This window comes from Cervus elaphus, chromosome 15, assembly GCF_910594005.1.
Source record: "Cervus elaphus chromosome 15, mCerEla1.1, whole genome shotgun sequence".
NCBI lineage: Eukaryota > Metazoa > Chordata > Mammalia > Artiodactyla > Cervidae > Cervus > Cervus elaphus.
Window position 1 is genome coordinate 56,611,292 of NC_057829.1, and position 127,891 is coordinate 56,739,182.

Genomic DNA, 127,891 nt, shown 5'->3' on the forward strand with positions numbered 1-127,891 from the left:
CCAGTGATTTTCCACTTAATTTTGACCTTTCCTTTCCTATTAGGGAAGGGGAGATGCATGTTTTTATGGCACTATTATTTTATATACAGTGTATGTACCTTTTTCCAGGCTTTTTTTGAAACTTCCCATTATCTAAAGTTGACATTGTCTAGAGCTGACAGCAGTGATTTTCACATCATGTTACTTTCCTTTGAATATTTCAATTTACGTGGTACTTAATATATATTGCCCTCTACATAGCACTTAAAATAATTTGACATATTTTCATTTTCTTCACAATGTGGTTTTCTTAACTGCTTTTCTGGCAGTTGTGACACTGGTTACTTTAAAACATTAAAAGGAGTCTATATTTGAGGTGTTTATAATAGGAGCTCTGCTAGACAAACCAAGATGATAATCAGGTCATAAGACACCCTTTAGGCTCTGTGTAGCCTTCTTGCGTTAAAGAAGAAAAAAAATCTGTTTCATAGTCACTGACTTAACTCATAATCCAAACCAGACATTAGGAAAGAATCGTAGTGTCTTCGTCCTTGACAGAATTTTTCTCCAGCCTATGAAGCAGTTCTGGCCTTTGAGACAACCTTTCTCCATAGAAGACAGAAAATGGGAATGGGGAGGAAAACAGTCTACGTTGTGGGATCATTTCAGCTACCATAGTTCCCAGAGCGTCTCTGTAACTCCCAGTCCTCCTGGATGCAAACAATGCCTGCCTCCCAAAACTGAGAAACCTGCCCAGCCTTCCTGGCACTTAGCTTATGAAGACCTCGAGTGTAAGATCCAGTGGGTCTACCCATGTGAAATGTGAAACCCCCTCCCGAGGAGAGAAAACATAGCACCACCATTTTGAGTAAAACCCCCTCCAGAGGAGAGAAAACAAACCTTTAAGACAAAGAAACTCAAGGAGCCAATCAGGGGAGGACAGGAAGTCCCTTCACCCCCTTACTCTAACCCACCAATCAGTAGCTAACAAGACATCCTTAGTTAAAAAATTAACCAATCCCCTTAAGCTTCCCGTTTTCCCCACTATACAGTATAAAAATAGATCGCCGCCATCACTCGGGGCTCTCTCCGCATGGCCATAAGGTTGTGTGGAGGGAGTCCCTGCTCGAGCTTGTAATAAAGTTCCTCACTGCTTTTGCATCGATCCCGGGCTCCTGTGGTGTTTGGTGGGATTCCGCGATCCGGGTACAACACCCAGAGAGCCTAGCCATCTCCTGTGCTGCAGTCACCTGTACTAGGCACCTATAGTCACCCACCTTGTTCTAGTTTAGTTCAGTTCAGTTCAATTACTCAGCCATGTCTGACTCTTTGCGACCTCATGGACTACATCAGGCCAGGCCTCCCTGTCCATCATGAACTCCCGGAGTTTACTCAAACTCATGTCCATTGAGTCGGTGATGCCATCCAACCATCTCATCCTCTGTCATCCCCTTCTCCTCTCGCTTTCAGTCTTTCCCAGCATCAGGGTCTTTGCCAGTGACTCAGTTCTTCCCATCAGGTGGCCTAAGTATTGGAATTTCAGCTTCAGCATCAGCCCTTCCAATGAATATTCAGGACTGATTTTCTGTAGAATGGACTGGTTGGGTCTCCTTGCAGTCCAAGGGACTCTCAAGAGTCTTCTCCAACACCACGGTTCAGAAGCATCAATTCTTCGGTGCTCAGCTTTCTTTATAGTCCAACTCTCACATCCATACATGACCACTGGAAAAACCATAGCTTTGACTAGATGAACCTTTGTTGGCAAAGTAATGTCTCTGCTTTTTAATATGTTGTTTTGGTTGGTCATAACTTTTCTTCCAAGGAGCAAGCATTTTTTAATTTCATGGCTGCAGTCACCATCTGCAGTGATTTTGGAGCCCTAAAAAATAAAGTCTGCCACTGTTTCCATTGTTTCCCCGTCTATTTGCCGTGAAGTGATGGGACCAGATGCCATGATCTTCGTTTTCTGAATGTTGAGCTTCAAGCCAACTTTATCACTCTCCTCTTTCACTTTCATCAAGAGGCTCTTTAGTTCTTCTTCACTTTCTGCCCTAAGGATGGTGTCATCTGCATATCTGAGGTTATTGATATTTCTCCCAGCAATCTTGATTCCAGCTTGTGTTTCATCCAGCCCAGCTTTTTTCATGATGTATTCTGCATATAAATTAATTAAGCAGGGTGACAATATACAGCCTGACATACTCCTTTCCTGATTTGGAACCAGTCTGTTGTTCCATGTCCAGTTCTAACTGTTGCTTCCTGACCTGCGTACACATTTCTCAAGAGGCAGGTCAGGTGGTCTGGTATTCCCATCTCTTTAAGAATTTTCCAGTTTGTTGTGATCCACACAGTCAAAGGTTTTGGCATAGTCAATAAAGCAGAAGTAGATGTTTTTCTGGAACTCTCTTGCTTTTTTGATGATCCAGCAGATGTTGGCAATTTGATCTCTGATTCCTCTGCCTTTTCTAAATCCAGCTTGAAGTTCACGATTCACGTACTGTTGAAGCCTGGCTTGGAGAATTTTGAGCATTACTTTACTAGTGTGTGAGATGAGTGCAATTGTGTGGTAGTTTGAGCAATCTTTGACATTGCCTTTCTTTAGGATTGGAATGAAAACTGACCTTTTCCAGTCCTGTGGCCACTGCTGAGTTTTCCAAATTTGCTGGCATATTGAGTGCAACACTTTCGCAGCATCATCTTTCAGGATTTGAAATCGCTCAACTGGAATTCCATCACTTCCACTAGCTTTGTTCGTAGTGATGCTTCCTAAGGCCTGCTTGACTTCACATTCCAGGATGTCTGGCTCTAGGTGAGTGATCACACCATCATGATTACCTGGGTCGTGAAGTGGCTGCCCAGCTACCACTTACTAAGTATGAATTTTGATCAGATTACTTAACCCTGTTGTGATGAGTAGATAACATCTCCTAAGACATATCTGCATCCTAATATCTAGAACCTGAGAATGTTACCTTATATGATCAAGTTTGTGCAGGTGTGATTAATTAAGGATCTTGAAATGAGGAGTTTACCCTTATATCCAAGTGGGCCCAAAATGCCACCACAAGTGTCCTTAAAGAGAGAATCAGAGGGAGAGTAGATGCCACACAAAGATGAAAAAGCAGTATGAAAATGGAGGTACCAAAAAAAAAAAAGAAAATGGAGGTACAGATTGAAGTGATGTGGCCACAAGCCAAAGGATGCAATAGAAGTTTGAAGCTGAAAGAGACAAGGAACAGATGCTCCCCTGGAACTTCCCAAAGGAACCAGTCCTGCTGGGATATTGAATGCAGGCTTCCAGCCTCTGAACCATGAGAGAATACATCTTGATAGGATATATTTCTATTATTTCAACCAACCAACTTTGTGGTCATTTGTTACAGCAGCCATGAAAAACTAATACACCCTCTAAACCTGTTTCTTCATATGTTAAACAGAAATAATATATGCCTTTCTAGGCCATTTTGATAACAAAAATTAACAAATGCAAAATACTCCCTTAATCTCTGGCATATAGTAGGCATACAGCACATAGCAGCTATTGTTTCTATGATAATTATCTTCATTATTTTTTAATATGAGTAAAAGAGTGTAGGCAGCTTATCCTAAACCCAACACTGCTGTTTTAAAAATTAGTCACACCAAACACTCAGTGTTTCATTTTCATATGGGAAGAGCTGTATATTTATTTATAGTTTTTATCAAAATACCGTCTTTCATCAAAATGCTGTCTTCTATACTGTTGCTATATTATTATGAAGTGCCAGATCTATTCATGCCAATAATTAAATAAGCCATGTTGCATTTTTCCAAGTATTTAATTGTACATTTTACCATAAATTACATGTTTAAAATGGAAAATAAACGATTCCAGCTGTTTTGAGGACAGCAAATCTAAATTCAAGCTGCTGAATTCTGGAAGAACTACAGATTTTTAAGTAAGCTATAATTTTTTAAAAACCAATGTCAACTCTTACTTATTCAAAACTTTAACATTCACTGAGATATAATTAAGGGAAAGTAGGAGTTTGGGGCCATTAAAGACTGCTTTCCCAAACACAGAAGTGTAATGTGTAGGGAAGTAATCATTCATATAACATGATGGTTAAGGAACTGTGCTAGGTATTAGAGGATACAGAGGTTGAAAAAGACAGAGCCTCTACATTGGAGGGACTCACAGGACAATGAAGGACATAGAAATATAAGCAGATAGATTAAAATTCAGAATAATATTGAAGCAAATACTTATGAAATGTCTACAATGTGCCATGCCTGTGAGTTAAGTCACTTCAGTCGTGTCCAACTCTTTGTGACCCTGTGGAATGTAGCCCTCCAGGTTCCTCTGTCCAGGGGATTCTCCAGGCAAGCATACTGGAGTGTGTAGCTATTCCCTTTTCTAGAGGATCTCCCTGATTCAGGGATCAAATCCCCAACTCCTATGTCTCCTGCACTGCAGGTAGATTCTTTACCCACTGAGCCACCTAAGAAGCCCCTACTATGCCGGATACTAGTAACTATTTACATGAGTTAATCTCATTCAATTCTCACAACCCTGTGAAGTGAGGTTTTAGGAGGTTAACTCCCCAAAGGTCACATAGCTAGTTTAAGAAGAGACCTCTGTCTTAACCACTACCAAAGAGATATACTGTGAGAACACAAAAAAGAAAAAACTTACTGTATCTGCGGGAAGTGAGGAGGTTTCACCCTAGAAATACATTTAAGCTGGATCAGAATTGAATGGGAGTTAGGAGGAGTTTTTTAACGAGGAGAAAAAGTCAAAAGGCATCCAGAAGGAAAGAAGATCCTGTGCAAAAGTGAAGCATCAAGAAAGGGCTCTTTTTTCAGAATGGCTAGAGTGCCAAAGAGGTTTGGTGGTCAGGAATAGTACACTGCACACAAATAAGGACATCAAATGATTAAAGTCTTTGGAGAGAGCCAGGATTTGATTTGCATTTTAGAAAGATGCCTGAGTATCCATGTGGGGAATAGAGTACCCAAAAAGAAGTTAAGGGACTTCCCTGGTGGTCCAGTGATTAGGACTCTACGCTCCCAATGCAGGGGGCCCGGGTTCAATCTCTGGTCAGGGAGCTAGATCCCACATGCCTCAACTAATACCCAGGGAAGTCAAATGAATGAATAAATAAATTTTTTTTAAAAAATATCAAGTCAAGCCTGGAGTCAAGGATTTCTAATTCAAGATGGGCATCAGAACTACAACCTTGGATGGACTCACAGGACAGTAAAGGACATAGAAATATAAACAGATAGATTAAAATTCAGAGTCATAGTTTTAAAAGATTCTCCAAAGAATCGTCTTTTCAACAAATGTTACTGGAAAATTTGAATACCTGTATGCAAAAAAAAAAAAAAAGAACAGCAACAACAACCAATCATACTTTCTATCATATACAAAGATTAACTCAAAATGGATCATAGACCTAAATGTAAAACCTAAAAGAATAAAACTTTAAGGAGAAAACATAGAAGAATGCCTTTGTGGCCTTGGTTTGGGCAAAGATTTTTTTAAGTATGACATAAAAACACAATCTATAAAAGAAAAAATTGATAAATTAGACTTCATCAGAATTAAACATTTATTCTACAAAAGATACTGTTAAGAAATGAAAAAGACAAACCACAGACAAAAAGAAAATATTTGTAAAGCATATACCTGATAAAAGATTTACATCCAGAATATATAAGAACTCTCAAATTCAACAGCAAGAAAACAAATAAGCCAATTTTTTTTTAGTGGACAAAAATATTTAAACAGACATTTCACCATTAAAGATATATGAATGGCAAGTAAGCACAAAAGATGTTCAAGAAAAAACCATATGTTCAATATCACTGGTCATTATGGAAATGGAAATTAAAACAACAATGAGGCATCACTATATATACATTAGAATAGTTGAAATTTAGAAGTCTGACTGTACCAACTGTTAGCAAGGATGTGAAGGAACTGGAATTCTCATATAATGCTGAAGGAAATGCTAAGTAGCACCGGCCATTTTAGAAAATTGGCTCGTTCTTTAAAAAATTTTTTTCTCGGTTTTTCCACTAGTGATTATTTTGTCTGTTCTAGAACTTCACCTAAATGAAATTGCACCACATGTACCATTTTGTATAAAGCTTCTTTCACTCATCACAGTGCCTTTGAAATCTATGTGTATTATTGTATATGTCAGTGGTTCTTTCCTTTTTACAGCCGAGCAGTATTCAGTTGCGTGAATAAACCATTGTTTATCCAGCCCCTTATGGATGAACACCTGGGACATTTCCAGCTTAGGGCTATTATGAGTAAAGCTATGAATGTTCTTATACAGCTTTCTGTGAATCACATTTTCATTTCTCTTGGATAAATGCCTAGGAATTAAATATCTGGATATAATGTAAGTGTTATATTTTCTTTTGTATTGCCAGAACATCTCCCAAAGTGGTTGTACTGTTTTGGATTCTTACCAGCATTGTATAAAAGTTCTTGTTTTGGGTGAAGCAGAAGTGGGGATTGACTAAGCACAATTATGAGTAACTTTCTGGGATGCCGGATATGTCCTATATCTTTATATGAGTTTGGGTTACACTTGTACATGCATTTGTCAAAACTCAGCAAAGATATAATTTAGTGGACATTTCATTGTACAAAGATATTGTATCATAAGAAAAATCAGTAAACAAGTGTTTAATATGATATGCTTACTGAAATATTTAGGGCTAATTGTATTGGTACTTGCAAATTACTTTGTGATGCACCAAAAAAAAGTAGATTGATAGACATCTGATAAAACAAGGGCATAAAATATTAATGATACAATTTTATAGTCTCTATAAAGGTGGATGATTTCCTGGTGGTTCAGTGGTAAAGAATCCTCCTGCCAATGCAGAAGACGTGGGTTTGATCCCTGGATCAGGAAGATCCCCTGAAGAAGGAAATGGCAACCCACTCCAATATTCTTTCCTGGGAAATCCCATGGACAGAGGAGCCTGGTGGTCTACAGTCCATGGAATGACAAAAGAGTTGGACATGACTTAAAGGACTAAACAACAGCAATAACGGTGGACACAGAAAGTCTTTTCAACTTCACTCTCTATTTAAAATATTTCAGGCCAAAATACTAAAACTAAGTAAAAGGTAAAGCAAATCTACCCTGCTGCTGCTGCTGCTAAGTCGCTTCAGTCATGTCCAACTCTGTGCGACCCCGTAGACGGCAGCCCACTAGGCTCCCCGGTCCCTGGGATTCTCCGCTATTCCAACTCTACTCCTAGAGAAATGAAAACATATGTCCACACAAAGACTTGAACACAAATGTTCAAAGTAACTTTATTTGCAATGACAAAAAACTAACAATAATCCAAATGTCCATCAAGAGGTGAATGGATAAACACAAGGTGGTATAACTACACAGTAGACTACTATTCAACAACAATAAGGAATAAACTGCAATATAAATATGTGTAGCTCAAAATAGCCTTGCTATCTGAAATAAGTCAACCCCCCAAAACAAATTCCGTCTGTATGATTTCATTTATATAAAGCTATAGAAAATGGAAACTAATCTATGGTGACAGAAAGCAAAACAATGAATTGCCGGGGGGTAGGGTGTGGGAGGCTGTGGAGCGTCAGGGATGGGGAGAGAGTGGAGGATTGCAAGTGGGAATGAGGAAACTTCGGTGCTTGATTGTGACAATGGTTTCACAGTTGTGTACATTTGTCAAAACCTATCAGATCCTAAGCTTTAAGTAGGTGCAATTTAGTGTATATCAATTGTGCCTTTAAAAAGCTGTTTTTAAAATCCTAAAGAAAACATTGATGATTTTAATTCAGCAGTATATTTTCAAATATTTTAATCATGTAAGCTTTATGCAATGAATGCAAAGATTATATAATATTTTAAAGTATTTATAAGCTAAATTAATTTTTCACATTTTAATATTCATTTATTTATTTGACTGCACCAGGTCTTAATTGCTGCATGTACAATCTTCAATCTTCATTGCAGCATGTGAGCTCTTAGTTTTGGTATTTGGGATCTAGTTCCCTGACCAGGGATAGAACCTGGACCCCCTATACTGTGAGCACAGAGTCTAAGCCACTGGACAACCAGGCAAGTCCTTAAAGTAAAGTGAAGTGAAGTGTTAGTCACTCAGTCATGCCCAGCTCTTTGCGACCCCATGGACTGTAGCCCGCCAGGCTCCTCTGTCCCTGGAATTCTCCAGGCAAGAATATTGGAGTGGGTAGCCATTCCCTTCTCCAGGGAATCTTTCCCACCCAGGGATCGAACCTGAGTCTCCTGCATTGCAGGCAGATTCTTTACCATCTGCACCACCAGAAGAGCCAGAGAAGTCCCTAAATTATATTAATTAGTTGACATTTAAATTTTCAGTTAACATTTTTAGAGCCTGATTTTTTTATTCTAGGAGAATTTCATAAATATTCCATAAAATGATTTTTTAAAAGTCTCTCACACTGATATCCAAAATGGTATTAATGATAAAATACTAAGTGGTTTCCTATAAGGCCAAGAATGCCCACTATTACTACCTTTATAGTTTCTTTTAATTAATCTAGCATTTCTAACTAATAGAATTAGATAAGTAAAATGAATAAGAGATATAAATATTCAAAAAGAGGTGATAGAAAGTTCATTATTTATAATAGATGAACTGGTTTTCTACCAGAATTTACAAAAATAAATGAAACACTAGTGGAAGAAATTCCAATAAGTTGGTGGCTGGTTGCAAAACATACCAAAATAATGGTTTTCATATATTGTAAAATATTTCAGCATACATTTATAATAAATATACAGATCTAATATAAAGAAAACAAGCATTTACTGAGGGGCATAAAGGAAACCTGCAAAACTGCAAGATGTGTTATGTTTCTGGACTAGGAAGACTCTGTGGTAAGATGTCAATTCTGTAGAAATTAATCCAAAGCAACACAATGAAAATAAAATCACCATCTTTGACAAAGGAGGCAAGGATATACAATGGAAAAAAGACAACCTCTTTAACAAGTGGTGCTGGGAAAACTGGTCAACCACTTGCAAAAGAATGAAACTAGAACACTTTCTAACACCATACACAAAAATAAACTCAAAATGGATTAAAGATCTAAATGTAAGACCAGAAACTATAAAACTCCTAGAGGAGAACATAGGCAAAACACTCTCCGACATAAATCACAGCAAGATCCTCTATGACCCACCTCCCAGAATATTGGAAATAAAAGCAAAACTAAACAAATGGGATTTAATGAAACTTAAAAGCTTTTGCACTACAAAAGAAACTATAAGTAAGGTGAAAAGACAGCCGTCAGATTGGGAGAAAATAATAGCAAATGAAGAAACAGACAAAGGATTAATCTCAAAAATATACAAGCAACTCCTGCAGCTCAATTCCAGAAAAATAAATGACCCAATCAAAAAATGGGCCAGAGAACTAAACAGACATTTCTCCAAAGAAGACATACAGATGGCTAACAAACACATGAAAAGGTGCTCAACATCACTCATTATTAGAGAAATGCAAATCAAAACCACAATGAGGTACCATTACACACCAGTCAGGATGGCTGCTATCCAAAAGTCTACAAGCAATAAATGCTGGAGAGGGTGTGGAGAAAAGGGAACCCTCTTACACTGTTGGTGGGAATGCAAACTAGTACAGCCACTATGGAAAACAGTGTGGAGATTCCTTAAAAAACTGGAAATAGAACTGCCATATGACCCAGCAATACCACTTCTGGGCATACACACTGAGGAAACCAGATCTGAAAGAGACACGTGCACCCCAATGTTCATCGCAGCACTGTTTATAATAGCCAGGACATGGAAGCAACCTAGATGCCCATCAGCAGATGAATGGATAAGGAAGCTGTGGTACATATACACCATGGAATTTTACTCAGCCGTCAAAAAGAATTCATTTGAACCAGTCCTAATGAGATGGATGAAACTGGAGCCCCTTATACAGAGTGAAGTAAGCCAGAAAGATAAAGAACATTACAGCATACTAACACATATATATGGAATTTAGAAAGATGGTAACGATAACCCTATATGCAAAACAGAAAAAGAGACACAGAAATACAGAACAGACTTTTGAACTCTGTGGGAGAAGGTGAGGGTGGGATGTTTCAAAAGAACAGCATGTATACTATCTATGGTGAAACAGATCACCAGCCCAGGTGGGATGCATGAGACAAGTGCTCCGGCCTGGTGCACTGGGAAGACCCAGAGGAATCGGGTGGAGAGGGAGATGGGAGGGGGGATCGGGATGGGGAATAAGTGTAAATCTATGGCTGATTCATATCAATGTATGACAAAACCCACTGAAATGTTGTGAAGCAATTAGCCTCCAACTAATAAAAAAATTAAAAAAAAAAAAAAAAAAAGAAAATAAAATCACCAACAGAATTTCCTTCCAATTTGACGTGATTGAAAATTTCATTTGCAAGAATAAGCATACAAGAAAAAAAAAACACAGAACAATATAGAAGGAATATCGGTGAAAGGAAACCTGTCCAACAAGCTAACAAAATGTGTTTAAGAAGCCACAATAATGTAAATGTTGGGCTGAAATTTGGGCACTCATAGATCAGTGAAACAGAATTTAAAGCCCAGAAAAAGACCCAAATATGATAACTGTACCATCTCAAATCAAATTAAATGATACTCTAAACACAAATCAAAAGAAGTCAAAACATGAAATATGAAAACTGGTACCACCAAAAAAAGCCCTTTAAATGGATTTCTAACAGAAACACACACACACACACAAAGAAAAGACAAAGTGTGAGGAGAAAAATTTAATAAGACAGAAAAGTGTTACTCAAATATAAAAGAATCCTAAAAATATGTGTTTCACTAGGAAAACATGCAAAATCATAAACAGTGCATTTTTTTATAATTGACAGTTGATTTACAATGTTGTGTTAGTTTTTAGGTGTACAGCAAAGTGACTTAGTTATACATATACATATATCCATCCTTTTCCAGTTTCTTTTCCCATACAGCTTATTACAGAATATTGAGTAGAGTTCCCTGCACTATACAATAGGTCTCTGTTGATTATCTATTTTATATATAGTAGTTTGTATCTGTTAATCCCTAAAACTCCTAATTTATCCCTTTCCTTCTTTCCATTTTGATAGCCATAAATTTGTCTGCTATCTCTAGGAGTCTATTTCAAACAGTGTATTTTTAAGAAATACAAGTGATGAATAGACAAAGAACAAATACAACATTTCTATTAATCTGAGAAATGCATGTTAAAATAATAAGGTAAAGATATTTCCACCTGTCAAACGATCAAAGAAAGATAGTATCAAAGCATAATAATAGTAAATATTTGCGAAAGTGACTTTGCATTGCATTTAACCAATGGGAGGCATCAGCAAGAGACAGGAAGCAAGAGAGAGATTGGAATTTTTATTTTCCGCATCTAGGCCATGGTTTGCCATGCTGTGCTTCTGTTCCTAAGGCCACAGTACCTGTCAAATGACCCTTCTCTCACAGTACAGCCCCCAGCAGGTTCCAGTAACAGCTCCCTCCTCAGACTCAAGCCCCAGAGGCCTAGGATGGAGAAGTTTTCCTGAGATACCTACTATCTAGAGGCACTGTATCTGCTGGTTTCTCTAACCCTGGCCTGGCACCTCTGTAAAAGCTCCCTCTCAAACTCCCTTTAATAACCTCCTTGAGTGTGGTTTCCTAGCAGAGCTCTGACTGATATACAACTCTACAGTATGAACCTGTTTAAATCTCCATATGTGTAAGCACACGCAGGAATAAATTTAGACTGAGACATAGGTAGAGACACCCCAAAAAATATCAGAATGTATATGTACCAAAATCTGTCAGGACAGATAACTTAGAAATACAAACACATGTATACACGTATATTTCTATGAATATAAATTCAACAGATAATAAAGAATGTAGGAAAGAATCAGTCAAAAATAGTGCCATTGCTTTTCTTTTTATTAAAAAACTTCATTTAGGCCTTTGCTATACACAGACTCTATAAAAACTGCGTGTTAAAAAATAGAACTTTAAGAAATGGAAATAGAAATTAAAATTTACACAATTTCTTAGGGAAAGGATTTTATAAGTTCCACAGGGAGCTTGGGAGGAGAGAGTCTGAAGAAGATGAATCAATTTAACATTTAAAAATGTAATTTCTACTGACCACAAATAACTAAATGAAAATGTATACAAAAATAGAACACATACAAAAGACAAGCAAAAGATTCATATTATTAATATTTGAAGGATAATGGTGAGTGAGAAAAGGGTAAGAAAAGAAAGTCTACAAAAGAGGTGACAATTTTCATACCTCCATTCAAAATGTTCAAGCCTCACCTGTTGCAACACCTCCTCTACCCTATGTCTGTTTCTTTGGCTTAGAATTCTCATTCCTTCCCACCCCATTATCCTAAAACCCCACATCTCCACCAACTCTTGCCCTCTCCACTCACCTGTGCAGGCAAACATCTCACCCGGGAAATCCCCAGCCAAGACTCCCCACCCCTACCCCTAGGCCTGCTCCCAAGCAGCTGGTATATCTGGGAATATCACACAAATTGCATGGACTCATCTCCCTTTAAATTAGTCACCAGCAATCTCACGTGGCCCAGAAATCCCAATAACTGCCCTGGTAACCTTGCTTTCCTACTTTTTAAAAAAATTATTTATTAATTTATCTAGGCTGTGCTGGGTCTTCATTGCTGTGTGGGCTTTTCTCTAGTTGCAGAGAACAGGGGGCTACTCTCTAGATTTGTGCGCAGGCTTATTGCAGCGCACAGGCTTCTATGCACTTCTTATTCTGTGCACAGGCTTCTCTTGTTATGGAGCATGGGCTCTAGGGCTCTCGGGCTTCAGTAGCCGTGGCATGCAGGCTCAGTTTGTGTCTCCCAGCTCTGGAATACTGGCTCAGTAGTTGTGATGCATGGGTTTAGCTGCTCTGCAGCATGTGGGATCTTCTCAGACCAGGGATGGAATTCATGTCTCCTGCATTGGCAGGTGGGTTCTTTACCACTGAGCTACCAGGTAAGCCCTTGCTTTCCTACTTTTAAAGGCAGTAATTTCATTTGAGATCATGTCTACCAACTGGATCCACTTCAGTGTCTTGCATTCACGTTTCAATCTCCTTCCATCTTCCCACTTTGCCGACCCACTCTAATAAATTTTTTCATACTCAGGATTCCAAATTCCATACATCCCTATCAATCCTGATCTTATTCAGCCTCTCAGTTGACCATATCCTCCACGTTGAAACACCCTTCTCTTCCTATTCCGTGAAACTTCACCTCCTTAGTTTCTTTCTTTCTTCCCTGCTTGCTCTATCTAGGTCTCCTCTTGGATAGCCTTCCCTTCTCTTTCTTATTACTAAAGAGTGTGGAGTTATTCCAGACCTCTCTTCAGAGGTCTTTTCACTCTATAATGGATGATCTCACCCATTATCGTTTATTCCAATTTCAATTCTCTGCTATCAAACCCCAGATTTTTATCATCAAACCAGGTTTCTATCCTGACCTCAAGATTCATATTGCCCCTTGGAGATCTCACGAGTCTCTCACAGCTAATAATGTCCAAAACAGAACTCATTCTTTCTAAACCTCCTCCATCCAAGCTTGTTGCTCTACCTCTCAGTAAATGACACCTCCGTTAACCAATAACTCCAACCAGAAACTTGAAAGTTATGATTGCCTTTTCCCTCTTCCTTACTCCCCAAATCTAACTCCACCAATTCTTGCTTATTCTGCCTCCAAAATATATCTTAAACCCATCTTCTTCTGGTATTGGGCCCCGTCCATGCCACCTCTGTTTCCCTTCTTGACTACTTTTGTAACTTTCGACTGATCTCTCTTTGACTCTTGCCCCTCCCAATCTATTCATCACACAAAGGCCAGGAAAAAATATTCTTGAAATATATAATCCAAACTCTTCAGTGGCTTCCTATTAAAATTATTGTAAAAATCAGAAGTCCCCACAATGATTCTACACAACCTGGCTTCTTGTACATTTTAGGCTTCATCTCATATCCTTTTCAATGTCTTTTTCTCCTCTAGCCACTCTGTTCTTCTTTCAGGTCCTCAAATGTATCAAAACTTCCCACTTCAGGAAATTCACTTGTGTTTTTCTCTCTACTGAACTGGCTCTTTGCCAGTCTATCTCTTACTTATCCTTCAGGGTCTCGGGTTAAATGTCATTCCTTCAAAGAGGCTCTCCCTGACCACCACCACCCTCAACCTCAAGCAACCCCATAAACTGTAGCCTACGAGGCTTCTCTGTCCATGGGATTTTCGAGGCAAGGGTACTAGAGTGGGTTGCTATTTCCTTCTCCAGGGGATCTGCCCAACCCAGGAATTGAACCCGGGTTTCCTGCATTGCAGGCAGACGCTTTACCCTCTGAGCCACCAGGGAAGCCCTCAACCTCAATTAGATCTCTCTAAATGAACTTACGGTTGCTAGGGGGGTGGGGGGATGGGGGAAAAGATAGGAAGTTTGGGATCGACATGTACACTCTGTGATATTTAAAATGTATAACCAACAAGGACCTTCTGTTTAGCGTAAGGAGCTCTGTTTTATGGGGCAGCCTGGATGGGAGGGGAATTGGGAGGAGAATGAACACCTGTATATGTATGAGTGAGTCTCTTTGCTGTCCACCTGAGACTGTCACAAGGCTGTTACTTGGCTATACTCCAAAACAAAATAAAAAGCTTTATTAAGAAGTTTTAAAAAAATAAAAAAATAAATTAGGTCTCTCTAGTATACCATCTTGTACTTTGCCTTTGTCTAGTTTCCCTTGGTTTGTTATGAATCTATCTATATGATTATTTCTAGTATGTTTTCCCACCAAACCAGATCTTAACCTGCATGAGAATAGGTGCCAGGGAATATTTGTTTGACTCATCGCTTTTCTATATTCGGCACTCTGCCAGCACCTGGCACATGATCTTGGGTGTTTTTTCAACAACTGGATTAATGAATACACGAATCATTGGCTCAAGCCTCATTCTATAACTCCCTCCTCAACCACCCTCTCTGCTCCACCACACCAATAGATTTCAACACATGCTTTCCAGTTCACCACCAAGTGCTATATCTGTAATCACACTGAAAAACAGCCTCACTGAACTTCTTTTGGATTCTTTTTCTTTACTTTCATTTATTTATTTTATTTATGTATTATTTTTGGCCGTGCTGGGGCTTCGTTGCTAGGTGCAGGCTTTCTGTAGTTGTGATGGGGGGGGGGAGGGGGGAGGATTACTCTCTAGTTGCATTGTGTAAGATTTCATTGCAGTGGCTTCTCTTGGTGCAGAAAATGGGTTCCAGGGATCATGGGCTTCAGTAGTTGTGGCAGGTGGGCTCTAAGTTCAGGCTCCCTAGTTGTGATGCACCGGCCCAGTTGCCCTGCAGCATGTGGAATCTTCCCAGACCAGGGATTGAACCCATATCTGCTGCATTGGCAGGTGGATTCTTTTTTTTTTTTTTTTTTTTCATTTTTTAAATTTATTTATTTTTTAATTTAATGATAATTGCTTTACAGAATTTTGTTGTTTTCTGTCAAACATCAGCATGAATCAGCCATAGTTGTACATACGTCCCCTCCCTCTGTGCTGTGCTTAGTCACTGATTCGTATCTGACTCTTTGTGACCCCATGGACTGTAGCCCGCCAGGCTCCTCTGTCCATGGGGATTGTCCAGGCAAGAATACTGCAGTGGGTTGCCATTTCTTTATCCAGGGGATCTTCCAACCCATGGATCGAATCCAGGTCCCCCGCATTGCAAGTGGATTCTTTACCAGCTGAGCCAAGAGGGAAGCCCAAGAATACTGGAGTGGGTAGCCTATCCCTTCTCCAAGGGATCTTCCCAACCCAGGAATCAAACTGGGGTCTCTTGTGTTGCAGGCGGATTCTTTACCAGCTGAGCTACCAGGGAAGCCCTTCCATTCTTCTAATAATTAGAAATGTTAATATCTTTTCATGTGCCTTTTGGCCACCTGTATGTCTTCTTTTTTTTTTTATCTTTTTTGTTTTTTTTTTTTTTTAGTTGGAGGCTAATTACTTCACAACATTTCAGTGGGTTTTGTCATACATTGATATGAATCAGCCATAGAGTTACACGTATTCCCCATCCCGATCCCCCCTCCCACCTCCCTCTCCACCCGATTCCTCTGGGTCTTCCCAGTGCACCAGGCCCGAGCACTTGTCTCATGCATCCCACCTGGCAGGTGGATTCTTAACCACTGGACCACCCAGGAAGTCTTTTGTTGCAGTTATTAAATGAGCCAATGCTCCATGTCACTCCCGAGCCTTCACGCATGTTAATCCCTCTAATTGGAACACTGCTTTCCTCACTTAGCCAAATGATCCAGCTCGCATGATTAGAGCCAGTTAATGTTAGAGAATGAATTAAGAACCTGCTCAAATTGTTCCCTCCCTCCCTAGGGAGGTGAGAGGATAGCTGTTCCTACCTTCTTAAACCAATCCTTTTCAATGTGGAAAACACATAAGGAAGACAAAATTCTAAAATGACCTACTACTTGCCCCAGAATCACACTTTGCTACTGAAAATACTGCAGATTTTACGCCTTCTCTTACCAATGGAGGAGAAATAAACAAATCAGTTTTCTAAAATAGCTTCAAGGACAGAGTCAGTGCCATCTGTGTCAACAAAATTTCAGGTAAAAAAAAAAAAAATCGATGGTTATGTAAGACAAGAGTGCCTAATTTTCTACATAGTCGATTGGCTTTTTCAGAACAGCCTTGACAGTATCCAGAAATCAATTGCTTGGGTAATGCACACTCAGCAACCTCAAAGTAGACACAGGGATTAAATCACCAAGTGAAAATGAGGGAGGCCTTAATAGGCACTGACCAAGTAAAGATGTGCCTGAGAACAGAGAGAAAATGAGAAGGGGTGACTGGCACATGCCAATACAAACTCAATCAGCAATGGTATTGCATGCGCCATTTTTTATAATAACAATGTTGCGGGCATCCCAGGTTGGCTCACTTGGCATTCATCTCTACTTTTTCTTCCCGGTTTCCTCCAGTATCGAAGCTAGGAACACTAGATAATTACTTTCTCAGCTTCTAAAAAAACAGTTTTGGCTGAAGAAGCCTTCTCCATTCTCCCAATTGCTTACATCAAAAACTGGGAGTCTGACTCCTCTCTTCCACACACCATGTTTGATCTATTAGCAAATTCGGTTTGCTCCACTTCCATACTATATTCCAAATCTAACTATTTGTCGCCACCTCCCCCACTGCTCTCTTCATCTAAGTCAGCACCGTCTATTGCCTGAACCACTGCCATAGTCTCTGCCTCCATCCTTGCCCCCTACAATCTATTTTCCAAAGAACATCTCTGAAGTTACCTTTTTAAAAATGCAAACCTCATCATATTACTCCTTTGCTCAAAGCCTTCCAAAATATTTAAATAGAATAAAATACGAACCCCTTACCATAATCTACAAGGCCTTGTATTGTCTGACTTCTAGCCGTCTCATCAACATCCACGTCCACCACTCTCCTGCATGCTCACTCTGCTGGCCTCCTTGCCTTTACTCAGACATGTCAAGCATGTTCCTCATTAGGGCCTTACTATTTGTTGTTCTTTTCCCAGGAACACTCTTTTTTTTTGCGGGGGGAGGGGGGTGCTGCGCTGGGTCTTTGTGGCAGCACGTGGGCTTTCTCTAGTTGCAGCGAGTGGGGACTACTCTCGTTACTGTGCAAGGGCCTCTCGTTGTGGAAGCTTCTCTTGTTGCAGAGCACAGGTTCTAGGGTGCACGGGCTCAGTAGTTGCAGCCTGTGGGCTCTAGAGCATGCACTCAGTAGTTGTGGCAGAGGCCCAGCTGCCCTGCAGCACGTGGAATCCTCTCAGACCAGAGGTTGAACCTGCGTCCCCCAAAATGGCAGGTGGATTCCCGACCATTGAACCACCAGGCAAGTCCTTCCCAGAACACTCTTCCGCCAGATACATCTTTCCTTCATTGATTAGGGTTTTTATTCAATCATCATCCAATCAGAGGCACCTTCTCCAAATATTGTACCTAAAACAGCATTCTGCCCATACTTCTTACTGCATTGCACATACTACAACTCGACTTTATCATTGATATGTATTGGTTTATTTCTTTATTGTCTTTCCAACACTTACACACACTATTCTATTTACAACTGTATCTTCAGCATCTAAAAATGTGCCTGACATGTAGTAGGAGCTCAGTCATTGTATTTGTAAAATTAATAAGTTTCCCATAGACCTCTGCCCAAATTTGAGTTATCCTCTATTACCATTCTTTACCATATCTTCTACTTTTTCTAAGTTAATAATTATGACACACACAGTTTGTTGTCCATACATCATTTAACCCTCATACCTCATTTGCATAGCAATAAAACCCTGATTTTTTTTAACTATAGAGTTGTTGATCTATCCCAGTACCCAACAATGAATCATGATTTTCCTAAACCAGTCATGCCAATCCTATTCCACTTTGGCATAGACTTTTACACAGTAAATATGTCATCTGCTTTTTTTTCAAGGGAAGGGAAAATTAAAATATTTCCCATCTTAAATAAAAAGTCTGAGTCTTAGAAGCAACTAATATTTGTACCTGTCTCTTCCTTCCCTCTTAGAATATGGGTCTGAAGATATAATGCTCAGGGCTGTGGCAGCTACCTTGTGACAGTTAGTGACAGGCATGAAGACTAAAGTAAACTCAATGAGAATAATACAATGGAAAGACAGGAAAACCTAGGTCCTGGTGACATCACCGAGCCAGTGAATAAGCCTATAACTGCCTGTTTCCAGTGCTCTTACTAAGGAAACAACAGATGTGCTTACAATTTAGGCTATTGTTAGTTAGGTTTTCCTTTATTAACAACCAAATGAAATCTAATTCTTTCCATTATTTTATGAATGAGTTTGTGAGGACAAATGTGTTTTTCTTCTGTGTAGAACAGTCTGGATAAGAAAACGGAAGGAAAGAGGGAGAGATGAAAGGGAAAAATAAACTCAGCTAACATGGATGAAATAATCCTGGAAGTGGAGTGAATTACAGGAAGGATAAAGAAGCAAATATACATATATATTGTCGAATATCTTCCCCACTCATTACCTAGTCTCAACTTCCTCCAGTCTGTCTTTATCTGAACCTTCCACTCATACATAAAGATCATGAACTAAGTCACTGCTTTCATAAATCTGTGGTAGTGATTTCACACCATCACACAATAAAATCTTTAATGACTTCTCATAACCTATGAGATAATATTACTTAGCATTCAATGATTTTAAAATTCAATCACACCAATACATTGAATTTATCTCCTACTCTTTCCTAATTTAAATCTTCCCACTCAAAAACAAATAGATAAGAACAAACTCTCCTTACTCTTCTCTTATTCTTTATTACATCTAAGCCATGATCTCCCCATTCCAAGTTGGTGGATAATGTAATAGACAAGTAAGTAGGTCTTTAAAACACTAGCAAAGCAGAGGAGAGAGAGAGAACATCAACTATAATGAATTTATCCAGAATTTTGCAACCAGAAAAATGGAATAAACTGTTTAATTTCATTGTGCATGCATGTTTTGTGTTTACAGTTTTAGAATTGTTTTAAATTGTATATGATATACATACATCATAAAAGTTCTTCTAAAGGCTAAAGCAGGCCTTGATCATTTAGAATGCATTTTCTCTCCTCCTCTCTAAATCTGGCTCCAACCCTTGAACTCAAGTCAAAATCTAACCTCCAAGTAACCTTTCCAGACTACAGTGGAGTCTTTTTTGAATGAATTTTTACAATCTGTAGATCCAAGTTTTCTCTTAAATATGTATGTATTTGTTTGTATTGTAAACTGTTCTACTTAAGTTGTAGCTTACCTCTCTTATTATACTGAGTTCACTGCTCACAGGTAAATCCTTAGAATGCATTAAACTCTTTTTTCAGTCTCCCATATCACAGCTAGAACAGTGAGAATGCAGTGAACACTTGTTGAATGAAAAAAGTACACACCCTTGACCTACCAGTTTATATGACCGAGGTGCAGATGAGTGTTTGAACATAAATGCTTTATGTTTCAAGAGTTACCAACAATCTATTGGGTCAAAGATAAATCCTGGGCTAAGCTAGAAAGCAAGATACTATAATCAGCATCAATAAACGAAGACCCTCCTTTGGGAAGTTCTGTAGGACTCTACCAATTTTAACCTTGCAAAGTCTTGCCTAGCAGGCAAAGAAGAGCCACCCATGCCCACTCCTCCTCCTTCACCCAGCACCACTTCTACCCCCATCACCAAATCAAAAATGCATGTTTTAAATCAGAATATTGAACAGCAATCAATTACACTTATGCCATACCAAAACTGATTGCCATCCCATGCCTACCTCCTTGCTGCCTATGCCAGTCTTATTACCTGCCTCAGTGACAGAAGTGGACAGCCAACCTGCATCTCCCTCCACTTCAGCATCAGTGAGCTATCCTGCTCCCTCTCTGTCTGGAAATCAAGGCCAGCCACCTCCAAAAATGCCAAAGGGAAGGGAGTAGGAACTTTGGCACCCTAATTTTAAAATGGTGTCAGTCTATGATATAAAAGGAAGACTATCTTCTCCTCCAAATGTGGACGCTGTCTATTTCTTTATTTTAGTCATTAGCTGATGTCTTTGGCAGTGAATATATCAAGTAAGCTTTTCTAGGATGGGCTTGTAGCGTTGGAAATAAAGCTTCCAAAACAAAAAGTCAAACTTCTAATTGTTTCTTAGTTTGTACCCACACATCCACCAACACACTTCATTTTTTAAAATATTTTTTGTAGCCAAGAAAACCAAATTCATACTCCATTCTGTCCCCTTAACAATGGCAAGTCATTCAGATTTTTACTTCTTCTTTTGGCCTGTTTACTTTCCCTTCTCAATTTAAAACCAAACAAAACAAAAACAGCTTTTTTTGGTCACCAGTCATTACTGCGTTTCCCATTTTCCCTTTTCTGTTCTCTGGCTCATTTTTCCTGTCCTCCTCCTGAACAACAGAAATTTTAAAATAAAAACTGAATTGTGAGTAATCTATACTTGAGATTTTTAAGGTCAGTATATTACAACTGGATATGAATAGAATTTGACTCAACAGATCATTTATTTCTTTATAAATCAGAGTATAGATGTATTTTGTATTCACTATAAAGTGTTTTGGGTTCTTTAGTAGCTCAGATGGTAAAGAATCTGCCTACAATGCAGGGGACCCAGGTTCAATCCCTGGGTCAGGAACATCCCCTGGAGAAGGGGATGGCAACCCACTGCAGTGTTCTTGCCTGGAGAATCCCATGGACAGAGGAGCCTGGCAGGCTACAGTAGATGGAGTCACAAAGAGTCGGACACGACTGAGCAACTTTTATTTCATTTCATAAAGTGTTTTAAGGGGAAATGTAAATTTTTCCCTCAGGAAACTTCTGTTTTGGAAGGTTGCATACTCGTGTTCTTTAAATATCATGTTATGATATGATAATAAATATGAACTACTATAAACTTTTCTCTGCTGGATTCAATGACATGAGTTTAATAGGCAATCAAGAGCCCAAATTTCAATCAATTCCAATGTCAAATGTCTGATTATCATATACTCTACCTAGTGAGTAACTAGCTAGAGAGTAAGATCTCAACTTGATTGCAGCAATGATATGTACAAATCGCTTGATTTTCTATTTTTAACACAATTAAAGAGTAACAAATTTGTTTTAAAAGGCCATGGAAAAATACCACAAAGCTGGGAGAATTGAAAAACTAAATGCTTCTAATTACAAGTTAAGTTACTCTCGAGATCCTGGACTTGATTTTTCCTTAGGATCTCAGGAGGGTATAATATAATGTATCAAGCTACAGCAACAATAAATACCTTTCACCAGTATCTATATTATTTAAGCCATGGTTGTCCAGTGTGAGGATTAAGCCAAACAGATTCAGGCATGCCCATGATTTTGATTAAGCGTTTTCTCAGAATTAATCAAGATTTGAGTCCCAATTCTACCACTCAAGAGTTACGTGACCTTTGAATGCTTTTCTGGGTCTCAGTTTTCTTTTTTGTAAAATAGAGATAATAACTTACTCCACAAAGCTGGTATAAGAATTAAATGAGAGGCTCTATATGAAATATCTATTTCAGCACCTAGAATCTAATGACTTTCCTTTGACCCTCTCCCCATCTCTAGACATTCTTACTATTGTGAGCCAATAGGGATGTATGGGGTACTTCCCTGGTAGCTCAGCTGGCAAAACATCAGCCTGCAATGCAGGAGACCCCGGTTCAATTCCTGGGTGGGGAAGATCCCCTGGAGAAGGGATAGGCTACCCACTCCAGTATTCTTGGGCTTCCCTGGTGGCTCACCTGGTAAAGAATCTGCCTGCAATGTGGGAGACCTGGGTTTGATCCCTGGGTTGGGAATATCCCCTGGAGGAGGGCATGGCAACCCACTCCAGTGTTTTAGCCTGAAGAACCCCCATGGACAGAGGAGCCTGGCAGTCTACAGTCCATGTGGTCACAAAGAGTTGAACACAACTAAGTTGACTAAGTACAGCACAGAACAGGGATATATGGGAGCACCGCTTCCCCTCCTCTCCAGCAATGAATGAATGAGTATCTTTCTGTTTGTAAGTGCTCTTGCAAAACATATTGTTTTGTGTGAAAGTAATTTTATTTCTATAAATAGCATTCTATATCTCACTCTGTTTTTATTTAATTTTCTTTTGGTTTCGGCTTGGAGGAGTTCTTTATTTTATTTCTTCTTATTGTGGTTTGGGAAAAGCATAAAATCTATTAACTATTAGTCCTTCACAATTCCTCTTCAAAGACAAAAGCAAGATTTTCTGTCGGGTCTGCCCAAACTTGCTTGGAACATCTCTATCTGAAGAGATGAGATATACATGCAAAGCTAAGACATAATGAAAGGGTACAGATCTTATTTTTAATCATAAATCTTTTTTTTTTTTTTCGAGAAGGTGGGAGGGTGGAATGGATGCCCCAGGTATACAGGGTTGAGTTAATCCTATTCTGAGCTTTGTGGTACATTATCATCACCGGTCTGTACAAGGCCTCGCCCTTAATTTATTTATTTCCTTTAACCCCCTTTCCTCATGCCTTTCTCCTTCATCCCCCCAGAGGCAACCATGCCAATGAGTTGAAAGGGTATCTTTTTGTTCTTAAGTGCACTTACAAAATATATCATTTTGTGTAAAGATAATTTTGATTTATCTAAATAGTATTTTGCTACATCTTTCCATTTCTTTTATTTTTTCACTCTACACTGTGCTTCTTAAGTTCCTCTACACTAGCATGTATAAATCTGCTTAGCTATTTCTGCTCATTACCTTGTTTCTCTGATGTGGAACCACCATACCCAGCCACTTTCCCAGGAATGAACTCTTTTTTTTATGATAGCATTTTTTTAAGTTTTCTGTTTATCTTTTTTAAAATTAATTTACTTATTTTAATTGGAGGCTAATTACTTTACAACATTGTAGTGGTTTTTTCCATACACTGACATGAATCAGCCATGGATGTACATGGATGTTCCCCATCCTGAACCCCCTTCCCAACTCCCTCCCCATCCCATCCCTCAGGGTCATCCCAGTGCACCAGCCCTGAGCACCTTGTCTCTTGCATTGAACCTGGACTAGCCATCTATTTCATATATGACAATATACATCTTTCAATGCTATTCTCTCAAATCATCCCACCCTCGCCTTCTCCCACAGAGTCCAAAAGACTGTTCTTTACATCTGTGTCTCTTTTGCTGTCTCACATATAGGGTCATCATTACCATCTTTCTAAGTTCCATATATATGCATTAATATATCGTATTGGTGGTTTTCTTTCTGACTTACTTCACCCTGTATAATAGGCTCCAGTTTCATCCACCTCATTAGGACTGATTCAAATGCATTATTTTTAATGGCTGAGTCATATTCCATTGTGTATATGTACCACAGCTTCCTTATCCATTCGTCTGCTGATGGGCATCTAGGTTGCTTCCATGTCCTGGCTATTATAAACAGTGCTGCGATGAACATTGGGGTGCACGTGTCTCTTTTAGATCTGGTTTCCTCGGTGTGTATGCCCAGGAGTGGGATTGCTGGGTCATATGGCAGTTCTATTTCCAGTTTTTTAAGGAATCTCCACACTGTTTTCCATAGTGGCTGTACTAGTTTGCATTCCCACCAACAGTGTAAGAGGGTTCCCTTTTCTCCACACCCTCTCCAGCATTTATTGCTTGTAGGCTTTGATAGAAGCCATTCTGACTGACATGAGATGGTACCTCTCTGTGGTTTTGATTTGCATTTCTCTGATAATGAGTGATTTGAGCATCTTTTCATGTGTCTATTAGCCATCTATATGTCTTCTTTGGAGAAATGTCTGTTTAGTTCTTTGGCCCATTTTTTGATTGGGTCGTTTATTTTTCTGGAATTGAGCTGCAGGAGCTGCTTGTATATTTTGAGATTAGTTCTTTGTCAGTTGCTTCATTTGCTATTATTTTCTCCCATTCTGAAGGCTGTCTTTTCACCTTGCTTATAGTTTCCTTCGTTGTGCAAAAACTTTTAAGTTTAATTAGGTCCCATTTGTTTATTTTTGCTTTTATTTCCAATATTCTGGGAGGTGGGTCATAGAGGATCCTGCTGTGATTTATGTCGGAGAGTGTTTTGCCTATGTTTTCCTCTAGGAGTTTTATAGTTTCTGGTCTTAATTTAGATCTTTAATCCATTTTTAGTTTATTTTTATGTATGGTGTTAGGAAGTGTTCTAGTTTCATTCTTTTACAAGTGGTTGACCAGTTTAGGAACAGACTGTTAATGTACACCTACCAGTACAAATAATGCTGAAATTAAAATTTTTATATGAGTTTCCACATTTACCTATGTGGGATTTCCTCAGCATGCATGCCCAGGAACAGAACTGCTATATACTAATATACATAACTTTTATTTTTATCAAGTACTGGTGGATTACACCTGTATACTGGTTCCAGCAGTACCTGAGAGTTCCTGTAACTCCAAGCTTGGCCTGATATAGCTTTCTAATAAATGGAAACTGATATTTCACTGTTTAAATTTCTCTGATTATTGATGCAGTTAAGTATTTCTTATACATGAATTATATGGCAAATAGGAAGGGGGAAAGTAGAAGCAAAGACAGATTTTATTTTCTTAGGCTCCAAAGTCACTGCTGATGGTGACTGCACCCACGAAATTAAAAAACACTTGCTCCTTGGAAGGAAAACTATGACAAACCTAGACAGTGTATTAAAAAGCAGAGACATCACTTTGTCAGCACAGTGATGTCAAAGTTATAGTTTTTCCAGTAGTCATGTTCTCCTCAAGGTCATGAGAGTTGAACCCTAAAGAACACCAAAGAACCTATGATTTTGAATTATGGTGTGCTGGAGAAGATGTTTGAGAGTCCCTTGGACTACACGAAGATCAAACCAGTCAATCCTAAAGGAAATCAACCCTGAATATTCATTGGAAGGACTGATGCTGAAACTGAAGATCCAATACTTTGGCCATCTGATTTGAAGAGCTGACTCATTGGAAAAGACCCTGATGCTGGGAAAGATTGAGGGCTGGAGAAGAAGGGGGCAGCAGAGGATGAGATGGTTAGAGAGCATCACTGACTCAACAGACATGAATTTGAGAAAACTCCAGGAGATAGTGAAGGACAGGGAATCCTGGCATACTACAGTCCAGAGGGTCACAGAGAGTCGGAAACGACTTGGTGACTGAATAACAAAGCATTTCTTCATTTGCTTGTTAGAGTTTCCTACACTGTAAGTTAGACAACTCATGTTCTTATCCTTTGTACATTTTCTTACTAGAATTGTTGTCTTAGTCCCCAGAACATTACATGTTTTGAAAACTTGTCAAATCATTCCTGCCATGGAAACATTAGGGTCTTTTCAATTAAAATGCCACAATCTCTTTAGTAAGCTAAGTGTGTACAAAATAATGCTTCCCAGCTTTAAATTGAGGAGTTTGCCTAGAGGAGAACATAGGCAAAACACTCTCCGACATAAATCACAGCAAGATCCTCTATGACCCACCTCCCAGAATATTGGAAATAAAAGCAAAACTAAACAAATGGGACCTAATGAAACTTAAAAGGTTTTGCACTACAAAGGAAACTATAAGCAAGGTGAAAAGACAGCCCTCAGATTGGGAGAAAATAATAGCAAATGAAGAAACAGACAAAGGATTAATCTCAAAAATATACAAGCAACTCCTGCAGCTCAATCCCAGAAAAATAAATGACCCAATCAAAAAATGGGCCAAAGAACTAAACAGACATTTCTCCAAAGAAGACATACAGATGGCTAACAAACACATGAAAAGATGCTCAACATCACTCATTATTAGAGAAATGCAAATCAAAACCACAATGAGGTACCATTACACGCCAGTCAGGATGGCTGCTATCCAAAAGTCTACAAGCAATAAATGCTGGAGAGGGTGTGGAGAAAAGGGAACCCTCTTACACTGTTGGTGGGAATGCAAACTAGTACAGCCGCTATGGAAAACAGTGTGGAGATTTCTTAAAAAACTGGAAATAGAACTGCCATATGACCCAGCAATCCCACTTCTGGGCATACACACTGAGGAAACCAGATCTGAAAGAGACACGTGCACCCCAATGTTCATCGCAGCACTGTTTATAATAGCCAGGACATGGAAGCAACCTAGATGCCCATCAGCAGATGAATGGATAAGGAAGCTGTGGTACATATACACCATGGAATATTACTCAGCCGTTAAAAAGAATTCATTTGAACCAGTCCTAATGAGATGGATGAAGCTGGAGCCCATTATACAGAGTGAAGTAAGCCAGAAAGATAAAGAACATTACAGCATACTAACACATATATATGGAATTTAGAAAGGTGATAACGATAACCCTATATGCAAAACAGAAAAAGAGACACAGAAATACAGAACAGACTTTTGAACTTTGTGGGAGAATGTGAGGGTGGGATATTTCAAAAGAACAGCATGTATACTATCTATGGTGAAACAGATCACCAGCCCAGGTGGGATGCATGAGACAAGTGCTCCGGCCTGGTGCACTGGGAAGACCCAGAGGAATCGGGTGGAGAGGGAGGTGGGAGGGGGGATCGGGATTGGGAATACATGTAAATCCATGGCTGATTCATATCAATGTATGACAAAACCCACTGGGGAAAAAAAAAATAATAATAAAAAAAAAATTGAGGAGTTTGGTTGCTAAAGGCAAAAAAAGGAGGGCAAAATTAAAGAAACATTCAAAATTTCATTTCTCATAGTAAAAAGTTATGTTATAGTATTAGTACAATGTTTCTACTAAGAGCCATATCATTAAAATTGATACTTTTAGAACGCATTTAGAAAAATTTATTTATCAAATAACACTTGAATTCTGAATATCTGGAATAAAGCTATGGAAGGCAATTAGTATCACATATCCAGTTTAGAAGATAAATTTACTCTGCATTTGCTGAAAACCACTGAAATTATGAATCACCTCTTAACTTTATGTGTAGAAATGCACATGATGCCTTTATGCATTTAACGCTGAAAATGCATGCTGCAGGGGGAGAAACTATGCTTAGCAACTATTTTGTGCATCTGTGATATGAAATGGAAAATGTATGCTGGATTTATTAATGATGGAGTACCAGCTATATTAGAGCAAGGGATGTGTTGCTATGCAAATAAAAGAAGCAGCGTCTAAATTCAGATCCACAGCACAACAGGAAATCTACATATACCTGAGGGTCTTCACTCAGTGTTGAAGAAAATAGTGACAATTGTGCCAATGAACAAGGGCAGCTAATGAATGTTACTTCAAGTTTGCAATGAGAAGAGATATTCTAAAGAATAAAACTTTTTTCATGCTAAAGTTTGCCAACTGATCACACAAGTGTTTAAAATGAAGACTGAGAATATAAAATGAAGACTGAGAATAAAATTTTGGTCTAGATTCTGTTAATGCTAGTGAACTACATTTTTTAAGGTTTCAGATGGCTTCCTTAAGCTGCATATCTCAGAAACATGCCTAGTATTAATTTGCCAGAAACTTTCATTTTAAGGTGTTGTTTATAATGCTAAAGTTACAGTACTGAGATTTCATAAGAAATCTGAATAGTAGTGAAAATGATTCAAAGTCAAGATTTTCATTCTGCCAATCCTTGATTCTCTTTTCTCCTCAAAGAAAGAAATCTATGGTCTATTGGGGGCATATTTTAAAACTATAACCAGATGTTGCAACAGATTATCAAGAAATATTTCTTAGAGCCCCATACAGTAAGAGTGAGTTATTAGACATCCAAGTGTTTGAAACATTTGAAACATTATCATCTGACCGAGAAAAGAACCAAATGTGCTGTTCCAAGAAAAGTCTCTCCTACATTTTTGGATCTCTGTTCAACCCAAAAATTCAAAACTATCTGACAAAGTCAGCAAACATTTGTTCCCACTTCTGATGACTTATAAATAGGCATCTTCTAATTTAGAAGAAAATAAAGAGTAAAAAAAGAGAATACGTGCATATAACAACCTATAGTTCAAGTCATCCATGATCAAGCCAATCATAGATTATTATTAATAATTTCAATATGCTTTATTTTTAATGCTAATAAATTTTAAAGCTAAATTTGATGATTTTTCTCTATGTATGAGTCATGGGAGTGGGTATTATTACTATACTAACCTATTTTTATAAACAAGAAAACTAATTTAGATAAGTAAAATGAGAAGAGTCATGTCAAAAGAGTCATGTCTTTACACAGAAGCAGACTAAACTCAGGTCTTCTCACCCCTAATTAACACTCTACCATATACCATTCCTTCTCAGAATTGGAGCCTTTGGGGTGAATCTGGTATGTGTGTGTGTGTGTGTGTGTGTGTGTGTTAGTCAGTCAGTTGTGTCCAACTCTTTGTGACCCCATGAACTGTAGTCCACCAGGCTCCTCTGTCCATGGAATTCTCCAGGCAAGAATCCTGGAGTGGGTTGCCACTCCTTTCTCCAGGAGATCTTCCCCACCCACGGATCAAACCCAGATCAAACCTGCACTGCAGACAGATTCTTTGCCATCTGAGCCACCAGGGAAGCCCCAGATCTAGTATAGCACAATGCTTTTGTTATTTAAGTCATCAACCTAAAAGAGCACTCACTCATCCTGGAACTCTCACTGGCTACTAGCTAACGGAACTTCTGACATCACCACTAGGTGTTCATTTTTTAGCTATCATTGTGAAACTTCCTGCCATCCTGAAAAATTGTCTTCTTCCTGTTCCTTGAAAGAGCATTAAGTGCAGCTCAAAGCAATGCATATTTGGGTCTTATGGCTCTCTATTCTAATGGCACTCTATTCCCTGGACCATATACAAAAGATCAGTTTCTCTCCCTACCCCACAATTTGCCTCCTCTCCCCCAGTTCACATAAGAAGTGGACATAAGATTAGGAAAATTAGGACATTAGGATCAGGAAGCATCTGCATACTTTTTAATATTTGTTTTTAAGCCTCAAACCAGTATCAATTTTGCAGTTGGGCTACGGGTTCATGTTGTCAGTAAGTCATGTCCGACTCTTTTTTGACCCCATGGGCTATAGCCTGCCAGGCTCCTCTGTCCATGGGATTTCCCAGGCAAGAATGCTTGAGTGGGTTGCCATTTCCTTCTCCAGAAAGTGAAAGTGGAAGTCGCTCAGTCATGTCTGACTCTTTGCAACCCCGTGGATTATAGAGTCCATGGAATTCTCCAGGCCAGAATACTGGAGTGGGTAGACTTTCCCTTCTCCGGAGGATCTTCCCAACTAACCCAGGATCGAACCCAGGTCTCCTGCATTGCAGGCAGATTCTTTATCAGCCCCAAGGTTCATAGTGAACACTATTTCAGTCTTTAAAAAATGAGTAAAGCTATTTCCACTAGGTGGCTGTCTTTACCAAGAACTGTAAGAGCCATGCCCACTTGTAGCAATTTGCAAATTTTAAAGCCTACCTTTTACGAAGAACTATATACATAACCATTTAGTAGATTTAATAATACAAAGCTTCTGTGATTCCATTTTTTCAGCCCCCACTTTGGAAAAAGTCAGTAAATGTTAAAAACATGATATGTTTTTTTAAAAATACAGAAATTTTGTTTGTTGCTGGTTGAAATTTTTTTCTTTTTTCTAATTGAACCTAAGATACTGTGTAAATTTTAGGTGAAAGTGAAGTCCCTCAGTTGTGTCTGACTCTTTGTGACTCTATGGACTGTAGCCCACCATTCTTCTTTGTCCACGGGATTTTCTAGGCAAGAATACTGGAGTGGGTTGCCATTTCCTTCTCCAGGGGATCTTTCCAACCCAGGAGTTGAACTGGGGTCTCCTGCATTTCAGGTGGATTCTTTACCAGATGAGCCACAAGGGAAGCCCAAGAATACTGGAGTGGGTAGACTTTCCCTTCTCCAAGGGATCTTCACGACCCAGGAATCGAATCGGGGTCTCCTGCATGGCAGGGAGATTCTTTACCAACTGAGCTATCAGGGAAGCCTGCCAGGGAAAAGGTATACAGGATAATTTGTTATATTGGTATATTGTAATACAACTGCCATTGTAGCAATAATTTAGCACCTCTATCACATTGTATAATTATCATTTCTTTTTAGTGGTTGGATCAGTTAAGTTCCAGTCTCTTAGGAAGTTCGATAATTATAATACAATATTGTATCTATATTTACTAGACCGCGCTAATGTGCAGATTTCCAGGACTTATTTACTATTCGTTGCAAGTTTGTAGACTTAAACAACACCTGAAAATATTCTTAAGGAAATAAGGGATTTTACCCAGAATAAAGACTGAGAGACATATATAAAAGTTTTCTCTTTGTAATGTTGTTCATATTCTCTGATCAAAAAATACTTGTTGATTAAAGAAATTAAGTGTTTGGTATTTGGGAGAAAAGATTGGCTATTGCCATTTATAGTTGACATTTGTTTTACATTTCCCACCCCCCATCCTGGTCAATAAAGATACTTTTAAGTTAAAACATAATCAATTGAGTAAAATTTATCATATGCTCCAATTTCTACTCTGATGATCAATGAGATTGTTCGTTCCCCATCACATGCTTTGCAATTGATTAGTATTTGATTTGTTATTTGATTAGCATAAAAATTGTGTACCTTGTAAACTTCTTACTGAACTATAACTAAAAAGAAGTGCACAAGTTGTAAGTGTATATTTGATGAAAGTGAAAGTGTCTGACTCTCTGTGACCCCATGGACTATAATGGATCTCCAGGGGATCTTCCCAACCCAAGGATTGAACCCAGGTCTCCCGCATTGCAGGCTGATTCTTTACCAGCTGAGCCACAAGGGAAGCCGAAGAATACTAGAGTGGGTAGCCTATCCCTTCTCCAGTGGATCTTCCTGACCCAGGAATTAAACAGGGATCTCCTGCATTACAGGAAGATTCTTTACCAACTGAGCTATCAAGGGTATGGTCAATAAATTTTCACAAACTGAAATGAATATAAATGTTTTTGTGTAATTGTAGATTTTATCTTTTTAGATTTTGTTTGCTATTTGTTTGGTTATACCCAAGTTATCAGCCGCTAGATCAAGAAATAGAACACTACAGCCACCCAGAAGTCCATTCATTCTCCCAGCCGGTCACCTGCCCACAATGGTGACCATAAATCTGACTTCCAATGCTATATATGACTCTTGCCTGTTTTCAAAGCTAATATGAGTCTTCTCAATTCTTTCGCTTCCCATTGTGTTCGTGGGTCTCATCCATGTTTTTTCCACTGCTGTATATCACAATTTTTTATTCAATTATTAATAAACATGTATGTTTTCCTGTTTGGAACTATTATGAATAGAGCTTCTATTCAGTTCTTGAATGAAAATGCATTTCTTGGGGTAAGTATCTACCTAGAAGAGAGATTTGCATATGTCATGGGATTTGCATATGTTCAGCTTTGAAAGACAATGCCAGTTTACTAAAATGGTTGTGCTAATCTACACTCTCACCAGCAAGATATAAGAGCTTCCATGTTCTCGTTCCTCCCCAGCATTTGGTAGTTAGTCCTTTTATATTGTAGCCATTCTGATGGGTGATATCTCACTGTGATTTTAAACTGCATTTCCTAATGAAATTATTTATATGCCTATGGGTTAAGAATGTTTCAAACTTTTTTTTTCATTTCTCTATAGTTTTTTATATCATTTTATTTATTTATTTATTTATTTTTGGCTGTGCTGGGTCTTCATCGCTGCATGGGCTTTTCTCTAGCCGCGGAAAACGGGGACTACTCTCTGGATGTAGTGCATGGGCTTCTCATTGCGATTACTTCTCTAGTTACCAGAGCCCAGGCTCTAGGCGCAGGGGCCTCAGTAAGTTGCAGCACTTGGGCTCAGTAGTCGTGATATGCAGGCTCTAGAACACAGGCTCAATAGCTGTGGCAAATGGGCCTAGTTGCTCTGCAGCATGTGGGATCCTCCCGGATGAGGGGCTAAACCCGTGTCTGCCACACTGGCAGATGGGCTTCTCATCACTGAGCCAACAGGGAAGCCTTACGTAGTTTTAAAAATTAATTTGTATGAGTTCTTTATACATCTGAGGCTTGTCAAATCAGTGGTCAGATACAAATATATTGAAATCATCTCTTCCCATTCTGGGGTTTAACTTTTTACTGTCTCAATAATCATTGATGAACAAAATCCAACTTGTCATTTTTTTTCTTTATGGTTAACACATTCTTGGAGTCCTGTTTTTAAAATTCTTTGCCTATTCCAAATTCATGAACATATCATTCTATGATTTCTTCTTGGAGATTTATTATTTAACCATTTACATGTAGATACAATCCATCTGCAGTTGCTTTTTGTGTATGATGTCACGAAGGGACAAAAACTCAGTTTTTCACGTGGATATCAAGTTGTCCCCACACCATTTATTAAAATGACCATCATTTCACTATTGTACAATAGTCTTGTCTTTGTCACAAACGAAATATATATATCATTGTCATTGTCCTTGTTCAGTCGCTAAGTCGTGTTCAACTCTCTGCAACCCCATGGACTGCAGCATAACAGACTCCCCTGTCTTTCAGTATCTCCTGGAGTTGGCTCAAATTCACATCCATTGAGTCAGTGAGGCTATCTTAACCCTCCCAGCCTCTGTCATCCCCTTCTCCTCCTGCCCTTAGTCTTTTCCAGCACCAGGGTCTTTTCCAGTGAGTCAGCTCTTCACATCAGGTGGCCAAACTATTGGAACTTCAGCATCAGCATCGGTGCTTCTAATGAATATTCAGGATTGATAGCCTTCAGAAATGACTGGTTTGATTTCCTTGCAGTCCAAAGGACTCTCAAGAGTCTTCTCCAGCACACAATTCAAAAGCATCAATTCTTTGACTCTCTATGTGTGTGTGTGTGTGTGTGTGTGTGTGTATCTGTAGATATGTATGAATGTATAATATATACATTAGGTATATATGTGTGTATATTTATTTTCTGGACTTTCTATTCTCTTTCATCTTTCTGTTTTTCTCTCCTTGGGCCCATTATCTTCATTATTGTAATGATAAAACAAGTCTTGCTAACTGGTAGTGTAACTCCCAAAGCCTTGTTTTTCTTCTTCAAGGTTCTATTGACTGCTCTTGGTCTTTCACATTTACAGATAAATTTAGAATCAACTTGTCAATTTCTACAGAGAGAATAAAAACAGCTACTGAGATTGTTTGGGGATATGGATTAAATCAATAAGTCAGTTTGGGAGAAAACTGATATCTCTGGTGGCTTTTTTTTAACTTTTATTTTATATTGGAGTATAGTCAATTAACAATATTGTGATAGTTTCAGGTTAACAGTTCAGCCAAATGTATACATATATCCATTCTCCCCCAAACTATCCTTCCATCCAGACTGCCACAACATTGAGCAGAGTTCCATGTCCTATACAATAGGTCCTTGTTGGTTACCCGTTTTAAATATAGCAGTGTGTACATGTCCATCCCAAACTCCCTAACTATCCCTTTCCCCCATCCTTCTCCCAGGCAACCATAAATTCGTACTCTAATTCTGTGAGTCTCTTTCTGTTTTGTAAGTAAGTTCATTTGTATCATTTCTTTTTAGATTCTACATGTTAGTGATGCTAAATGATATTTCTCCTTCTCTGTATGACTTACTTCACTCAATATGACAATCTTTAGATCCATCCATGTTGCTGCAGATGGCATTATTTCATTCTCTATAAAGGCTGAGTCATATGCCATTGTAAATATATATTTATGTCAGTGTATTTGTAAACAAAAACTACATCTCCCATGGATACATGTAAGGCTGAATCCCTTTACTATTCACCTGAAACTGTCACAGCATTGTTTGTTAATCAGCTATACCTCCAATACAAAATAAAGTAAAAAGTAAATCTTGCTGCAATTTATGTCAGGGTATTCTGCCTATGTTTTCCTCTAGGAGTGTTGTATCCAGCCTTACACTTGGGTCTTCCGTCCATTTTGAGTTTGTTTTGAGTGTGGTGTTGGGAAGTATTCTGGTTTCATTCTTTTGCATGTAACTCTGTAATGGCATAGGGCTTCCCTGAAAATTCAGTTGATAAAGAATCCGCCTGCAATGCAGGAGACCCTGGTTCGATTCCTGGGTTGAGAAGATCCTCTGGAGAAGGAATAGGCTACCCACTCCAATATTCTTGGGCTTCCCTTGTGGCTCAGCTGGTAAAGAATCTGCCTGCAATGTGAGAGACCTGGGTTTGATCCCTGGGTTGGGAATATCCCCTGGAGAAGGGAAAGGCTACCCACTCCAGTATTCTGGCCCGGAGAATTCCATGGACTGTATAGTCCATGGGGTTGAAAAGAGTCAGACACAACTGAGCAACCTTCACTTTCACTGTAATGGCATATATGGGGAAAGAATCTAAAAAGAGTGTATATGTGAGTGTGTGTGTATAACTGGTTCATTTTGTTGTACACCTGAAACTAACACAACATTGTAAATCAACTGTTCCAATTTAAAAATTTTTTAAAGAAAAAACTATATCTCCCAGAATTCCCTCCCCTGATCGCTTTGCTTTTTGGTGGGAGAGAGCCACAGGAGACTTTTTTTGGCCTGAGACTTGGAGGGCAGAAGTGAAGCAGTCACATTTTTCATGTTCAGAATTCCAGAGCGGGCATTGTTAGAGCTCATGCACAACACCACTTATCTCTTGGCTCCCTTTGTTGCTGTGGAAACAGCAGCTCAGCCTGTGATTACTCTAACTTCCTCTGAATCCTCTTTCAGCTTCTCCGACTCCTTGGCAGTGGGCACCAGCATCTCCTACAGGACACCCACCTCATCAAGGTTAGAGGCAGAAAGAGCTGAGCTCACACGTGTCCTCATGTGTTCCAGCTTGTCCTTGTTCTACCCACTTTATAGATATCCTTCCTTCTCCAGTAGAGATTTCAAGGTCCAGCATGAGACACAAAGACAACAGCTTTACAGAGACTCTAATCAGCTTCCACATCATGTGAGGTCAAATTTCTGTAACAAATCTCACATATATACACATAAACATAGATATACATGTGTGTATATATAATATGTGTGTATTTATTCATCGTCTTAGTGATTCTGCTTTTCTAATTGATCCCTGAGTGATACAACATTTCTATAAATTGAGTCTTCCAATTCATGAACATGGTATTGACTTCTATTCGTCTGATCATTTTAAATTTCTCTGAATAATGATTTGTAATTTTGTCTATTTATATTTCATTATTTAGTTTTGGCTGCACATATTTATCTTTGTTTATCTTCGTTGCTGCACACAGGGTTTCTCCAGTTGTGGCAAGCAGGGGTTACTCTTCGTTGCAGTGCATGGGTTTCTCATTGAGGTGACTTTTCTTGTTCCAGAGCATGGGCTCATTAATTGTGATCCATGGGCTTAGCTACCCCACGGCATGTGGAATCTTCCTGGATCAGGGATCTAACCTGCGTGCCCAGCATTGGCAGGCGTATTCCCAACTCCTGGACCACCAAGGAAGCCCTGATTTGTATTTTTCAGTTAAGGTCAATTCAGTTCACTTTTTTTTTTTTCCGTTTAAAGTAAGTTAGAAGTGTTCCATCTTTTTCTCTTCCCTGGAAGAGTTGTATAAAATAATATTTCTTTGTTAAACATTTGGGAGAATTCACCCATAAGGCCATGTGGGCCTGAAGACTCCTTTATTGGAAGGTTTTAAATTATCAAATCAACTTGTTTAGATGTGAGACTATACACCATGTGTTGTGTACATCATCTTATTATATTTTTAATGTTTATAAGATCTGTAGGAATTTCTTATTTTATTCCTGATATTTAAATTTTGTGTTTTCTCTCTTTTTCTCCTTGACTTATCTTGATAGAGGTCTGTCAAATTTACTAGTCTTACTGGAGTTATTAACAAGATTATTGAATGGAATAAAATTTCAGAATCCAAAAAAAAAAAATTTACTAGTCTTTTCAAAGATCCAACTATTTTTTAATGTGATTCATTTATGATAAAATAACTTTTACTTCTAGGCTTACCAGTGGCCCATGCTTTTTCTAATTCAGGACAATACTTGTCAGCACCTCATATAAACTCTATATTGTCATACCCCATGGTCACGTCCCTGTTCTCATCTTGTTCATTTTTGACATAGCAGATAGTTCTCAAAATAACCTTTTTTCCCTACTTCCTTATCTATATCTCTCCAATTTCACTTGCTGTTTTTTTCCCTCTTCAAGGCTGCCTGGGGCTGCTGGACTCTCATCCCTTCATCTGTATGCTTTCTCAGTGAGTGGTTTCGGTCTATCATGTGCTGCTGACTCACGAATCTGTATCTGCAGTCCTACCTCTCTCTGGAGCCCTGGTCTTTTACAAACAACTGCGCACTTGGTATCTCTCCTCAGATATCAGATACCTGTATCACATCTAACATACCCCATATATCTCTTGACGTAGTCTCCCAACTTAGGGCCATGCTGTCCCCATCTTAAGAAACACCAGAATTCACAGAGTTGCTGAAATTCCAAGCTTGAGTCAGAAGATCTAACTTTTTGCTCTGTTGGTTTTCTCTATTGTGCATTAGTTATATATTTAATTATTTCTGCTCTTATCTTTATTTATTCTTCTACTTTTGTAGGTTTGTTTTGCTGTGTTTTTCTAATTTTTCAAGATAAATATTTAGATTGCTCATTTTCAGTCTTTCTTTTCTGATTATGCATTTAAAATTATATGTTTCCCTATAAGCACAGTTTTAGTAGTAGCCACGGGTAGTAACATGTATTATTTTCATTATCAGTCAATTCAAAATACTCGCTAGTTTCCATTATGATTTTTATTTGATCCATGATTTATTTAGAATTATATTGTTTAATTTCTTAAAGTAGGGTTTTCTCTAGTTAACAGTTTCTTATTTCTAATTGAATTCACTATGGTCAAAGAAAACACTCTTATTTCAAACCTTTGAAATTTTTATAAAGTATGCTTTATAATCCAGCATATGGTCAGTTTTGATAAATGTTCCAAATGCATTTGAAATGAATGTGTGTTATGTTGTCATGTGTAATGTTCTATGTATGTTAGCTGTTTTGTTAATCACGTTATATACTTACTGATATTGTGTCTGCTTGTTCTAACCAATATTGAGAGATCCCTGTTAAGGTGTTTCACTGTGACTATGGATTTTGCTATTTTGCATTTTAGTTCTGTCAAATTTGTGCTTCAGATAATTTGAAGCCATCTTATTCAGTATACATAAATCTAAAATTGTATTTTCCTGAAGGATTCACCTCTTTAAAATTAACTGTTTCTCTTTATTCCTAGTAAAGTTTCTTGCTGTAATGTGTTCTTGTCTGATATTGATATAGCTACATCAGTTTTTTTTTCATTAATTATTTTTAATTCTTTTAATTTCACATTTTCTGTGTTCTTATATCAAGGTGTCTTTCTTTTAAGCAGCATATAATTGGATTTTGCTTCTTATCCAATATGACAATCTTTTCACTGGAACCTTTAGTTCATTTATATTTAATGTAATCAAATATACTCTTCATAATTAATACATAATATAATGATGTCTTCTATTTTATAACTTGTTTTACATCACACCCAGATGGTTTTTATCTTTCATTTCTTATTTTCTTTTGGTTTAGTCAAATAATGCTATATTATTTTTATTATTAAATAATACTATATTTTCCATCTATTAGTTATTTATATTTTTAAGCTATTCTTTTAGTGGTTAGCCTAAATGTTGTAATTTATTACAGTATGCACTAGTTTCCTAGGGCTGCCATAATAAAGTACTACAACCTAGATGGCTTAAAACAACAAAAATGTATTCTGTCATCGTTCTGGAGTCTAGAAGTCTAAAAATCAAGGTGCCAGAAGGGTTGACTCTCTCTGAGGGCTCTGAGGGAGAACTATTCCATGCCTCTCCTCTAGATTCTGGTGATAGCCAGCAATCTTTGGCATTCCTTGGTTTGTAGATATATCATTCCAATCTCTACCTACATCTTCATATGACATTCTTCTCATGGCTCTGGGTCTTCACATGACTGTTTTCTTACAAGGATACTATATTAGAACATGATTCTACCAACTCCAGTATGACCTTATCTCTATTTCACTCATAGTTCTCCAATGACCCTATTTCCAAATAAGATCACATTCTGAGTATCTGGGGTGAGCATTTCAACATATCTTTTTGGAGAAACACAATTTAGCCCACAACACAGCCTAAAATTGATTATTACTTTTATTATTTCCCTGACAATGCTAAGAATTTAGAACACTTTAACTCAATCTACCATTTCCTGTCTGTTGATTTATTGTTATCATGGATTTAATTCCACACATTTTCAATTGCAAAGAACATTGCTATTGATTTATATACTCATAATCCACTCACATTTATCCATATACTTAGCTTTTTCACTGCCTTTTACTCTTTTCTTGCATTTTCTTTTCCATCTTGGAGCATTTGCTTTTTCCCTTAGTCTAATGGAACTATAGTTATATATGTTTTAGACCTATGTGCTATGTCCTATTTATTACTGGTGAAATTATCCTTATCTCTTTTTTAAAAAATCTTTTTAATTTATTTGGCTGCACCAGAGCAAGACCTTTAGTTGCAGCATGTGGGATCTTGTTCCCTGACCAGGGATTGAACCCAGCCCCTGCCTTGAGAGCATGGAGTTTTAGCCCCTGGACCACCAGAGAAGTCCCCTGTACTTTTCTTAATCTAGTTCTTCCTTCTTTTTTCTATTTTTATGACTATATTTATCAATATTATATTAAAATTTTTTGCCAGTATCTATAATTCTGAATCACCTGTCTGGTCCTGTCTGATTTTCCCCTTATGTTTTTAGTTCAGTTCAGTTCAGTCGCTCAGTCGTGTCCGACTCTTTGCGACACCATGAATCGCAGCATACCAGGCCTCCCTGTCCATCACCAACTCCCAGAGCTTACTCAAACCCATGTCCATTGAGTTGGTGATGCCATCCAACCAATCTCATCCTCTGTCGTCCCCTTCTCCTCCTGCCCCCAATCCCTCCCAGCATCAGGGTCTTTTCCAATAAGTCAACTCTTCGCATGAGGTGGCCAAAGTCCTGGAGTTTCAGCTTCAAACATCAGTCCTTCCAATGAACACCCAGGACTGATGTCCTTTAGGATGGACTGGTTGGATCTCCTTGCAGTCCAAGGGACTCTCAAGAGTCTTCTCCAACACCATAGTTCAAAAGCATCCATTTTTCGGCACTCAGCTTTCTTCACAGTCCAACTGTCACATCCATATATGACCACCGGAAAAACCATCGCCTTGACCAGACGGACCTTTGTTGGCAAAGGTCTCTGGTTTTTAATACGCTGTCTAGGTTGGTCATAACTTTCCTTCCAAGGAGTCTTTTAATTTCATGGCTGCAGTCATCATCTGCAGTGATTTTAGCGCCCCCCAAAAATAAAGTCTGACACTGTTTCCACTGTTTCCCCATCTATTTCCCATGAAGTGATGGGACCAGATACCATGATCTTAGTTTTCTGAATGATGAGCTTTAAGCCAACTTTTTCACTCTCCTCTTTCACTTTCATCAAGAGGCTTTTTAGTTCCTCTTCACTTTCTGCCCTAAGGATGGTGTCATCTGCATATGTGAGGTTATTGATATTTCTCCCGGCAATCTTGATTCCAGCTTATGCTTTTTCCAGCCTGGCATTTCTCATGGTGTACTCTGCATATAAGTTAAATAAGCAGGGTGACAATATACAGCCTTGATGTACTCCTTTTCCTATTTGGAACCAGTCTGTTGTTCCATGTCCAGTTTTAATTGTTGCTTCCTGACCTGCATACAGGTTTCTCAAGAGGCAGGTCAGGTGTTCTGGTATTCCCATATCTTTCAGAATTTTCCACACTTTATTGTGATCCACACAGTTGAAGGCTTTGGCGTAGTCAATAAAGCAGAAATAGATGTTTTTCTGGAACTTTCTTGCTTTTTCGACGTTCCAGCGGATGTTTTTGGTTATTGTGTCCTATTTCTTGGCATGCCTAATACTCTTAGTTGATGGTCAGACATTGTGTTGAGAAGTTGTAGAAATTCTGGATGATGAGGAGCTCTCTAGAGAGTTCACAATTTCCTCTGCTAGGCAGGCTGAGTTAGGACTGATCACCTTAATCCAAACACATGGTAACATGTTAATTCACTTCAGTCGTGTCTGACTCTTTGTGACCCTATGGACTGTAACCTGCCAGGCTCCTCTGTCCATTTTGATTCTCCAGGTTGAAGTGGGTTGCCATGCCCTTCTCCAGGGGATCTTCCCAACCCAGGGATTGAACCCACATATCTTATGTCTCCTGCATTGGCAGGCAGGTTCTTTACCACTAGCACCAGATGATGCTGCAGTTTTACTAAAGCTCTTCCTTCATCACTCCCACCTTAGGGCACAGCCTGTTGTTGTTCAGTCGCTCATTCCTGTCCTACTCTGTGACCCCACAGACTGCAGCACACCAGACTTCCCTGTCCTTCAACATCTCCTGGACCTTGCTCAAATTCATGTCCGTTGAGTGGCTGATGCCATCCAACCACCTCATCCTCTGTCTCCCCCTTTTCCTCCTGCCCTCAAACTGATGCCCAGGATCAGTGTCTTTTCCAATGAGTTGGTTATTAGCATTAGGTGGCCAAAGTATTGGAGCTTCAGCTTCAATATCAGTCCTTCCATTTCCATTCAGCATTGAATTCCAAACCAAATTGCCAATAATTTCATTGACTGGTTTGATCTCCTTGCTGTCCAAGAGACTCTCAGGAGTCTTCTCCAGCACCACAGCTTGAAAGCATCAATTCTTCAGTGCCCAGCCTTCTTTATGATCCAGCTCTCACATGTGTACATACTGGAAAAACCAGAGCTTTGACCATATGGACCTTTGTCAGCAAAGTGACGTCTCTGCTTTTTTAATATGCTGTCTAGGTTTGTCATAGCTCTTCTTCTAAGGAGCATCTTTTAATTTCATGGCTGCAGTGACCATCCACATTGATTTTGGAGCCCAAGAAAATAAAATCTGCCGCTGTTTCCATTTTTTCCCCATCTATTTGCCATGAAGTGATGAGATCGAAAGCCATGATCTTCAGTTTTTGAATGTTGAGTTTTAAGCCAGCTTTATTTTACTCTCCTCTTTCACCTCCATCAAGAGGCTCTTTAGTTCCTCTTTGCTAGCATACTAACACATATATATGGAATTTAGAAAGATGGTAACGATAACCCTATACGCAAAACAGAAAAAGAGACACAGAAATACAGAACAGACTTTTGAACTCTGTGGGAGAATGTGAGGGTGGGATATTTCAAAAGAACAGCATGTATACTATCTATGGTGAAACAGATCACCAGCCCAGGTGGGATGCATGAGACAAGTGCTCCGGCCTGGTGCACTGGGAAGACCCAGAGGAATCGGGTGGAGAGGGAGGTGGGAGGGGGGATCGGGATGGGGAATAAGTGTAAATCTATGGCTGATTCATATCAATGTATGACAAAACCCACTGAAATGTTGTGAAGTAATTAGCCTCCAACTAATAAAAAATAAAATAAAATAAAAATAAAGTGGTATCATCTGCATATCTGAGGTTGATGATATTTCTCCTGGCAATCTTGACTCTAGCTTGTGATTCATCCAGCCCAGGATTTCACATGATGTACTCTGCATATAAGTAAAATAAGCAAGGTGACAATATATGGCCTTGAGGTACTCCTTTTCCAATTTTGGACCAGTCTGTTGTTCCATGTCTGGTTCTAACTGTTGCTTCTTGACCTACATACAGTTTTCTCAGGAGGCAGGTCAGGTGGTCTGGTATTCTCATCTCTTTAAGAATTTCCCACATTTTGTCATGATCCACAGAGTCAAAGGATTTAGCATAGTCAATGAAGTAGGACATGTTTTTCTGAAATTCCCTAGCTTTTTCTATGAGCCAGTGATGCTGGCAATTTGATCTCTGGTTCCTCTGCTTTTCCTAAATCCATCTTGTACATCTGGAATTTCTTGGTTCACATACTATTGAAACCTAGCTTGAAGGATTTTGAGCATTACCTTGCTAGCATGTGAAATATATATCAAGAATGTGCCCTCATCTTCTCCTGTGAGAACACTAAATTCACAATGATTGCTGAACAATCATTGACAGGAGGATGTTGGAAGCCACCAAAAAAAGATACCCCAGGTCCAAGGACAAAAAAGTCACAAGTAGATGGTAGGGGAGCCACAATCACATTAAAATCAAACTCCAAACTCACCAGAGATTTTGGAGAGCACAAACAAAACCATGGGCACACCGGGACCCAGGGGAAAGGAGCAGGACCCCCACAAGAGACTGAGCCAGACCTGCCTGAGTGTTTGAGAGTCTCCTGCAGAGGCATGGGTCAGTAGTGGCCTGCTACTGGGGCAGGGGCACTGGCAGCGGCAGTCCTGGGAGGCACAGCGTGTGGCATAAGACCTCTTGGAGGAAGTTGCCATTAGCCCTACCGTGGGGCCTGTAGACCTAACATAAAGCCGCTGGGTAAGTGACTCACAAATTGGAGAACAATTATACCAAAGAAGTTCTCACACTGTTGGGAAGGTTCTAGGCCCCACATCAGACTTCTCAACCTGGGGATCCAGCAAAGGGACTGGGAATCCCCAGGGAATCTGACTTGGAAGGTTGGTGGAATTTGATTACAGAACTTCCAAGGACTGGGGGAAACATAGCCATCCATCAGAGCTCCCTCTAAAACCTTGGGTAGTTCCCCAGGGCCCCTCCTCCATGACTTGAACTCTAATCCTTGACTACTGAGTAGCCTAGGGCAGTCAGAAACTCCACGCTGCTTTTCAGAAACCTTCTGCCCAACTTTTTAGCCTCCTATACGTCACAGCTTCAGAATTCAACAAAATTCTTTTTTTTTTTTTTTAATTTTTTTATTAGTTGGAGGCTAATTACTTCACAACATTTCAGTGGGTTTTGTCATACATTGATATGAATCAGCCATAGATTTACACTTATTCCCCATCCCGATCCCCCCTCCCATCTCCCTCTCCACCCGGTTCCTCTGGGTCTTCCCAGTGCACCAGGCCCGAGCACTTGTCTCATGCATCCCACCTGGGCTGGTGATCTGTTTCACCATAGATAGTATACATGCTGTTCTTTTGAAACATCCCACCCTCACCTTCTCCCACAGAGTTCAAAAGTCTGTTCTGTATTTCTGTGTCTCTTTTTCTGAAAAAAAAAAAAAAACACCTGACCAGTTGGATTCAGTTTTCTGCCCCTTCCAGCTCTAACTTGTATCTTTAGATGCACAGGATTACCAAATGCTCTGATGGTTGGTTTCTCAGCCTTCCAGCAGCTGTTCTTTGCCCAAGACTTTTATTGCACATTCAGCCACATACCCTGAGCCCAGAATTGTGAAATATCCCTTGGAAAAACATATCTGCACAATGTCAGTTCAACTCTCCATGGTTTTTCCCTCTCCAGAATCTTGACCTCTCAAGTTCTAAGGTGGCTTAGCAGCTTTCCCAATACCCATAAAAAGATTTTATTTGTTGTTGCTGTTTTGTCCAACTTCTCTCTAGTTGTTCTAAAAGAATGCATTTTTTGATGTATGGCAAAAACCATCACAATATTGTAAAGTAATTATCCTTCAATTAAAATTAATTTTTAAAAAATGAAATGTAAGAGAAATTGGACAAAAAATTGAAAAAGTTGAACAAAAAAGAGCAAGCAATTCTATCAATAGAAATTCTATGAAATAAATTACAGTAAAATTATGCCATAAAAAGAAAGAATGCACTCTTTCTGCCAAAGTTACTCTATCATGCTAAAAGTAGAAGCTCCAACCACAGAGTTCAAGAGCTTCCCCTTCAGTGAAGCTACTGATTATGCTTTAGAAAGTTAGATTGCTCAATAAGAGAGTTTTCCTCTCTCTCTTTTTTAAATCAGGTATATGATGGTCTCTAAATATTAACTATATAGTAATTAGTATGTCCTTTGGCAAAATGTGAATTTAAATTAATTAAGAGAAATTTCCATTGGACTATTTTCTCAAGAAACAAGTAGAAAAATAAATATACAAAATAAAAAACAAACATGTAATTAATAAAGGACATTGAAAGCAAACTTTATTCAAGATTGAAGCAAAAAGAGAATCTGGCAAGGTTTTCATGGAAATGGAAAATAAATAAATTATACAGTTGGTACTCAATCAGTGTTAAAAAAAAGCAAAATGTTAATTTTATTTCATTTATTCATATTGGTATAAATAAACTAAAATATTTATAAAACAAAAATAGAATACTTTCAAAAGTGTTATACCTTAGTAAACTGTTAACAGAGGTTTCTTTTTTTAACCTCAGGGATACAGAATTGAATTAATATTAATTTCATGGCAAGTTATCATTAGCCATCTAAGTTAAGCCTAATCAACATTTTTAATGTATTCATTGTCTTTTTCCCTTATTTCTGCCCCCAGTCTCCAATTCTATTTTCTTTCTACATCATAAGCTCTGTCCTTTATGTATTAATATAATGTATGGCCTTACGGTCTACTTTTCATACATGTATTGTCCTTGAAAATATGTGGTATTACTTTGTGTATTTCTTAATTTACAAACACGAAACTATGCTATCAACTGCATTCTTTCAGTTTTTGTACAATCTTGTTTATGAGGTCTATCCATATTGCTCTATGAAAATTCAGTTCATTTCTTCTGGTCATCACATCATATTCAATCATATGCTTATATATTTTCCTTATCCATTCCTTTATGAAGGACATGTAAGTTGCCTCCAGCTCTTGGCTACCATGAGCAACTGCAGAGAACATCCTGAGCATGTCTATTTGTGCATTAGGTAAAACTCCTGAAAGGAACTGCTTCATCGTAGCATATACACATATTTAACTTTATTGAATATTGACAGTCTGCTCTCCAGAACAGCAGCATTGTACCATTCCACCATAAACAGTTTCCTAGTATTTCTACCTGCTCCTAATATTATCTGATGATCTAATGAGGATACATCAATCTCTCATCTTAATTCACATCATAAATGTAAGTCTTTCCCCCAATCATTAATCAAGAAAAGCTATTTTAATTAGAATTCCAGAATTTTTGAGGAAACAAACATTTTCATAGCCTGCCAGCTTCCTCTGTCCATGGGATTCTCCAGGCATGAATACTAGAGTGGGTTGCCATGCCCTCCTCCAGGGGATCTTCTCAACCCAAGGATTGAACCCACGTCTCCTGAGTCTCTTGCATTGGCAAGTGGGTTCTTTATCACTAGTGCCACCTGAGAAGCCCCAATATATATGTAGAAAAATTAATTCCACATATAGAAAAATCAGTTTTGTAAGAGAAGAGGAAAGAGGAGGAAAGTTAACCTACAAAATATGAAACTATATTACACAGTTACAATAATAAAAACAGCTGTTTCTATTGCAGGAATAGACCATTGAAAGAGAACTGAAATTAAAAAACAGACCATGGATATATGGGAATTTTGAAAATAATAATAACAAGAATATATGGAAGACAATATTGTCACAATTCTTCCTTTCATTTTGGCCCCTGTCATAATTTCACTGGATTTCCCTTGTAGCTCAGTCAGCAAAGAATCTGCCTGCAGTGCAGGAGACCCAGGGTTCGATCCCTGGGTTGGGAAGATCCCCTGGAGAAGGAAATGGCAACCCAATCCAGTATCCTTGCCTGGAAAATCTCATGGACAGAGGAGCCTGGTGGGCTGCAGTCCATGGGGTCGCAAAGAGTCAGGCACAACTGAGCGACTAACACTTACTCACTTACTTATTTATAGTTTCACTGGGGCTTCCCAGATGGCTCAGTGGTAAAGACTCTGCCTGCCAATGCAGGAGCTTCAGGAGATGTGGGTTTGATCCCTGGGTCAGGAAGATCCCCTGGAGGAGGAAATAACAAACCACTCCAGTATTCTTGCCTGGGAAATCCCACAGAGGAACCTGGCAGGCTACAGTCCATGGGGTCACAGAGTCAGACATAACTGAGTGACTAACACTTTCACTTTCTTTCACTACAGTCCATGGGGTCACAGAGTCAGACATAACTGAGTGACTAACACTTTCACTTTCTTTCACTAATTTGGCCATAGGACTTGCTTTGGTCAATGGAATGTGAGTGAATATGATATGAGCAGAGGCTTTACATGTGATTCGTGGCTTGGCTTCTCTTGTATAGCTGCCATCTGCCATGAAACACACACACACAGAGGATACACATATCACAGAAAGAGCTAACACAAATAGTAATAACCAATACTTACTATAGACTTTTTATTTACCAGGTACTGTCCTAAGTGCTTTAGTTGTGACAACACAATTACTTACTTACCCCAGTCACCTCATGAAGTAAGTGCTATTATTATCATCATTTTACAGAAGAGGCAACTGAAACATAGAACTTGCATAAGATTGTAGAATGAAATCGGAATTCGAGGTAATACTACAATACAATGGGGGAAATGAATTATTTAATACATGCTGTTGGGAAAATAGTTTATCCTATTAATTTTAATAATAATTTCACATCAATTTTTAAAAAGGTAAATTTGATATCAATCAAAGGCCTAAGTGTGGAATGCTAAGAGAATGAAGGACTATATCTCTATGATCTTTGAGAGTGGAAAAACTTGTTTAAAGAGGCTCGAAAAGCACAAATTTTAAGGTAAAAATGAAAGGATCTGACTACACTAAAATAAAGGATTTCTTAAAATAAGAAAACCATAGAAAAAGTTAAACACCCAGGGATCCCATTTGCAGAAGGTATTTGTAATGTCAACAACAACAAGGTTTTACCAATTAGGCCAGTGGTCAGCAAGCTTTTCCTATAAAAACCCAGACACTGAATATTTTAGGTCTTGGGCATCAGACTGTTGCAACTACTCAATTCTGTTATAGTCAGACAATCCCATGGACAGAGGAGCCTGGCAGGCTACAGTCATAGGGTCGCAACGAGTTGGACGCGACTGAAACAAGTTAGCACGCACTCACACACAAAGGCAAACATAGACAAGCCGTAAATGAGTGGGCATGACTGTGCCCCAGTAAAAACAGAACAAGTCCCATATGATATCAGCAGTGCGAGAGGATTCTGGTTTCTGGTTTCTCCATATCATCCCCACATCTGACGTCCTACTTTTGTCATTCTGATCGATACAAAGTGGTAAGTCTGTTGTTTTAAATTTTCTAGTAACCACATTTTTAAAAGTAAAATAGAAACTGGGTAAATTAATTTTAATGATAAATATTCTTTACCCTAATATATCAAAATATTTTCATCTTAACATGTAATATTAATGAGATATATTTATGCATATGTATTTTAGGTCTATGGCACATCTCAATTCAAACTAGCTAAGGGCAACTTTAGAAGAAACTCAATGGAAAGTCAGAATTACTAATTTCTATTACCCTGGATCCCTGAATGACCATGTGGGAATAAAAACCTTCCCTCCATACAGTCTGTGTGTATTAGTCACTCAGTTGTGTCCGATTCTTTGCGACCCCATGAACTATAGCCCACTAAGGCTTCTCCGTCCATGGAATTCTCCAGGCAAGAATACTGGAGTGGATCTCCATTCCTTTCTCCACCATACAGCCTAATCATATAGAATTTATGTGTGTAAGAAATAAATTTCTATTAAGCCACTGAAATTTTTGTTGTTTTGTATCACTGATGAATACAGAAATTAGAACCTGGAAGTTGGGTGTTGCAAAAGAAAATCTAAATTGTATGGCATTGGCTTAAACATGGAGAGGTAGTGAGGAAAATACTATGATTCTGGGGGAGTGGATATCCCATTCATGCAATGGTGGGATCCCTGGTGGCTCAGACGGTAAAGAATCTGCCTGCAATGCAGGAGACCTGGGTTCGAACCCTAGGTCGGGAAGATCCCCTGGAGAAGGGAATAGCTACCCATTCCAGTATTCTGGCGTGGATAATTCCATGGACAGGGGAGCCTGGTGGGTTACAGTCCATGGGGTTGCAAAGAGTGGGACACAACTGAGCAACTAACACACACACACATAAGCAATGGCAAAATATTTGGTAAACTATTGTCTGAGATAACTTGAAAGACAAACCAGGTATCTATGAGGTCCATAGCTTAGGGGAAGACATTGAGAAAACAAAAAGTTAACTGAATGTTACAGTTCTTGCGGATTATATTTAGCAAGTTATTAGAAAACAAAATGATCTCATGTAAAAATTAGCTAATTTCAAGCAGAAATAAAAAGAACCCAGAATATGGGGCCTAGGAGGGTTACAAAAGCTAGACAGAAGGAAATAGGATTGAGAAAACTCTTATGGAACCAAGGTAAGACTTAGCCAGGTAGCAGAGAATAAATTAAGATGTTGGCTCTCCTTCTCAAGCCTTATGGCCTTAACATAGCTATAATTATATTAATAGAAAGAGGCATGGCATCAAGGAAGCAAAAATTAAATTAAGATTGAGAATTACGTCTGTGAAAGAATTTAGCTGTGGTTACAGGCCCAAGGAATTGACTAGAAGCAAATTGACCAGAAACCTATGTTTTGGAAGGAATTATTTGTCTAGAATCAAAAACAGAGTTAAAAATAGAATCTACTAAAAATGCATTGAAGGAGCTTCCCAGATGGCTCAGTGGCTAAGAATCTGCCTACCAAGCAGGAGACATGGGTTCAATCCCTGGGTCAGGAAAATCCCCTGGAGAAGGGAATGGCAACCCACTCCAGTATTCTTGCCTGAGGTCACAAAAGAGCCAGACACTTAGCAACTAAAAAACAACAGCAAAAAAGCATTGACTCTTCTAGTCTTCAACCTTACAGCCTTCAAGTTTACATAGCTGCAAGCAGGCTGAGAAAACTATGTAGTCCCCAAGAAAAGTTTACTCCTCAACTGCCTCTTCAACTACAGCCATGAAGGTGGTCTGTGTCTGTGTGTCCTCATCTTTTCTTGTAAGGACTTAAGTGATTGTATTTAGGGCCTATCCTAATCCAATATGATCTCAACTTAATCACATTAGCAAAGACCCTATTTCCAAATTAGGTCACATTCTGAGGTTGAGATTGGACATGAGTTTAGAGGGGACAATATCTGTATAGTCTGTCATCTGGTTCCCCCTGAACTTACATCCACCCATGTACAAAATACAGTCACCCATCCTACAGTCCCCCAAAGTCTTAACTCATTGCAACATTAAATCTAAATCCAAAATATTGGATCTCACAATGATTCCAAATCATGTCATCTAAATCAGATATGGGTGACACTCTGGGTATGGTCCATCATGGGGCAAAATCCTTTTCTGTCCACAGACCCATGAAACTAGAAAACAAATTGTCTGCTTTCAAATACAATGATGGAACAGTCATGGGATAGAAATTCCCATTCCTAAACTAGGAAAAAAAAAACACATTAGAAGTACACAGATTACCTTTCTAAAACAGTTCACCACCCAGAAAGACAAATTCTATTAGGTTTCAAGAATTTTAAGAATAATCCTTTGTGGCTTGATGTTCTGTTCTCTCGGTCCTCTTAGGTGGTAGCCCCACCCTCTCTGGCCTCTGCATTCACAGTTCTGCTCTCAGAGGCATTCTTCCTTCATTCATCCTGTCTCTGTCCCCTTCTGTCCAGGCTGGCAGTGTTTCTGTTGGTGCAAAATTCTCCAAAACCTTGTCAGTCTTCCATGAGTGTCAAGAGAATCCATCAGACACAACGGTTCCTGGATAACCTTGTCTCTGTTGCTGGTTGCTGCTGAGATGGTTGATAAGATCCATAAGTCACAGACACCTGATTGCTGTAGCAAAGTGTTGTCCACTCACACCCTTGGCCCTATTCCAGAGTACGCTATCTGGGTAGACTAAGAATTTTCCAATTCATCATTTGCAGGTTCTGTTTTCCTTAACCTTTTATTTCTCAAATTTACATCTTCTCTTATTTTGCGTGCATGCACGCTAAGTCATTTCAGTTGTGTCTGACTCTTTGTGACCCTATGGACTGTAGCCCACCAGGCTCCTCTGTCCATGGGATTCTCCAGGCAAGAATAGTGAAGTGGATTGCCATGCCCTCCTCCAGGGGATCTTCCCGACCCAGGGATTGAACTCATGTCTCCTGCATTGCAGGCAGATTCTTTACCTGCTGAGCCACCCAGGAAGCCCCTTTCTTATTTTACTGTAAGTGAAAAGGCGAAACCAGTCTCCACTTTCTACGTGTTGCTTGGAAATCTACTCATGTTCACCTCTTTAAAAAAATTTTTTTTCTTTCTTTTCTTTGTTAAAATTTTATTTATTTATTCTTTTTTGGCTGTGCTGGGTCTTTGTTGCTGCACGGATTTTTCTCTAGTCGCAAGTGGGGGCTACCATCTACTTGCGTGCAGATTTCTCATTGCTGTGACTTCTCTTGTTGCGGAGCACAGGCTCTAGGGCATGCAAGCTTCAGTAGTTGCAGCTCCTGGGCTCTAGAATGTAGGCTCTAGTAGTTGTGGTGCACAGGCTTAGTCACCCCACGGCAGGTAGGATCCTCTCAGACCAGGGACTGCACCCACATCTACTGCACTGACAGGCGGACTTTTCACCACTAAGCCACCAGAGTAGCCCCAAGTTCATCTCTTATAAATTATTTTCACTCAAAGCAGAACATAATGCAGCCAAGTTTGTTGTTGCTTTATTATAAGGATTACCTTTCCTATAGTGTTCAATAACATATTCCTCATTTAAGTCTGGGACTTCACCAGAACTATTCTATCATTCATGTTTCTAATAACATTCTGTTAGTGCTATTTGTATGCCCTAAGAGAAGAGAAGCTTTCTCTGTAGGGTTCTCTTCCTTTTGGACATTCATCAGAATTATGTTTTACTTCTTTTCCTACCAACCATCTCTTCAAGGCTATCTAGGCTTTTTTCTAAGATGCACTTAAAAATTCTTCCAGCCTCAAAAAGGGTAGAAAATAAATTTCTGAGGTTTAGGCCACCCACTCTGTGGTATTTTATTATGGCAGCCCTAACAAACTAATATACCTTGTACAAGTGAAATCATATAGTCTTTTGTCTTTTTGTGACTGGCCTATTTCACTTAGCATAATGTCCTCAAAGTTCATCCCTGTCATAGCATATGACAGGTTTCCTTTTGTAAAGCTGAATGCTATTGTCTTGTACATAAATACCACATTTTGTTTATCCATGCATCTGTTCATGGACATTTGGGTTGCTTCCTCCTCTTGGCTATTGTGAATATTGCTGTTATGAACATAGGTGTGCAAATATCTGTTCAAGACCCAGCTGTCAATATTTCTGTGCATAGGCCCAGAAGTAGAATTCCTGGATCACATTGTAATTCAATTTAAAACTTTTTGAGGAAATGTCATACTGTTTTCCTTAGCAGTTACACCATTTTAAAGTCACACCAGCAGTGCACAAGGGTTCCAATTCTTCAGGTCCTCACCAATACTTCTTATTTTGGTTTTTGCTTTTTGGGTTTGTTTGATAGTAATCATCATTATTGGCTGCATGGCAAAATCACAATGGTGTGATCACTCACCTAGAGCCAGACATCCTGGAATGCAAAGTCAAGTGTGCCTTAGGAAGCATCACTACAAACAAAGCTAGTGGAGGTGATAGAATTCCAGTGGAGCTATTTCAAATCTTAAAAGATGATGCTGTAAAATGCTGCACTCAATATGTCAGCAAATTTGGAAAACTCAGCAATGGCTACAGGACTGGAAAAGGTCAGTTTTCATTCCAATCCCTAAGAAAGGCAATGCCAAAGAATGTTCAAACTACTACACAATTGCACTCTTCTCACATGCTAGTAGTGTAATGCTCAAAATTCTCCAACCAGGCTTCAGCAATACATGCACCGTGAACTTCCAGATGTTCAAGCTGGTTTTAGAAAAGGCAGAGGAACCAGAAATCAAATTGCCAACATCTGCTGTATCATCAAAAAAGCAAGAGAGTTCCAGAAAAACATCTATTTATGCTTTATTGACTATGCCAAAGCCTTTGACTGTGCAGATCACAATAAACTGTGGAAAATTCTGAAAGAGATGGGAATACCAGAACACCTGACCTGCCTCTTGAGAAACCTGTATGCAGGTCAGGAAGCAACAGTTAAAACTGGACATGGAACAACAGACTGGTTCCAAATCAGGAAAGGAGTACATCGAGGCTGTATATTGTCTCCCTGCTTGTTTAACTTATATGCAGAGCACATTATAAGAAATGCTGGGCTGGATGAAGCTCAAGCGGGAATCAAGATTGCCAGGAGAAATATCAATAACCTCAGATATGGAGATGACACCACCCTTATGGCAGAAAGTGAAGAAGAACTATAGAGCCTCTTGATGAAAGTGAAAGAGGAGAGTGAAAAAGTTGGCTTAAAGCTCAACATTCAGAAAACTAAGATCATGGCATGTGGTCCCACCACTTCATGGCAAATAGATGGGGAAACAGTGGAAACAGTGGCTGACTTTATGTTTTGGGGCTCCAAAATCACTGCAGATGGTGATTGCAGCCATGATATTAAAAGACGCTTACTCCTTGGAAGGAAAGTTATGACCAACCTAGACAGCATATTAAAAAGCAGAGGCATTACTTTGCCAACAAAGGTCCGTCTAGTCAAGGCTATGGTTTTTCCACTAGTCGTGTATGGATGTGAGAGTTGGACCATAAAGAAAGCTGAGCTCTGAAGAATTGATGCTTTTGAACTGTGGTGTTGGAGAAGACTGTTGAGAGTCCCTTGGACTGCAAGGAGATCCAACCAATCCATCCTAAAGGCAATCAGTTCTGAGTGTTCTTTGGAAGGACTGATGTTGAAGCTGAAACTCCAATACTTTGGCCATCTGATGTGAAGAACTGACTCATTTGGAAAGACCCTGATGCTGGGAAAGGTTGAAGGCAGGAGAAGGGGATGACAGAGGATGAGATTGGTTGGATGGCATTACTGACTCAATGGACATGAGTTTAAGTAAACTCCAGGAGTTGGTGATGAACAGGGAGGCCTGGCGTGCTGCAGTCCATGGGGTCACAAAGAGTCAGACACAACTGAGTGACTTAACTGAACTGAATCATCCTTATCAGGGCGTGGTAATATCTTGCTGCGGTTTTGATTTGCATTTCCTTAACAGAAATTTAGAAATTCTGTATTTTTAAAAAATGACGACTAAGATTTCTTTGCAATACCACTTACATTCACTATATTGGAAAAATTTATCAGACAATGAAAGTGAAAGTCGCTCAGTCGGGTCCAACTCTTTGTGACCCCATGGACTTTACAGTCCATGGAATTCTCCAGGCCAGAATACCGGAATGGGTAGCCTTTCCCTTCTCCAGGGGATATTCCCAACCCAGGGATCAAACCCAGGTCTCTCACATTGCAGGCAGATTCTTTACCAGCTGAGCCACATGGGCAGCCCAAGAATACTTAAGTGGGTAGTCTATCCCTTCTTCAGTGGAACTGAACCAAGGTCTCCTGCATTGCAGGCGGATTCTTTACCAACTGAGCTATAGGGGAAGCCCAGTCCTACAATACCAAGGGCTAATGAGAACAGAGATTTTAAAAACTCCTACACTTTCCTGGCAGCCATGTACATTATAAACAATCTCTTTGGAAAACAATTTGGCTTTATTTTGTACAGTAAACATTTGCTGCCTATGATTAAGTGACTGCTTTCCTGGGCAGTCCATTCCTACCCCTGCAGTGGTTTTCAAAGCTTTTGTCACCACTCACTTGTGTGTTCTGTGATCAGTTAACTGGGAGTCATAACTAGCATTTTTGTAAACACTGAAGAGGTAAATATCATTTCATTATTTTGTGAAACTTTTGTTTCATATACGTGAGCATGTTTACTGGTTGAATACAGCAATCGCCTTTCTTATGCTATGAATAGTGGTCAAAAAGTTCAAACACTTCTCATTTTAAATACTTGCACATATGCACCAGGAGAATGTATACAAATGTTTGTAGCAGTACTTTTCACAACAAAACTTGGAAACAAATCAAATGACCAGTGGACTTGTAAGTCTGTGGTATATTCAAAACACAACTTTATAAAACAATAATGACTGCATGAGACTTACAAGCATCACAAGTGAAAAAAGACCTCAAATACTGATACTTTTAGAAAGCTCAAGAACAAGTAAAGGTGAACAATATGCTGCTGAGGAATACACACATGGTGAGGGATTAATAACTACAAATTAATAATTAGAGAATAAGAAAATTAGGGAATACACTTGGCAAGTAGATGAAACATGGAAGAAAAATGATAGATTCAATACCATTGGTGGTGTACCAGTTCTTTAGGTGGATTCACAGATACTTATCATTATGCAACATAATTTAAATCTGTACTTATCGTGTGCACATATAATTATATAATTTACACATTTATAAAATGCCCCCCATCCATGTAAATCCTCTACCTTTTAGCACAATAGTGAGTTGATGTTCCCAAACGAAGAAACACTGAATTTGCAACAACAACAACAACAAAAATAGCTTAAGAAGTTAAGACAACAGGGCACGGGTGGGGAGATGCTTGTCTGCATGCCAAGGGTCACATGTACCGGTTCAGGTAACCATTTGTTGTTCAGTTGCTAAGCCCTGTCCAAATCTTTGCAACCCCAGGACTGCAGCATGACAGGCTCCTCTGTCCTCCACTATTTCCTGGAGTTTGCTCAAACTCATGTCCATTGAGTTGGTGATGCTATCTAACCATCACATCTTCTGCCGCCACCTTATCCTTTTGTTTCAATTTTTCCCAGCATCAGGGTCTTTTCCACATGTATGTGACCATAGTTTTAAAGTTTCTTGAGACCAGGGCATAGGGTAGGGAATGATCATGAACAGCTGTATCACTACCTTAGGCGTGAGAGTTAATTATGTGCTTTTCTTGCTTTCACGGCAGAAAGAAATCGCAATTCATTAAACTTTGTCAGTGATGTGTATACCCAGTATATCCCCACTTCAGCCAAGTCAGCATAATATACACTCCTGATGGGTCCTTTAGCCCTAAACTATTAACTATGGAAAGAGTGATTCATCTAAGCCATACCTCTCAATCATTAATTTAAAATTGGAACAAACTTTCAGTGGTTTCCTAATTTTCTTTACATTATCTTGGGGCAGCTCATCCAAACTTCCCATCAAGCAACTCATTCATTTCTGATCAGTGGCTCACAAAAACCAAAACAGCAGTTGCGGGGAAGGGAAGAGACAGTGCCAGGGAGAAACCCCCAGGAGAAAGGGGTTGTGGAAGCTGAAAACATGGAAAATGTGCGCAGTAAGAAGTCCAAAATAACATCCAAAACTGGGGGGAAACTTTCAAAGGTTCCTTTGTGTGCAATAAGGAAATTCAGATTAAGAAATCCATTTTTTTATAAAGACAATAAGTAAAACATACAACTTCAGCAAAACCCACCACAAAGATGGCGATGGGACGAAGCCCCTACTCCACCCACGGCCAGAGGCTCTCGCCTCACATTTCCCACAAACCCCTCCGCGCGGCCCGCTGGCCGAAACCTGTCCGGCCTGCTTTCTGCCACCGCGCACGCGCGGCGCGACGTCACGTGCGCTCCCAGGGCTCAGCGGAGCTGGCGGGAGGGGCCTTGCCAGCTTCCGCCGCCGCGTCGCTGCTGAGCTCGAAAGGCGGGTTCTCGGTGCCTCCGCGGCGGGGTAGCCGGAGGTCGCGAGGCCGATCGAGGGACGCGAGGTGGCGCGGCCATGGGACTGCGCCGAGCCCGGTGACAGCAGGGAGCCGAGCGGCCCGGGCCCTGAGCGCGTCTCCTCCGGGGGGCCTCGCCCTCCTGCTCGCGGGGCCGGGGCTCCTGCTGCCGTTGCTGGCGCTGCTCCTGGCGGCGGCGGCGGCCAGAATAATGTCAGGCCGCCGCTGCGCCGGCGGGGGCGCGGCCTGCGCGGGCGCGGCGGCCGAGGCCGTGGAGCCGGCCGCTCGCGAGCTGTTCGAGGCTTGCCGCAACGGGGACGTGGAGCGAGTTAAGAGGCTGGTGACGCCCGAGAAGGTGAACAGCCGCGACACGGCGGGCAGGAAGTCCACTCCGCTCCACTTCGCCGCAGGTAAGCGAGGCCAGCGCCGCCTTGCCTCGCCCCAGACCCCACCTGCGTACCCGGGTTCGCAGGCCCGAAACCAGACACAGTGCTCCTCTCTCCCCGGCCTTTCCCCCTGGGATTCCGGTCCCGGTTCTCTTGTTGTCGTCGAATGGGAGGTGAGGAGACCCCTAGGGTTTAGGGGGTGAATGTGCCACAGTCACTGGAAGAAGTTGTTGTGGGGTTTTTTTGCTTTGTTTTGTTTCGACAATACCTGTACCCACTTCCGGTCTTACTACCCTAAAAGGCCTCTACAGGCTAGAAAGAGTAGGGGACGAAGTAGACCTTGTGATTTTTAAAGGCCAGTTATCTCCCAAACCTACCTATCTTGCACTTTCCACTATAACTCTTAAAAATCCTTTGTGTTAACGTTCTTAAGGCTTTCGTAAAATGCAGGGATGTAATTTAGGAGGATCAGTTTAATAGTCCATTGACACATTAGCGTTAATGGGTTTACGTGGGTAGCAGTCATTGGGAAGTTTCTGGAGACTGGAACTGGAAATAGTCAAGTTTGGGAGAGCCGAGGTCTGACTTAGGCTGGGTGCGGGATGCGTGCAGGTAGTCTCTGCCAGACATAAGTTGGGGTGGAGAGTAGTATAATGCCAGCAAAATGGTGCGGGGACTCTAGCTTGGGTCTAGATTTTAAATTGGAAGTAACTTCGCGTCATCCTGAGATTTAGATCGTTTGAATTACACACATACACACTTATAATACATATTTTTATGTATGTTTACTAGGTTCACCTTATGACATGTGTATTAAATTTAGGAATATAAAAACTAGAGACGGGACACAGCTTATTTCTATGAAGCATTTATACTTTTCTCTTGGAAGAAGGATTGTGATTATGTCTGTCCTCAAGTGAGCCATGCCTGACTTGGAATTGGGAATAGATTCTCCTGTTTTCAATAATGCTGATTTTTCATATCGTGTATTACATGATTATTTAAAGTATTTTTTTTGGAAAAGCAGAAGTGTATTTTTTAAAGCACTCTGGAATGATGAGCCGAGAAACATAAGAAAGATTTCCTTGTTCACAAGCATTGCTTCTACACTTTCATTGGGAAATGTGTTTGTCTTAACCTGTACCTGATTTAGAATGTAAATACTACTGGGAAGTATGCTTTCTCCATCAATTACAAATTTGTTGGGTTCCCATTGAGGAGCTTTTTAAGGGAGAAGGTTTTGAGGACCATTGGTGGGAGAACTAGGAACAGCCTGTGGGCAGTGGAAAGGGAAGAGAAGAATACTAAAGTCTAATCTTACGTTTAGCTAGTTTTGCCTAAAATTTTGATGATCACCGCTGTCTCTAACTTGAATTGTCCTGCTTGTCCATGTAGTCAACATTTAAGCAACTGATTTGGGAAACCGTCATAACCGACTGATACATAATCCAAAGGGTAGTGTTACTCAGATTCTGTTTGCTTGATCTGTGGGATAAAAATAACCAAAGAAGATCTTAGTTGCTACCTTTCAAGAATTTGTTGCATTAATGAGTTCATATCTGAAAATAGTAATATTTAGAGACTTAAGGTTATGGATTAGCTTCCTGTTGACCTTGTTCCTCTCAACCATCCCACCCTGAGCTCTATCCCAACAACAAAGCACTTTTTACCAAACTGAAGTGGAAAACTTTGTGGTTTGTTCAAACTGAAATGGAAAACTTATTTTAGGAACCAGTTACCCCTCACAATTTACCCAAATTATCAGGTACAGGTTATAAGATTAAGAATTTGAAGTATGAAAGAAAGTAATAAAAATTACTAATTGTCTATATTAAACCAGAGTTTTAAAGCTCTGCATTTAAACCCAGGTGTATAAGAAACTTTAATTAACTCTGTAAATTCTATCTGAATTATTAAGATTAATGAGAGAGAACCTTCTTGCTCAAATTTTTAAATAAATGCATCCAGCTGCATTTTCACTTTTTCTTTTTTTTTTTTTTTTTTTGCATTTTTTCTTAATATGTGGAGAATATATTTTATAAACTCTTTGTAGGTAGTGCGTTATTAGTTATGTTAACATGCACATAAGCATGTCATTGGAAGTTCACTGTAGGTGGGATTGTGTAACTGCCTGACCAAACAGTGTCATGTGTTTGTACATTGTAGGGTAAGCTGTAGGGGAACATTTTTTTTTTAAGCCAGTTAAAACTTGGACATTTTATGGAAGGTGGGTAGGTATGATTTTGTCTTTTTGTTTCAATTCCAAGGAACAGGAATGAGAGATCGGTGGAAAGGAAAATGAATCATGATAGAACAGTTTAGAGAATTTGGTCTGTCTTTTCATCTAAAATATTTAGTTCAGTTAAACAATAGTTGCTAGCCCTAAAGGAGTTAAGTTCTTGTGTCAAATGGAAAAAATAATCAGATGAACAGTAACTTTTCTGTTTTCAGACTAGATTCCATTTCTTAAATAAGTATGCCTCTAGAAGTCACTGCTTGTCAGAAGTTTCCTCTTCAATCCCCCTGCCACCAGCCCCTTACCTATCCCCTCCCCCCAACACACACACAGAGGGTGTGAATGAGTTTTTTGTGACACATTACAAAACTTGCAGAGGCAAGTTGGTGGTAGGAAAGCTGCAGCTCTAATTTTGCTATAAGCAATAACATCTGAAATTCTTGACAGTATAATCCCCTAGAAAACAAAGCAGGTTTCAGTAAAGGAGATTGCTTCTCTGAACTTGGTTCTGAAAAAATGAAGAGGGCCGGAATCTTTGGGAGAAGGTCATCTTACTGTCCATCATAGCCAAAGAAAGAAATACACAGCATTCTCAAGAATCTTAGAACAGGAGAATAGAATTCTCTGACTTGAGAATCTTAAATATTCTTTAATATATGCAGAGAATTGTTCAATGGAAAAAAAAATTAAAATAACATTCAGTTCAAGGAATTCAGGTATAGAGATGGTGGAAAGAGATGATATATATGTATGTATATACTTGTAGTTGGAGAAGACAAGTTGAAAAAGAACTTGCATTGTTAAAGTTCTAGTTAAACAAAGTAACATTTGTTTTGTACTTAGTATGTTACTTTTCTGTATTTATAGTATGCTACTCAGCCATGTACTTTGGGCTAATCAGACCTCAGTTGCTACATTCATTTACGTATAAATTGTGTATATGAATTGCATATAAGAAAGCTTCCCACTCCCCCACACCAAGTGTGAACTAGAGCACCTGGAATTTCTTATACAAACAACTGATAGGAAACCTACTTATTCTAGAGGGAAAAGAAGACTAAGGCTAAACAGTGTTGCTATCCACATATGTGGAAGAAGTCAAGTAGACAAAGTGAGAGGATATGACTTGTGTGGCCTTTGCAGTCAAAGCTAGGGGCTAGTAGGTGAAAGGTTACAAGGAGTCAGACTGCCTTTAACAATCTACTCAACTGTGGGATTGGCTGGGAGTCTCTGAACAGTGGTTGAATTGGCACCTTTGAGAGGTGTAGAAAGGATTTTTGTATAAGAAAGGCAGTTGGACTGGTAGGTCAGAATCTGACTTGTATAAGAAAGTGAAATGATTCCTCCAATTGAAGATGTTAATAACTCAGCTGCCAAGGGGCTTCCCTGGTGGCTCAGACGGTAAAGAGACCAGGGTTTGATCCCTGGGTTGGGAAGATCCCCTGGAGAAGGAAATGGCAACCCACTCCAGTATTCTTGCCTGGAAAATTCTGTGGACAGAGGAGTCTGGTAGGCTACAGTCCATGGGGTTGTACAGAGTCAGACACACTGGGCAACTGACACTTTTACTTTCAGCTGCCAAGATGGAATAGCTCTTGTGATTACCACTGATACCCTTTCCCAAAGTGGTGATATTGAAGCCCTCCATTAATGTTTCAAAAGCATTTCCTTCTTTTGGCTGTAGGCCAACATCATAATTACGGGAGATCCACAAAAGTACCCTCATTTCTTACCTAGGGCTAGAATTATAGACTGTTTTCAGGATTGTTTTTTGCTGTAGGGGATAATTAAATCCTGTATAAGTAGAAAACCCCTGTATCAAAGACCAGTCTATTTAAGACTTCAGATTTTTTTTTTATTACCAGATCTCTTATTGTAGTATATTATCAAGACTTGAGTTACATCTTTTTCCTCAGCTGTTGGTGGATTTAGAGATAGGCAGTAGACCTCAGTAGCAGCCAGTTTGGAGTACTTGTTTCAATATTTCTGCATTCAGATAGTCAGACTTTGATCACCCTAGAGGCCATGGCATCCTTTCCAAAGTTTCTCCTACTCTGACCAGACTATTTGTCCTAAGTTGAACTAGACAAAGCCTTCTCCTCTGTATTCCTCATTCTCAACAAATACATTCAGGAAGTACTTCTTTCTGGATCTTATTAAACTAACGTTATTAGGTGGGTACAAAAGTAATTGTGGTTTTGGGCCATGAAATTTAAATCATCATAACTAGGCTCAAACACATGTCTATTAATAAAAATACAAACCATTACAATCAACACATTTTTGCCAATGAGAAATAAGTTTTTTCCTATAGTGTAAAAATCCATACCTAGGGTTTTGATGAGCTTTTGGAAAGCATTTTCTGCCTCCTACTGATTGTGGAAGTGTTTTCCCTGCAAAAAGTTGTCGAGATGCTTGAAGAAGTGGTAATCAGTTGGCGAGAGATCAGGTGAATATGGCAGATGAGGCAATACTTTGTAGCCCAATTCATTCACCTTTTGAAGCGTTGGTTGTGTGAGGTACAGTCGGGCGTTGTCATGGAAAAGAATTGTATCCTTTCCATTGATGATGCTGGCTACAAGCATTGCAGTTTTTGGTGCATCTCATTGATTTGATGAGCATACTTCTCAGATGTAATGGTTTCAGAAAGCTGTAGTGGATTCGATGGGCAGCAGATCATGAAACAGTGATCATGACTTTTTTGGGGGTGCAAGTTTGGCTTTGGGAAGTGCTTTGGAGCAGCTTCTCAGTCCAATCACTGAGGTGGTCATCTCCAGTTTTTATGTAAAATCCACTTTTTCAGTCTGATTGAGAAATGGTTCTTTGTTTTTGAGTAGAGTAAAGAAGAAAACTCCTCAAAATGATGAGTTTTTTTTGTTTTTTTTTTTTATTTGCAGTCAGCTTATGAGGCACCCACTTTTTTCCCCCATCTTTTGATTTTCTTCAGATACCAAACAACCATAGAATGATTGATGTTGAGTTGTTTGGCAATTTCTTGTGTAGTTGTAAAAGGATCAGCTTCGATGATTGCTCTTACTTGGTCTTTGTCAACTTCTGATGGCCGGCCACTACACTCCTCATCTTCAAGGCTCTCATCTCCTTAGAAAAACTTCTTGAACCACCACTGCACTGTAGTTCTTGGGCCAAATGCATTGTTGATGTTTTGAGTTGTCCCTGCTGCTTTATGGCCCAGACCCATTTTGAACTCGAATTAAAAAAATGACTCAAATTAGCTTTTTGTTTAACAGCATTTCTATAGTCTAAAGTAAATATAAAATAACCAGCAAGTAGTAAGTCATTAGCAAAAAAACATAAAACAAGAAATGTGCATTAAAATGATGTATAACATAACCACATTTATTTAAAAATGTATTCCACTATCAAATGGCAAAGTTCAACAATGTAAAACTGCAATTACTTTTGAACCAATCTAATAACAGTAAATGAGAAATATAAAATGTTTTCTTCTGACAAAGCTCTGTGTGATGCTTTGGGTTGGCAACATATAACTGTCACTGCATATTGGACCTGCTGCATCATCAGTGGCTCATTCTATCTTCAGGCTATAAAAAGGGGCTCTCAATGAAACTTCCTGAGTCTAAGTTGGTTTCTCTGTAGTGACTTCCAGTGCTTCACAGCTTTTTGGTAGCCATTCAGATGAAAGCATGTTTCCAGTATAGCAGGAAAATATGATACTGTTAACAGTAGTCATGGTTGGCAAGACAGTTCCTGGGACTGTGGAAACTGATGGCATCTGAATAGTGATGAAACAAAAGGGAAATTGCATCGACTACTTTCTTAGTTGTCACAAATCATTAACTTCATGTTTTCTGTGGAGGTTGTTTACTGTTTCAGCAGAGTATCATCTATACACTAAATAAATGTTTATCAAGTTCTCCTATATATCCAGTACTGGCCTTGTCCAGTGAACAGAAGTGAACAGGACATCTTGCCGGCCATTTTATTGATCAGCAAATTTAGTTTCCAAGTAAGCCTGTTTTGTTTCACTGTCAGGGCTCTATAGTGGATTCAAACTCAGTGTATGATTTCATCAGGATTTTCATGTTTGAAGATGAGTGCTATTACATAATTGTAAAATAAAATCACAGTGTATCCTGAGCAGCCATGACCACTGACTGTAGGCTTCTGATGCCTCTGTATAGAGATCCTTAGGATAGGGCGCTGGGCATCGACTCTGAGGATATGCCTATTCATGTTTTACCTGGCCAGTGAGAGCGTGATCAGAACATACCTTGCAAAACTTTTTTCTTCAAAAAATGAGTACTTAACAGAAATGCTTTGAATTATTCTTGAGACTGTAAGAATGGGGATTTTATCAGGGATTAGCTCTTAGAGTTTGGAAAGCCCTTAAATCTAAAGGTTTCACCAGACTTCCAAAAGTAGATTTTAAAATTTGAAATAGCTCCCTACTGACCCCTTCTAAATAATTCCTTTCATGTCAAGAAGTGACTCAAACACTCTAAATCTCAGACTCTTATCTACTCTCAGAATAGCAGCATGACCTCTATGCACATGTTATAGTCCTTACACTGTGACTTGGAAAACATGCTGATCTCTCTGTCAGTCTCCAGATGGGTTTCAGACCTCTTAATGGCTAGGAAATCATGTTGATACAGTTGTTGAGGTGAAAGTCCTCATCCTTGTCTTGGACTGTTGCTAATTATGTAGATAAAATCACCTTAACCATTACTCCCCATATCGCCTCCCTAGCTAAAACTTCAATTTCAGTATTTAGTCAAACACATCAGTATTGATTCTCTCTTGTTAACTCTGATTTGAAGCAACTATCTTCTTTTCTCAGTGGTATTTTAACAAAAGGCTACTCTTGACCTTTCTTCAGCTTGATCACTAATCCTTGATAACAGATACCTTCCTGACACTATCTCATAAAACAACTAGATGTTCTACTATAGCTATTTCTATGCCCACCTCACACCCCTTTTTTGGGAAGTTACTCTGTGAGTCACCAGTTTGACTACTTCAGACAATATTACCACTGAAGAAATGGTGATCCTTCTCAAGGTCCTTGAGTACATCAAGTAACTTTCCAAAGAGATACCTTTACTAACTTTTCTTTATTCTGGTTCTTTTTCTCTTACTCTCCAACTGAAGTCTTTAATAAAAGTTTTTCTTCCAGGTGCATGCTAAGTGGCTGAAATAGCAGAACCACTGATTGGGGCAGCTGGGGGTGGCGCACTTGGGAGGACAGTGTGATCACAGTGCCCAAGCTGTGATAAGGAATGTTCGGGTCAGACTGTCATGGCAGCAGATTTGACCTTTCTTCCTTGAAATTTTCCCTGTTGGCTTTTGCAGTGCTATTCTTTCTAAGTTTTACTTCTCCTTTTCTCCTTTTCTCGTACCACGATGTATTTTTTCAGCAAATATGAACAGATTTTTTTGTTGCTGTGTGCCAGGCAGTGTGCAGGACACTGGGGAGGTAGGGATGAATTAAGATAGACATTGACCCTCCTTTTGTGGACCTCAGGAGTTCAGGAGATTAGTTCTGAACAGTATTTACAAGTTTTAATAAGTACCAGAGGATACTGCTGTGAATAGCAAAGCCAAAAACCCCTGTGTTTTTTCTGGAGCTTGAGTTCTAATGGAGGAGAGGGGGAAACCAACTGAATTGATTGTATGACTGTGCAGAATGGACTGCTTTAGATAGAATGATGAGGGATGGCCCCTTTAAGGTGGAGACATTAGACAGTGAATAGAAAGGCAAAGAACAAGGGAGGAGGAGGCCAGGCAGACAGACAGCATACACTAAAGGAAGGTTGGCACACTCGATGAACCGAAAGAAAGCTGGATCGTAGTTCTGAAAGGAAAAAGTGGTTTGAAATGAAGATAGAGAAGTAGGTAATGGCCAGTTCAGGCAGCAGGCCTTGTAGGCCATGGTAGCATGATTGAATTTTATTCTAAGAGTGTCAGTGGGAAGCCAATGAATTACTTTAAATGAGGGTATGATACGAGGATTGTTTTTGAAAGATCGCTGGGGACAGTGGAAATGTGAGGCCCTATTAAGGAGGCTTTTGCAGTGGTTCAGGCTGGAGACAGTGGGGCGGGGGGTTGGGCAGCGTCAGTGGAATGAAGAGAAGTTAGAGAACGTGTTGAGTTTGAGATGCCTTCGAAATACCCAGGTGGAGATATGTCTAGTAAACAGTCTGGAATTCAGGTGAAAAATCTAGACTGGAGATTTCAATTTGCGGGTTGTGTATCTAGGTGGTATTTAAAGCCATGGGAGAAGATGAGGGGGGAAGAGAACTGAGTCTTGAGAAATCCCAGCATTTAAAAATCAGATGGAATAAGCAAGAAGCCCCTAAGGAGGTAGGACACGTCCAAAACTTGAGTTTCTCATCTGCCACAGAGCTCTTTAGTCTGTAACCTTCCTGTCTCAGTTGATGCTAACCCCACTCCTCATTCCTTAGTCCAAAAACCTTGGAGTCAGCCGTGGCTCCTCCCTTGTCCCCACCTTCTCTTAACCTCCTCACCCTCTCACGCTTACCCTCACCCCACATCCAATCTGAGAGCAAACTGTGGTGGCCCTACCTTCAGAGTACCCAGAATCTGCCACTTAATATTCTGACAGGTGCCACCACTTTATGGTCCAAACTACCATGATCTTTCATTGGTTTCTAACCTAAACCCCTTTAAATCTTGTCTCAACCCAACAGCCAGAGGGTACTTTTCATATATGTCATATCATGTAATTTACCAACTCAGAATCCTACGGTGACACTTCCTTTTTCCTCACTGTAAAAAAGCCAGAATTCTTACAGTGGTCCTCAAGCCTCTGTAGCTGGTCCTCATTACTTCTAACCTCACCTCCTACTCTGCTACCCCTTTCTCATTCAGCGCCAGTTATTCTAGCCTTCTAACTGTTGGTCAGTAGGGCTAGTTCTCTCTCCTTCAAGTCTTGGGCCAAATGTCACCATCTCAGCAAGGCCTGTGGTGACCTCACTGTTCTACTTTATGACCCCCCTCCATATACACACTTGGATCACCGTTTCGTGTTTTTTTTTTTTTTTTTGCTGGATCTTCGTTGCTGCTCGGGCCTTTCTCTAGTTGTGATACTCAGGCTTTCTTTTTTCAGGCTTCTTGTTGCAGTGACTATTTGCAGAGCACGGGCTCTAGGGCCCTCGGGCTTCAGTAGGTGCAGCTTTTGCACTCTAGAGTACAGGCTCAGTAGTTGTGCCATATGGGCTTAGTTGCCCCACAGCGTGTGTGACCTTCTGGATGAGGGATTGAACTTGTGTCTTCTGCATCGGCAGTCTGATTCTTTACCACTGAGCCACAAGGGAATCCCTGATCACTTCTTACTCTCCTCTTTTTCTAATTACCTTCTAACATACATACTTTGTGCATTTGTTGTTCATCTCCTCTACCTCCACGGAAGTTCCTCAAAGGCAGATATTTGGTCTGTTTTGTACACTAGTAAGTCAGAGGCACCCCGAAAAGTGTCATCACCTCGTTGATTCCCTGATCATTTGGTTTCTTTGTTTGTTTGAGTCTTTATTGAATTTGTCCCAATATTATTTTTGTTTTTCATTTTGTTTTGTTTGGCATCAAGGCTTGTGCGATCTTAGCTCCCCAACCAGGTATCAAACTTGCACCCCCTGCATTGGAAAGCAAAGTCTTAACCACTGGACTACCAGGGAAATCCCTCCCTGATCATTTGTTAAATGAACTGATGAGGCAAGAAAAACCAGAACGGTGTGATGTCATGGAAACAGAGATATTTTTCACAAGAGAGGGATTAGTCAATTGTCAAGTCAGTTGCTGAATGTTGCTGAGAGATCTAGTCAAATGAGAACAGACGTGTGTCCTTTGGGTTTGGCAACATGGGGTTTGTAGGTGGCCTCGATGAAACCAGTCATAAAGCAGCAGCCAGACTGGGTTTGGAAGAGGAGTAAATGAGAGATAGAGAACTGGGGACAGTCCGTAGGGTTTCCCTGGTGGTTCAGACGGTAAAGCATCTGCCTACAATGTGGGAGACCCGGGTTCGATCCTTGGGTTGGGAAGATCCCCTGGAGAAGGAAATGGCAGCCCACTCCAGTATTCTTACCTGGAAAATCCCATGGATGGAGGAGCCTGGTAGGCTACAGTCCATGGCGTCCCAAAGAGTTGGATACAACTGAATGACTTCACTTTCACTTTCCTGGAGGTTTGAATATTCAGGGGAGCAGAGAAATGGACATGTGAATTCAAGGAGAATATTTTTAATAAAATGAAACATAGAACATGTTTACATGCTGTTGGAAATGATCTGGTGGAGAGGGAGAGGTTGATGTGGATGGGAATACCTTGAGAAGTTGAGAAAGTGTAAGATAAGAAGGCATAGATCTTTGATGAGAAACGTACTTCTTTCAACAGAACAGAAAACTAGTGCTCTCTAGTCAGCTTCATTTTCTTGCATGGCTTCAAACACCATCTTTACGGCCAGGACTTCAAAGTCAGTTGTTAGTTCATACCAATTTCCTTAGTTAGAAATATACAGAACCTTCTACTTATTGGACATTTGTTCCTCAAACAGGTGTCCAAAAGCATTTAAGCATTTCCAAAAACAAATAATCTTATCTTAGGAAACATCCTGTTTTCCTTTATATTTTGGATATCCAATTGTCATCTTCTTTCCCCAAATTAAAGAAGTTGCCAGATACTGTCAGTTTTCTCTTTAGTTACTCCTGGCAACATTGTATGTAGTAGGAAAAGATTAGAAACAAACCAACTATTCATGAGAAAGGAACTAGTTTAATTTTGATTGTTGTTGTTCAGTCACGGAGCCAATACTTCCCAACGCCAGGCCTCCCTGTTCCTCAGCATCTCCCGAAGTTTGCCCAAGCTCATGTCGATTGCATCGGTGATGCCATCCAGCCAGCCATCTCATCCTCTGATGCCCTCTTCTCTTTCTGCCCTCAATCTTTCCCAGCATCAGGGACTTTTCCGATGAGTCAGCTGTTCCTGTCAGATGACCAAAATACTGGAATTTCAGCTTCAACATCAGTCCTTCCGACGAGTATTCAGGGTTGATTTCCCTTAAGATTGATTTTATCTCCTTGCTCTCCAAGGGACTCTGAGGAGTCTTCTCCAGCACCACAGTTGGAAGGCGTCAATTCTTGGGCACTCTGCCTTCTTTACTGTTCAAGTCTCATAACCATATGTGACCTCTGGGAAGACCATAGCCTTGACTGTCTGGACCTTTGTTGGCAGAGCAGTGTCTCTGCTTTTCAACACACTGTCTAGGTTTGTCATAGCTTTCCTGCCAAGAGGCAAATGTCTTCTGATTTCATGGCTGCAGTCACCATCCACAGTGATTTTAGAGCTCAAGAAAAGGAAGTGTGTCGCTGCTTCTACCTTTTCCCCCCTCTATTTGCCATGAAGTAGTGGGACCAGATGCCATGATCTTCATTTTTTTAATATTTAGTTTTAAGCCAACTCTTTCGCTCTCTTCCTCCTCCCTCATCAAGAGGCTCCTTAGTTCCTCTTCGCTTTCTGCCATTAGAGTGGTATCATCCACATATCTGAGGTTGTTGATGTTTCTCCCGCCTATCTTGATTCCAGCTTGTAACACATCCAGCCTGGCATTTCCTATGATGTGTTCAGATATTGATTAAACAGAGCATGTCGATTAAACAGAGTTATGCGATGGGGAGGGAGGCGGGAGGGGGGTTCAGGGTGGGGAACACATGTAAATCCATGGCTGATTCATGTCAATGTATAGCAAAAACCACTACAATATTGTAAAGTAATTAGCCTCCAACTAATAAAATAAATGAAAATAAATAAATAAAATGTAAAAAACAAAACAGAGTGACAGCAGACAGCTCTGTCATGCTCCTTTTTCAATCTTGAACCAGTCAGTTGTTTCATATAGGGTTCTAACTGTTGCTTCTTGACTCACATACAGGTTTCTCAGGAGACAGGTGAGATGATCTGGTATTCTCATCTCTTTAAGAGCTTTCCACAGTTTATTACAATCCACACAGTCAAAGGCTTTGGCGTAGTCGATGAAATAGAGGTAGATGTTTTTCTGGAAATTCCCTAGCTTTCTCTGTGATCCAGTGAATGTTGGCAATTTGATCTCTGGTTCCTCTTCCTTTTCTAAACCCAGCGTAGACATCTGGAAGTTCGTTTGCATACTGCTGCAGCCTAGCATGCAAGAGTTTAAGCATGACCTTGCTAACATGGGAGATGAGTGCAATTGTCTGACGGTGAGCACATTCTTTGATACTACCCTTCTTGGGGAATTAGAATGAGGATTGACCTTTTCCAATCCTGTGGCCACTGCTGGGTCTTCCAGCAGTGGAGGTGATGAATAGATTCGAGGGATTAGAACGTGTAAGTAGTGTGCCTGAAGAACTGTATGCATGAAGATCGGTAATGCTGTAGAGAAGGCAGCATACAAACCATCCCAAAGAAAAAGATAAGCAAAAAGGCCAAGTGGCTGTCTGAGGAGGCCTTCAGATGGCTAAAGAAAGAAGAGAAGAGGAAAAAAAACAAGGGAGAAAGGGAAAGGTATATCCAGCTCAACTCAGATTTCCAAAGAACAGCGTGGAGGGACAAGAAGGCCTTCTTCAATGAACAGTGTATAAAACTAAAAGAAAACAACAGAAGAAGAAAGACTAGAGATCTCTTCAGGAAAATGGGAGATATCAAGGGAACATTTTGCCCAAAGATGGGCAAAATAAAGGATAGAAATGGTAGAGACCTACTAGATGCCAAAGAGATCAAGAAGAGATGGAAAGAATACACAGAAGAACTGCACAAAAAAGATCTAAATGGCCCAGATTACTACGATGGTGTGGTTAGCCACCCGGAGCAAGATATTCTGGACAGTGCAGTCAAGTGAACCTTAAGAAGCACTGCTGTTAATAAAGCTAATGGATGCAGCAGAATATCAGTAGGACTCTTCAAAACCCTAAAAGATGATGCCGTCAAGGTGTTGCATTCAATATGTCAGCAGATCTGGAAGAAGATTCATGAGAAAGGAACTAGTTTTAAAATTGATTGTTTTTTTGTTCAGTTGCTCAGTCATGTCTGATTCCCTGCGACTCCATGGACTGCAGTATGCCAGGCTTTCCTGTCCCTCACCATCTCCCAGTTTGCCCAAGTTCATGTCCATTGCATTGGTGATGCCATCCAGCCATCTCATCCTCTGATGCTCTAAGACTAGTTTAATTTTGATACTTGCAATCAATAAAATGTGTGGCTATCAGAGTTGATTTGTAGGATATTATTAGCTTTTTTAAAAGGCAGATGCAAAACAAGGTTTTAAAATATATTTATTAGTAGGCAATTTGCTTGTCCTTCAGTGACCATTCACATTTTACAGCAGTGTTTTTCATACTGTTTCTTTGAGATGCCTCTGAAGTAGAGGGATAATTTCGTTTGGGTCTTTGTAAAGGAGAAGAAGGCAGATTTAGCCTGAATAGTATTATTTTAAATTGAATTCAGTTAATTTGCAACTCTGTGAGTGCCAGCTGTGTATCAGGCATTGGGTATTTTTGCAGCAAACAAGGCACATACTGGGATTTTATATAAGATTTCATTAGGAAGTCTTAATTCAGAAAGGCTTATACACCTCCATATTCACTGCAGCATTTTTTCTTTTTCTTCCTATTTTTTAAAATGAAATGTAGTTAATTTATAGTGTGCTAGTTTCTGGTGTACTGCACAATGATTCGGTTTTGTGTGTGTGTGTGTATAAATTCTTTTTCATATTGTTTTTCCATTATAATTTATTACAAGACATTGAATATAGTCCCTGTGCTATACAATAGGTCCCTGATAATTATCTATTTTATAAATATTAGTTTGTATCTGCTAATCCCAGGCTCCTAATTTATTGATCCCCTCAATTCCCATTTGGTAACCATAAGTTGTTTTCTTTGTGAGTCTGTTTCTGTTTTGTAAATAAGTTCATTTGTATCATATTTTTGTTGTTGTTCAATCGCTAAGTTGTGTCCAATTCTTTGCAACCCCAGTGAACTGCATAGCACTCCAGACTCCTCTGTCTTCCACTATCATATCATGTTTTAGATAGAAGTGATACTTGATATTTGTCTTATCCATTCCTCTGTTGATGATCATTTAAGTTGCTTCCATGTCTTTGCTATTGTAAATAGTACCATTGCAACATTATTTACAAAAGCTAAGACATGGGGAAAAAAACCTAAGTGCCTGTCAAGGTATGAATGGATAAAGAAGTTGCAGTGTATATACACGATGGAATATAATTCAGCTGGAAAAAATAAATGATATCTTGCCATTTGCAATAGCATGGATGGACTTTCAGGTATTAAGCTATGTGAAGTTAAGTCCTGGGGATATAGTATACAGCATGAAGACTATAGTCAATGATACTGCGTTATATGTTCGAAAGTTGCTAAGAGAGTAGATCTTAAAAGTTCTCATCACAAGAAAAAATACGTGTATGTGGTTAACTAGATTTATTGTGTTCATTTTGCAGTATATACATGGAGAAGGAAATGGCAACCCACTCCAGTACTCTTCCCTGGAGAATTCCATGGACAGAAGAGCCTGGTGGGCTGCTGTCCATGGGGTTACACAGAGTCGGACATGACTAAAGTGACTTAGCATGCATGCTTGCACGCAGTATATACAAATCATATCATTATGTTATACACCTGAAACTAATATAACCTTATATGTTAATTATATCTCAGTTTTTTTCTAGGCAAAAAAACATTTCCTTTAAGTCTGTTGCCTGAAAGCACTTTGAGAAACACTATAATCTGTAGGACAAAATCCAGTTACCACCTTAGTGTGGCTTAAAAGATTCTTCCTTTTCTGAGTTCTGCCTACTTGGGCAGTCTGTGTCCTAGCTGCTGTGAATGATTTGCTCTTTCACACTTGTGTGCATTTTGTTTCTTCTACTTGAATTGCCGTGCTGTTTCCTTGTTTAGCAGCTTCCCACTCCCTCTTTTCTCCTAACTCTTCTCTTCTCGCCTTTCTTCTCTCTTCTTTCTCCTAGTGATCTCTTCATTTTTGATGACACCTTCAGCTCAGGTGTCATCACTGGACTCTTCTCTGGGATTGTCCTCCTGTTCTCTGCTTTCCACTAATTTAGATAGTCTCTTCCTTGTGCGCTAGTAGCATTTTATATATACCTCTTTTATGAGTTATAGTATATTGAAATTACTAGTTCTGATTGTTTTTCCACATCCTAAATTGTAAGCTCTTTGAGGATAGTGAGAATCAAAGACTGAGAATAGGGAGAATCAGAGGGGAGGAGCCAAGATAGCGGAGGAATAGGACAGGGAGACCACTTTCTCCCCTACAAATTCATCGAAAGAACAATTGAACGCAGAGCAAACTTCACAAAACAACTTCTGATCGCCAGCTGAGGTCATCAGGCGCCCAGAAAAGAGAATAGGGAGAATCAAAGATACACATGTCTGACATAGAGCTTAGCAATATTTAGACAAAACAAAACAGTTGATCTCTTCAGTCATCTAACTCTTCCCTCAGCTACAGCCAGGCCAGTCCCACATGTACCCCTTGGAAAGATTATATGTCTTTGCTTTCTCATTCAGCTCCATTTTGGTCTCAGAAGGACTGCATTCAGTCTTGGTTGTAAGAATATTCTGGTAAAATTTCAGATGAGTGAAAAAGTCTTCTCTCTCTCCCTCCCAATACTTATATACCTTCCCTTCTGCTTTAACATATATCTGAAGTCCTTTTCCTTTAATAATTAATTGTAAAAATATTTTAGGTGCTATTATATGGAAATAGTAAGAGATTGAAACTCATTGGTACTAAACCTGTAAACCAATATAAATGAGTTGTCAGACTTTTTTGGGTTTGTTTGTTCCGCGGGCAGTCTCAACAGAACTGCGGGAAGTGGCTTTTTAAAGGAGGCCTCCTACTAGGCAGAGTTGTTTGTGTTGTGTGCAAGTGGCAGAGTAGGCGCTCCTTCGAAGATACTTCATGTCACACTTTTGCCTAGTATCACCTCTCTGTCTTCAGTACAAACTTTCTGGCGCTTCCTTATGGTCCCCCAATTCAGTAGAAACGTTTTATGAGATGGGATGTGGGAAAGGGAGTCTAGCAAGAGTTGGTTAGTATATACTTTGAATACTTGAAAATGTATGCATACAAAATATGCAGAACTAGTTCTTTGCAGTTAGGATTGCTATTGTAGAGTGGGAAACATTTGAACTTCGGGCTTTCAATCACTCATTACATAACCTTCCTCTGAAGTTAGTAGTAGTATTACCTAATGTGTCAGAGAGACCCTTTGGTTTTCTCATTAAGATTAGTTAGTGATGTATTTCATCAATGAGTTTTTTTTATCTGTTAATGTTTTGCATCCAAAAACACTTTAGCATGACGTGTGCTTACTGCTTCTATCTTGATATATTTTCTTTGGAGAACTTAAATGTGGATAATTTATTTTCTTCTAGGTTTTGGTCGGAAAGATGTAGTTGAATATTTGCTTCAGAATGGCGCAAACGTCCAAGCACGTGATGATGGGGGCCTTATTCCTCTTCATAATGCATGCTCTTTTGGTCATGCTGAAGTGGTCAATCTCCTTTTGCGACATGGTGCAGACCCAAATGCTCGTGACAATTGGAATTATACTCCTCTCCATGAAGCTGCAATTAAAGGAAAGATTGATGTTTGCATCGGTAAGACTGTTTACATTCCAGAATTTTTCAGAAATAGTTTGTAACTATTCTGAATCTAAATTGAATTTATTTGTTAATGTGATCAAATTTTGCCAGGCTGAATTTAAATATTTTAGAACACTTAATGATTAACCTAGTCACTGAGTATCTTTTTGAACGTGGTACTGAGCTTAAAAAATTTTTAGATGATAGAGTAATGCAGAATTTCTCTTCTTTGGAAATGTGGATTCTCTGGGGACTAGTACCCACAAAGAACTGGATGAAGGCTTGGTGGAAGTGAACAGAGAGTGTTAGAGGATAATAGTGCAGTGAATGGGCTGGAGTTGAGTCACTCCTTTATGAGTCTTCCTAGGAAGTATTGAGGAGGAAGGTTGAAAAGGGAAGTGTATTGACTACTTTATAAGGAGCTTTGAATTCCAGGTTAAGGAGCTTTATATTATTGTGTGGATAGTGTGGAATCATTGATAACTTTTAATGGGACAATGTGATGAGAGCAGTATATTTAGAAATAGTGATTTGGTAGAGGGCTGAGTGGAATGCATGACATTAGGGAGACTAGTTAGGAAGCTGTAGAATAACGCAAATGAAGAATGATGAAGGCATGAGCTAGGATGGTTGTAGGAGAGTAGAAATGGCAGCATAAGTAAAGAAGTGTTTGGAGAAAAAATTGTCACTCATGTAGGATACTTTAATGAAATAAGATTTGCCTAACAGGTTAATCACTGACAGAAAGTTACATGTGAGAAGGCTGCTTATTTGAGAATAGTCATTAACCCAGTATTGATTTTTCTGAGCTTAAAGAGTCAAAGATTTTGGACTCTGCTACCTTACTTCTATTTCCTTGTGCAAAACAGGGACATTTTAAATCCTTGAGACAGATAGAAAGCCAGTTCTGTGCACTAGGAAAGGTCTAGGGAACCTATTTTGTTCTCTCTCCCCTCCAACCCAACCTCAAATCACTTTATACGAAAGTCATGAGCTTAGTTTGAATTAGGTAATTTATAAAGGTAAGAAAAAGATGACTTGGTAACGTCTGTCCAGTTCTCCTTTTCTATGTGTTACCTTTTTTTGTTTGTTTTTATCTTTTGTGTTATCGGACCTCTGCTCAGAATCCTTTTCTGTTACGTGAGGCCTATTAATAATTAGTTTTAATAATGTAGAGTTTTTCAAATATAGTTATGTCTGCACTGTCTAGTGTGGGCTTCCCAGGTGGCACTAGTGGTAAAGAACCTGCTTGCCGGTGCAGAAGACGTAAGAGATGCAGGTTTGATCGCTGGGTCGGAAGGATCCCCTGGAGGAGAGCGTGGCAACCCACTCCAGTATTCCTGCCTGGAGAATCCCATGGACAGAGGAGCGTGGAGGGCTATAGTCCACAAGGTCGCGAAGAGTCAGACGTGACTGAGCAACTTAGCATGCACGTACACATCCAGTGTGGTAGTTGAAATCTTATAATGTGGCTAGTTCACATTGAGAGGTACTATAAGGGGAAAATACATACCAGATTTCAAAGACTTTGTATGAATAAAAGGAATACAAAGTTACCTCAATTTTCTATGGATTGCAGTATGATGTACATATTGAAATAGCAATATTTGGGGTATATTGGCTTAAATAAGACATGTTAAAATTATCCTCTTTTTGTTTTTATTATCTGGATGCTAGAAAATTTTAAATTACATATGTGGCTCACTTTTTTTTTCTGTTGGACATTACTGTTAGAGATAGGAGTACAGTGGAATGAACAGGAGCTGAGCTTCCCTTTCTGCATGTATTTGCCTGTCTTTCCCCAGCTCTTTATAGAGTGTGCTGGAGTATCTTTATATAATCAAATAACATTATGTACAGAGTATAGCACAACTCTTCTCTTTTTAATGTATTTTGAGTTACAATGTGGCAAGTTTTGATTGGGGGTTCATTAACCCTACAGAGTAGTTTTCTCTTTCCCTCCCTCCCTTCCTCTCTTCCTGCATCTCTTTCTCCTTTTCCTCCTTCCTTCTTTCTCAGATTCCACAAATCCCTATTCTTGGGCTATTCATAGCTTTAGAAATTTCATTTTTGTTATTATGAGTAATCTTTCTGACCTAAACAGTGTTCATTTGGTATGAGAAAACAGAAAACAAGCTTTCAAGTAAACTTGCCTTTTAATTCTTTATCTGTCCTTGGTCATTTGTTTAACAGAGAAGAATCTGACATTAAACTCAGCAGACAGATATTTAATGTGTCTTAATACATTAAATAATGGGATATTTTGTATAGTTTTATCTTTAAAATACAGCATTTATCTATCAGGATATATAAAGTCTTAAAATAACTTTGAGATGTCTTAGGGCTTCCCTGGTGGGAAAACCTTTAAGAAAATGATGTACTAAAATCATATTGTCAGAATCACCATTTTGAAAGATAGTGTTTCTGTTTTGCAGTGCTCTTACAACATGGAGCAGAGCCAACCATTCGAAATACAGATGGAAGGACAGCGCTGGATTTAGCAGACCCGTCTGCCAAAGCCGTGCTGACTGGTAAGTCTGCAAGCTCTCTTTGGGTATTCTGGGAACAGTGTAACGCATGAGCTTCCTAGATAGACATTCAGTGTCTTGCAGTTAATGATCTCAATTAGATTTTTAAAATAGTGTCAGTTTAGTTGCTATTTTCTATATCTGAATAGCTGACATTTGATTCTTGTCTAAGAAAAATAAAGCTTTTTTTAAAAATTAGCTTTTAAATTTTGTGATTCCTACATTTATTGGGGCCAGAGGTGGTATATAATTGTGTGTTACTAACCGTTCTCTTGGTTTTTCAAACAAGATTCTGGGCTCACCAATTTCAGAACCTTGAAGAATGGCAATTATTGTATTCTACTGGGACATATTGATGTCCTGGGAACCTGTTAAGATATATAAGACTGTCGTCCCCTGGTTTAGGTTTATTTTAGACTGTCAGGCTTTTTTGGGTAGTAATATGGGCTTCCCTGGTGGCTCAAATGGTAAAGAATCTGCCTGCAATGCCAGAGACCCAGGTTCGATTCCTGGGTGAGGAAGATCTGGAGAAGGGAATAGCAACCCACCCCAGTATTCTTGCCTGAAGAATTCCATGGACAATGGAGCCTGATGGGCTACAGTCCATGGGGTCGCAGAGTTGGATACAACTAAGGGACTAACACTTTCACCTTTTTTTCATCTAGTTCACACATTTCTCTCCTAACAGAGATTTCCTCTGAAACAGCTCTCTGCCATATTATTTTTTGGATTCTTTTTTACTGGGTGATCACCATTAAAATTATGTCTAATAGTCAAGAGCCCGAGGGGCTCTGCTATAAGCTTCTGTGCTTGGGCTTTGTGATATTTCTTTGGTATTACTGAGAAAATTTAGACTAGTCCCCTCAAGAAGTTCTAGAAAAGTGAGCTATTACTGTAAGTGACAATTCAATGTTTATTTTTTGCTTCCCTGTTCAATGCTATTCCCTATTTGCCTTTTTTTTTTTAAATCTTGGGGCACAAAAAAAGCCTTGCACAGCAATCAGTATACAATTCATATTGTGGACACTAGTTTGGGTTTTGTTTAAGTGAATAAATAAACACTATTATGTTAAATTATATTGATTTTAAAGTTTTTGCTTGTTTTCATTGGTAAATATAAAAGCTATAGGCATAAAGAGTTTATTTAGTCCTGATTTTAATTTTATTTATAAATTTCTATGCTACTGTTACATTTTTATATGGATTTTGTTCTGTTTTGATCTTGAATGAAGTTGTGGAGGCATTTTGTCTGTTAAACAAATAATACTGGTTTCAGGAAATTTGAGGGGTAAAAAGAAAAGGAAACTTTCACCCACAGCCGACCCCTGAGACACACTTTGCTAAGATTTTGATTTTTCCTTCTTGGCTTTGCTGTTACTGTGTATATTGTTTTCATATAGTTGTGGTCATGTTTCATTATATAACATTGAATCTTTTTTCTTCACTTTCATAGCAAAGGTATTCCATGTTCTTCATATAAATATTTTTAAACTGCAGTGTATTCTGTTGATTAACCATTTTCCATTTATTGGAATTTATTTCCAAATTTTTGTACTTTAAACATAGGTCAATGAGCATCTTTATGCATAAAACTGATACTACTTTTGTAATTTTTTTAAAAATTTCTGCTCTTCTTCTGATTCACAGGTGAATATAAGAAGGATGAACTCTTGGAAAGTGCCAGGTGTGTTATCAATATGTACCACAAATATTTTACCATATAATTTTAATTATTTTATTTTACAATAAGCAAACTCCAAAAGAGAATGAATTTTTAATGGTCACATACATGTCTCCAAATAGAATCTGATGAAGAAAACAAATTGCTAATACATTTTTTTGTATGCTAGGAGTGGCAATGAGGAAAAAATGATGGCTCTGCTTACACCATTAAATGTCAACTGCCATGCAAGTGATGGCAGAAAGGTACTTCCTTTTGCAACTAAGTTTTGTGTAACATGAAATTGTGTTTATCTTTTAACTTAAAACATTTGCTGAAAATGCTCCTTTTAAGCAATAATTTGGGTTAATTCTTAATCTTAGTAAAACGTTGTTATTAATAAATGTTTAGTTAGCTTTCTGTTTGCAATAGTGAACTTATAAACTTGTATACTGTGCTTTGGTATATATGTTGGATTTTGTAAAACCAAATTATTACTATCATTTAGATAGTAATAAGTTGCAAAGTAAGTTATAAAGTTTTTTCTCAATTTCTGGTTTTATATTTGGATTTTTACCTTTTTATGTATATTTTTTAGCTATTGAATTTCACTGATTTGTCTGTTTAATATTTCAGTCAACTCCATTGCATTTGGCAGCAGGTTACAACAGAGTAAAGATTGTACAGCTGTTGTTGCAACATGGAGCTGATGTTCATGCTAAAGATAAAGGGTAAATCAAGCATTTGAACAAAAATGAGAATTTTTAAAATGTTTCTGTCCTCATGATAATCTCTGTAATAATCTTGTAAGAATTATATTTTTTACTGAACAACATAAAACATTTATTGAGCTTTTGTAATATGCAGATTGCTCTGAGAGAACAGGGAATTATAAACCATTAAGGCTACCACCCATAGGGCTTATACTATGTTTTAGGAGGCATGAAAAGACACCTAACAATATAAATTCTCTAGTAAGTGTGAGGTGATAAATAGAAAGGGCTAGTACTTATAGGAGATTTTAGGAGAGAATGCTCGGTGCTGGGTGCAGTGGTTGAGAAATCTTTCCGTGGGAGGTCATACTTGACCTGGACTCAGTTTAAGAAAGCGGAGAGTTTAGGAAACATCACTCTGTGCAAGAGAATCGAAGGATCTTAAGCAAGGGGAATGGTTCTTCTAAAAGAGGAGTTTTGAGAAACGCACTCTGGCAGCAATGTGTTGAATAGATTGAAGAAGGAGACTACAGGAAAAAGAACATGAGAGTGAGCATTGTAGGGGTTCAGGCATAATGAGATCTGCAGTAGTGGTGGTGGAGGAAATGGAAATGAAAAGAAGGCAGAGATGCAGGAGATATATTACAGTGTAAGAATGTGTAAGATTTGTTGAATATCTGGATGTGATGAGATAAAATAAATGAGACTATTACATTTCATATTCTGAAGCCCAGTGCATGAGACCCGATGGTACACATACTGAAATCCAGAAAAGTTGTTTGTGGGGGAAACCATTGAGTTCACTTCTAGAAGTCTTGGTTTTATGAGATGATGATGGAAGCTCAGGTGGCGTTAGCTAGTAGATAGGGCTCAGGTAAGAAATTATATAATCAAAGTGGTGAGGAAAGCTGTGAGACTTGACGGAGAGTTCTGATAGAATCAGAAAGACTTAACCATGAGTGGCCATCTCTTAACAAAAGACATCATGGTGATGTCTGTGGTTATTAGTGAGTGATTCCCAAGGTGGACTAACTTAAAGATATGTCAGGATTTTAAGGTTCTATTGTACCTTCCTGTTCAGAAAATTCTTCCACTATTGCCATCATGGAAGAATTGGGTTTATGTTAAGGAATATAGCACTTTACCTTACAGAATCTTTAAAATAAAAAGGTTCAAAGAAGACCCAGTGTTTGAGCTCTGAGTTTGGAAAAGATACAGAAGTCAGTGAAAGGCTCTCAGTCATGTCCGACTCTTTGCAACCCCATGGACTATACAGTCCTTGGAATTCTGTAAGCCAGAATACTGGAGTTGGTAGCCTTTCCCTTCTCCAGGGGATCTTCCCAGCCCAGGGATCGAACCCAGGTCTTCCACAATGCAGGCAGATTCTTTACCAGCTGAGCCACAAGGGAAGCCCAGAAGGTAACATAAGCCATTTGCTATTTAAATTTAAGTATATAAGCTAAAGCATAAGGAATCTAATAACACACAGTTTTTCCCCTTCTCATATTGTAGTGATCTGGTGCCCCTGCACAATGCCTGTTCCTATGGTCATTATGAAGTAACTGAACTTCTGGTCAAGGTTAGCTCTTATATACTTTTCTTACAGTGTGCATGTTTTTCTTTGTGTTTTTAGTGCTTGGTAGATATAGAAGAAGTATTTATAATCATTATAAAATGTGGATTATTGATAGGTCATCTGACTGCTTTGAGATTTTTAAAACACTGTAAGATTTTTTATATAAAGTAGCTTTCCTGTTTTGTGAATGTCAGACTAAGTGATTCTTTAATTTGTAGCTGAAAGTGTAGTTCAAAGTTCTTGAAAATATCAGCAGTTTTTAATGAACCATATATTATTATAACCATTAGTTAGATTTGCAAGACCTGCCTAGGTGGGTTGAAACAGGCTTACTTGGTAAGCTTCGCTTCTTCCAGTATACTGGGCAGAACGATGGGCGGCTGTTGTTTAACGGACAAGTTCCTGAAACTGGCAAAAAACTTCTTGTTTTGCTCCATGTTGGATGAGAATAGAAGCTACATATTCTTTTTGAGAGTGGATTCAAGGATGTTACTCACACCCATTTCATTTTGTCCCCTAATCTCTACATACGTATTTGACCACGTTCTTTAGTCTTCTCTCTGCACACACTCTGCCTTTGAAACTTTTCCTCATTCTGTCAGCAGCTATCATGGGAAGGACCTTTGTTTCCAACACCCCTATGCTTCCACTTGGGCTTGTGCTACCACTAAATATATTTTCCCACAGAAACAACTTGATTATAGTAATTAGGTACTCTAAATTGGGTCCATGAGCCTTTATAAATGTGACCATAACATTATTATACATTTAATAGTAATGCTTTTGCTTATTGTAAAACTGAATCAAATTCAACAGAATATTTGGAATGTTATTGTGGATAAGAATGAAGCATCAGATAGATTGCAGGTCTCCCCCTTTGCATGTGGATTCTTTACCAGCTGAGCCCCCAGAGAAGCCCGATGGTCTCATGGATATTTACATTTGGCAAAACTCATCAAACTGTATACTTAAGAACTATGTATTTTGCCATATATAAATCATATCTCAGAAAAGGAAAAAACAGTTCTTATTAAATCTGAAGTTTCATTTGTAACTTTTTTAACAATAAAAGAGTTAAATAGGCACTTGTGGGTAGGCTTAGCAACTAGTGACTCTTTCTGTGGGTGAGAAATGTATTCTCTTTCTGAAGGAACTGGTTTGAAAAGTAACCTTTGGGGACATAACCTTTTTAAGCTTGCATGATGTAAATTACACAGTACTAATATTCTAAGTTCTCTTAAAAGTTGAGCACTAAATGTATGCTTTACCCACCCCACCACCAGCATGGTGCCTGCGTAAATGCAATGGACTTGTGGCAGTTCACTCCTCTCCATGAGGCTGCTTCCAAGAACAGGGTTGAAGTGTGTTCTCTTCTCCTGAGTTATGGCGCAGATCCAACACTGCTGAATTGTCACAATAAAAGTGCTATAGACTTGGCTCCCACACCACAGTTAAAAGAAAGGTTAGCATGTAAGTATAAAATGATGAATGTTCAGCTAAACTCTTAAACCAGTAACCTAAAATTTTTTATTTCTTGGTTTTTTTCGGAGGGGGGCGCGGATTTTAAAATCATAGGCTATTTTCCTTAGCCATGGGTATCTATTGTTGTTCATACTAACATTTAATCATTTACTCTTAAGATGCTATGAAGGGAAAATATATTTGTATTTGCTTTTTTCAAGGCAAATGCTTTTTGTGTTAGTCTCACAGATGATAGGCTTTTGGAAAGAAAGAATTTGAGTTTTGTTCCTATCTTTGATGTGACTTTCTAGTTATCTGTCATGAAGTTTTGGGTTTTTTTTTTTCTTTTTCTTTTTCTTTCTTTGTCATGAAGTTTTTAGGTGTTACTTGTAGGATTTCTGTCTTGTAAACATAGTCCCCAGAATGTACCATCTAATATTCTTTGGTAGCTGGACAATTCTGTGCTTTTCTGTCAATAACTGAAGTAGAGATAGTAGTGAGAAATAGCCACCTAATTCAGGTATATATTACTATGCATGAATAGGAAACTTGTGTTAAACTGGAATTATTCTGGAATAATAAAGGATAATGGGTGGTTTCACAAGACTGATGAATAAAAGAGAGGAATCTTGAGAAAATGCCTCCTTTCTAAGTGGCTCTTAGAAATATCCAGCTTGTCTAATCCCCAGTGTGTGAGCATAGCCATCTGCTATTGTTACAATGTTAATATGGGGACAAGATCACCTTTTCATTTATTTCTTTACTGAGAAAAATTCTATACTTTTGGAAAATTCTCACAACTCTGCTCTGGGAATATATTGCCATAATCAGTATACCAGACCAAAATAGGCTTTGAATTGGCCATGTTGTATTCTCATGGGAATGAATTGAGTCATAATCATGGGGCGCTGGAGTACCACTATCTCCCTTTGCAAGAGTTATATTTGGAAACTGTCTTTTGAGCTTCAGTCTGGCTACTTTGGTAGATAATTTTGAAAATAAGTTCAAGAAAAATACTGTGTCTCTTTTACAAGGTAAGTTCCATAAATTTGATAATTCTTATGCCAATTTAAATGCTTCTGCTTCATCTAGATGAATTTAAGGGCCACTCCTTGCTTCAGGCTGCACGGGAAGCTGATGTTACACGAATCAAAAAACATCTCTCTCTGGAAATGGTGAACTTTAAGCATCCTCAAACACATGAAACAGCATTGGTAATGTTTCAGATTTAAGTCTTTAAAATGAAATAGCCAAAAACATTCTAAGTTAATCATAATGCCCTGCCTCTTTTGATGATACTGGATAACTGACATAATATCCTACTTTTAATAATAGTATTGTTCTAAAAATCTGTGCTTTTTAAGAATTAGTGCCTCTGGATATATAAAGAAAATATTTCAAACAATACAGAAAAACAGACAACCTCATCCCCTCAAAAGTCAATACTGTTGTTCATTTGTGCATCCTTCTAGACAAAAATTTTATCACATACTGGCATATATTATCTGTGACTTTTCTATTATAATCTTATATCTCATTTGCTTTTTTTATTATAAAAAGCATACGTGTTTATGACTGAAAATTTGGAACTCACTGAAGTTAATCTTGCCATCAAGATAAAAACCACCTGGTTTTCCTTTTGTTATTGTAATTTTTTTTTTTTTTTTTCAAAATTAGATCTAAGTCTGTATGTGTCCCCTTTATACTTTTGAATAAAGTATCTGTGAGTAGAGGCAGTTTCCCTGTTGGAGGTAATGTCAGCTTTGTGGTTCTGTAACAGAGTAGATGAGAACTGGGCGGTGTATGGAAAGGCAGTAAGAAAAAAATGGAAGTGACTGAAGATAAGTGTTAGAAGATCAGAAGGAGAATGTGGTAATCAGAGGCTACCTTAGAAGTAGAAATTTAAAAGGAACAAAGCTTTGTGAGTCGCAGAATGTACTTTCAATGAGGGAAGATGACAATAAGTAAATTAATGTCTTTGGGGAAGATTTAATTGTAGCCTTCCTTAACTTTTATGGCTAATGTTCATCCTTATGCCATGATACAGGACATGAAGTTTATGTAGGAACCTATCTATAAAGCATTTTAGGCCTTTTTGCTACTTTACAAAAAAAATCCATGTTAAAAAAAAAAAAACAGCATAGTTGCAGACTGATAAGAAATGCCAGTGCAAAATTTAAATCATAACAGCATCAAGATGGTACAGGGAAATTTGGAAAAACTGACATGGGAAGTTTTCCAGTCTGAAGAATTAATTCTACATCTTGTTTCCCCTTAAGTGTTCTACTGTTCCCCTTAAGTATTCTACTATTCCCCTTAAGTGTTCTACTATTAAACTGTGATTAGCCTTAGAATACAAGAAATTAGCTGTTGGTAGACATTGTATTGCAGAGGCAGTGTCTTCTGAGTTTCGAGGTCCCAGGTCCTGCCGGTAAAAGGATGGGGCAGAAGAGAAAAGGGTGCGATTTGAAATGGATAAGCTCAAGAATTCTTGAATATAAACTATTTTCCATTCTCTGTGCCATCCTGATAGATGTCCTGGGATGATTATTCAAAACATACCAAAAGAGCTGTATTCACCAATTAGAAATGATTTTATTAAGGGCAAAGGAATGAGTTTGGTGACAGCAACAATATCAGAATGAATCTGAAGCAAAGCCATGAAGATCAGATAAGCTTTATAATTAGCAACAAGTTAAAATCAGACACATTCATGTATACTGTGTTTAGATGTATGTGCAAGTTACCTTGACAATTACCCGGAAATTTTATTCCATGAATTCTCAGGCTTTAGTTTTAATTTAACGTTCATACATTGATTAAGTCATTCACTCACTGACCTTTATTGAACACCTGTTGTTTATGAGTATAATCCTGGATTTTGGGGAGATAAAGATCTGGGACATGACCATGAGAGTTTATGATTGGTGAATCCCTACCTCCTGTCTCCCTTCCTCCTTGATGCATCATAAACATAGATCCTGAAGCCTCCAGCTCAGACTGGATCAGTTTCCACCACCAATTTAACCAAACAGGTAATCCAAAGTCCTTATTCTGCTAGAGCAACTCATTGAGAAAGAAGGAAATACCACCTAGTTTGTCAGCTATCCCATCAATGTTTCTACCAAGCAGAATCCAGAGCTGACAAATGCTGTGCTATTTCTTCATTAAAGAAATCCCGACCTTTGGAGTGTTTTATTAACTTTAAAAAAAATAACATAAACACCATGCTCTTTGGAAACAGTTTTGAAAGGACTGTTGTTCACAGTTTAAGGTGTTCATCACAGCAGTGGTAGCTTTTGCAGAGATGTAGGGCAACTATAAAGCTTGATCAAAATATTTAATAACATATTACCTGGTAAATAGGATTTTCAGGCCCTGTCAGAATTTGGTAATCATTGCACATTCTATCCAATAGAAAGTCTTTGAAGAGCAAAGTTAAGTCAAAAGTGAAACAAAGACATGAAATAACTAACATCTTGATTATTTTTGGTTGGAAACACGAATATTCTTAAAAATCAGTTATATAGGTGATTAATGCTGCAATTTAAATTATCTAGCATTGTGCTGCCGCATCTCCATATCCCAAAAGAAAGCAAATATGTGAACTGTTGCTAAGAAAAGGAGCCAACATCAATGAAAAGACTAAAGAGTAAGTTTGCTTTTAATAATTAAAAATTATTGACTCTTTTGTTTTCTGGAAAATACATTCATTGTCCGGCTGACTTTTTCTCTTTAAGATTCTTGACTCCTCTGCACGTGGCTTCTGAGAAAGCTCATAATGATGTTGTCGAAGTAGTGGTGAAACATGAAGCAAAGGTATACTTCATTTTTGGTAATTTTTGGTAATCCAGTGAGTTGTTTCTGATTTTGTAGATGAAATGCCTGATTTTCTAAACTATTTACTCTCTCCTAAATATTAGTTTTTCCCTCAAAATAGTTCTGCAGATACTTTTTCTATATCTTTTTGCTAGAAAATCTGTGGATTTACTCAAAGAAACATTATTCCTGTATATCCTTCTTTCAACCTTCCTGTTAACCACACCCCGCTGGTCAAGTTATTCTTCTTTTTCTAACAGTACACTTAAGAGTATCCCTAGCCAGACATATTTATTCTGGAATTCTCTTCTGGTGTCTTCTGTTCCTTGCTTACCATGATAACTTCTATTATTTATCCCAGCCACAGTCTCTCTTACCCTCTGTTATTTCTGCCAGAGAACATGGAACAGAAGGAAATAAGTTATTTAAATAAGTTGACTAAAAAGATCACTCCTCACATTGTGAAGCTGCTGTTCCGTAGTTGGCACTTGTACAAAAAGCATTTTTAAAAGAATCAATCACAAAAGTCATTCCATTCCAGAGCATTCAGGAGAGAAATGTTTTCTTTATAAGAGTTATACTTTTTATTAGGAGAATATTGTTTTTCTGTTTATAGAAATGGTATACTTAAGTTTAAAGTCAAGTTGATTTCACTGTGTTGGACACCGTAAGCTTAGATAATATCATATATCAGCTATACCTCCAAAAAAAGTCAAGTAGACTTAAAGAAGATAAGCATTTTATTCATGAAATAGTTAGGTTTTCATCAAGGCTGAAAGTCATCATTTCTTACCCAGGAACTTTAAAAAAAATTGCTCAATAAACAATACACATAGCATCCCAGGTTGGAAGAGATAACAGTCATTTAATTCAACAGTTTTCACAGTTTCCTTAGCCAGAGATCCTTGTCTTCTTCAAACAAAATCTTGGTAGAAATACATTGTATAATAGAATTGAGCTGCTCTGATAAAGGGAGAAGAAAGAAATAGAGATCCCTTTACCCGTTGGGGGCCCCTAAGGCTCTCTAAGTGAACTTTGCAGAATGATTTTCTAAGTTGTCCTTTCTTGGGTTTCCACTCAAGGAACCACTTCAGATTCTGCAGGTATTTTTTTATGTTGCCTCTCAGTGTCCTAATTTCTCTCTTATTTGGGGGAATTCTTGATAATGTATAATTTCAATCTTTCCTATTGTAAAGTATTAAAAAAATAAAGTTTATTTCTGCTTGACTGCTTGGCATATCTCATTTGTCTGTCTGTTCTATAACTTTTTGTTGATTGCTTCTTTTCTTACATGTGGTGTGTTACTTGAAGACTATCTGGATGCACATTAAACTTGAGTTGTGTAACTTAATGAAACAGTCTTGGCTAGGGTGACCAACCGTCCTAATCCCCAAACTGAGGGATTTCTGGGAACACAAGACTTTGAAGTGCTAAAACCAGAAATATCCCAGTCAAACTAGGACAAGTTGGTCACCCTAATATTGACACAGAATGGCACCCAAATAAAGTTTTCAAGTGGATATAGTTCACATTTCAGTGAATGTGAGTTCATGAATAAATAGATTAGTTGCTCTGAGCATTTTAAGTTGATTTTTCTGATTCTGTAAGCATGGAGACTAGCTTTTTGTAGGTTACTTTTAGAATTATTGAGAAAGTCTTACTGTATAATCCTGTTCAGATGTTCTCCAGCTCCATGAATGTGAATTGGATAGTGTCTCAAAACACACTGGTGGTCACATAATTGATTACTGAGGAATTTTATTTTTCAGTATGTTTTGAAGAATTATTTTCCAGGGTGGCAGGGGAGGGAGTTGGTGGGTTGGAAATGAGATAGAAGGGGTCTTACAGATGATTTTTTTTTATTATTACTATGAAAATTTTCAAAAATACAGCCAAGTTGAGAGAATTTTATAGAGTATAACCGTATACTCACAATATAAATTCTACCACTAGCTTTTTACCATATTGTTTTCTTACATATCCATCAATTTTTCCCTCTTATCAGTATCTTATATTTTTTGACACACTTCAAAGTAATTTGCAAGTTACTATATACATCTCCCTAAATTCTTTTAATAGGCGTCAACTAGAGGTCAGTATTTGTTCACAGTTTTTCTTTGGATGTGGAATTTACATACAATGAAATATACAGCTCTTAAATGTACATTTACTGAATTTTGCCTAATGCAAACACCTGTGTAACCAAAACTCTTGAATATGGAGAACATGACCACATGGCAGAGACAGTGTCCCATCCAGGGCAGTCTCCTTGCCTAGAGGCAACAACCGTTTTGATTTTTTCTACAGTAGATTAATTTACTACTTTGGACCTTCATGTCCATGGGATTGTACAGTATTCATTGACTCTTTTGTGTCAAACTTTTTTTCACTCAGGTTAATGTTTTGGAGATTCAGCAGTAACAATAATTCTTTTTATTGCTGAGAAGTATTCCATTGTGTGAATATACTGTAGTGTCTTTGCCTTTGTACAGATTGTATTTTAAATGATAAACAAGATAGAAGATTAAGTCAATAGAAATAAGTATTTTAATGTTAATTTAGTGTCTGACTTTGTTATCTGTTATCTTGGGGTTAGTCTCCACATTTCTGCACCTCAGTGATCCTTAAAAATACATGCATTAGACTTTCTAGGCAATGTCTATAAATGCGATGAATCTATGAGTGCTTTAATGTTAAACACAACTATTATTCCACATCTTAAACTTTTAATCCAAAATTGGATCTCCTGATGTCAGCCTTCATGAATTGGTGAATTTGTACTCTAAATTTGAGAGAAAATACTTTCTTTGACACTGGAAAATAGTCTTTATAAGAGAATACTTGAGCATTTTTAAGTTAATAACAAGTGTTGAACCTGAACCCATAATTAGAGCATTTTAAATTTTGTACCACAGGCTAATTTCCATTTTTTCTGATTGTTAAGGTTAATGCTCTGGATAATCTCGGTCAGACTTCTCTGCACAGAGCTGCACATTGTGGTCATCTGCAAACCTGCCGCTTACTCCTGAGCTATGGGTGTGATCCTAACATTATATCCCTTCAGGGCTTTACTGCCTTACAGATGGGAAATGAAAATGTGCAGCAACTTCTTCAAGGTATTGAATACTTCAGTGAAGTTATTTTTCAATTAACTTTTGAATTTTTTTCGTATATCATGTAGGAGTTGGTAGTAAAAAGAAAATTTTTCAAAATTATTGTCTGTTATTTCTTCTTGATCAACTCATTGTAGTCAGTGTCCACATGTTAAGTCAAGTCTTTAATAAGCTTTTCCCAGTAGCGTTTGCTATTGATCTTTGCTGAGTAAATAGCTGGCTCTTAAGTTTTTATCTAGAAAGGTTTTAAAAGTGAGGTGCAATAGTTGCTATTTCTTTTTAAAGAGAGGAAAACTGAAAAGAGTAGATATCTCCTAGTAGAGCAACCAGAGCTATAAATAATACTCTAGAGACCAGTCCTGCCTCTTCACTCTTTTCTAGATCCTTCATATAAGGCATATAGAATCTGTACAAGGTAACCAACTATTTGACTTATGTTTGAATACACTGATATTCATTGCATTTTAAAATCAAATCAGTTTATATTCAATATCTACACATTTGGTGTAGGTTAAACATTTCAGTCTAGAAATCTGGTACCTTCCAATTAAAGAAAAATAAATAAAAGAAATCCGGTCCCATAATTTCAAAGTGTCTTTGCCTACATCTCTGTATTTTACTAGAAATTAATAGAACGTCTTTGACACCTCAAAGCTCAAATGAGAAGAAATGTAACAGACCAAGCGTTTCATACCTTTAATAGTCCCCTTTGATAATCCTTATGCCTGTGGTTTAGAAACCACATTTTGACAAAAATGCTGCTTGAATAGATGAAGGCAGATTAATATGATCTCCTGGGAACTTCTAAAATTCTGAACTACAAGACTGCTCTCAAAATTGCCTTTACTTTCCCATTTACCATGCATTTGTTTCAGTGTCAGAATTGAGGGTAATAGCATTAGTTCTGTTCAGTTACCTAGTGATGGACAGTTACAGTCTTCCTGATTTTATGCTACACACTATATACATTACCTTTCCAACGAGTTTCTTAAAGTGGAGTTTCCGAGTCAAGGTTAACATAATTGTTAAATCATCTCCTAGAAAGGCTGTTATGTACCATTTTACATTCCTATTAATAGTGTATGACAGGACCTGTTTTCCTTGTCAGCCCCACATATTATGATTCTTTATAATTTCCTTGGGTGAGTGTGTGTGAGTGTGTGTGTGTATGTTTGTATTACAGAAATAATAGGTGCTTTTTGAAATGCAAATTATAGAAATATTGACAGTGTAACTCCTTCATTTGCCCTTTGTCCACTAATGGATGAAAGAAAAGCCCCGTATCTCATTTTAATTTGCATTTCTAAGGTATATGCTGCAATATTTTTTCAGTTTTGTTCTTTGCCTGTCATTTGTTTAGTGCTATGTTGTTGTCTGACAGATATTTTTCCAAATCAGTTTTGGTTTTGCCTTTGATGTACTGCTTTAGGATGCTTTTCTATTTCAAGATAAATATTCACCTATTTTTTAAAAATACTTTTAAGGTTTAATTTTTCATACGTAGCATCTTTAACCCATCTGAAGTTTATTTGTTCTAAGATACAAGGTATATGGTTCGTTCCTTTCTTAACGAGATTTAAAATGAGCTATAAAACATAGAGTTTCAGACCTGAAAATAACTTCACTTGTTTCTAATCCAACATCTTTCTTTGTAGAACTGGGACAATCTGAGGCCCAGAAAGTTCAAGTGACTTGTTCCAATTCAGCTAGTCAATGGCAGAACCATGGTTAGATGTCTAGCTGTTGCTCTCCTTATTTAATACTTTACCAACAGTCACTGACTTCATTATAATCTTTTGTTATCTATTTTATATTCCATTATATTGCTTAAATCTCATTTTATAGTTTTATTCATACCTGTATACATTTTACATATGTGATGTTTCAAAAAAGTTTATACTGCTTTTCCCGTACTACTATGGAGATTTCCTACATAATTGCCATCAAACTGTAAAAAGAACTTTACTCTCATAAGATGCCTCCCTTAAAACTTGGTCCCATCTTCCAAATAAAAGTTAATCACTCTTTCTTCTTTCTTTCTTTTTTTTTTTAGAGGGTATCCCATTAGGTAATTCAGAGGCAGACAGACAGTTGCTGGAAGCTGCAAAGGCTGGAGATGTAGAAACTGTAAAAGTAAGACATGATCTTATGATTTTTTTAACATTGGGTTTTTATTTTGACAGTGTTTAATGAATCCGTACTGTTAAAATGAAAAAATCTAGTTATTTATATGTGCATTGTTTTAAAAGGTAAGTAATGCTAATTAGTTCTGCTCTGCAAATAAGGATCATTGAGTAATAGAAGAAACTTTAGTATCACATGCATCTCAGTAAATACATCACAATTATAAATTTAGATAACTACATGTTTATGGGAAGGCATTTTGTTTAAAGAACCTATTCATTTGTCCCTTTAAAAGAATGAGCTATTTGAAATTATTGTCTCTTCTTGTTTACATATGATACATAAAACAGGAAGGGAAGAAAACTAAACAGTGTATCCCTCTGTCTGTATGTTTATTCTGATTTCTTTGCCTCCTCTACCCCTGTGAGGACCCAGTGTTTAAATATAATAATAACACAATGTCACCACTTTCCAGAGCCACTGTCTCCCAATAATCTTCAATTTATCTGGATTGACATATTTTTTTCAAGAAGAACCATCTTGAGCCCTTCTGTGGCCCATCTCCTATGATGTTCTTCCATAGAATAACCTTTCCTCAAATTTTGCTTTTATTGTAATACATATGTATTTATGTGATATATAATCATATATAATGTCTTACTGCCTATACCAGATATTCCTGTTCCTACAGAAACTATATTAGTATATCCAGGTATATAATCCAGAAGATTGAAATTTTGAAAGAGCAAGACTGTTTTTCAAGTCAACTAATACAAATTAAAATTAATTCAGCATGTTTCATGATTAAATAATTCTTTAGTAAAACAATGTTAATTTCAATTCCCAAAGCCAGTAGGAGGGAAAAAGCCCTGTTGTGTCCTCGCCGCAAACAGACTTTTTAAAAAATGCTTGGTCCTATTTGAGGGAGCATTGATAGGTAATAAGTTTTATTAAAAGCTAAAATTATTGATTTGATTCATGGCAGAAGTCTCCATTTGAAGCAGTTTCAGTATATTTCTTTATGGTGTTCTTAATCCTGAACAGACCTACCCCACAAAGTAAATTAGATTTCTTGAGAATGAAACAATGTGAATTATGGTCTCATCAGAACTTGAGCTCTGAGGATATTTATTCACTGTGCTTTTAAATCAAGAGATTTCTGAAAGTTGATTTTAAAAGTCCATGTGCTCTTTTCTTCCTGCTTTATCTGTGTAGATAGTACAGTCACCTCCAGGTAACTTCAGATTTCATTGTTTTGAAAGAAAAATGCTATTATGCAGTTTTATTATTTGACTTGTTTTGTAGTTATGTTCTCATGCCCTTAATTAGGAGGTTAATACGGTATTGAAAGAGGGATTTTGTTTCTCTTACTGACTAATGAATGACATAGAAAAACAAATCACTCAAGTTAAGGATAGTGAGGTGTTTGTCCTGGAGGAAATGGTAAGTTGTGTTAGATGGGCAAGGTGGAGTTAAAGTCAAGTAGTTGATTTTTATGTGTTGGGTGGAGGTGGTGATAAAAAACTGTAATGCTCATCCATTTACATATATTAAAGAGCATAAAGCTGTGTTCAGTACGCCTACTATTAAAAACCAGACTTTGTTTTCATAAAGATAAAAGAAGACCATAGGAAGAAACAGATGAAGTGAGGATGAGACTAGGTACAGTAATTGTACTTAGAGAATGAAATAATGCCATTTAATTAAGGAGGACCTTCCTCTCCCTGTGATAGGCATTAGGCTGTCTTCCCTTACCTCTACTTTTAAAGTCACTTACTGAAAATTTATCTCCATCAACCTTTCTATTCCTTGTGTATCTGTAGACAGGCAGCTTGGTATGAATCACTGAGACACCACCACCTGCATGTTTCCCAGTGAACACTTAATTATGTGCTTGGTTGTGTTTGTCTACTGGTGAGCTGTCAGGCTAGATACTTAGACACCTACTACTAGAAAACTTCTCTGAATGGACAAAATTAAACTTGAGAGCTAGGGAGTTAAGAGTGGCCAGTGATAACTACTGAATCTAGCAGCAACACTTTACACAAGTTGAAAATACTTATTCCCTAGAGCCGACTTCAGACCCACAAAACACCCTTTCTCAGTGACAGAACACTGAATGTGTGTATCTAACAAGCTCTCGTGTGGAAAGCAACCGAATAGCTTTGTCAGACCTGTTATTAAACCCGTTGAGGTAAAACCACTGATCCCTGGCTCCTTTGGTTTATTAGGCTTAGCTTATCTCTGCTTTAGGGTAGGCTAGTAAAAAAGAGAAAGGATTTTTACTAATATTCTTTTTACTAAAATATTCTTTTGACTTTTTTTTAAACACCATGATTTATTATCTGTGCTGCTTTCTTTCCTCAAATATTCACACTTTTCATGCAAAATACCCTTGAGTATTTTGAGTGTTACAGCTTTTTTCAGCCAGACTTCTCATCTGAAGAACAAAAACAAACAAAAAAATGTAAAAACTTCGGAGTGACTTTTCTTAACTCTCCCAAGGATGGTACATAACCAATAGCAATCTATTAATTCATTCATTCCATATAGTATAGTATAATTCTCTGGGTGTAATTCCTTGACAGTCAGCATCAGCATCATATGGGAACTTGTTAGAAATGCAACTTCTCAGGCCCAGTCCCAGACATCTGGAGGCTGGACCCAATTCACATGAAAATTTAAGAACCACTATTCTAGAACAGTACTCCTCAGATTTTTAATGTGCTTACAGATCACCTAGAGATCATGTCAGAATGCAGAGTCTGATTGAGTAGGTCAGAGCGTCTGAGAATCTGAGTTTTTAACAAGTTCCTAGGTGATGCCAGTGCTTCTATGATCCAGTGTATCTGTATATATATTTGCCACAAAATGGAAATTACTGTTGCTTACTGCTACTTACATTACCTTTATGTAAATAGTAGTAATGGTAATAATAAAATTTACCCACTAGCTTTAGCAAAAGAAGATGATTACAGATAAGAGGACCAGAGGGATTGCCAATAAAGGACAAGATGAAGTAATAAATAGCAAAGAGTGTCTGAGAAATTTGATGAGACAAAATAAATCAGGCATTTGAAATTTCTACTAGATGAACGAAAAAAAGAAGTCAGAATATATAGCATCATGTGTATACTGTGTTGCATCCTACAGAAACTGTGTACTGTTCAGAGTGTCAACTGCAGAGACATTGAAGGGCGTCAGTCTACACCGCTCCATTTTGCAGCTGGCTATAATCGGGTGTCTGTGGTGGAATATCTGCTGCAACACGGAGCTGATGTGCACGCTAAAGATAAAGGGCAAGTACTAGCCATTGCTGTGGCCTCTCTGTGCCTTTATCTGACCCTCTTAGGAAAATCTGAAAACATTTTTATGAGATGGTGGTTCTTTTATTTTCAGAGAAGTCTGTTCTCTAACATTGGCTTAAGTATACTTCTTAATTTCAGTTAAGATTTTATGATTTTTATGAAGTAGCATTTTTATGAAGACTTAGTTGCTTAATGCCTTGTTATTTTATAATAGCCAAGGAGATTGCAACAGTAGTGTGATACTGATTTTTAATATAGTAAATATTTTAGTTTGCGTTGAGGATACTTGATTTCTTCCAGTTTATATTAATTAAAAAAAAAAAAAATACTTCTTGGGAATCCCCTGTTGGTTCAGTGGTTCTCACTGCCATGGCCTCAGGTTTAGGTCAGGGAACTAAAATCCCATAAACTGTGCTGTGGCCAAAAGAGAAAAAAAAATTAAAATAAATAAAAATATGTAATTCTTAATCCTACATATTGCAAAATAGATGTTTGTTATGTTCTCTGCAATTTTAAATATTTTTAAAATTTCAAAAAATAAAAATAAAAAAATAAAATTTCCTCTCTGCCCCTGCCAAATAATTCCATTTTTGCTTACAATAAATTTAGGTTCTATAAATTAAAATCAGTAAAATTTCTTGTACAATTCAAGAAATTTATCATCTCTGTGTAGTTATTTAAATTAAAATATATCTTTGTGTTTTGTTTTTTATTTAACTTTTCATTTCAGAGGCCTTGTACCTTTGCACAATGCGTGTTCTTACGGACATTATGAAGTTGCAGAACTTCTTGTTAAGCATGGAGCAGTAGTTAATGTAGCTGACTTATGGAAATTTACACCTTTACATGAAGCTGCAGCCAAAGGAAAATATGAAATTTGCAAACTTCTGCTTCAGGTATATTTAAGTATTTATGGACAGGGTATATAACGTAGAATATGTTTATTATATTACTTGTAACTCCAAACTTTAATCATAAAGGGATAAGAAGCAAAACTCTAATTCTGTACCTAGATTTCAGAATAAATGTCATGAACACTATAACCCAGGTTTATTTAGCACTAATGAAATTGATAGTATGTTGGTGTCTGCACTGGTACCAGTGTAGGTATTTTACAGTAAAATAAGACTATAGTTAAATTTATACTTTATGCAAACATTGAAATGTTTGTGAAAACTAAAAATAGCATATGTGAACGGTAATTTTTAGTGAAATACTGTTTTGTTTTGAATGTAGGTTAAAGTTTTGGTTATATTCTTGCATTAATTAAAGCTCAATAATACTTAAGTGTCTATTTTTTATTGTAATTTTTTGTGTATTAAGCATTATTAATAGTCATGTTAACCTTTAAGGTAGAGTCTCTGTATAAAATAGGTTAACTATTTTCTCGTCATCCAAAGGCAAACTTAAGCTAAACCTTCCCTTTCTGTTTTTCACATACCCAGCATGGTGCAGACCCCACAAAGAAAAACAGAGATGGAAACACTCCTTTGGATCTGGTTAAAGATGGAGATACAGATATTCAAGATCTACTTAGGGGAGATGCAGCTTTATTGGATGCTGCCAAGAAGGGTTGTTTAGCCAGAGTAAAGAAGTTGTCTTCACCAGATAATGTAAATTGCCGTGATACACAAGGCCGACATTCAACACCCTTACATTTAGCAGGTAGGTGAATGAAATGTCACAGACTTAGGCTGGTACATCTAAGATTCATTTTACCTGAGTAAAATATTTCCTGTAAGTAAATTTGAAAGATTTGAATCAGGTGTCTTCTAATACAGGGCCATGTTCTCTACAGTATAGCAATTTACATTCATTAAGAATAATTGAAAGAGGCTTTGCCAGTCTCCAGGTGCTTTAGAACCTTTATTCCAGGTCATCATGTTGTTTGAATCATCTTTGGTGAATATGTTTTCGCTGTAAAGCTTTGAAAATATGCTTGCTTGAGTCAGCCTTCCTGATGGGAAGTTAAAATTTTCCATTCTTCTAATGATAGTTGTTAAACAGAAGCAGAAAAAAGTCTTTAGACTTCCAAAACTTACATATAATTCTTGTTATTTGTTGTATTAGTTTGTAAGGCCTGCCTTAACAAATTACCACAGACTAGGTGGCTTAAGCAACAGAGATGTATTTTCTCAGCTTTGGAAATGTTGGCAGGATTGGTTTTTTCTGAGGCCTCAGTCCTTGGCTCACAGATGGCCACCTTCTCTCTGAGTCCTCACATGGCCTTTTCTGTGTATATGTGCATCCCTGGTGTCTCTGTGTCCTAACTTCCTCCTCTTATAAGGACAGCAGTCATGTTGAATTAGGGCTGACCCTCATGGCCTTGTTTTAACTGAATTACCTCTTAAAAGGCCTTATCTTCAAGTACAGTCACATTCTAAGGTACTAATGATTAGGGCTTCACCATAGGAAATTTGGGGGATATAGTAGAATACCTAACATTTGTCCTGAGTTTTCACTCATGAAGCTGGCAGAGTGTATCTTTGTCTTCATTGCATGTGGTGCAGCATTGTGATTTCAGTACAACTTTCTGAGCTGCGTTGAAGGTGCTGGCAGGACTTCCCTGGCAGTCTATAGGTTAAGACTCTTGCTTCCACTGCAGGGGCATGGGTTCAGTCCCAGATCAGAGAACTAAGATCCCACATGCCTCGTGGCCAAAAAATAATAATATTTTTAAAATAAAAATGCATATACCTTTAAAAAAAAGAAGAAAAAGTTGCTAGGGAGTGGGTCATTAAAATCACTGAGCTACTAGTCTTTTAGTGGAGTTGCTTCATAGGCATGTTTGACCCATACACATAAGTATAAATATACGTGGTTTAAAAAAAAAAAAGGAATGCAGGTGTTTCTGCCACTTTGTGTAATGTGGGAAGTTCTCTTCTGTCACTTCCTTTTAGTCTCACATTGTGAGCAACTATGTTCCTAGGGAATTTTTTGTTTATTTTTTGGCCATGCCTGGCGGCGTGGCATGCAGGATCTTAGTTTCCCAACCAGGTATCAAACCCAGGCCCCCTGCAATGGAAGCACAGAGTCCCAGCCATTTCCACCAGCTAAGTCCCATAAGAGATTTTAGTGTTTGTGGTTTATACCTTTAAATTATGACCCCGTGTGAGTTGGAAACCCACAGGTCAAGGGAAAGAATTACTCCATCTATGTGTCTTTTAGAGCATTTTGGAAGTGATAAACCACAAATGCTAACAAAGCGAGGTAAGACTTTTCTTCTTCTGGCAATCAGGAGTTAGTAGTCCATGTAAGACAAAATGTGGCCTGATCTCTGATTTGGATTGTGCCATGCATAATTACTTACATAGGCTTTGAATCTTTATGGTAGCTTATCTAGAACACTGAGCATTACTTTGTAAGTGTGTGTTATTTTTGTAAGTGGCAAATACATTATACACACAAAACGTTTCTCACTTATATAGTATTACGCTTTGAGACATGGAAGGAGTTTTGAATTTGGTGTATTTACCTTATGGTAGTTTTGTTTTTCTTGATCTTACTGATTTTTTTTTTTTTTTTTGCTTTAGATGTCTCAGCAAAAGGCTGAAAACTGCAGTAAAAGTGAATGAATTATATATTTTGAACTATTCTAAAGTTTCAAGTGATAGCTGATTTTATGTTGGCAAAGTTAAATTCCAGATTTGCTTTCAAACTATGATTATGTGTCAAATACAATATATCAATACATACTTTTTTTTTTTTACCAAGAACACATACTAAGACAGCTGTCGGTTCCCAAGATGACAGCTGGGGCATTATAGTACATTTATAAAATACTCAGTTTTACTACTTCATGGCTTCAGCAGCAGTAGATTCTGCTGCCGGTAGAGATGTGTACCCTTACATTCTCTCCGGCAAAAAACATGTCTTTGTGACCTTCTGAGGAAATGGCACCCCGAGACCCACTGATGTGTTGTCTTCTGCTCTGCCAGCCACTTCTGTTCCTAACTCTGCTTTTAGGATGCCTTTTACTTGGAGCCTTGAGACCATTTACCTGAGGTCAGGAAGTTGTGTATACAATAACCATGAAGGCAGGGACTTTGTTAAGAAGGTTTTAAAAGGGACGATTTAAGTAAATCAAGCAATATAACTTTAGAATCTCAAAAAGAAATGAATTTCATCACTGAAAACGTTCAACTTGAGGCCAGTGGGCAATTTTTTTTCATAAGCTAAATCTTTAATAGATTCCATTGGAGAATTTCAGATTTCTATAAAAGCTCTTATTTTAAAAATCCTGTCTTTTAGAAATATATATGTGTGTGTGTAGCTATTTTTATATTAACAAGTAAAAGTGATTTTACTTCTTTTCTAAATTAGCTGGTTATAATAATTTAGAAGTGGCAGAGTATCTCCTACAACATGGAGCTGATGTGAATGCTCAGGACAAAGGAGGACTTATTCCTTTACACAATGCAGCGTCTTACGGCGTAAGTTCTTTCATGTCAGCTTTTAAAATGTCAGAAGTTTTCTCAGTGAAAATCAGGATTACAACTCAAAGGAAATTTAGTTTGACTTTGTCATTTTACAGAGAATAAATATGAGCGCTGAAGATTAAATAACGTCTAAGTTTCAATTCTGTCTGTTGTAGCTTGCTGGGAGCTTGCTGTGTGACATGGGACGTTTTGTCTTTCATTGTTTCACCTTCCTTAGCACACAGCTCTTATTTTCAGTGAGATGTTAGTGATTTTGTTTATTTGTTGGTACCCAGAAAATCCACTGGGATTCATACAAATCTGTTGAGATCAGATGCATTGTTTCTGACTTATATTTAATAGCCTTGAATATTAACCATCAGTATTGACCATCTTCAGTTGATTAATTAAGGAAGGCTGCAGGTTTATAAATTGATGTTTAGCAGTTATAACACTTAAATGAGATATTGTTAAAGTTCTGTTTAGTTTCTTCCTGTGTAGTAGTATTATCTATTTTCTAGATATTTTCTCAAGTTATGTAAATGTCTACTACTGTAATTTTTAATCAATAGCCCATAAATTTTGATGGGGAAAAAGCACATTTTTTCATTTCTAGAGTATAGCTAGTGTCTTTTTAAGAACTAAAATATGATAAAGTAATAATTCAGACTGTAATAAGTTGGTTTTCTTTTACAGCATGTAGATGTAGCAGCTTTACTAATAAAATATAATGCATGTGTCAATGCTACGGACAAATGGGCTTTCACACCTTTGCACGAGGCAGCCCAGAAGGGACGAACACAGCTTTGTGCATTACTATTGGCCCATGGAGCTGATCCAACGCTTAAAAATCAGGAAGGACAAACACCTTTAGATTTAGTTTCAGTAAGTGATGGGATCTTTGAAAAAAATCTCAGTGCTTTCCTGATGTTTTAAAAATTCCCTTGGGGGGGGGGGGGGGGGGGGTGTGTGTGTGTGTGTGTGTGTGTGTGTGTGTGTGTGTGTGTGTGTGTGTGTGTGTGTGTGTGTGTGTGTGTGTGTGTGTGTGTGTGTGTGTGTGTGTGTGTGTGTGTGTGTGTGTGTGTGTATAATGTCTTCATGGTGAATGTGGCAAAATCTGGCTTTTAGCTTGGTTTAAATTTTGGATCTCTTTGGTATTAAAATATAGTAAGTAAATAGTAGAATTATCAGTTATTGTAAGCTGAGTACTTTTAGAAATGGGAAAGAGAAGTATAAGGTATACTGCTTACATTAGTTGAGAAACAAGCAGGCAGGTCATGAAATTTAGTTCAGCTGGTTGGATAGAATTTCCTAAGCAAGCTGACAGCTCAACTGTATTTGCAGGATTATTTCTTAAGGGAAATGTCCTTCCAGTTCCAAACTAACTTAGAAGTGAACTTTTTTTCATTCAGTCCACCCATGTGTTAGTCCACTAGATGTAATTAAGTGACATTGAAACAGGATGCCCTAGCGAACATGCTTGGGCTTTAGAGTCAAACAGACCTGCCTTAGAATTCTAGCTCTACCACTTAACAGTTGTATGGTTTTGCAGGTTGCTTAACCTCAAAGTCTCAGTTACCTAATCTGTTAATGGAGGTAAAATGTATTTGGTTAATATGAGAATTAAATGAAGGGATGTACCTCATGCTCTCAGGTACATAAGAAGTATCCAGTAAATTGTGCTATTATTGTTTTTAAGTGTTACATACCAACTATGAGTGTCATGGGAGTCCTCAGATTCAGGGAAAGAAGGTGAGGATTGAAAAGGTAGTATAAATGACAAGCCATGAAAACAAGTACTGATTTACTTCTTGCTGAATGTTAATTACTTGGTGTCTTAATTGAGCATTGTAAAAGAATAGTTGTTGTTTAATTGCTAAGTCATGTCTGACTCTTTTGGGACCGTATGGACTATATCCCACCAGGCTCCTCTGTCTATGGGATTTCCCAAGCAAGAATACTGGAGTGGGTTCCATTTCCTTCTCCAGGGGATATTCCCAACCCTGGGATCGAATCCATATCTCCTGCTTGCCAGGCGGATTCTTCACCACTGAGCCACCGAAAGAATAGTATTTGTTACTAATTAAATTAATATACCAGTAAATTTGGGGATTTTTTTCCATTCTGGCATATTTGATTAAAATTATATCTTTATTCCCTACCCTTCCAAATGTTCAATTTTGAGAAACAAATATGTTGCTGAAATTTTTCCAAAAAAAATCAACCATCATTCTGTTTGCTAAAGTTCTACATAGATTGAATTACTTCAGAATGCCTTTAAAAGTTTTCAGATCTTACTTTTTAAAGTTTATATTTCTAAAATTAATTTCAGTACATCAGTACATCAATCATGATGTCTTAGGATTTTTTTTCTTGCTTTGCCACATCTTACACTTTTATTTTGTATGCCTCAGAGTATGTGTTCTATATTATGTTTCACAATTAATAACAGTTTAGCTGAATATCACTTATTTGCTTCACTTTTTAAAATAATCATTTTTATATAAGCAATTCTAGTGCAAATCTGCTAGGGTTTTGTCTTTTTTTTTTTTAATGCATTCTGTTGGGTATAGTAGAGTTTTATAACCTGCTTACTGTGGGTTTCCTCTCTCTCTGACATGTACTCCAGGCAGATGATGTCAGTGCTCTCCTGACAGCAGCCATGCCCCCTTCTGCTCTGCCTTCATGTTATAAACCTCAAGTGCTCAATGGCATGAGAAGCCCAGGAGCCGCTGCAGATGCTCTGTCTTCAGGTCCATCCAGCCCATCAAGCCTTTCTGCAGCCAGCAGTCTTGACAACTTATCTGGCAGTTTTTCTGAACTATCTTCAGTAGTCAGTTCAAGTGGAACAGAGGGTGCTTCCAGTTTGGAGAAAAAGGAAGGTGAGACATTCAGCCAAAATAACTGATATTGGATTGCTGAAAAGTAATTTTTAATATTATTATTGAAATTCTAATGAAAGTTTCTCCCTCCATGTTCAGACTTGATGAGGTTCTAATGCTCACTTATTCTTTAGATGTAAACATACTTTTTGAAAGCTATAGAAATCCTTTTGGTTGAGTACTATGGCTTTATTTGTCTCTTCCAGTGTATTATAATTTTGAGTTTTTTGGGTGTTTTTTTTTTTTTTTAAAGAAAAGGAAAGAAATTCTGTGGTAGTCCAATGATTAGGACTTGACACTTTCACGGCCATGGGCCTTGTTTCAGTCCGTAATTGGGTAACTAAGATCCCGCAAGCCACATGGTACTGCCAAAAAAGAAAAAAAAAGGCACATATACCTATAGTCTCTTTACCTTAAGATAGGGAAACTTTGTTTTTACATTCAGATATAATTGACATATAATAATATATTAGTTTAAGCTGTATGGAAACTTATTTTAAAGATACAATTAAAAATAATTTTCTTTAAAAAGAAAAGATTTCTTTGTAACATGTGAGTGCCCTTTCTTTTAATGATGAAATGTTATAGCTTTTTCGTCACTTTTTTTTTTTTGGTGTGGCAGCACATATATGGGTTCTTAGTTTCCTGACTAGGGATCGAACCTGTGCCCCGTGCATTGGGAGTGCAGAGTCTTAACCACTGGACCCCCATGGAAGTCCTCTTTGTAATTTTGATATTAAGTTTAATATTATATTGTGATGGCTGTTATATTTTGTTTCATCTTTATATTCTTTGTAATATCACAAAACTTGGCTGTTCTGTTGATACACATTATTCTGATGTGAAATTCTGTGTTGTTTTTTTTACTTTCCAGTTCCAGGAATAGATTTTAGCATTACTCAATTTGTAAGAAATCTTGGACTTGAACACCTAATGGATATATTTGAGCGAGAACAGGTAAGTACATGAGTTGTTTCACTTGGTTTGCTGTTTTGGGGAACCTCAAGGGAAAAATAGAAACTTTTGAAATGCCCTGAACCATTCAACATATTGAGGACTGAAAAGGATGTTTTTTTTAAAAGGACTGGAAATCAATCCCTCTTCTAATTTGGCTTGTTTTTTTTTCCATTTAGTTTGTTGCTCTTGTTGTTTACTCACTAAGTCATGTTTAGTTTATTAGCACATAAAAATTGTTTCTTACGTGGTAACAAAATAGCTTTCTTGAATAAATCTACCTTATGCATTTCTTAAAGGTAAGTTATCCTTGACCTCAGTTTGTTCAGTTCTCTTACATCAGTCATTACCGACTCTAAGCCTGTCACGTTAATAACCACTTTGGGAAGCTATATAAACACACATACTATATATCTGGGCTTTTCTTAAACAGTCCTAATTTAAGTTTTCTGTCAGAGTACATTTACTGATTTTTTGAGTTCAGAAAATGTAATTATTGTAGACTTGTACCTCTAAGGAATTTTAATCTAGTTACGGAGCTATAGCAAGAACATATGAAGAATTAAGTTTTTGGCATAGAAATTCAAGTAAAGAGTTATTACAAGCCGGACTATTCAAAGAAAGCTTCATGAAAGGTTTGTAAATAACACAGGATTTTAAAGAATGCCTTCAGTTTCACAAGATAGGAATCATATATTCAGGGTTAAAAGGATTAGTTTGAACAATGATGCTGAAGTTATCAGTTAACATAATGCAGAATCTGTAGGAACATTACATTAAGAAATTGTATAAATAGTTGGATATAAAGTGATAGTGAAGAAGATAAAATTATGTGCCTAAGTATGGTTAATTTGAAAATGTCTTTTTGTTTTGCAGTTTAATTCCACTCAGGTTTAAATACTAAATGAAAATAATGATGTTTTTGGTTAGTTCTTGATTCAACTTGTTTAATTAACTGCAGCTTTTCAGTTTTAGTTTAATAGCTGATATGCTTTCATTTCTGTGTTGTGTTCAGAAGTCATTTGAAATAAATATATAAGTCTAATAACATTGTGAGAACACCAATATATGAATGTCTTCCAAACAAGTCTTCTAAACAGTTTCATTCTCTTTTGTAAGATCACGTTGGATGTATTAGTTGAGATGGGACACAAGGAGTTGAAAGAGATTGGAATCAATGCTTATGGACATAGACACAAATTAATTAAAGGAGTTGAGAGGCTTATCTCTGGACAACAAGGTATTTCATTTTGAGTCATTGCTATCATCAATTTAACAGCTTGCATAAAGGCAGCCCTCAACTTACTAAAGGATAATTTTAAAATCTCTGATAGTCCACTTGATAAGAAAAGTACTAATGAGGATTCTGGAAACCTGGGGTCAAATCTTAAATCTGCCACTGTTAGGTTTCCTGAACTGCTTACCTTTAACTCTGTGAACCTAAGTGAAGTGTCTGGGCCATTCAGAAATATGGGTGTTATTTTAGCTCTGAAGTTTTTTCTATTATTTCCATTCACTCATTTCTGAAGTTGTTGTAGCTCAAAAATTATATCGTTCTAAAAGATCTGAAACTTGGATATCTCATTTGGTAATATAATAGGTAACGGCTAGGTGTTCAGGCCTGCCCATAAAATAATGTTGTAAATCTCTTTTGCTGTAAATAGTTACATTTTAAACACTCACTGTAAAAGTACAAGGAAACAGTAATGTTGCATCTAAGGAAACGTAGTGAAACAAAGTTGAATAATACTTTATTTCTCTTGAATGTTGATATGTAAAGAAAATGCAAATTGCATTTATTCAGCAAATGTTCACACTTTCTGTATATCAGGTCTTGGTGTAAAAGATGAGTTATTTTAGTTGTCAGAACCACATTTTAAGTTTCTTGTTCAACTGAGGGAGCGATGTACCCTGAGATTAGAAGCATCCTATAATTGAAGACCTGGCCGTACAACTGGGGTTAAAGACAAACCTCCGTCAGCAAAACTGAGCGAGTTGTGAGCAAAGAATGTGTGTTATCCGGCATAGGGTCTGTCTCTTGAGGAACAAAAAGAGAACTTGGAAAGTTCGGTGATTCAAGCTAAGGAATGCTTTAAACTGAATTTCTGGATTAGGATTGATTAACGGTAGATGCACTTTATTTCCCTGATAGGAACTAGGGCAAAGTGTTTAAAATGTGAGATAGTCTTAGATATTCCTGGTATAGAAGACAAAATTTTATAAGATAAAGAAGAGGGCAGGCTCGAGGCTTTTTGGGATGTGAGTATTCAGAGGAACTAGAACCCTCAGTCTTGGACTCCGTTTCATGCCTCTGCTAGAAAACACTTGTGAATCTGGTAGGGAGGCAGTTAACACTGTTTAAAGGCTCAGGAAACAATGATAGAAACAGATACACTGCTTCCAAGTGGCAGAGGTACGTCCCTCCCTGCTGCATTTGGTCCTCTGGTCATTCTGATGACATCCAGCTGCAGTTGAGTAGGAACATTGATTCCTACGTGGAGGAGAAACACCACAACAACACAGAAGGACTGTGTCTGATCTAGCACATCAGGGTCACTTTCCTACATAAAGTTACCACCTGCCTTATCTTCATTTGCAGCTAGGAGTCTGTATAATAGCGGCATTATACCCAGTTTGCAAATTAGAACCAGTGGCAAGCTTCTGACTGTCTCTTACCTTGCTGACTTAACAGCCTTGGCTATTACTCAGTGCATCAAGTCAACAGATTACATGTTCTGATCTTTCAGCACTTAGGAGTATCTTCTTGGGGCATTCGAAGATGCCTTAGTCCAGTGTCTGTCACAGACTTTATTCTGTTAAGTGTTTTTTCTATAAAATGTCCTCCTGTGTATAGTTGTCATACTTCCCGTAGATATTATAATGCAGCCATACCTATACATCATTATTAGGGTTTGGCATGTTTGTGACAGTTCTGTTATTCAGACCAGAACAGTGCTCTTAGTCTCCAGAGGGAAACTGCCACGCATTAACCCAGCAGCAGAGGACTTATATGCAGAGTACATCATGTGAAATGCCAGGCTGGATGAATTACAAACTGGAATCAAGATTGCTGGGAGAAATGTCAGCAACCTCAGATATGCAGATGATACTACTTTAATGGCAGAAAGTGAAGAAGAACTAAAGTGCCTCTTGATGAAGGTGAAAGAGAAGAGCAAAAAAGCTGGCTTAAAACTCAGCATTCAAAAAATGAAGATCATGGCATCCAGTCCTGTCACTTTGTGGCAAATAGATGGGGAAAATGTGGAAACAGTGTCATATTTCATTTTCTTGGTCTCCAAAGTCACTACAGACAGTGACTGTAGCCACGAAAGTAAAAGACGCCTGCTCCTTGGAAGAATACCTATGACGAACCTAGACAGGGTATTTAAAAGCAGAGACATCACTTTGCCAACAAAGGTGCGTATAGTCAAAGCTATGGTTTTTCCAGTAGTCATATATGAATGTGAAAGTTGGACTATGAAGAAGGCTGAGTGCCAAAGAATTGATGCTTTCAAACTGGGGTGCTGGAGAAGACTCTTGAGTGTCCCTTGGACAGCAAGGAGATCAAACCTGTCAATACTAATGGAAATCAACCCTGAATATCCATTGGAAGGAATGGTGCTGAAGCTGAAGCTCCAATACTTTGGCCACCTGATGCGAAGAGCTGACTCACTAGAAAAGACCCTGATGCTGGGAAGGATTGAAGGCAAGAGGAGAAGGGGATGACAGAGGATGAGATGGTTGGATGGCATCACTGACTCAGTGTTACATGAGTTTGAGCAAACTCCGGGAGAGGGAGATAGTGAAGGACAGGGAAGCCTGGCATGCTGCAGTCCATGGAGTAGCAAAGAGTCGGACATGACTTAGTGACTGAGCAACATCAAAAAAGTACTTGAGTCCTACCTGAGAAAACAGTGGAGCTCTGGAGATCTTGGAGAGATTAAAGGAAGGTTGTGTTAACAGATACAACAAAGAAATTAGAAAATCCTATGTAAGATTCCATTTTAAAAGCTTTTGTGAGAGTAAAAATACAGAAGTATATATGATCTTAACTGTTGACATTCAGAAAATAGGGTAAATTCATTGCTGAAGTGAATCTGTTATGGGTTAGAATAAGCATTCCATCGTTAGTAAGCTTTATGACTTCTCATTCTTGGATAATTTAAAATTACCTGTGGCCATGCTAGTTTCTTCTCGGTCTTACAAAAAAATAAAGGGACCAAATGCTGAAAGGGCTGCTTAGTTAATAAAGGAAATAATTTGAAGAATAAAACATATGACACATAGGAGATAAAGAATAGAAAGATTTTCAGAACTATTCTCACAAAACCCTATGACTTGTAAGGTCAAAAAAATAGTCATCTAAATGCAGTGTAATTTTCTGGTTTGGATCCTGGAAAAGTAAAAGGACATTAGTGGGGAAAAACTGGTGAAATCCAAATAAAGTCTGTAATGTACTTAATTTTGATAAGTGTGCTGTGATTGTATAAAGTGGGAACATTAATGTCCCTGACAGTGACTTTAGAGAGTGGAGTGAGGGCACAGGATCTCTTGGTGCTCTCAGCTTTCCTATAAACCTAAATTGTCCCAAAATAAAAATCTTTTAAAAACTAGTAATAAGCATCAGATAAATCGGGTGGTTGTGTTGGGTTAATGTTTATTGTGGGCTGGGGGTGGGTTGGTTCTGGCAAGTTTTTTTTTACCTTCAAATTTCATTTGATAGGTCTTAACCCATACTTAACTCTGAATACCTCTGGAAGTGGAACAATTCTCATTGATCTGTCTGCTGAAGATAAAGAGTTTCAGTCTGTGGAGGAAGAGGTATGTTCATACACCATATAAATGTCGGGTCAGCAGCTAAATTCCCCAGAAGTTCCCAGATCTATTTGAACATGTATGTAGCAGGAGTTTTTAATTGTCCCTCACTCTACCACCTGAAAACTTACAAAATCAGCATTTAAAATACACTATTTCAGTAAGCTTTAATTCTAATAATTTGGTTCAGCATTGCAATTAATATACAGAATTCTGCTGGAGAAGAGGTTGCTAATATTCCCTTCCTTCATGAAAGCAATTGCAAAGCCCAGTATCTTAGATAAGACCCAGAACATGTGGATGCTACTTATCTAGGAGATGTTTTTCTAACTTTCTTTCCATAAAACTCTTGTATCCCCCAAAGTCTTAAAATAGCGCCCTGCGCTTTGAAGAACACCATACCCTATATGTGTGAGCTGAGCACAGAGATACAAAGTTGAGTGAGACTTAGTTCTAAATCTCAGGAAACTCCAACTCTCAGTGAAATATAAATTGTGCTTTATGAGAGCAAAATGAATGGGAACAAATAAATCATTGGTTTGGTTTTGTTTTGTTTTTTTAGTATGTCAGTTGGTTGGCTTTGTATGTTTAGCTCACCTGTGCATTTACTTGTTTCCTTTTGTTCCAGTAGTTTGCATTATATAATTTTCACCTATAGGTATTTTGGATTGATTGTATCAACTATGCACTGTCTCTCGAAAGTAGTTCCTGCAAACTTTTAGAACTCATACCTTAGACAACAAAAATATTAAAAACTTATTTTGTCTTAAGACTCATATGAGTCAAGAACTGTGTTCCCTAAACCAGAAGAGACATTCAAGCTAATGCACATATTTTTAAAATGTGTTTCCATCAGATGCAAAGTACAGTCCGAGAGCACAGAGATGGAGGTCACGCAGGTGGGATCTTCAACAGATACAATATTCTCAAGGTAATAAGTTAGTGGAAATAAAGTTCACTGTGACCATAGTTTTCAGAAGCCTGAAACCATGATTAAGTTCATAAGAACATTGTCTGTCCAGCCCAGTAAGTCTTTGACATGGCATCAGGGGTATTTTGGGAAAGAATATGTCCTTAGCAGGTTACGATCTTCAAATCTCTGTACTAACCACTAGTTCAGCCTCTGTTGAACATATTTAAGTTTAGAGATTATGCTTTAAATAAGCTCTAAACTTAAAGATTATTTAAGTTTAATCTTTAAACTTAAATAATTTAAGTTTAAATGGGAAGATATATCTTTATCTTAACTGTTGACATTCAGAAAATATGACAGATTCATTGCTGAATTAAGGAATCTATTATGGATTAGAATAAGCATTCCATTGTTAGTAAACTTTATGACTTCTCATTCTTGGATGATAAATCCTGTAGGCTTAGGATTTTAAATATGGACATTACTATTAAGGTACTCTTGCTGGCTTTTTCAGTACTTTTGAACTTTGTTGTGGCTCAGGAAACGACTCCCATCTTTATAGTTACACCATGGGTTGTTTGTTTCTAGTTTGTCCTAATTGTGACTACTCCAGGTTTCTGTGAGTCCTCACACATAATACCATTTTTTGGTAATTTTAGTATTAGTCCCTCTGTACCTTTCATCTTTCCAGAAATAGTCATTTAAAAAAAATTTGTTAAAGAGAGTGCTGACTCTTATTAATATCAGGTACTCTTCTCAGGGCCTTTTCAGCTTTGCTAATTTGCTTGGTGTTTTTAAAAGCTGTATGGCAACCAAATTGTATACTCTACTTAAGATGCATAATGATTTTCTGTTAACTACATTGATATATTCTTAATCATTATAAGATTTAGAGTTATAATGTGGCAAGTATCTCTGATACCTAAATTTTAAACTGAAAGGTGAATAGTATCAAATCTTTCAGTTGTGTTATATTACTGTCTCACAATAATATATTGAGTATACCAGTAGATCTCATATTTTAGAGTTATTCATCAAGATCATTATGTTCTTACTATTTAGAAATAAGATGATATAAAATAAGTACACATTATTCAGGTGCAAGGGTTATTATTTCAGGAGCGGTATTTTATTAGTTCATATCATAGTATGACCTGAGTGACATCTCAAGTTTTCTTTTCCTGAACACATGTATAATAATATTTACTATAACAAATAATTATTCCTGTTATAGGTAGATTTTAGTCAAGGGCATTTAGTGTGCAACCAGTAACAAAATGTGCCAAGGTTTGTTAAGGGTGAGGGCAAGGAACAATATGGGTTTGATTTCTAGAGTTGCTGAATTTGGGAGGTATGCTGTTTTCTTTCTCTAGAAAGATATTTTAGTATAATATCTAATACAAGTGTTTTCACTGATGAAACTTTTGTTTTTGTTCCCTTTTTTAAAACGCAGTAGTGAGCTCTGTTTATGCCAGTCTGCATGCTTTGGTTATGTCTTTGACGGTGTGAACCTAGACTGAAGCCGTCAGCTCCCAGGTGTGCTTTAGGACCAGCAGGGCTGTAGCGCCCTGACATACAGCTGAAAGGCAGCACTAGGACTGTGAGATTTGACCTTAGAAATACTCCTAGTGAAACCAGCATCCACCTTAAAACTTTTCTCCAAACAAAAGTTTCAGGAATTGGAGGGATAGGGAAAAATAGAGGAAATATTAGGGAGAGTCTGTGTGTGTGTGTGATTGTTTGGTGTGGCTATATCAAATATTTTAATTAAAAACATATAAAGATGGTACTTTGAGCCAGAAAAAGCAGTTGGGGGAAAGAGAGTATTTTCTTTCTTACATTTCCATAGAGAACTCAGCATGTCTGATGTGGAGATGTTTTAGTAATAATTCTAAAGTGAGACTAGAAGTATTTTAATCAATTAATAGTACTCTTACCTTTACATATAACCATATGTAACTTTTTCTCATCTGTAGTTTTCAATTTCTAAAATGTACCTATATTTTCATCTTTATGGTTGTGACAAATTTTTTTAGTTGACTAAAAATAATACATAATTTATATTTCAGAGAAAGTTTTGCCTCTCTTCTGGTCCTATGTGGCCCATTTTTGGTTAAGATTAACAAGTAGGTAAGTAGTTATTGTGATCCAGAGATTTTATTTTGCTGGTTTCTTTTTATAGATTCAGAAAGTTTGTAACAAGAAACTATGGGAAAGATACACGCACAGGAGAAAAGAAGTTTCTGAAGAAAACCACAACCATGCAAATGAAAGAATGCTATTTCATGGTAAGATTCCTCTCCTCCTACCTGCCATCATCATCCTCCACGTTTTTTGTCAGATTTGAAATAATAATGAATCTGTATATTTCTCATATCATTTTTAAAAAAATAAACATTATTTCTGTAAATCTTTGCATTTATATTTGTGTTTTCAGTCTCTTTTGAATTTGTATGTTTTGAATGGATATAGTTTATAAATAAAATTACCATAACAAAATGTATAGAAATGATAATACTGACTATTCATATTTTCTCTGTATATACATGTGTGTGTGTCCTTTATTGAGCCCATCTTTTCATGAAATGTTCCCTTGGTATCTCTAATTTTCTTGAAGAGTTATCTAGTCTTTTCCATTCTATTGTTTTCCTCTATTTCTTTGCACTGATCACTGAGGAAGGCTTTCTTATCTCTCCTTGCTATTCTTTGGAACTCTGAATTCAAATGGGTATATCTTTCCTTTTTTCCTTTGCTTTTTGCTTCCCTTCTTTTCAGAGCTATCTGTAAGGCCTCCTCAGACAGCCGTTTTGCTTTTTTACATTTCTTTTTCTTGGGGATGGTCTTGATTCCTGTCTCCTATACAGTGGCATGAACCTCCGTCCATAGTTCATCAGGCACTCCGTCTATCAGATCTAGTCCCTTAAATCTATTTCTCACTTCCACTGTATAGTCATAAGGAATTTGATTTAGGTCATACCTGAATGGTCTAGTGGTTTTCTCCACGTTCTTCAATTTCAGTCTGACTTGGGCAATGAGAAGTTCATGATCTGAGCCACAGTCAGCTCCCGGTCTTGTTTTTGCTGACTGTATTTCATGCAAAGATGGGCTCAATAAAGGACAGAAATGATATGGACCTAACAGAAGCAGAAGATAAAAAAGAGGTGGCAAGAATACACAGAAGAACTGTACAAAAAAGATCTTCATGACCCAGATAATCACGATGGTGTGATCACTCACCTGGAGCCAGACATTCTGGAATGGGAAGTCAAGTGGGCCTTTGGAAGCATCACTACGAACAAAGCTAGTGGAGGTGATGGAATTCCAGTTGAGCTATTTCAAATCCTGAAAGATGATGCTGTGAAAGTGCTGCACTCAATATGCCAGCAAATTTGGAAAACTCAGCAGTGGCCACAGGACTGGAAAAGGTCAGTTTTCATTCCAATCCCAAAGAAAGGCAATGCCAAAGAATGCTCAAAACACAATTGTACTCATCTCACACACTAGTAAAGTGATTCTTAAAATTCTCCAAGCCAGGCTTCAGCAATACGTGAACCGTGAACTTCCAAATGTTCAAGCTAGTTTTAGAAAAGGCAGAAGAACCAAAGATCAAATTGCCAACATCTGCTGGATCATCAAAAAGCAAGAGAGTTCCAGAAGAACATCATCTCTGCTTTATTGACTATGCCAAAACCTTTGACTGTGTGGATCACAATAAACTGTGGAAAATTCTGAAGATGGGAATACCAGACCACCTGACCTGCCTCTTGAGAAACCAGTATGCAGGTCAAGAAGCAACAGATAGAATTGGACATGGAACAACAGACTGGTTCCAAATAGGAAAAGGAATACATCAGGGCTGTATGTTGTCACCCTTCTTGTTTAACTTATAATGCAGAGTACATCATGAGACATGCTGGGCTGGAGGAAGCACAAGCTGGAATCAAGATTGCCGGGAGAAATAACAATAACCTCAGATATGCAGGTGACACCACCCTTATGGCAGACAGTGAAGAACTAAAGAGCCTTTGATGAAAGTGAAAGAGGAGAGTGAAAAGTTGGCTTAAAGCTCAACATTCAGAAAACTAAGATAATGGCATCTGGTCCCATCACTTCATGGGAAATAGTATCAGACTTTATTTTTTGGGCTCCAAAATACTACAGATGGTGACTGCTGCCAAGAAATTAAAAGACGCTTACTCCTTGGAAGGAAAGTTATGACCAACCTAGATAGCATATTAAAAAGCAGAGACATTACTTTGCCAACAAAGGTCCGTCTGGTCAAGGCGATGGTTTTTCCAGTGGTCATGTACAGATGTGAAGGTTGGACTATGAAGAAAGCTGAGCTCTGAAGAATTGATGCTTTTGAACTGTGGTGTTGGAGAAGACCCTTGAGAGTCCCTTGGACTGCAAGGAGATCCAACCAGTCCATCCTAAAGGAGATTAGTCTGGGGTGTTTATTGGAAGGATTGATGGTGAAGCTGAAACTTCAGTACTTTGGCCACCTCATGCAAAGAGTTGACTCATTGGAAAAGACCCTGATGCTGGGAGGGATTGTGGGCAGGAGGAGAGGGGATGACAGAGGATGAGATCACAGGCCAGATGGCATCACTGACTCAATGGATGTGAGTTTGAGTAGACTCCAGGAGTTGGTGATGGAAAGGGAGCCTGGCGTGCTGCAGTCCATGGGGTCACAAAGATTCAGACACGACTGAGTGACTGAACTGAACTGAAAGTTCTATAAAACACAGTATTTAAATTTCACAATCCCCTGGAAGAATGGCTATAGCAGACTGCATTAGTATATAATTTCTAAATGGTACTTCTCATTTCAAAACCCTAAAAATTGTCATGATAATGTCTTGGCACAGAATATGATATTTATTTATGTGTTGACTTAAGGGTTGTAATGTATGACTTTTTCTATTTTATAATAGAAATGGTTTTGGTTTTTCCAAGTTAATTCAAGTAAGTTATTCTATTCTTTAGTATTTCTGTAAAGTGGAATTCAGCGTTATTTCCCTTGTCCCTTTATGTACAGGGACACTGATCTTGATGAATCAGTTAGCTGTGTCATATTGGCTTTTCCCAAGCCCCAGCCTCACTGCACTCCCTGACCTGGTCTCCGTGCTTAGTACCTCCTGGTCTTTGCTTGAGCTCCTTCTTGGCATGCATGGAAGGAAGGAAGAGAAAGAAGTCAATATGTAGGGAATGGAGGAACACACCACATTTGCAGATGGAATCTGGTAATAGCAAGTGATAAAAAGCAGAGAAGCGAAAGGATAGGAGAGAAGTATAAAGAAAAGCATGAACTTGAAAAGATCACTTTAGCCACTTTGGGTATCTAGAAAAAGTACACGGATGTGGGTGTCATTGCATGACCTAGTTGCATTCAGCCTGGCCATAGGAAGTGAATTATGAGACTCTTGATTCTGGGTTTGTATGAATTTGGGGCCGGGAATTTGATAACTCTAGCATTGATGTTTCTTTCAGGTGATCTGTACGTTTTTCCTAGTTGAATGTTATGTGTCCTTACTTTGGCATCTGAACCACCACCCTGTTAGAAACATTCATTCACATTAGCAATTCTTCTAAAATAGCTATTCTAAAGTAGTGAGCCAGCTGACAGTTGTGTTTCGGTTTTGCTTATCATGGTGGTGATGTATGTATGTTAATTCAGAATTTAACTTCTTCTGATGTCTGTTCCTGTCACTGCTTGGAGCCTTAAGTAGTGGGATTTTAGTCCATCATGTATCTAAGCTGACTTGTTTTCACTCAGGGCACCATGGGAATGGGTTGGCTGTAGTGCCTTCTGATTTTTGTGGAATCAAACAATTGAAGAAAAAAAAATTTAACTTCTAAGATGCTTTAGCTTTTATTCCTTTTCTTGTGATTTAAAAATGTTACCTATTTATATGTATTTTAGGGTCTCCCTTTGTGAATGCAATTATCCATAAAGGCTTTGATGAAAGGCATGCCTACATAGGAGGCATGTTTGGAGCTGGGATCTATTTTGCTGAAAACTCTTCCAAAAGCAATCAGTATGTATATGGAATTGGAGGAGGTACTGGGTGTCCAGTACATAAAGACAGATCTTGTTACATTTGCCACAGGTAAGAGATCACTTTTCTCATTTATTTTGATAAGAATCAGATAAGAATTGGTTTCATATTGAAATTTTCAGGTAAGACATTATCTTGGACAGCTCTAGGAATCCAAGTGAGGCATAGTTCAGGTTGCTTTGGCCCTCTCACTGGTTCTAATAGTAGCTGATGTTTTTTAAACGGTCTGTAAGACCAAGCACAGTTACAAGCATTTGATCTGTTCACCTCATTCGCATTTGATCTGTTCACCTCATTCAATCATTAGAACACACAGTCCTTTCAGAATATGGAGTAGAAAATATTGCTGGACATGAAAGAGATTTTATTGTGGACTGTTTAAAAATCTAGTACTCAAATGCTATTAATAAAATGGCATTATTTGCTACACCTAATCATTTCATGGTAATAGGTGAGAGAATCTCTCCTCCACTGTGGTATGATTTTTAATTGTCAATTTGTAGTATTACTACTAAGAAAAAAGTTAACATTAAAGCATATCAACATGTCAGTCCTTTTAGAAAGCACATTATCAAAAATTATTTTGTAGTTCTTTTTTTCTTACTTCTAGTTACCCTAGTGGAACTTAGTTATTAGAATCATTCAAATGACTTGATCCTAGTTGATAAAATCCTTGTAGGTAAATAATCTTCACCATCAAGTAAGATTAATTATTGAGATTTATTCTGTGGTTAGAGCACTGCTTATAAAGACCTAGAACAGTAGCTATCAAACATTAGCAAGTTCAGAATCACCTAGAGGGCCTACTAAAACACAAATTCCTATGCCACGCCTCCTGAATTATTGATATAGTAGGTCTGGGGCTAGGTCACTAGAACTTGCATTTCTACCGAGTTCCTAAGGGATGCTGAAGCTTCTGATCACAGATCTAGAAACCCTAGAGCAGTAGTTCTCAGCTGTGGCAGCACATTGGAATTACCTGAGGGGCTTTAAAAACTACTAATGACTGTGTCCTACCCTCAAGAGATTCTCACTTGGGGGCCTGGGGTCTGGTCTGGGCATGGGATTTTTAAAAGCTTCCCAGCTGATTCTGAAGGGCTGCCAAAGTGAAGGACTAAAGTCCTGAAGGGAGACAAAGACTATCTGTTTATGTTTTGTTCTTACTGTTTCCTCCCTAAACTTAGACCCATGTAGGTGTCAAAGCCAGACCTCCTGGGTATGACCTCCCACCCGCTTCTATTTTAGATCATAGATTGGAATGACTAGGAGGCTTGTAATTTCTTGAGAGTCTGTAAATTGAACACTGCTATCTTTACTTGTCATATATCATCTTGGAGGCTAAATAGTTCTGACCATTAATAGTAAGCAGTGTTCTAGTATCTCTTCTCAGTTGTCTTTGAAGTACAATGCTTGTATGTCTGGAAATAAATTTATTAACTTAAGATTTCTGTATGCTGAATTATCATGGAATGATTGTGACTATTATAGAAAATATATTAGAAATGCTAAGAAAATTTGCAAAGAGCCTATTTAGAATAAAAAATACAGCCTATCTTCTTTGGAGACAGAATCATCAGACCACCAAATCTCTTGTTCTCCTGTAGAAAGAAAATTAGATTAGAGAGAGCAACAGTGAAATAGTAAAAAGTTCGTTGGACCTAAGGAAGGCCAGTCATATGCCCTTGGGGAGTGAGAAAGTAATACAACTTAAACTTCTGGTGAGCAAAGACAAATATGAAGAAGAAACATTTCAGCTAAACTTGAAAAATGACTATTAGCCAGTTGAAGAGTGGTAGAACATATCATTCTAGATGGTAAAAGAAACAGTGTGTCTGATGGCCTTGGGGCAAGAAAGTTTGACCTGCAGGAAGAAAAACTAATGTGTCTAGGTATAATGAACACAAAGTAAAGGTGGAGAACTGGGGATCATTATAAGAAATTTGGGTTTTCTTATGGGCACAGTGAACAGTCTCTAAAAGGTTTTAAGCAGAAAAGTAGTGTCATCTGATTTATGGTTTTTGCTGTTTGTTTTTTCCCTAAATCACAGGTAGCTTAGATGGAAAATAATTTAGACAGGGATTAGAGTAAAAACAGAGAAAGTAGCTCAAAGGTCATTGTTACAGTCCGGGTGAAAATTTGGGCAATTTGGACTTAATAGTGACAGTAGAATTGAAAGGAGAGATACATTTTGAAAGTGGAATCAATAGGACTTACCTGGATAAATGTTCAACTTTGTAAGACACTTCATGGAAGTCCCTTAAAACCTCCTCCTCCTCCTCACTTGGGCAATGATTTGTGCTTTTGCCGGGATACAAGCAGGATGGCAGAGTCAGTATCACTTAAAGATTATTATAATCTCTCTAAGATAGTATTTTATAGTTACAATGAGGATTAAAGTGACAAATTCTTTCATTAGTGAGAGTAGTAGAAGATATTCTTTAAAAATTATTTTAAAGGGTAAAATGGTGAAAACAATTGTGTTTATGTATAAATGCATTCAGAAGCTTACGTAGTGGACATAAATAAAACTATCCTGTATGGCCTTGTCTCAGGGAAATCTTTTCCTTTTCATGTGTTACAGGCAGCTGCTCTTTTGCCGTGTAACCTTGGGAAAGTCTTTCCTGCAGTTCAGTGCAATGAAAATGGCGCATTCTCCTCCAGGTCATCACTCAGTCACTGGTCGACCTAGTGTAAATGGCCTAGCATTAGCTGAATATGTTATTTACAGAGGAGAACAGGTAATTCAGTTTTATTTGTTCATTTTCAGCAATACTTTAATCTCTTACTAATCTTTTAAATTAACAAGGCAGAGTGCCTTACGAACTGGATTTCTTTTTAACTTTTATTTGTAAATTATTTCACACTTAAAGTTGAAATAATAGTAAAGAGAATTCCCTTAGACCCCTTACCCAGATATTCAAAATGTTAATACTTTAGCATTCTCTCTCCTTTATCATGTTCTCCCTACTATATGTGTGTATCCTTCCCCCCGCATCCTCCCCGAGCTGCTTTGAAGTAAGGTATAAGTGTCTTCCTTTACACTTAAATACTTAAGGGTGTATTTCCTAAGTACACCTAAATTTTAAGGACATGGTCTTAAAATTGTAAAATCGGGAAAATATCATTGGTGTAGTAAATCTAACCTACAGACCTTATTCAGATTTTGCCAGCTATTCTGAATTTTTTTTAAGCTTCTGTAAAATATAATTAATTAGAATCCTATATATATTTTAATAGTTAACCTCTCTGTAGCAAAGAAATGTGTAATTCTCTCTTGCTCTTAGTGGCATAGATGCAGTCAGAAGCATCTCTAGAGCAGCATTATGTACTGGGGATATGTATCAGGATAACCTCAGTTCCTAAAGACAAACACATGCTCAGCAGTTATCCTAGACATGCTGATTGAGAATCGGAGGGATTGCAGTCACGTAAGGCTGTTTTGAGAAGAGGCCCTTTGATTATTCTGATCTGCAACACTAATTTAGAGCTTCTTCCCTAAAAATAAGGAATCCTTAGAATAAGTCTCCATTCAAAAAATTTATTTACCAATTTTTGAATTAATCTTTCTCTTCCAGGCTTATCCTGAATATTTAATTACTTACCAGATTGTAAGGCCTGAAGGTATGGTTGATGGGTAAATAGTTGTTTTAGGAAACTAGCACCGCCGAACCTAAAATCATCTAAGCAGCTGGTGGCCTCGTAAGTTTTACTCCTTTGCCGAGAAAAATCATCTTGTCCACAACCCTGTGGCAAAAGGTTAAAAATGTGAAAGGGTTTTACCATTCTGACTTGATAGAGCTTTAATAATGTACAGTGTTTTCTAAATGTTTCCTGTTTTTCAGCACTTTAACAGATGCCATTCCAGGTTAAGCTGGGTTTGTCTGTACTAAATTATAAACAGAGTTAACTTGAATCTTTTATACATTGATTCTAACAGAAACTGTAATTCCCCTCAACAGAACTCGTTTCACTAATACAGTACTGTGTTCTTCAAACACAGCATTCACACTGAATACAGTTTCATTTGTAAAACTGTAAATAAGAGCTTTTGTACTAGCCCAATATTTATTTACATTGCTTTGTAATATAAATCTACTGTTTTAGAATGGCAGCGGTTTACAGATTTTTTTCATATGTACTGCTCGTCTGTACTTCATCTTGAATCATCATGATTGAGTGATCTTTGACGTTTGATTCCAGAGGCTGTGTTGAATTGTTAGCAGACACCTTGTCACTTGGGAAAGATTGATCCTTCAGATTTAATTTGTTGATGGAAACATTTATCTCTCATCAGTAATCTTTCCCATTTAAGAACTTGTTTCATAAATACTCTGGGAGTTTAATTTGTGATAACTTTGTATGTATAACACACATTCCAAAGAGCTCTAACTTTCACAGTCCTGATTATTAAAGACACTTCTTTACAAGCCTCACACTCTGGGTTTCACATTGAAAATTTTTCTTATGTTATTTTGTGAAAATTAGAGCAAGAGCTTCTGTTTTTTAGAGAACAGTTATAGTGTTGTTTTCATGGAATGTAAATAGGAAGTTGAATTTCAGATGGTGGGAAGGGTAATCCTGAAATTTTTCGAATCTGTTCTAATTACCTTAAATTTAAAGGGAAAAAAATAGCAGATGGGAGTGGGTGGTTTTTCTCCTGTTCCTTTTCTTTGGCCTTACTATTTCATGTATAACCAGTTTATACACCATAGGTAAGCTCAACCCAAAACCATGACACGTGGGTGTCCCAGTTCTCTCCTGGCCTGCTGAATAAGCAGGTGCCATGAGATGGGTGCTTCCGCTTCTGGGTTGCCTCATCGTGACATGTTACACCCACTTGGAAATACACTCTGCATCGCCTGGTGACCAGGCTTGTTTGGCAGCTGTGGAGGGGAATACCATCCCATAAAATGCCATTCCTATTTTTTAAGGTAAAACTACTTTTCCATGAAATATGCTAAAGCATCTTGGTACAGAGACATGAGTTACAGCTTGGCAATCTGTTGACTCTCGATCTCTTGGAAGTCAAAGAAAGATTGTTACCCACTTAAACCTCTGTTAATGAGGCTGTTCCTATCCACTCTCTGTACCAGTTCACATTTGTTTTACATTTTATTCAGTCTCTAAATTAACTGGGCCTTTGCAGTAACTTGTACATAAAGTGCTAGAAAATCATGTTTCTTGTCTTGAGTAAGAGTTATTCACAGTAAATGCATATCTGGAGTTGTTTCTATTGATGTAAATTGTGATCATTATTTAAGAGGTCAATTCCTGACCATAAAGTGCTTTTTATACAGCTCTCTAATAATTGCAAATATGATCCTAAAGTTGTTTCTTGGAACACAAATGGAGTATGCCAAATTTTATATAATTTTTCAGGTTCTGGAAGCTTCCAGGTTTTATAATTAGAAGATAATGAGATGAGTTAGTGGAGTTTATATTTACATACCTTCTCTCTCATCATTTAGCTCATATTGCTCACCATATGAATGAATCTGGAATTGTTTATCATGTAAAATCATCATGATCTATGAGTTTACGATTTTGCAGCCTGTGTTGTTTCATCTAATTCATTTCTTAATTAGTGTGTTGCTTTTCTATGAATGATTATATTGTGGTTAATATGTTAGCATGGCATATTTCAGATAGCTTTTTGTTAGGAGCTTGGGGGTGTGGGGGGGGAACTGGGGATTTCTTTGAAGTTTTTGCATGAAATATCTTACTTTATGATGATGGAATTGCTTTTTCTTTTGTCTTATGATTTTTTTTAAGAGATTTAACTTTTTGTGTGAGTAGTACTATTGTATCCATCTTGAGTGTCTTACTTGTACTGTATCACATTCCATACCCTCATTTAATTCTTAATAAACTGTTCACTTGTTTTTCTGGGTAGCATGGTAATTACTGGAATAGTATAAATGTATTGAATGGTCTTTGAAAAAAATGGATTAAGATTACAATAAACCACAATTGCAGGAAAATAATGTAGTTTTGATTCTAATAGTGATAGAGACTACAGTTTAAAATTTGAAATACTGAACGCTGTGACCATACCTCCTCAGATGCTTTAAGATGAAAGTAGTTGTCATATGCTTTTAGACATTTAGTCCTTCCAACATAAGTTTTGGCAAACTTTCAAGCTCTTTCCTGGAAAATCTGTCTTTTGGGGGGGTGGGGGGAGGGACACGCTGTACAGCTTGCAGGATTTTAATTCTCCAACCAGGGATTGAACCCAGGCCCTCGGCAGTGAGAGAGCAGAGTCCTAACCCCTGGACCACCAGGGAATACCCCCGGGAAATCTCTCTTAACTTATAAAGAGGCATAGGAATATATTTTTGTTTTCTGTGTCATATACAAAATTTATGAGTTTACAAACCTTAAAGTTAGTGGTATTTATTACTCTTAAAAGGTATAGTAAGATATATGTATTTTAGATTTCAGTATGCTAAATGTGTGTATGATCACAATAATACACAAACACAAGAGATAATAAGAGAATAGTGATGCAAATAACTCATAAGTCATTTAGCTTTGAAATACTTTTCAGCAGCTTTATCTTACTGCTTGAGTTGGGATAATGTTAATGTGTCCGCTTGCTAGTTCCTAAGCATGTGCGATCCTTTTCTTTGCAGGTTGATGAGGAAAGAAAATTTGCAGTAAATTTCCCTAAGCTTTGTGATTAGTGTTAGTGACTGGCCCCTTTCCTACTGTCCTGTCCTATTAGAGGAGTAGAGTAACAGAGGAAGCAAATGGTGGTATACATTCTTCACCAGGAGAACTGTCAGATTTGTATAAAGTTAGCCTTTTCACTATCTACTAAATCTGTACCCACCTCCTCCTCCTCATGCTTTACTAGCTGAGAAAGACTGTGACCTAAAATCTTAATTATAGCTTCTTAGAAGGTTCTTGCTGTCCCCATACAAGCCATCATTGTCAGAAATGTCTTCTCCACTTTTTTACCATCCACAATTGTTGTCATCACCATCACAAAAATCTGCACAAAGCCCTCCAGATGGTCTGCCAGTACCTTGTAGAGCAGTGCTGCATGAAAGTGACCTGTAGTTGGGGCTGGCCTGCAGACTGTTTGTTTCCAGCCCATGGAGAGATGAAAACAAAAATTGAGAGGAAACTTTTATGGCAGTTTGACATTGATGCAGTGTTTTAAATTTCTTTCTCTTTTTTTCTTTAAGGCTGCACCATGTGGCATGTAATATCTTAGTTCCCTAACCAGGGAATGAACCCATGCCCCCTGCATTGGGAGCACAGAGTCTTAACCACTGGACCAGCAGGGAAGTCCCTTAAATTTCTTTTAAGATTTTGGTCTGCAACAAATTGGAAATTAAGAGGAAAACAGAAACTCTAGTCCCTCACAGATAATTTGAAAGGTAGAAGAAAAGTAATCTGTTTGGTTTACCACTAGACCCATCACTTAGCTCATGCTGACACATAATAGTTCCTCAAGTAAGTTTTACTTGAGTGAAAAGAGTTATTAAGTGATTGGGCTCTAGAGTCAGATGAATCTGGATTTGAATTTTAGCCTATCCCATACCAACTGTACAACCTTGAACAAATTACATAACCTTTATAAGCCTTACAGTACTTACAGATTTGTTGAGGGAACTAAATGATTTTCTGTATGTGCTAATAAATACTGTAACTGGCAAAAGCTGGTTATTGTAATTATATTATTATTTCCCTGAATTCCCAGGACCACTGGTTGGGTTTTCTCACTTTTCATGGAGCTACAGAACATAGAATTTTAAAACAAGCAAAATTGATTAGCCACTGGTTCAGATGAAAACCCTTTTTTTCATCTTTGTTCAGATGAAACCTTCAGAAGCTCAAAATGTGAGGTATGTATGTCCCTAAGTGGCTGAAGATCTTAGTTTGAAAATGACTCACAAAAGCGCACAGACAGTATAGCAGCCTGGGTGGGGATAGAATACATACCCACAATCTTAACTGCATCATATTGCTATAGCACAGAAGAAAAAGGCTCCACTCAGATGATTAGAAGTCCAAAACAGTCCATTGTGAGTACAAGTCAGCAATCAACCTTAGAGGTTTAGCACCCCCACAAACTTAATATATGATAACTATGGAGTCAGAATATTTAAAATGATTGGCTGGGAGAGGAAAATATAAAAACCATTAGGAAAGATGACACTGAAAAAAGGCAGAGTAGATTTGAAAAACTAAGTCTTTTGGAACTAAAAAATGTGTGATTAGTGAAAGTAAGAGCTTGGTGAACAGATTAAACCACAAATTGGGCATATGTGAAGAGAAAACTGGTGAACTAGAAGATAAATCAAGACGATACCCCCCCAAAAGAAAGATGATACCCAGTTATAACAGAGGAAGGGATGGGAAATAGGAAAAAGCTAAGAAGCATGGAGAACAGGATGAGAAGATCCAACATAATAGGGGAGGGAAGAGGTTTGAAGATTTTTTTTTTCCAGAATTTTTTAAAGAGATACAGATCTTCAAATTAAAAGACATAACAAATATCTGAAGCGGTGAATAAAAACAAGTCTGCTTCTAGACATACAGTACAATTGCAAAAGATGAGAAAAATCTGAAAGCAACTAAAAAGACATTACCTGCAAAGGAATAATTGCACTGGTAGCAGGCTTTCTCAATGGCAGCAATATGGACCAGAAGGAAACAAAATAAGTTACAAGTGATGAAAAGAATGGGTGATAGCTTTGAATTCTATACAGAGATAAGTTAGCATTCAAAAGAGAGGCTGAAAAACACATTTTCAGATTTTGCTGTAAGAACTCAGGGTTGTTCAGGAAAAAAGACAGTAGAATCCAGAAAGGCAAGAATGGACTGCAAGAAGCATGGTGAACAGGGACATGGGTAAACAGACTGAAATTACACTCGTGTAAAATGAGAAGAACTTTATTAACTGATATGGAATAATCTTCAAGATAGAATAAATGAAAAAGCAAGAAGTTGGCAGCTGTGTTTGATTTGTTACTCTCATTTGTATAAAATAGGAAAAAGTACAATATACATTAGCTGCTTTATTCATAAAATGCCTGCAGGCTACACACACACTATTGGGAGGACACCTGGGTACCAGGGGACAGTTTGTTAAAAAGACTTTTTACTGTATATTCTTTTATTCCTTTAGAGTTTTCTAGCAGGACTAGAATCACTTAAAGTAGAAATAGAACTGGAAAGGTGGGGGAAGAAAGTTAAAAGAACACTCCAACAAAAATGGGGATCTTGAGTGACATGCTTTTTTCTCTCCCAAAACTTGTGAAAGAATCTAGAGTGAGTAAGAAATAATCTGTAAAGTGCTAAGAGTAGACAGGACATTCCTGAAGAGTAAAAAAACCAGGAGGACCAGACGTCAAGAACAGCGTTGAGACTATAGTCATTAAGTATAATAATGGTGCAGGACATACTCATCTAACCAGCTGAACGGAGAGTAAATGGGATTTTTACATACACCAGAGGTAGCATTACAGATCATGTGGGAAGAAGGAGCTGTTCAGTAAATTGTTACGAAACAACTGGTTATACATATGGGGGAAAATGTATATCTAGATGCATACACAAAATCAATTCCAGATGGATTTTATATAGGGCTTGATACAAAAATCGAAGTATTTTAAATGTTAAGAAAATATAGAAGACTTCCTGATTGGGGATAACAAAGAGCTTTTAACTGAGCTTCAAAGAACATTTCATCCTAAAAGATTATAAGTTTGACTATATTAAAATTAAGAACACCCTTGTTCATCAAACGATTTCTGTAAAGAAAGTAAAGAGGTGGGTCACAAAGTGGGAGAAAATATTTGCAATACATTTAAAGGGCAAAGGATTCATATCCAGAATATATTAAACTATGAAAAAAGTGAGGTAAGAAAAAAACACAGGCATTTCTCAAAATGGGAGACCCTAGTGGCGACTGAGCAGTCCAAAAAATGCTTAGACATATTGGTAATTGGGGAAATTCAAATTAGGTAATGTGTAACACCATTTTACACCTGCTGAAATTGACAAAAATTAAAAATTTGACAATGCAAGTATTAGAGGATGTGGATCTCTCACTGCTGTGGGTCTGAATGTTTTGAAAAACAATTTGACATTACCAATAAAATGAAGGAGTCTGCTTCTGGGTATATAAAGAAGAAACAATAAAATAATGTTATGTAGGAATAAAATAAGACTAGCACAAATAGAATACTATCTGCCATTCCTGGGCAGAAAAGTTTAGTATTACAATGATTTTGGTTCTCCTTAAATAAGTATATATATTTGCCATGACCTAATAACATATTGGATTTACATATACACATTACTATATATAAAATAGATAACTATTAATAATAAGAACCTACTATATAACACCGGGACCTCTATTCAGTACTCTGTAATGACCTGTATGGAAATGGAATCACAAAAAGAATGGATACCAATGCCAATATTCTTGGGCCTTGTTTGTGTGACTCAGCTGATAAAGAATCCACCTGCAATGCAGGAGACCTGGGTTCGATCCCTGGGTTGGGAAGATCCCCTGGAGAAAGGAAAAGCTACCCACTCCAGTATTCTGGCCTGGAGAATTCCATGGTTTACAGTCCATGGGATTGCAAAGAGTCGGACACGACTGAGTGACTTTCACTTCACATATGTGTGTAACTGATTAACTGCTGTACCCCAGAAACTAACGCATTGTAAATCAACTAGACTCCAAAATTAATTGAAAAAAATAACATACCCCTTTTAAGGGAAAGGATGGGAAACTGCACACGGATCCTAAAGCTACTATGGGAAAGGAAATGTACAAGGATTCTTATGAAAAGTTGCTGAGAAGATTTCTGAAAGGCTGCTAGCCATGTCACTTATTAAAAATATTTTAAAACTATTATTGAAATAATAATACTAGCACATAAACTAGTCACTGAAATGAAATAGGGAATCCAGAAATGGTCTGAAATCTACAGTATATGGTAAAAGTAGGATATTGTGAAACTGGCAAAGAATTGTCTTGGCAACAAGCAAGGAGCCATCTGGACAAAATAAAGTTGGACCCTTGTTTCTTACATCAAAATAAACTTCAGTTGAGTCAAGTATATAATGATAGAAAAAGGAAACTACAAAATTACAAGAAGAAAAACATAGGATAGTGTTGGTATAGTAATGCCTTTCAGTTATAACAAAATCCGGAAGTTCTGGAGAGAGAGATTAAGTCCAACTTCACAAAAGTTTTGTCTGCAAACAAGGTAAATGGCAAACTGTAAGAAATGTTTACAACATACAAGGAAGTTTCTTATTTACGTTAAATGTTTCAAAATCAAGAATCAACAACAACCTAATAGAAAATGAGCAGTATACAGAAAATTAAAACAGCATTTACAGAAGAGAAATGCAGCTTAACTATATACTGTGATACCAATTTTCACCTCTCCTACTAGTAAACAGGAAGGAATATTAAAAATATTTAACACTGAGGCACTGGCCAGTCAACAGACTGAAAACTGCTGCTTCTGCCTGGTGTTAGTCCTTTAGTTGCTGGATTTGGGGAAGTTGTGGAGGAACTAGAGCCTGTGGGAAAAAGAGCACTCGGGGTTGGGCCAACAGCTAGATACCAGTGGGTACAGAAGGATGCTGATAGCAACTAGTAGAGTTCCACTGGTGGAGGAGAAACGTCTCTTACTTCATTGAGAAACATCTGAAAGGAAAACTGAGCAATACTTGTCCAAATTTTCAGTGGGTATGCCCTTTGAGTAACAGGACCTGTAATAAGAAAATACATTATGGCATTACTGGAAAGACAAAGTTATAAATAGCACGTCTCCGATCATCAGTAGGGGACTGGTTAAATTACAGTGCATCCGTATACTAGAATGTCTGGAATCATGAAGAGAATGAGCCAGCCCTACGTGTACTGATCAAGATAGATTATGGAGTGGAAAAAAGAAAAGGTTCAGAACTATGTGGATAGTAAGTTACTGACGTAAAACATAGAGAAGAAATAGTAACACAAAAGCATATTTGTGCTGAGGAAGAGATCTGGGTGGCAGGAGATTTAGGGGTAGGATGAGAGGGAACTTTCCATCTTGTATTTTAGAATTTTGTACTTCGTGCTCTCATTTAAAAATTTTGTTTAAAGATGAGATTTGAGTTAAGTAATATCTAAGCGGTTTGTTTTTTTTTAAGCTGTAGAAGTCTGCAAGCGTGTGACCAAAACATAACTAGGAAATCCCCCCAAGACGTGGGAATGAACTGGGGGATTGGGATTGACATATATACACTACTATGTATAAGACAGACAACCAGTGAGAACCTGCAGTATAGCACAGGGAACTCAGTGCTCTGCAGTGACCTAAATGGAAAGGAAAGCCGAGGAAGAGGGGCTCTGTGAATACGTGTAACTGATTCACTTTGCTGTAGAGCAGAAGCTAACGCAACATTGTAAAGCAACTATACTCCAATAAAAATTAATTTAAAAAAAATCCCGCAGACCTGCTCTGCTGTCAGTCTTCATAGTGAGAGTCCTCTCCATTCTTCTAAGTCAAACGTCCTCACTGCCTACTTCAACTCATTTGGCCTCCCTGCTTTTCAGCCTTGTCCGATACCAACCTCTCCCTAACACCCCCCCCCCCGCCCCCGCCACATCTCTTAGTCTTTCTTCTAGTTCAGGAGCCACAGTGATCCTGTTGAGGCATAAGTCAACTATGTCACAGAACTGTGCAGCGCCTCCCCATTTCACATGGAGTAGAAAGCTGAAGTCCTTAAAATGCCCAGCCCGACCCTTCGCGACCTGCTGCTGCACCCCTGTGATGCTGATTCCCACTCTGTTCCTGGCCACTCCAGCTTTCTTAGCATGGGTGTCCCCACCCTCAGGTCCTTGGCAGGGGCTGTTCTGCAGCTCAAATGCTCTTCCCCAGCCTTCTCTGTGATTCATTTCCCCTATTTCCTGGTGGTTCAGATATCACCTTCTCAGGAAGTTTCTCCAGAACCACCTTACTTGGAATGCCACTGCATACTCCCCCTTCTCCCCCAACTCACTCCACATCCTCCTTACCCTGCTCTAATTTTCCCTATTAAACTAAGACATTCTAGATGATGTAGTTAACATTTATTCCTGGTCTCCCCACACTGAAAGGTAAACTTCACAAGGGTGGATTCCATCGATGTAGCACCAGCCTCAAACAGTCCCTGGCATATAGATGTGCTCAATAAACAGTTGTTAAGTGAGTCGATTGGCTTATATGTTCTTCACTCGTTCTTTTAAGTCTGTATTGTGTGTGCGTTAGTTGCTCAGTCATGTCTGACTCTATGTGACCTTATGGACTGTAGGCTGCCAGGCTCCTCTGTCCATGGGATTCTCCAGGCAAGAATACTGGAATGGGGACATCAGTGGTTAAGGTTTTGCCTTCAATGCAGCGGCTGAGGTTTTGATCCCTGATGGGGGAGCTAAGATCCCACATGCTTTGGGGCCAAAAAACCAAACATTAAAAAAAAAAAAAAATAACAAATTCAGCAGACTATTTAAAAAAAAAAAAATACTAGAGTGAGTTGCATGGAGAAGGAAATGGCAACCCACTCCAGTACTCTTGCCTGGAAAATTCCATGGATGGAGGAGCCTGGTAGGCTACAGTCCATGGGGCCTTGAAGGGTCGGACACAACTGAGCGACTTCACTTTCACTTTTCACTTTCATGCATTGGAGAAGGAAATGGCAACCCACTCCAGTGTTCTCCCCTGGAGAATCCCAGGGACAGAGGAGCCTGGTGGGCTGCCGTCTACGGGGTTGCACAGAGTCAGACATGACTGAAGTGACTTAGCAGCAGAGTGAGTTGCCATTCCCTTCTCAAGCCTACTCACCATTATATGAGGGGCTTCCCAGGTGGCGCTAGTGGTAAAGAACCCACTTGCCAATGCAGGTTCAATCCCTCAGTCAAGAAGATCTGGAGAAGGGCATGGCAACCCACTCCAGTATTCTTGCCTGGAGAATCCCATGGACAGAGGAGCCTGGCATACTAGTCTATAGGGCCACACAGAGTCAGACCTGTCTGAAGTGGCTTAGCACGAACCATTATATGAAGAAATGGCTAGTAG

General features: G+C 38.1%; 1 protein-coding gene and 1 non-coding gene across 2 annotated transcripts; both read left to right on the forward strand.

Annotated features, from left to right (window-relative positions):
• Positions 1–56,036: 56,036 nt before the first annotated feature.
• On the forward strand, positions 56,037–119,794 carry TNKS2 (tankyrase 2). Its single transcript, XM_043925248.1, has 27 exons — positions 56,037–56,604; positions 73,261–73,485; positions 75,906–76,001; positions 77,646–77,682; positions 77,849–77,924; positions 78,295–78,389; positions 79,884–79,950; positions 81,231–81,417; positions 82,501–82,622; positions 84,969–85,060; positions 85,149–85,227; positions 88,172–88,343; positions 90,394–90,473; positions 93,618–93,763; positions 94,503–94,668; positions 95,218–95,437; positions 98,096–98,205; positions 98,887–99,075; positions 100,820–101,072; positions 101,947–102,029; positions 103,146–103,266; positions 106,750–106,847; positions 107,698–107,772; positions 109,937–110,042; positions 113,678–113,864; positions 116,395–116,551; positions 117,389–119,794. The coding sequence occupies exons 1-27, from the start codon at positions 56,406–56,408 to the stop codon at positions 117,449–117,451; spliced, it is 3,501 nt and encodes a 1,166-aa protein (XP_043781183.1). The 5' UTR covers positions 56,037–56,405; the 3' UTR covers positions 117,452–119,794.
• Positions 113,446–113,588, forward strand: LOC122709773. Its single transcript, XR_006345735.1, has one exon. It is a non-coding gene; the product is annotated as a small nucleolar RNA SNORA79 (small nucleolar RNA).
• Positions 119,795–127,891: the final 8,097 nt, after the last annotated feature.

Bases quoted from the DNA above. Each gene is read 5' to 3' on its own strand.
- TNKS2 (XM_043925248.1), top strand. From the start codon at position 56,406: ATGTCAGGCCGCCGCTGCGCCGGCGGGGGCGCGGCCTGCGCGGGCGCG. The intron at 98,206-98,886 runs GTAAGTTCTTTC...TTTCTTTTACAG, and splicing joins ACAATGCAGCGTCTTACGGC to CATGTAGATGTAGCAGCTTT. The intron at 110,043-113,677 runs GTAAGATTCCTC...TATGTATTTTAG, and splicing joins TGAAAGAATGCTATTTCATG to GGTCTCCCTTTGTGAATGCA.